The sequence below is a fragment of the Brachypodium distachyon genome, chromosome 1, assembly GCF_000005505.3.
Source record: "Brachypodium distachyon strain Bd21 chromosome 1, Brachypodium_distachyon_v3.0, whole genome shotgun sequence".
NCBI classification, from domain to species: Eukaryota; Viridiplantae; Streptophyta; class Magnoliopsida; order Poales; family Poaceae; genus Brachypodium; species Brachypodium distachyon.
In genome coordinates, this window is record NC_016131.3 from 39,596,396 (window position 1) to 39,737,054 (window position 140,659).

Here is a 140,659-nt window from a genome sequence, read left to right on the forward strand (position 1 = left end):
ACGGCGACGTCCGTGAATAACTTCGGCGAGAAATTAAATCCTAACCGAAGCGAAATTGGGCGAGCGGTTTGGGGGAATTGGTAGAGGAGTTCGGCCGCTTCGATATGACACGCGGGGTTTCGGATTTGGTGGTTAGTGCGCGAAGAAATCGGAACGGAATCGTGAGCGACTCGGAGTCGTTCGTGGCCGGGCTTCTCGGGCAGGCGGTTTGGGGAAGAAGGGTGGCTGAGCCGGTCGGTCCGGTCCGGTTCGGCCGGTTTTCCTCGGTTTTTCTTTTTCTTTTATCTATTTTCTGTTTTTGAACCTCAAAATTAATTCGAAGCTCCAAATCACTCCAAATAAAATGCAACAAAATTTGTAAAACCATATTTTCATATGATCTAACTTTTGGAACAATAATTTTCTCAAAATAAAATATTTAAAAATACATTTGCCTATAAAATGGCTTTTAGGCTCTTAGGCTATCGAAACAAATTATTTTTCAAAATACCTTCAAAAGCCAATTTATGGTATAGCTCTATGTATGCATTAAATCCCTTTTGACCAAAATACCCTTTTGGGCTAAAATGCAAATACTCAAAAGCAAGATCAACGATCAAAATCAATAAAGGCATTTTTGCAAAAGGGTTTTCTGGGCAAAATCTTGGGTTTTCAAAGTGATCAAATGCGAGGGTGACATGATGCTCATGATATGCAATGCATATGAAGAGTTTTGAAAATTGGGATGTTACATGGATTTTCTGTCAATTTTGCAACCGGCATAATCTGAGTCAGAATAGTCAACAAGATCAATAGAAGCTCCTTTGGGATACCAGAGACCGAAGAATGGGGTGTGAACTAAATATCTGAGAATTCTCTTCACAGCCATAATATGACAGTCTTGGGGATCTGCTTGAAACCTTGCACACATGCAGACACTCAACATGATATCTGGCGTAGATGCACAAAGATAAAGCAATGAGCCAATCATGGAACGAAAAACCTTTTGATCTACAGGTTTACCGGTGGTGTTGAGGTCTAGATGACCATTTGTGGACATTGGAGTTTCAATTTTCTTAGCAGATTCTATCCCAAATTTCTTCAACATATCTCTGATGTACTTCGTTTGAGAGATGAAAATTCCATTCTTCATTTGCTTGATTTGAAGACCGAGGAAAAACTTCAATTCTCCCATCATAGACATCTCAAACTTCTTCGTCATCATCTTTCCAAATTCTTCGCTGAAATCAGGGTTAGTGGAACCAAACACAATATCGTCCACATATATTTGACACACAAAGAGATCATCATTCAATTTCTTTGTAAAAAGTGTTGGGTCAATTTTACCAATTTTGAAACCCTTTTTGACTAAGAACTTTCTGAGGCATTCATACCAGGCTCGAGGTGGTTGCTTCAAGCCATAGAGTGCCTTATCAAGTTTATAAACATGATTAGGATGTTCTGGGTCTTCAAACCAGGAGGTTGTTCAACATACACAAGTTCTTCAATTTTACCATTTAAGAATGCACTTTTCACATCCATTTGATATAAAGTTATGTCATGATGATTACCATATGCAAAAAGAATTCTAATGGATTCAAGACATGCAACAGGGGCATAGGTTTCACCGAAATCCAAATCTTCAACCTGAGTGAAGCCCTGTGCAACCAATCGTGCTTTGTTCCTCACAACGATTCCGTTTTCATCTTGCTTATTCCTGAAGACCCACTTGGTGCCGATGACATTTTGTCTTGGCCTTTCCACAAGGGTCCAGACTTCATTTCTCTTGAAGTTGTTCAGTTCTTCATGCATAGCAATTACCCAATCCGGATCCGACAATGCTTCATCTGTCGTCTTCGGCTCAACTGAAGACACAAAAGAGAAGTGCTCACAAAAATTTGAAACACGTGAGCGAGTTTGAGTACCTTTTATGATGTCTCCAAGAATTTGATCGACGGGATGATCCTTCTGGATTCTTTTGCAGATTTTCGGATGAGGTACATCACCACCAGCAGTGCTAGTTGTGCTTCATTTGAAGCAGCAGGTTGTTCTTCAGCTGGGGTGGAAGTTCCAGTTTGGTTAGGTTCTTTAGCTTGTGAAGCGCCTTCTTCATTGTTGTTTCCGGATTCACTTTGCTTGATCTCTTCTGGACGAATATCACCAATGGCCATCTTTTGGATATTTCCTGAAATTTCTTCAATATCTACAGACATTGGCAATTGCTCTTCTTGGGAGCCGTTAGCTTCATCGAACTGCACATCCTTAGCAATTTCAACAACTTTGGTAGTATTGTTGAAGACTCGATAAGCATGTGCATTCGAGGGATAACCCAAGAAGAAACATTCGTCACATTTAGAATCAAACTTAGCTCGTCTATTCTTCTTGTTGAGGACGTAGCATTTGCTTCCGAAGACTCTGAAGTATGATACATCGGGCTTGCGGTTGGAGATGAGCTCGTATGGAGTTTTCTTCAAAAGTCGATGAAGATACAGGCGATTTGAAGCATGAGAAGCGGTGTTGATGGCTTCAGCCCAGAAGCGGTCAGGAGTCTTGTACTCGTTCAACATCGTCCGGGCCATTTCGATCAACGTACGGTTCTTCCTCTCTACCACCCCATTTTGTTGAGGAACATGAGGTGCGGAGAACTCGTGCTTCACACCGTACTTATCGATGAATTCTTCCATTTGTAGGTTCTTGAATTCTGTTCCATTGTCACTTCGCACGCCTTTGATGGATACTTCAAACTCATTTTGGGCTCTTCGTGCAAACTTCTTGAAGATCTCAACTACTGTGCTCTTATCATCCAAAAAGAACACCCAAGTGAAACGTGAATAACCATCAACAATCACAAAGCCATATGAGTTACCTCGTATACTCATGTAAGTTATAGGACCAAAAAGATCCATGTGAAGCAGCTCGAGAGGTCTTGAAGTAGACATGACGTTCTTCACGGGATGAGACGCTCCGATTTGCTTCCCAGCTTGGCACGCACTGCATAAACGATCTTTTTCAAAGGAAACGTTCTTCAAGCCTCGGATGTGGTCGCCTTTGACAAGCTAGTTCAAATTCTTCATGCCCACATGACCGATTCTTCTATGCCAGAGCCACCCTAGTGAGGATTTTGCAACTAGACACGTAGGGGGTGAGTATGAGGAGTCTTCAAAATTTACAAGATAGAGGTTACCATTTCTTCGCCCTCTGAAGACAAAAGAGTTATCCTTCTCTGAAGTAACATACAGATATGGTCTTGTGAAGCAAACGATTAGTCCATTATCACATACTTGAGCAACTGATAGAAGATTATATCCAAGTGATTCAACAAGAAGTACTTCATTGATAGACAGGTCATTTTCCTTGGAAATAGCAATTTTGCCGAGACCGATCACCTTTCCCTTACCATTGTCACCAAAAGTGATATTCTCATGATGTTGAGGACCAAGTTCTAAAGAGCTAAACATTTTCTTCTCACCGGTCATATGATTCGTACATCCGGAGTCCATGACCCATTCTCTTCCTCCGGATGCATATGCCTACGAAGAAAGTTAGGCTCGTTTAGACACCCATGTCTTCATGGGTTCCTGCACGTTAGGAGAACTTGAAGAACACAAGGTATTACGGAAAAATGTAATGACAGATTTTGGCACCCAGATTTGAGGTTTTGCATGTTCTCCACGCATTATGGTTCCAGTGAAATTAGCTCTCACTTTATTATCCTTACCCATCTTCAGAATGTAAGATTCATTAACATGGAATATCGGGTAAGCACATGAAGTATTGAGACGCTTTGAAGCATCCTTGCGGGGATTCAGATTTCTCACAAATGGAGGAACCTCAGTATACTTCCCTCTTTCCTGGACAAACTTTGTAGGAGATATTGCTCAGAGAGCCAAGCATCACCATTAACATTGTACTTCCTCTCAAAACCGATATCATCCTTGCGTCGGCGAGGAATTTAAAGACCAAGAATCTGGTTCAAGGTTTCAGTCCCTTGGTGACACTTGAAGATACCAGCATCAATCTGCTTCTTCAACTTAGCATTTTCTTCAGCCAGTGAAAGATCACTAAGTGAAGGGTTAGTAACAACAGAGCAAGATTTACCAATAGTAGTAAAGCTAGAAGCAATATCGGGTGAATCAGGAAAATCAGTTTGAGTCACAGCATGTGAAGTAGTGATTTGAGGAATGTTGTTCAATGAAGAATTGCATTTAGGGCATACTTCAAAGGAATCACCGTTTTGAAGTAAGTCAACTAGCTTAGCATTGAGATCAAGATTCTCAGTTTTGAGGTCCTCATGAGACATCTTCAGATTTTCATGCTCGCGTATAATCGAATCATAGTTAAGACTAATCTCAGCATGAGTTTTCTTCAGATCCTTATGAGCCTCTTCCATGGCCCGAAACTTAGACTCGAGTCTTTTGAGTTCATTAGCCATGTTAGTGTTCTTCTTGATCTCAGTGATAAGCAGGTCTTCTTGCTTCTCAACAATGAACTGAAGTCTTTCATATGTCATGGGTTCAGATTCTTGATTATCAGTTTCATCATTATCACTAGAGTTTACTTCTTCACTAGGAGATGATACCTTAGAGGATTTTTCCATGAAGCATAATGGTGAGGAACGATCGTCTCCGGAGGCATCTTCATTATCAGTTTCATCATTATCAGTCAAACAGTGAGGTCTTCTCTCTAGCAGATGTAATAGCTATGGCCAATCCGGCGACACCGTCTTCAGACTCAGAGTCAGATGATTCTTCAGATGATGAAGAATCTGAGTTCCATTCACCAACATGTGCTCTAGAGTAGTACTTGCCCTTCTTTTTGTGAGTAGAGTCCTTTTTCCAATCCTTCTTCTTGTGACGATCCTGGTTCTTCTTGTGAGAGTGCTTCTTGAATCCTTTCTTTTCCTTATATTCATCAGCTTTCTCGGGGCACTCAGCAATGAAGTGGCCTTTCTTGCCACAGTTGAAGCAAGCTCTCTTGGCCATATCAGACTTCTTCCGATGAGCTGATTTTCGAAACTTCGAGGAGCTGGATTCACCTTGATACTTCAGTTTGTTTCCAAACTTAGTTCCAAACTTCTTATTGAACCTCTTCACAAAAAGAGCAACCTCGTCATTGGATTCTTCATTAGACGAAGACGATTCTTCAGATTCTTCACTGGAGCTGACAATCTTCTTGGACGATTTCTTGGCCTTGAGTGCAACATTGTTCTTCTTCGAACTGGATCCCGAACCATGGATCAATCTCTTCTCTTCTTGGTCAAGTTCATAGGACACGATTCTTCCAAGAACCCAGGTAGAAGTTAATTCCTTGAAGTCTGGCCTTTGCTTGATCAGCTCACAGACAGTAGTGTATTCCATGGGGAGAGCTCGAAGAAACCTTCTGTTTTGCATCAAGTCGGTGATGTTGTGATCATCGAGAGTATTTAGCTCGTTCACGATGGTGCTCATGCGATCGTAAAGTGAAGAAACGGTCTCATTGGGCTTAAGCATAAGACTATCAAACTGACTAATAAGGTGAGTAACTCTAGAATCTTTGATAGTGGTTGTCCCTTCATGAACTTCAGCGAGAATATCCCAAATCTTCTTTGCGTCAGTAAGATTGCTAATCTTGTTGAACTCACCATCACTGACAGTTGAGAAAATGATATCACAAGTTTTGACATTTGCTTGATAATTCTTCAGAGAGATAGAGTCATATCCAGAGATAGGTCCCTGAGGAACGACAAGGCCATTGACTGCTTCCCAAGCACAAGTGTCAGTAGATATGATGTGAGTCTTAATGCGATTTTTCCAAAAAGCATAATTGGTACTGCTAAGAACAGGTAACTTCCCTTGCTTAGACATACTTCTTCTTCAGGTGGTTAAACCAAAACAAGAAAGCCTTGCTCTGATACCAAGTGAAAGATCGAGTATGTCACAGAGGGGCGGTGAATGTGATCAGTTTTAATTCTTTCTTCAAAATGAAGACTAAAGACAATCACAGTACTTCAACAATTTTAGAGTAGCAGCGGAAAGAAGAAAGATGAACAGGTTTATAGCAGCAGCAATGAAGACAGAACACAATGAATCAGTTATACTTCAAGGAGTAAAAGTTGAGGAATAAAATCACCAAGACTGAAGACAGGGATTTGTTTCCGAAGTTCAGATTGTTGGCACAATCCTACGTCTCCGTTGAGGGGGTTGAGTCACACAAGACTCGCGGACACACAAGTCCACCCAATCCTCCTGAGCTAAGACCGAAGTCTCGCCGAGTTACTCGTGGTAGATCTTGAGGTGATCTCCGGACCTTCACAGACTGGTTGATGGCAAATCATAATCTTCGATTGCTCTTCTAGGTGATGCCAATCACCAAGAGTAACAAGCTTCAAATGCTCGGCTAGAGAGGGGATCCCATTCTTCAGGCTCAGTTCAGCTCTAAGGGTTTTATCAGGTGTTCTTCAAAACAACTCACTCGGGATCACCTCCGAATTTCTTCGTGGTGGGTCGTCTTATATAGCCTTGGCCACGGCTGATCTAGCCGTTGTGACCCCTTGGATAAAATGAACTTTGAGCCTCCAGCTCACACTTTATCACTTCGTCTCACAACGGTTAGATTAGGTAGTCAAGCACGAAAGCGACAGATTTTCAAACACATTTGAACTCAGAGTGAAGACTTCACGTGGAAGTTCCTGTGAAGCCTGAAATGCTTCATTCTTCACGCCGATGAAAAACACACACAGCTTCCGTCCCCGCTTGGCGTAGCGCTTCAAGTCGACGACATGCCCATCCAGCGACGTCGGGGCACCATCAGCAACTTTCTACAGCGCCGCTTGGTCGAGTCCATGTGCGAGCGAAAGAATAAAAGCAGCTTCAGCACCAGCCTGCGTCTGCGCTCTAGTGAAATCTTCGAGTGGGTCTTCTCCACCGAAGAAACTCAACAAGCCGTTGAGTGAACTCGGCGCTTCAGCATCTGGATACATACTCGCGAATAGAGACCTTAGGGAAGAAGTCACCTTCGCGAGCATGTCACCCGCGTGATTGCAAAGCTCCCCGACGGAACCCACCACACTGCTCAGTTCAGTCACTTGATGTTTGCCCCAAAGGGTAGCCAAGGAGCCAAGGGAGTCTGCACAAAAAATACGTCAGTCGAAGCAATCGCAGAGGAAAGAAATTTTCTTAAGAGAGAAGGACAAACTCACCGGTGAGTGCGTCGACGGCAGCTGAAAGTTGTGACTTCAATTTGTCGTCTTGAGAGGCATTCTCTTTCCTCTCGAGTGCAAGACTCTCTTGCACCTCCAACTTGGACTGCTAGACAGCTACGTCCACCTCTGCACGAGCAGCCGCCAACTCCTTGGCAGAATCGGCGACTAGTTGCTCATACTTCGCCCGCCACTCGTGACTATTGCCAACCTTCACCTCACGTATTCGGTTGGCTTGTTCGGTCAAACCTACAAGTGCAAAGATGGTTAACAGGCAACACTATGGAGAAGGTTAAATCCGGATAAGGAACACAGATTGATACCATTGGCATGCACAGCAGCTTCTTTCGCCTGGTCCAGCTCCTGGCGTAGTTGCCGGTTCTCCTCTTCTAAAATCAGATAGCGGTCGCCAAGATCCACCAGCTTTTCAACGAAAGGCTGCAGTAAGACAGAAGCACAAGTGAAAAAACCTTAGCGGAAAATTTTCACTCAACACTCCCATCGGGAGAATACTTACATGGTTTTCTAGTGCCAACGACACAATGCGCAGCTGAGATGCAGAAGTCAACGTCTGCACGATCGTTGGAGCTAGCGGAGTCTCGGGAAGCCCTGTTGGCGAGTTCCTCGCTAATGGTGAATCCTGCACCTCGCACCGAGCCAGATACGCACTTGGCTTTGGAGGACTCCGAGCTGGAGAGATAGCACGAGAATTCTTGGCTGCGGCATCACCATCACTGCCGATTTCGATTACACGTCAGCCCAGAAGACGAAAGTCAGCACCAAAGCAAAAGAGATGGGTTTTTCAAAAAAGCATACCGGGAGGAGCTACTCAACGAAACGTCAAAGATGGGAAACGCCCTTTCGGCTTGGCAGCAACTCTGGCTTTCTTGTTTAGGGGAGCCGACGAAGAGGGCGAGTGGAGTTTCGGTTCATCAAACGCGGCCGTGGCACTCGAAGGAATCAACTCTTCGTGCACCTCGTGCTGATAAGAATCTTCAATCGACTGCTTCGCTTCACCCGACCGACCACGCTTGCGGGATTGATGGTCGTCTTCATCCTCATCCACGTCATCCTCGTAAAGGGCGTCGGAGTTAGAGCAGTCAACCAGTTCGTCGTCGTCAACTGGCACTCCTTCGTCCAATGGAGGCTGGCTCATAAGCTCTTGATGGCCCTGCAGCAACACCTTTCAATAAAGACTAACATGGAAATGGCAGAGTAATGAATGGCGAGTGAGCAAGTAAAAATCACCTCTTCGCGCGATCGATCGGGTCCGTAAGGTGGAAGAGGCGACTCCAGATCTTCCAAGGTGATCTCCTTTCGAGTGACCACCCTGACTCGAGTCAGAAGATCCTCGTCCGACAGCTCTTGCGCACAGACTCGACTGGAATCTGACGGCCCCGAGTGCTCCCACATAGAGTGAACTCGAGCTTGGATCGGCTGAACCCGCCTCTTCATGAAAAGAGCGATAAGCTGCAGACAACTCACTTCTTTCTCGGGAGTCTGCTGAAGCTCAACCACCTGTCTTAGTAGAACAGTAGCCTCTGCATCCTCTTCGGCTGTCAGCTCGTGATTCCAAGACTTCAATTTCCTCACTTGAGCAGTAGCAGAGAACTCGAGCAGGCTGAAATCCTTGCCGTCGACTGGTTCGTCTTGGAGGTAAAACCACCGACTCTTCCACTGTTGTACCGACTCGATCTGATGAAGGGAGAAATACTGAACATCTCCACGAACTTGGATGTTGGCGCCGCCGGTCTTATAGATCCAGTCGCCTTTACCCTGCCGCTTAATGATGAACAGCTTCTTCCACAGACCCCAGTGGGGTTTCACGCCCAAATAACACTCAAAGCGTGATAAAACACGCAATGTGCAGATAGCTATTGGGCATCAGATCATGCATCTGAAGCCCGTACGCCAGCAACAGCGCATGGAAGAAGAAGTGGATTGGGAGAGAGAGGCCGCGGATAACAAAATCATAGAATATAACTTGCTCCCCAGGCCTGGGACGGGGAGTTACCTCATTGCCCAGGACGCGAACTTTGCCGGAGTCCTCTCCTAGAATCAGCCCGAGCTTCCACATCACCGAGAACTGGAGCGCCAAGATCCCGAAGCGTTTCCACTCCCCGGTCCTCTTGTCGCTGCCAGGCGCAGCGTCAGCAGTTTTCTTGGATTTCTTGTCCAAGAAGGGGGGGACATCGTGAGATGTCTTCTTGCCGTCAGCAGCGGCGCTGGCGCCGGCGGCAACGGAGGTTTTCTTCCTGCCCATGGCAGCAAGCGCGCAATGGCAGTGAGGAACGAGGGGTGGAGCGAGAGCGATGGAGAGGAGGTTGGGCTGGAGCAAAGGAAAGGAGCGCAAAAGGAGGCTGGGATTGAATGCAGAAGACAAGGGGGCGAAATGAGGCAGGAAGAAGAAGATTGATAACAGGAAAGGGCGGAATCACCGCCGCATGATTCAGAATGATGCCACGCGTTTCGCATCTGTGGATGACGCGTGGTCCAAGCAGAAATGAGCCGTTTCCCCTTCCACCGGTTCAGGAACCCATGACAGCTATCATTGTGCCTAAATTCTCATCCACCTCGTGTGGTCCAATCAAACTGACCGCTTCAACAGTACTCAATTCAGTCCGTGCATAAAGCATAAGGTACGTCCCATCGACTGCCCAGACTATTTCTCTAATCAGAGCGTCAGCAAAGACGTCATATCAAATTCTGGAAAGCTCGGGTTTCGCGACCCGACGGCACAGGAACTCAAAGTGTACCCGACATACGAACACTCGACGGTATTATCCGGGTCGCACAGACTGCGAAACACACCCGAAGCCACGTTCATAACGTGAAGGTAAGACCCGATGGTTTTTCATCGGGCCTAGAAATCAGCACCATCAGGCGATTCCAGATCACCCATGCGCTTGCATGAAGAAAAGATCACAACGGATGCGTTGGTTGATCGCCCCAAAGTACTGGATTTCGAGTCTGTAAAGCCCTAGGCAGGTTTGACTCGAACACCGCCAGTTATCCAGGCTCGAGCCTGGGGACTCGAGTGCTGATGTATGCGAAAAAAGTTTTTGCCCCGGTGCAATTAACTGGACTCGACCGATCGAGTACTCCAGGGGTGTTACGCAACCATCCCACACAGTATCAGTACAATTCGCAGAAGTACCCTCTGGTTTCCGAGTCACAGGTTAGGAATTCCCGAAGTTCGGGTCTGACAAACATTCGAGTCAATCGACCGACGGTCATTCAAAGCAAGAAGATTATTTACATCTTGATATACAGTCGAGTAATCGGAATAAAAACTCTTGACTCCCTGCCCGAGCCTACGCCTCGAACAGGGACTCGGGGGCTAACTGACGAGAGAATGACCCTTCGAGTCCTCAACCTTCATATACCCGATACAGTCCAACAGAGGGTCCACTCGAAGGCCCATCAAGTATATGCAGGTCGAGTCCCTCAAAGTGCGGCTCAAGCCAAGCAACATAATCTTTTCGTACCAGAATAAACTGATTTGATTGTAGCCTTCCCGATTATCACGCCCGAGACCTAACCGCCAGTAGATAAGGCTAGGAGGGGGAGTCGGGAAGGGGTGACCACTACTCGTCCTCCAGATTCATCTGCGCACCATAGCTTCATCGCTTCCATAACTGCTATGGGGGGCCCTTTAGGGCGGCCGAGCGGAGATGCTGTGACAGCCTTGGAGCTTCGGATGGACGCACCTCCGGCCGGTGGCCGCTCGGCAAGTAATCTATACCAATATATTAAATTGGAGTTGGTGGTGATGGTACGGACGTCGCGATACCTCACTTCACCGAAATTACGAATCTGCCACGGAAAAATTACACCTTTGTGCCACGCCCGTCACGCCCACGCACGCGCCGTGACCCCAAATCATCTTTTCCTCACACAACCTCCCATATCCGCCTCGCATAGGGCACTCCTCCATGATCCGCCTCCTCTCACACGGCACATAAACAATGCCCAAAGCGGCAACGCCGTTACGTACGTCCCGTAGTCTATCTAGGCGGGCAGTGGAGATGTGGTGGTGTCGAAGTTGAGGAAGACAGCAGCCGCACGGGAGATTCAGCCGGCACACGGGGCCAGGGGTTCGTCTCGAGGTGCGCACGGACACAACGAACTCAGGAGCATGCCCGGTCTTGGCGGAGGCACGGTGGAGGGGGATGCCGTTGGGGAGCTCGGCAGCCAGCAGGGGAGCTCGACGTAGGGGAGATTCTTGCGCGCGGCAGGCGCGGGCAAGGATGCACGTGAGCTCCTGGAGTCGATGCACTTCTCTCACACGCGGAGGAGAGGCGCAGAAGTGCTGCGGTGGCGGATCGGAGAGCGGCGGTGCTCCCGCCGGAGACGACGGAGACGATACGGCCGCAACGGATTGGAAGTAGGTCGGCTTCCAGGAACTGGAGGCATGGCTTCGAAGGGAGATGGAGAGGCATTGTGGTGATTCGAGGGCCACGGGGAGCGGCCGGAGCTATGGGACGAGCTCCTCGAACTTGGGGGAGAGAACGGCTTTGGGGGGGGGGGGGAGGAAGAAACGGGGAGCTGCAGGGCTTCGAGAGGGAGAGCTTCGGGAGAAGAGAGAGTAGAGCGGGGTGGAGATAGATAAGGAGGAGGGCGCCTCAGGGTGGATAGGAACGGAGGGGGCAGGCGTGGTCCTGGAGGCGACGGTCGGCCATTCTGGCACAGTGGCGAAGAGGACGGGCGCACATGAAGAAGGGCAGGCCGACGGGGGCGTTGTGGCTACAGGAAGTAGAAGATGGGGGTGGGGCCTGTTTGTCAGCGGGAGAGGGTGGGAAAAATGCGCTGCACAGTGGGTCACAGGCCTACACGACAGGTTGCAAAAATCTGGTTTGGGTCAGCACCTCGATCAAAGGGTCAAACGGGCAAATCAGTCTAAGATCCATGGTCAAAAGGGGTCCACCTGTGGAGAGGGGCGGCGGTCTGAGACGGATATGGAGTTGGCGGCCCCGTTGGTAGTAGAGGCGGAGAAGAGAGATCGAGATGAGATCGACGGAGGAGAGGAGAAGACGCACAATACTGGAAAAGAAAAAGAAAGGGAGAGAAGAGAGATGGAAATCTCAAGGTCATGATGATGCCATGTTAACGATCCGTAGCGGCACGGTCGCTTGGATCGGTGTCGTGACTTTGCCGAGAGCCACACTCGGCAAAGGCTTTGACATGGGTTAGGTGCCTAGGCCTACGACAAAGATAATTTTTTAGTTGAATTTTTGTCCAGACCAAAGATATCGGAATTGCCTAGGGTGGTCACTGGTTAACGTTGTTGTATCAATAACTTTTTGTTATAATTTGTCTAATTGTTCCGTTGTAAACTACGGTCACTTTATGCTAGTTATAAGAGGTTGTGTGAATTAACTTCACTTAGAAGGAGGTTCAAGACTCTCTTCAGTAAGCGAACCCCTTCGCTAAACTCACGGGGTGAGGGTCAAGGAAAACCTCACTCTGCCAGCACCGAATAAATTTATCGTTATTCTGGTTTAGGCCTTGGCATGTTATACCAGAAAATTGCAACATCGATCGACGAGATTTACACAACCCCTTTGCACATATATATCTGATGCAAACGAAAGAAAAGGCCAATAATGGAGTGCAACAAACGAGATTGTCGTGTCCTGCATGCATGCTCGCGGTACCATTGGAGCCACGTCACGATCCGTCCGAGACTTGGCCACCCGAGGGAGATTTTTGAGGAGTTCCAGTCGTAGCAGCTCATCAAAAGCGATACTCTCTTTTTTTTGGCACAAATCAAAAGCGATGCTCTGCTCCTTTGGGATAATTTAATCAAACATTTGGCCTTTCTGTTTGGTCGTTTGCCCAAGCATGCTAGTTATACACATACTCCCGGCCCTCACGGTCTTTGTTTCACCCGTGTCAAAGACTCGAGAGACAATCGTAGAGCCAAGAGACAGCGGTGAGTGAGAAGGGGGGATTTTACGGCGGCCAGCATGGGGAACGAAAGCGTGGAAGAAGCTCTCCTGCACACGGATGGCAGCGGCGGCCGCCTGGGGCTGGGAGTGGGCGAGGAAGTGAAGAAGCAGCTATGGCTGGCGGGGCCGCTCATCGCCGGCGCGCTGCTGCAGAACCTGATCCAGATGATCTCCGTCATGTACGTCGGCCACCTCGGCGAGCTCGCCCTCGCCGGCGCCTCCATGGCCAGCTCCTTCGCCTCCGTCACCGGCTTCAGCCTCCTGGTACGTAGCACGTCTTGCTCTTCTACCTCTCCAAATCAAACTCTGGCCTGCACTGCAGCCCTCCAGACCCACGTACCGTCGAGAGGAGATTACTTTTCAACGCAATACGTCAGTGTCTAGACTAGTAGTAGCTAGTATGATGGGGGACTTTATATTTGCGTTGCTTTCCACCGTTTCACCGCTCGCGACTCTCGTGCCAAAGGCTTTTCCTCTGCTCCAGTAAGGATAAAGACTCAGAAAGAAATGCAGTGATTCTCCGATATTTGTTCATTCAGTTGCTGTCTAAAACGTGGACCAGTTGATCCTCATTCCGACCCCATGACGGCATTTTTCGGAGTAGTTATATTGCCGACAGATGCAATGCACATCCACGGGCATGTCATGCGAGTGTTTGTCAAGCTGGGTTCACATGCTCCGTATCAGAGCGTCGTTGTTGTTTCGACCACTTGCCGAGCGGCAGTTCCTTTACAATGTATTGCAGATCAACTGTCCGCTGAACCTACCGTTAAAACCGGTTCTTTTACGGTACTTTCAGGTCTCAAATTTGAAGAAAAAAAAGAATGTATTTATTTCTAAAAAATGTCTACATACATGTAATATCATGACAAAACTTGTGGAACGGAGGGAATCTATCTTTACATCAATGATCCCAAAGGTATATTTATCAAAGAAAGAAAAAAGGAATTCTATTAGAAACAAGCAGTAATACACGTGTAATGCGCGTTTGCATTATTTACGGTGTGTTTGGTAGGTCTCTAGCTCCTTAAATTTGGTGGAGCGGGTCATTCATAACTTCACTTTTTTGTGGAGGAGAACCGTGATTAGTTCAAAATGCAAAAGATAAAACTATAAAATATCTTCCAAATATTCATAACTCCATTTCCACGAAAGAATGGAGTTACGAATGACCAGCTCCACCAAATCTCTAGAGCTGGAGCAGTCTCGAACACACCCTTAAGCTCCTATGAAAACATTTAGGCTATCAAATTATGTAGTAGTACACGATAAAATTATCTCTGGTACTGAATTATAATATTAAAAATCATGAAAATATAAATAAATACATGATACCAACCAATCATGGTTACAAATATCTAGTATTGGAAAATTCATAACAATGACACTAATCACACATGGTGACAAATATTGCAATAAAATGAATGAAGCCATAGCATCCCCTATGATTTTGATCAAGCAATCTCAATGCGACAGCACCAGCCTAGCCTCCCAAGCGGTGCCACATGGTGCTGGACCAAGCTCACTTCTCAGTCCACTCGCACACGATGAATGGTACATGAATGGTATATTTCCAATGATCATATTTCAAAAATAAATGATATATGAATTGTATTTTTTTCAATGAATGGTACTCACTCCGATCCTAAATTGTTGTCGAAATATTACATGTATCTAGACGCTTTTTAAGAATAGATACATCTATATTTGGGCAAATTTGAGTCAAGAATTTAGAATTAGAGGGAGTATAAATGATTTTATTCATTGGTATATTTGGGTCCGGTTGTGCGGGCAAGCATTACGCAGATGCAGTACCATCTCCTGGAATCTAATGGTCGATTCATTCAATTCCACCTGCTTAATTTGATCAGCTTGGAATGGCAAGTGCACTGGACACTCTGTGCGGGCAAGCATTCGGAGCCAGGCAGTACCATCTCCTGGGCATCTACAAGCAACGAGCAATGGTGATCCTGACCCTGGTCAGCATCCCGCTGGCCGTGGTCTGGTTCTACACGGGCGAGATCCTGCTCCTGTTCGGGCAGGACCCCGACATCGCCGCCGAGGCCGGCACCTTCGCCCGGTGGATGCTCCCGATGCTCTTCGCCTACGGGCTGTTGCAGTGCCACGTCCGCTTCCTGCAGACGCAGAACATCGTGCTCCCGGTCATGGCCAGCGCCGGCGCAACCGCGGCGTTCCACCTCCTCCTGTGCTGGCTGCTCGTCTACGCCGCCGGGATGGGCAGCAAGGGCGCCGCCCTCAGCAACGCCATCTCCTACTGGATCAATGTGGTCATACTGGCCGTGTACGTCAGGGTGTCGGGTTCTTGCAGCAAGACGTGGACGGGGTTCTCCACGGAGGCATTTCATGATGTGCTCAGCTTCTTCAGGCTCGCTGTTCCGTCTGCGCTCATGGTCTGGTGAGCCAAGCCTGCTAATTGATTCATTAGTTAATTACGCCAATCACCTCATGGACACAAGCAAATGGGTGTGTTATTTGTTACACGCATGGTTGCCCGCATGGTGATGCATGGTTGATGCGGTTTTGCAGCTTGGAAATGTGGTCCTTCGAGCTCATAGTGCTCCTTTCAGGCCTCCTTCCCAATCCAAAGCTGGAGACTTCCGTGCTATCTATCAGGTAATGCTAGATTGAAATTACCCCAAATTTTATTCCGTGGCATCAATGTTTGGCTTAAGATACAAAAGTGCATCTCATTCTTTGGCAGCCTCAACACTGCCGCCTTCGTGTGGATGATCCCCTTTGGCCTCGGCTCTGCCATAAGGTAAGCGTTTCCCTGCATCGTCCTCTCCTCAAGTCCTCATTGTGCTGGATTATATTATCTTACGTCGAATAGTATTGCAGCCATGCCCATCATCTATATGTATATAATCGATCATGCATGCAGCACCCGTGTCTCAAACGAGCTCGGTGCAGGGCGCCCCAACGCGGCGCGCCTTGCGGTGCGCATCGTCGTCTTCTTGGCCATCGCTGAAGGACTCATCATGGGGTTGGTGCTCGTCTGCGTGCGCTACGTGTGGGGGCATGCCTACAGCAACGTGGAGGAAGTTGTGACTTACGTTGCTAAGATGCTGCTGATCATCTCGGTGTCCAACTTCTTCGACGGTATTCAGTGTGTCCTTTCAGGTACAGATGAATTACTATACCAACTTCTATTCATCGCGAAATCGCTGCTATATATCCGGTCAGGGATTAGAATCAGACAATTAATCAAGGAAATCACTGCATTTTGAAGAAGAGGTATTCTCTTGTGATGTGTAATGTAGGAGTGGCTAGAGGCTGTGGATGGCAAAAGATTGGTGCTTGGATCAACCTTGGAGCCTACTACATCGCTGGCGTCCCTTCGGCTTACCTCATAGCCTTTGTCTTGCATGTTGGCGGGATGGTGCGCCTTCTTTTCACTACCCTTGGACAAACAAAACTTTCGTTCACAGTGAATTCCAATCTGTCACTAGTTTTTGAGCGACTAATGATGTGAATTGTAACTGTCAACACGAACAGGGCCTTTGGTTTGGCATCATCTGTGGCCTGATGGTGCAAGTCCTGCTGCTCATGGCCATCACCATATGCACAGACTGGGATAAAGAGGTATGCATGTGCAGATGGATGAATTCAAGCTGGGAATATCAAATTTGATCTGTCAATCCGTTTATAATAATTCATAGGGTTATACATGTTAGTCTGAAACTCTAACTTTCACAGGCGGCAAAAGCGAAGAATAGAGTCTTCAGTTCTTCTCTCCCGATAGATTTCGCTACGTGAACAGGATGCAATTTTGGCCTGTGAAGTGAACCAACTGGGAAACGAAGGTCATGCCATTAATCTGGGTAGTCAAATAAACATTAAACCAGAGAGCAGAATGGGCTACATGTACGTACTGGAGCCTTCTTATCATGGGGTAGGGGTTGGTGGGTATCACCTATTGTTTTCCACCGCAATTGTGAACCCTGGTCCCCTTGTGGATAGCAATTTTGTAAACCGGAAACTTGGGAATGGCATGAATGGGGCAGAGGAGACAAGAATTGAAAAGACAAAGACATTTTAGTGGATCTTTCGTAAAACTAGCTAAATACATGTGTGTTGCTACATATAAAACAAATTAGACTACTCGTTACAAATAATAAAATAGATCAAAAATTCTATTATATATTTGTCACTCTTGCTAGTAATTTTATCTTAATTTTATGGAAAACATCATCACTATCTTAATTATTTAGTAGATTAAATTGTTTGAGTTAGAAAGAGGTGATATCTATAATAGAAGGAGGCACCCGGGAGGTGATGGACCACCACCACCAATTATCTTTTCTATAAGTTTTTTTTTAAGAATGGATCACCTGCTACCTCTTTTATAGGAGTAAAGATAAAGATGTTTGCCTATGTAAAGGTGGTCAAGATGTAATGTGGATAAGAACTAAGCATATTAATCGAGATCCCTCTTCCGCACCCGTCCACCCAGGTTGGATGAAACGAAGCATCATCTACTCCCCCCGCCCACCATTCGCTCCTTATCCCACACACACGCGTCGTTGCCACTCTACTCCACCTCCCCCATGTGCTCCGCCGCTGCTCTCCTCTCCCGAGCTCGCCCAGGCATCATCGTGGCCCCAAGACTTGATGGGAGGCTGGATCCGGCAGCCCTGCCGCCCGCCGGCGGATCTAAGTTTTTGAGTCAGGGTGGTCCAATGTACGAATACAAATCTTTTTACCCTAGTATATATCACAACCAGCGATTTTTTACCAAAACATTATTCACCAATGGTAAACATACTAATATTGAATTTCAGTTCGAGCAAACAAACCTTAATTTGACTCAGAGAAAGGCCTAGAAACAAGTCGCCGGCTCGCCCCTGTACTCCTGCTGCTAGCTGCCGCGCTCTGGTTCCGCATCTATGCAAAGGTGCAGCTGAGAGATCGCGGTGGCGCTGCGCATCGTGGTCGTTAGTTCGCTAGCTAGGGCCGGCCGTCGGCCACCGGAAGAAGCAACATGGAACGGAACTTCCGTCTGCTTCGTGTTCCTGATTTTGTTTTTGAGGGGATATCGTGTTCCTGATTTTTTTTGGGGGGGAATTTCGTGTTCCTGATAGATCAGCTGATCGATCGATAGGACTAGGAGGGCCCGATACACGAGGAGCCCGACGAGCCATCGAAGAGATGGGCTGGTTGCAGGCGACCTGTTTTTTTTATTTGGGCTTAGAATACAAGGTGTGCTGTCATGTGGGCTGAATTTCTTGGGTGGTCCATGGACCACCCTGGCCACCCTGTACATCCGCCAATGCCCGCCTTCACGGCTCGTCCAGACGGGGCTACGGCTCACCAGGGTTGAGTTTTCCTTCATTTTTAAGTATTTTTGCAAATCAAAAATTAAAATATAATGATAAAAAGTTCAAAAATTAAAAGATGAAAACGGAAAGGTAAAAAATCAAAAGTTCAAAAAAAATTCTCAAAACTTTAAAGGTAAAAATTGAGAAAATTTGAAAACATGACAAAAAAGCAAAAAAAGCCATCCAACAAACCAAAAAGGGGCTGCTTACTTATGTCTTGGCTGTCGTCTACCTATTAGCCTAGCCCCATATTAAATCGTCACGTGCCTCCTTCCATGGAGCTAAATCCAACAGTAGTCAAACAATATAATTAAAGACAACAGGTCAACAAAAATCGTGTACAGTACTATTATTTGTTCGAAAAACAGGGCAACATTTTCTTCTTAGGCTGGTCATAATGGGGAGTAACATAAGCTAGTAACATGCATATGTTACTAGGCTATGTTACTACTTCAATAGTGAGTAGTAACATATTTATGGTAACATAAAAATCTCATTTATTAGCTTTATAGACTCATTGTATCTTGGAAAGTGTGATGTGATGATAACATATCTAGTTACCCCAACCTTCTCTTTCCTCATTAATAACATGCCACATCTCCCAAATTACTTAGTTGACAGTTTAGTTAGGCTAGTCATAGTGGGAGTAATTTAGGTAGTAACATAAGATGCCAACTAGGCATTTTGATGACATGGCATGGTATTAAATGAAGAAAGAGAGGGATGTGGTAACTAAATATGTTATCATAACATCACACAAACCAAGGCAATATGAGTTTACAACCTAATAAATGACATTATGCATGGCACTACATATATGTTACTACTCACTATGAAGGTAGTAACTTAGGCTAGTAACATATACTTTAAGTTACTCCCCATTATGACCATCCTTAACACTTTTGTTACTCCCACTATGACCAACCTTATACTACTGCTATAAATAGGGGAATACCCGGCTATTGAATTTGGACATGCCCAGCTACCTATGCAATCGGAACGGGTCAAGTCCCAACGAGTCCCTTTCATAATTAATTAAGGATTAATTAAAGCACATGCAACGGGTCTTAACGGGCAACTGCAATAAAAATGAAATTTCCTTCACGGTTTACCTGCAAAAAAATCCTTCACGGGCGGGACGCTAGCCACGCGCGGGGTTTGCTCCGGCCCATCTTTCTCTTGCGTCGGCTAGGAGAAAGCGGATCGACGGGGACATTTTGTACTCCGTACGTGATATTTTCTCCGGATGATGTAAGGAATGGACAAGGACAAGGGTCGGCTACGAGATTATTGTTGCTGCCGCGCGCACAAGAACTTTCCACACCCCCAAACCCAACACACATCCACACCGTACCCCCCAAATCGGCTACACGAGACAGAGAGTAGCTGAGACTTGAGAGGATGTCGAGCCTCGTGGACGTATGCGCCGCCGCCGTCGTACTACTACTATCACTCTCCAGCTTGCTGCCGTCCGCCGGCGCCGTGCTCTTCGATTGGAGCTGCAGCAACGGCACGTCCTACGCCGAGAACAGCACGTACCAGTCCAACGTCCGCAGCCTTCTATCCTCCCTCGCCGCCAACGCCACCCGGGTCTCGCCGGTGGGCTTCAGCACGGCCATCGTCGGCGCTAGCCCGGACAAGGTTTGGGGCCTCGGGCTCTGCCGCGGCGACACCAACGGCACGGCATGCGCGTCCTGCCTCGCCCAGGCGCCCGCGGTCGCCTTCGGGCAAGGGGACTACTGCATGGGCGTCAAGGACGCGTCCATCTTCTACGACCGCTGCCTCGTCCGCTACTCCTCCAAGGACTTCCTTTCCACCCCGGATCTCACCAGCCAGGCCCAGTCCACCGGAGTCGGCGACGTCAGCGTCGTGCCCGGCAGCGGCAGCGCCTTCACGGCGCTCGTGGCAAGCCTCGTGACGGCGCTTTCCGACTGGGCGGCGTTCAACACGACGTCCAGGTACGCCGTCGGAGCCATGGTCTCGGACCGGGGGTTCCTCGCCACGACCAGGGAGGTGGTGCACAGGATCAACGGCATGGTGCAGTGCACGCCGGACCAGGCGCCGGGCGCCTGCAGGGGCTGCCTCGGGGCGCTCATCGACGACATGCCGGCGTTTTTCAACGGGAGCGTTGGGGGGCAGGTCCTCGGGGTATGGTGCAGCCTCAGATTCGAGATCTTTGAGTTCTACGATGGTGGGCCGATGCTGGAGCTCGTTGCCCCGCAGCCCACGCCGCCGCCGCCTCCTTCTGCCGTGTCCAAAGACGGCACAGGTACACGCGCGTACACACATTTTGACCTCCCGAAGTGCATACCTGTACACGTACACACGCCATTCCATATAATTTCGAAATTACGAAACAAAGTAAATTCGATCCCACTGTTGATTGTTGGGGGCTGCTTGCTGATCCATGATACAAGCTTTTGACGCACTAGCTGCCATCACTTGATCTTTCTCGTCAATGACAAAAATTAAATTGATTTAACGGCTGATATTAAATGTTGATCTTCTTTTGTTACAAACTTTGTTTAACGCACGTCTTGTGTAAGTTAAGAGTAAAATACACCACTAGTCCATGAACTCGGCAAAAATGAACATTTTAGTCCACGAACTCGAAAAACGTACACTTAAACCCATAAACTGGGACTAGTGTGTCACTTTAGTCCAAAAATAGTTCGGCAAGGTTTAAACACGCCACGTGGCTTCCACATCAGCTTCGGCCAAGACTGCATACTGCTACTTGATTTTCTTAGGATTTTTTTTTGCAAAGTCACCATGCCCGAGCCGCTCCGCGAGGAGCAAGGCGGCCGTGGCCAGACGGGGATCCTGGCGCCCCGAGAACCATGCCATTGCCAAAAAAAAAAACCTAAGAAAATCGAGTAGCTGGCTGCGGTCGTTGCCGAATCCGACGTGGTGGCCATGTGGTGTTTAAGCCTCACCGAACTGTTTTTGGACTCAAGTGACACAGTAGTCCCAGTTTATGGGTTTAAGTGTGCGTTTTTCGAGTTCATAAACTAAAGTGTCCATTTTTGTTGAGTTCATGAACTAGTGGTGTATTTTACTCGTAATGTAATACCGAGTCATTGTTGGTACGAGTTTGTTGTCACGTGGTTTCCTTTGGTGAAGCCAAAGTCTGGCAACAATTACGGCTAGACGATCACAGGAAGCCGTGGGAATTGACATCGGCAATCAACCAAATCATAGTACGAAAATCAATCAACCAATGAATAGTAGTAGTAGTACTTTGGAGATCAAGCAAAAAAATTAATAAGCGCATGTCAGTTGGCTTCTCGTAGTGATCCTTCCGTATCTAATTGAGACAGGAGGAAACGGGACAAGGTGGGGACAACATCCAGGAACAATAGCGGCAATTGTTCTCGGCGTCGCAGTAATCCTCCTGTCCATTTCTATGGTCTTGCTGTGGAGAAATGCTGGAAAACAACCCTGTAAGTTGCATCGATAAATCCACCAAGCCACCGAACACAAGTTACATAACCGAGAGTTTCATAAAATTGATATATCAAAAGTGATTTTCTATCTGTATTCAGCTTACCAGGAAGACGACGACCCTGCGTCACTTCTCTTTGACCTGCCAACGTTGAGGCGTGCAACAGACAATTTTGCCGAAGAAAATATGCTCGGACATGGAGGCTTTGGCGCAGTATATAAGGTACGATTATTGCAGTGTAGCTAGACAACACTTCTCCTTCTAGAACTAGAAAATTGGGAAAAGCAATAAATCTATATCTCTATAAAATTGAAACCCATTAAATACAATTAATTTAGCAAGATGCACGTTCCGTCAGCATCCCATCTTCTAATTTTCCGCGTCAGTCTGGCCGCTCAATCTCCTTGCGCGATGTGCTAGCCGCCGCCGCCTCGCGCTGCACCAGTCGCAGCCGAGCTCCGTCCCCGCCGCCCACGGGCTCAGCCCTCGCCGCCCCCGAGAGACGTCCCCGCCGCCCACAGGCTCAGCCCCGACCGCATGATTCGTTACTTGCAGGAGATAGTGATCCATCATCAAGCAGTCGGTCCAAGAGGGAATAGTTGCTCAATGGTCTCGATTGGTGCTCCTCTGCATTCTCTTTGGAGGGGGCGCCGCCGCGCGGGAGATGGAGGGGAGGGGCGCCGCCGATGTGGAAAATGGAGGACAGGAGGGGCGCTGCTTCGGGGAATATGAAGGATGCGAGCCGATGGGGGAAATGGAGGAGGAGAGGGGTGCCGCGCATTGGGAGAGGAGGGAGAGAGGCCATCGGATGCGGAACAGGAGGACTGGAGGAGGGTAGGCCGGTAGGGGCAGGGGGCTTAAGCAAGCAGCAGGCATGCGTGGCGCTATCGAGCGGAGCAGCAGGCGACGCGAGGAAGAGGAGCAGCATGTGCGTGGTTGATGGAGATTGCAGACTGGAGAGGAGTCAGCCGAGCAAGGAAGCCGCTAGATAATTGTTTGCTCAGATGCATTGCCCTTTTGTAGTTTTTCTTCTGAAAAAGCCCTTTTCTAGATGCGTGTTCATGGTAAACTGAAGTGTGTTAAGGCATTGCTGCTAGATTTTGCGTGCTACGCCAAATTTGCTATCTCATGTTGCTACATCTTCATGGATGGTGATTTTGATTGTTTGTAGATGTCGTCCTTTGAAAATATAGATTTTTTTTCAAAAATGACACCCAGCGGTTGCATCACCGATTAAAGAAGAAAAGTCAAAAGGCTAGCACAACGCCGAAGCGGCAATACAACGTCACCAAGTGACAAGAAGAGAAAAAGAACTACGTGCTAGCTATTCAAGCACTCGCCATCAAGGCCGGACACGACACCCTACCCCTAAAGAGTTCTGCATGCGCCCACCGGCCAAGCTCCTCCTCGAGACGAAGCACGACAAGCTACAAGGACGGCGACGCTCCATTGAAGACCACATCATTCCGATGGTTCCAAATGGTCCAAAGGACAAGTATGATCCCTGTCCGGAAGTCCCTCCGGACTTGCCGCGAAAGAGGGAGAGAACACCACCATTACCGCAGAGTAGCATCCGCGCTCCATTGAAAATATAGATGTTAATATTATAGTTGAATTGATAGTTATAAGATGCTATTAAAATATAAGGAGAGAATATACACAAACAAGATGATGAAAAATTGAAAGATGTTGTCATAAAATATATTTTTAACCAAATACACACAAGTTGTTCCGAGCAACCAAGCTTTGCTAAGAAAAATAAGCCAACAAGAGTTTCACCACTGACCAACACACCACTGCAGGATCTGGTGCCAGGCAGGTGCTCTCTGCCTATGTCTTCTTCATCATGTTGTCGGCATTTGTTTTCTTTTTTTTTTCAATTCTCTCATTTCATATGTATGTGGTCTACATGGTGCTGTTGATTTTCATTATAAGTAGATTTTTCCTTCGATCCTTCATGATGTTGGTGTGTGAATAAGGTTAATAGATCGACTGTCCATTGATCCACACAGTGTCTCGGAACCTCAATTATGCACTAACGAGATTGGTAAGAATTTCTGCTATTTTTTCTATATTCATGAATGATTTTTTGAAAGGTATAGTATTCAATTATATCATCGCATTCACGTGTACATACACCAATAACATATTGATAATGCATAGTTGTATACATAGGTTAGTTTGACTGAAACTATGCTGGACTCAGATTTCCGCGGCAACACGCGGGGAATCCACTAGTACCCTTAGTATATGTGTACTCCTAAATTACTACTAGGATTCAGCAATGTGATAAAAATTAAGTACTGGATACCTAGCTGCCTGATCAAGTCGCAAACTATAATTTTTTTTCAGGGGTTGTTGCCTCATGGACAGCAAATAGCTGTAAAGCGACTGGACAAAGCTTCAGGGCAAGGTCTAAAGGAGCTGAGGAACGAGCTGCTGTTGATGGCCAAGCTCCGGCACAACAATCTCACCAAGCTTCTCGGAGTGTGCTTGAAGGGAGAGGAGAAGTTACTCGTGTACGAGTACTTGCCCAATCGAAGCCTGGACACCTTTCTTTTCGGTACGAAACTAATGCTACCCAGATGACAGCCACATTCCCTTTCAAAAAAAAGAAAAGAAAAAAAAGATGACAACCACATGCAGTAATCAAAATTGTTGCCATATAACTAATCCGAATTTAGCATTCGCTGCAATGCGTTTGCAGCACCTGAGATTGAGAAGCGTCTACTGTTGCACTGGGAGATAAGGTACCGTATAATCTATGGAACGGCACGAGGTCTCGTGTACCTTCATGAGGACTCGCAGATAAAGATCATACACCGTGATCTCAAGGCTGGCAACGTCCTGCTCGACACCAATATGAACCCGAAGATCTCGGATTTTGGCCTCGCAAGACTCTTCAATGGCGAGAGGACGACTGCCATGACAAGCCAAGTCGTTGGAACACTGTAAGTATATCATTTTCTGTTTCGAAAAAGAAAAGACCATGTCTTTTTTCTTAGCCTTTTTATGGTACCCCTATACTGTTTGGAAGTTAGGAGCAGTATATAATCTGTACCGTTGATTTCTTGAGGATAAATTTGACATTTCCCATTTAATTTTTTAAACAATAAAGGCTATCCTTTTGATCGTAATTGCATTCCTGTTGGGCTACAGCCCCTTTACTCACGTGACCCAACCGCCGTTAAACACGCCGGCAAGCCGTTCGTCGCGCCTGGCCGCCGGCCACAGCCATCGTTGGCCTCACCGGCAAGCTGCGCGTTGCTTTTGCTGCAAACCCAGCCCTCATGGACCTCCTCGGCAAGGCTTCGTCGTCCTGAGCCGGCGATCCCTCGCTGACCTCACCGGCCACAGCCTTGTCGTCGACCTCGCTGGCAAGGCCAAATTAGGCCCGATATTTAGGATAATCAGTCTCTTATTGTGGATACGATCGGCTGTTATTTAGGACTCAATGGATTGAGAGAGCAAAATAAGCGGAGGTGGGCCGGTGATGTGGGCTCAAAATTCACGGTGTTCCCAACTACCCTCAAAGAGGGCATATACCTAGGACTGGACGAAAAGATCGAAGTTCGATAATTTTATTGAACGCTCGCCAATTCGGTTCGTTAGGAGCTCGGTTCGTTAACTAAAAAACCAAATAGGACTTCTTTAGCGAGCTCGTCTCGTACATCAGTTGTGAGTGGCTACTGGAACTTATTTTGATTTAGAATTGTATTGTTATTTTCTTTTGGTATGTTATTTCCAATCTTTATAGCATTGTTCAGCTTTTGATATATTTTGTTTGCGGCCAAAATTGATAGCTAATAGAAAATGCCAAAAAAATTAGATCAACATGTCATTTATTTATCTTAACGAGTTTTTAACGAGCTTAACGAGCGCTCACGAGCTCTTAACGAACCGAGCCGAACAATGGTCTCAGATCGTTAACGATAACGATAGCTCTTAACGAACCGAACTTAACGAACCGAGCTCTTAACGAACCGAGCATGCTCGTTAGCCAGCCCTACATATACCGTTCCCTCCATCTGAGTAGTATACTCCAATGTGGACCGTTAGATCTCCTACAATGGATGGCTTGTATCCGTTACGGGGTAGTGTAAAACAGCTCTTTCTCTTTTGGACATTTTATCGAACTCAAAGTCGCATCAAGGCGATATGGTATATAAACTCGACTATCCATCTCGTGTGTGGCAGAGGATACATGGCGCCGGAGTACGCAGTTCTGGGGCACATATCGGTGAAGTTAGACGTGTACAGCTTTGGTGTTCTTGTCCTGGAAGTCGTAACGGGAAGGAAAAGCACAGACTTCTTTGAGTCAGCGGTCGACGAATCCAGCACTCTGCTCAGCTATGTAAGCCGACAGGACAGATAAAGCCATATCCTAACTAATTAAATCCGATCAGACGATTAATTACCCTGCAGGTTTGGGATCAGTGGTCGAAAGGAACCCCGTTGGAGACGGTGGATCCGAGCTTGGACTGCAAGACCACCATGAAGAGTGAGTTGCTGAAATGCATCCATGTCGGCCTCCTGTGCGTGCAGGAGAACCCGGCGGACCGGCCGAGCATGCTTGACGTCGTCGTTATGCTGCACGGGGATGATGCGTCAAGCTTCGCGGCACCTTCCAAGCCAGCCTTCACCTTTGGCTACTGTGAGCAAAGCTCGGAGAGTGTATCAGCTGGAGATCCACCAGGCACCAAAACAACAGCAGATTTACATGTGCCGTCGTCTGTCAATGGGATGTCAGTCTCAGAGTTCAAGCCTCGATAGATGGATGTATTTTATTTTTTCATCTAAAAGAAGAAGGAGGAGGACCGGCAGACAGATTGTATAGTGCACTGGCGCCTTTGCACATACGCGTCAGAATTTATCCGTCACTCAGATTGATAAAAAGTGTCGCTCATCTGTGCAAAAATTTATACTAACTTGGTGCAAAATGGATGACATTTTTTATGGATCAGAGTGGGTATCATTTTTAAGGGAAAGAATTATCTATTCTATGCATTGGAGTATATATATATATTTGACGGATTTCCTGTTTCTCAAGTGTAAATTTAAAAAACCCACAGTTTTCGACAGTTGTATTGCCGAACCAAACTTACGCAAAACCGTCCGCAGAACCGCACATTTTGAGGCAGTTTGTTTCAAGTAGTCCGAAACCGGGTTGTTTCACAGTTTCACGTGTTTTCTTACAGGTGGGTCCCACATGTCAGATGCCACGTCGACATCGACCCAACTAGAACAGACCCGTTAACCCACGATTAAAACCCTGGCTCCCTTTTCCTTCCCTCAGTCGTGGTTTTCCCCTCTTTGTAAGGAATCAAGTGGTATCCGACATGTGGGCCCACCTATAAGAAATCATGTGAAACGACAAAATGACCAGGTTTCTGGCTTCTACTTTAGACAAACTGTCTCAAAATATGTGGTTTTGTGGAGGTTTTGCAATTACTGTGGTTCGGGCGTTCGGCGACAGGTGCCCCAAGAAGTATGGTTCTCTAAAATTTAATCATTTCTCAATTGCCATATTCATCTTCGTACTAAGATTCTTGGGGTTTTGTTTTTCTTCATGGTTTTGAGAGGAGAAGCATGGGCTGGTGAAGTGCTTTGTATTGGGCCTACCGGCATCCGATCAGCCGGTGTGGGTGTTTTCTGTTAGTATGACCTCCAGCCGTGTGGGCCCACCGGGCCCTAGATCTGACGCGTCCTGATCGGGGGCGCCCGACCCAGTATGGTTGGCGGGCCCCCGTCGCGCTGCGCTATATAAAAAGGTAGGGGGCTGGGGCACGCACTACGAGGTTCGTCTGCGTTCGCCACCAACCCCACCAACAAACCCCTACCGATTTAGGGCTTTGCGCAGAGGCGATGGGAAGCTTCCGCCCTCGCCGCACCCATCGAGCTCGTCGAGCCAAGGGCAAGGTACCCATTCTTCATCCCCCCCCCCCCCCCCCCCCTCTCTTTTCCCATACCCGAATCAAATCACAAAAACTCCAGATAACTATCTTAACATTTTCTAGTCTGGGAGTTCGTAGCTTTTCACTCTCTCTCACAAACACTCTCTTGGAGAAACAAGAGAAACAACATGGAGAAGCCAGGCATCGAGGAAAGCCTCCTCCCGATCCCGGAGTGCAAGGAGCTCGGAGGGGAGGTCAGCCTGGCAGTGAACGGCGAGGTGAGAAGGCAACTGTGGCTGGCAGGGCCGCTCATCGCCGGCTGCCTGATGCAGAACCTCATCCAGATGATTTCCGTCATGTTCGTCGGCCACCTGGGCGAGCTCCCCCTCGCAGGCGCCTCCATGGCCACCTCTTTTGCCGCCGTCACCGGATTCAGCCTCCTGGTATGTATGTACAATCACAATCAATTGGCTGTTCTAAATTATACATCATGGATGGATGCGATGTTAGATAGTTGTGCCTGTGCGGATTGCATCGCTAAACTGAATTTCGGTCTAGGTACAGACATGCACAAAGAAGACATCATATTTTGTTTTGTTTTTGTGACAGGAAGACATCAAATTTATAAGCTTCAGATCTTAATAATACGGTGGTTATGTGTATAATTAGATTCAGTCATACAGAGGCACCGAACCCTGACTCCTACTTTAGTACTTACCATTCATTACAAATTCCACCAGATGGAAGCTTTTTTTTTTTTGAACTATCACCAGATGAAAGCTCGTTTGGTGATTTCCTTGGATCTCAAATATCCTAAATCACAAACTTGTCTTCTGGTTTATCGGATGGATTCATGTTATCCAATTAAAAGAAGATGAATTTAATGATGTTAGGCAGAGAGAGAGAGAGAGTTAGAAGAAACGGTGCAATTGATTAGCCAGCACGTGTATTAGTTTATACCCTCGACAACGAGAGAAGTATGTTCTGTGTTTGCTTTTGGTCACTTAAGAAAATTTAGTATTTTCTCCGTCTCGTATTACTTGACTCAATTTTTCCCAAATATAAATATATCAATACCTAAACAACATTAATTTAAAGCGTCGAACTGGTTGCCTTGTAGACTGCTGCCACAACTGACAAAATTTCCAAATACTACTCCCTCCGATCTATAAAAGTGTTGCTGCGGCACATGTGGTGAGATTTAAAAACCCAATGATGTCATCAATTTCGAGGTGTTATCAGGATGTAGTTGCCAACCGTACCAAAGTTGATGTCATTTTTAGTCCAAAGAAGTTGATACCATTTCCGCGATCGTTGCAATGCAATGGGAGTACATTCCTACATGACTCCACGCATGAAAGATATTGTTTATTTAACGGTAATACTCTAAAGATATTTACTTAACATGCCAATAAAATACTTTATAATGAATTGATCGAAAAGAAATTTTTATGGTTCTAGCAATTGGCTACTGACACGTGGGTCCATGTGGTGCCCATGGAGAGACCAACGAAGAAGATGAGGGGAGAAAGAAAGGAAAAATGATCCACTGACATGTGGGTCCCACTCGTCCATGTGTAAGACAAACTAATTAGGGGCTACAATTTAGGGGCCACTGCCAAAGTTTGTGTTAAAGTAGTGGCTGGAAATTTTTAGAGATAGCCGCTAAACAACATTTTTAGGGACTACTGTTTTAGATGCTCTAAAGCCCAAAGTGAGCAGTCAATGAACAAATGGTTAACATACAGAATATTATGGCGACGTCAGCAATGGATGTTACAAACAATCTTGCCGAATGGATGTAGTACAATGTTCATACGCATGGAGAAATACATCAGAGCTTGAGGCTTGAATCAATTTGGAAAGAGACCGCTATAAATAAAGGTATATGGTGAATGCACACATGCGAGTATATGTAGTTGTATTATCTGAGCAAGAAATTCTTAAACCTACGTGTCAATGGATAAAAAGTTTTAATTATCTATGATACCACCGTCACTATACATCAAACCATATGAAACTCTATTTACCAATTGAGCCATGTCCTCAATTATTCATCTCCAGAGCTTGTTTAAAAACTCAGCTGTGACATGCCCACAATAGCTCCATCGCTCGGAGCATTCTGCGGAGGGCGGCGCTGCGCAACATGTCGGCAGATTCGCAGTTGCCGGAAATGGTTGCTCATTCCTGTAGATTACAAAATCAACGCAATGGAAGGATGAGTATATTAAGTATTAAAAAAATCTGGATCCAAAATAAATCATGTACAATCAAAATAAAAATGAGCTCCTCCTAGGCTAAGATACTGACATAAATTTTAGATCTGGCCGAGAAATCAAGAAAAGAGACCCATTGTAGCACAAAAATTGCTAGCAGTTGGTGAGGAACCTACTATCTCGTAGCCTTGAATCGTAAGCGACACTGCTACACGTACCACATCATGCGTACGATTTTCACACGACAATCAATACTAGCCATTCATCGGCTACAACCCTCCATCGTTGTGTCGTAGCAAGCTGCAAGAGGGATTCACGGGAAGTGAAAATCGAGTCTCTCTCCACAAAGGCAATGGGAGAAAGCAGGATGAGGGGAGGAATATATATATAAAAGAACCATGGCGTCGCTTTATTTCAGCGATGAAAGGAGGACGAGGGGAGGAATGTGATGGGTTCGTTGCATAGGAAACAAAAAATTTCCTACGAGAAGTGCGGAAGAAACCCAAGAATATATATACTAGATGTATGTAACGAGAGGGATCATGAACACCATACCCTCGTAGACCGCTAAGCGTTACGATCACGAGATCGTTGTTGGTGTAGTGGAACTTTCAATGAGATCAATCTCAGTGCCGAACGGACAGCACCTCCTTGGTATCCACACGTTCAGCTTCACGTTGTCTCCTCCTTCCTCGATCCAGCAAGCGAGAGGGAGAGGTAGACGAGATCCCGGCAGCACGACGGCGTGGTGACTATGGTGAATATTCTCACGGGCAGGGCTACGCCGTGCGCGTGAGAAGAGGAGGAGAGAAGGGCTCAGGGAAGAGAGATCCAACTGAAAGCTTGGGGTGTCTCTCTCCCTTGCCCCCCCTTCTATTTATATAGGGGTAGAGGAGGCGTGGCCGGCCAGGACTATCCCGTGGCCAGGACTCTCCGGCGGCCAGGACTCTCATGCGGCCAGGACTCTCCCGCGGCCAGGACTCTCCTCCTAGCCGCATGGACCCTGTGGGCTAGCCCCTCGGCCCATTAAGGCCAGGGTGCTCCCTCACAGGCCCATTTAGCCCAGGGATAGGTGGGCCTCAAGGTGGAACCCTCCGGATCCCTCCGGAACCTTCTAGAAGTTTCCCGGTCAAAACCGGGAAATATTCCAAACTTTCCAGAACCCTGAAAACAACTTTCCATATATAAATCTTTATCTCCGGAACATTCCGGAGCTCCTCGTTGCGTCTAGGATCCCATCCAAGACTCCGAATCATAATTCGATATCATCATCATTTATCTCATCTAACCCAAGCAACATGAAACGTTAAGTGTGTGACCCTACGGGTTCGAGAACATGTGGACATGATCAAATATCAATAACCAATAGCGGGACCTGAATGTCCATAATAGTTCCCACATATTCCACGAAGATCTCATCGGTTGAACCACTATGTCGAGGATTCAATTAATCCAGTATCCAATTCTCTTTGTCTCGCGATATATTACTTGCCCGAGATTTGATCGTCGGTATCGCCATACCTAGTTTAATCTCGTTACCGGCAAGTTCTCTTTACTCGTTCCGTAATATAATACCCCCGCAACTAAACACATTAGTCGCATGCTTGCAAGCTCATTAGGATGTTATATTACCGAGAGGGCCCAGAGATATCTCTCCGTCACAAGGAGTGACAAATCCCAGTCTTGATCCATACAACCCAACAAGCACCTTCTGGGATACCTGAAAAACACCTTTATGATCACCCAGTTACGAGATGACGGTTGATGCCCACAAAGTATTCTTCCGGTACTAGGGAGTGGCATGATCTCATGGTCTAAAGAAATAATACTTGACATAATAAAACATAAGCAACTTAAACTTAAGTGACACGATCAAAAGCTATGTTTAGGTTTGGGTCTGTCCATCACATCATTCTCCTAATGATATGACCTCGTTATTAAATGACAACGCATGTCTATGGTTAGGAAACCTTAACCATCTTTAATCAACGAGCTAATCTAGTAGAGGCGTATTAGGGACACGGTATTTGTTTATTTATCCACACATGTATTTGAGTTTCCAATCAATACAATTATAGCATGGGCAATAAACATTTATCAAGAACAATGAAATATGATAATAACAAATTTATTATTGCCTCTAGGGCATATTTCCAACAGAATCGGCCAAGCTGAAGATGAAATGCTAGAACCGTAGGAGAACCGCATAAGCAATTGCTTAGGAATACGTACTGATTTTCCAAAATAAATACTTCCTGTGATTCTAATTTCTTGACTCAAATTTGTTTAAATATTTATGCATCTATTCTTAAAAAACGTTTAAATACTGTAATATTTCGACAACAATTTAGGATCGGAGGGAGTAAATAATAGAAACCACTTTAATTTGCTGAGGTGGCAAGACTGCTGAGGTGGCTAGGATGCATGTTCAGAAAAATCAGGTAGTGGGTGTCTCCCTCTTAGATATAGAGGATTGAAGAGAGTAGGAAAAAAATGTGTATTAACTTAATATAAAATGGACAACATTTTTTTATGAACAGGAGGAATAGGAAAAAAATGTAAGATGATGTCACTGGAATGGCCACGAGATGGCTGGGCACTTGGGCTGAAACAATAATCTATCAGAACCCAAGCGACGTCAAATCTAATGTTTAGTCTCTAGTGAGCTCACGAGTATACTCACTCAACCAACTGTAGCTGGGTGTCTGCAGACGAGAAAAATAAGGATCCAATGCACGTTCATCTCCCTCTTGCTACCATGCGCTCGTGACCAAGGAATCTCAGATGCCTGACAGTTCGCTTCAGATATCGACAGTTTGCTAGTGGCCAAAAAGTCAGTAAGTTTTTGTGAGCTGCGTCTGGACGGTCATGTTGTGATGAGCTGCTTTAACGAACCGAATTCCTAGTACATACATGTGCAGAGACCTGGACGGAATTGAAAATGCAGATGCATTCGTATCAGATCTGTTCCTAAGATACAATTATATCAGGACGCGCAACAAGCTACTCTACTAGAATTTACCATATCCGAACGGTTGTGAAGTGTATATAGTAAAAGCCACCGTCTCGATACTAGTGAAACACTATCGCCTTGTCCTTCATCACTCACAGGAATAATTTTTCTTCTCTGGCCGTGAGTGCCTCAATCTGTCAGCGCTGGGATCATCCTGAATCTTGAAGTCTATTTATTTAACGTCCTTTCATATCTATTGGAGCATCAATAGCTCTTGTGCCCAAAAACCGTTTGTAGGTCATGAGAGGCCGAAAGGCCGAAAATGACACTCCAACGAATGATGTATACCTATCATGTGCAAAATAATTCTAGGGCATGCCAAAAAAATGAAACCAAGTGATGTATATTTGGGGCACTGGATAGGGCTGCCCACCCTGTGCCCTATCCTTGTTCCTCCCCGCGCGCGAACCCGACCAGGCGGAAATTTCCTCCCGCGACAAAACCTCCATTTCTCTTCCCTCCCCCGACAAAGCCTCTCTGCCTCACACCGTCATTTTCTCCGACGGGCACGCCCGCCTCCGCCTGCTATTCTCCGACCCCACGGACCCACAGCCCCACCGCCTGGAACCGCCTCGCACCCAGAGCCGCTCTGCCCCCAAATCTTCTCCAAGTCCGGTGGAAGCGCCGCCCGTGGAGCTCTGCCTCCCAACGGCCTCCTCGACCTCGAAGACCGTCGCCGCCCGCTCCGCCTCGACTTCGTGAGCATGCCGCTGCCCTCGCCATGGAGCTTCTCCGCCCCGAGCCTTCCCGCATCGACCTCCTCGCCGGATCCGCAAGCTTCATCGTTGACAGGACGCTCCGAACGTCCTACGCCTGCTGCGACCGCGACATGAGCCTCCTGGTGAGCCCCTGCCGCTTTTCCCTTCTCCCCCTGCTAGATTCCCCTGTCGTAGCCGCCACCGCACCTAGCGCCGCCCGCCGCCGCCGTCGTGCTTGACTCCGGCGAGCACCGGGCTCCACTCGCCCCACCCCGCAACCCCGGCCCTAGGCCGAGCCAGATCGGCCCTTCCTCCGGCGAGCCGAATCGGTTGGCGTGCTGACGTGGTAACGACTAATCACGACTTGACTCGAGTATACCCATAATGGTCCTGCTGAGCCCACAAAAAGCATACTACGACTCTAGGAGTCCTTACGGCTCAAGACAAATAAGTCTAAACATAGTATGACTCAATGATGTAATCGACTTGGACTCTACCTGAAATCTGATCTCCTGCATATATAAAGAGACTGGCGGGGGGAGCCAAGATCACCCAATCTAGCATAGAAGCCGCCTAGACGCACTCGTCGATCGAATCTGTGCATCTAGCCCCCGCGGCTTCCTTGTAATCGACTCATCAATACAATCGAGACAAACAAAACATAGGGGTATTACCTTCCGAGTGCCCCGAACCTGGGTAAATCGTGTCTCCTGTATCCTTGTTAGCTGACGAGATCGTCAACACATACGGTCGAAACTTTCCTAAATAGAAGTCCAGTAACCGAGGACATTATCGAAGTCACCCCTTCCTCACGTGCTGCCTCAATTCCAAGTAGCCAAATCGGGTCGGCCTCTGCTGCCACCTGCAGTCGGCGTTCAGCATCGCGCAGGTCGACGCGGCAGGCCATGGTTACGAATCGAATAAAGATGCAGCGATTCTGCCGTGGCAGGCAGTGCCAGTAGATAGAAAAGAATAGCCTAGCTATTACTGAATAGTATTTGCTACTACTGATTTAAACCTCTACCTGAAAACTGAGACTTGAACTATCTGGGGTTGTTGATGTTACTCAAAACAAAAGAAAAATATATATTATGTACATGCTCCCGGACCAATACGGCTTCATTCCCGACTTCTCCTCCCTTCCCCGGGCTTCCGCTGCCACCTGCAACCAAATCGGGTCGGCCTCTGCTGCCACCTGCAGTCGGCGTTCGGCATCGTGCAGGTCGACGCGGCAGGGCGCGGACAGCCGAGGCGCCACGCCGGAGGGCGGGCGGAGTGAGCGGCGCATTGGGACTTGGGGAGGAAGAAGACAGAGGAAGAAGAGAAAGGAAGAGTTGTGTCGCTGACTGGTGGACCTGTCAGTCATTTGAAATTTTGCCATAGGTGCCCTATTTTATTACATCATCTTGATTTTATCTAGTGTCCTATTTTACATAATCTGGTATGACTCCTCATCTGGTATGACTCCCCTATTTTAGGGCACAAAAAACAACAGAAATGATGCCCTATTTTAAATTTTCAGTGTCCTATTTTACATCATCTTTGGAGATGCTCGTATAGGATGTAACTGGCGTGGAAGTAATCCGGAGAGAATATTTAAAATGGTTTTAACAAGAGCGCTTTTACGGTGATTGTCGAGTACTTCTCAGTACTTTCAGTACTCTCGCCTAAATTAATTATGTCCATTGATCTGTACTCTTAATTGTCGGACAATCTACGTGGGGCACGTGCACAGCCTTGTCTTACAGTACGGTGCTTTAAACTTCGTGCATATGAGAGCGAGCGAGAGAAAGGCCGGGGCGAGAAAGACAACGCGATGCATCGACTTGATCTGGGAGAGAGGGCGGAGGGGGAAAGAGAGTGGCGACGGCGTGCGTGTACAAAGACTGCTGAGTGTAGGTGGAGGGCGGGGTGGGTGCAGGTGGGGTGGCTGCAGTTCCTGTTCGCCGTCGCGGTGTTCTGCTACTATATCGGTGACAGACCAGCACCTGTATCGGCGTACGATGGCCGTGCGGGGGTTCCCCCGACATCAACGCCCTCACGATTAGGTTGGACCCGATATAGCATTGAAGGACAACCTGATTTTTCCTCCGTAGAATTGGGAAAATTTAATGATTTCAGTTACAAAATGAAACGATTAATGTGATAAAACATGGAAAAAATAGGAAAAATCGGTTCGTGGGTGATGGGAAATAAATCCCAAACTTCAATTTAACGAGAAAAGGTTGGGAACTAGGCAATTGAAGGGGAGATGAACCAGCGGCTGTGGAAAAGTACGGGAGCAAAGTGCCACAAGAGGGAGACGATACTGGGAATTGGGCGCTCGTTACAGAGATGGGCCAAAAGAGAGGGGTGAGGCCCCAGTTGAAATAAGAGGGGTGAGGCCCAGTTGCAACATCCGCACACAGTTATTGCGCGATCAAATATTCCACTAAATCTTTTTTTCTCAAAAAAAAAACTAAATCTTTTTAGTTAAAAGATAAATCGATAAATTTGGTACTTTCCGGTACTTTTGTTTTAATACTTTTCAATACTTTTTATTTCTCCACCGTTGGATCAACTAGTTTGGCGGATACTAAAATCGCCAATCATAGTAAAACTTGTATTTTAACAAAGCATAGCCATATAAAAAGGTTACAGAAGTTTGACTAGCTCGCCAAGGTGACGTTGCTAAGGAATTTCCGGAGGGAGAATTGTCAAAATGCACTTTTAGAACAGAAGATACACCAATGTCACAATTAAATACCCATGAATATCCCAGAGGGTCCTTTTGCTTTGAAGGATTTTCATAGGAGAAATATAGGATTCCATTTCCTACGGATAGGGAAAATGGTGGTTTGACAGAAAAAACCACAGGAAAGGAAATGTTTGATCTGACCTCCTTTTTCTTAAATCATAGTATGTGAAGTAATACATGATAAATTATTGGTGAGAAAAAAAATTCTCCAATGATTAAAGTGATTTCAAATTAGTGAGATTGATTTGCATCTAACTAATGAGTTTTATAACTTTCCAAATTACTCAATAGATAAAACTAATAAGATTGATTTGTACTAACTAATATGATCTCCATAATAGAGTCAATGAAAAAGCTTGAGCGTCATGAACGAACTTCTAGCGTCGTGGCTAGGGGCTCTAGTAGCACTCCTTTGGTTTTGGGTTCGACTCCCATTGGGAGTGAATTTCAGGCCGGAGGGTTAAAAAAAATCCCTTGTCTGTCCCATACCAATGCACATGTCTAAGGCCGGTTTTGATCTCACGTGGTGCCGCGGTGCCGCTGTGTATGGGTGGAGCATGAGGTTCGGAAATTTCTAAGCCTGCGTGAGAAGGTCTTCTTCTTTGAAACGGTACCTAGTTTTAAAAAGCTTGAGCGTCAGCTCCTCCAGATGTCTTCTTCCCTCTGCTTTCCATCTTGTCTTCCGAGCGGACCAACATTGCCTAGCGATCCTGAGATGCCATCATGCAGAACTCAGCCTGCAAGCCCGGATGAACGCGAGACATTGACAGAGTAGATCTCAGACACCTAGCCAGAAGCCCAAATAGATCTCGTCACAAAGTGAGCCACCGTTTCAGCTATGCATACTACCATGCCCATCTGACCTGTCTATATGACATACAAAATATAATTATACCATTCTAATTACTCCATTCAACACCGAGCAATACAAATTTCTTTTGACGGCAAGAACCTCTGTATTCATTAATAATCAGGGTTACATCTTTGATCAAGAGAAGAACTATGCCAGGGGGCGGAGAGTGAACCATCTCCAAGCTCTCTCACGGTTCTGGCCGTCCGATTCACCATCCACCAATCAGTGGCAGTTTAATCTGCCTAGCGCTAACGGGACCGGCAAATATAGATGGCCAACGGGCCGGGCCGGCCCCGGATAAACAGGCCTAGCCCGGTTATATAGGGGGCGGGCCTGGCTGCCCCAAAACGTGTCCTTCAGGCCCAGGCATGGCAGGAAGCCCGTTCAGACTGGCCCAAGCCCGTTAAGCCCCACGGGTCTACCGAAGCCCGTCTAGGCACATGGGCCAGCTGAGTGAAAAAGGAAAAAAAGGTTGGGTGAGCCAAAACTTGAAGAAATGGTGGGCTAAAACATAAAAAATGATGGGTTGGACCAGACTTGAGAAAGGTTAATGGTCCAAATATGTTAATCCTAAGAGCATCTTCAGCAGGGCCCCTAAACAGGGCCTATATCCCATTTTAGGAGCTTGAAAAAAAAAAGCTCTTCAGGAGGGAACCTACTAGAACCCCTATTCTAGGGAAGTCCCTAGAAACACCTCCCAAGCGCCCGTTCCCAGGGGTTCCCTAGGGAGGCCCCTATTCTCTCATTTGCTTGGCCACGTCAGCATCTCACCTGTCTCCTCTCCCTTTGTCTTGCCAGTGCCGCACCGCACCTCGCCGCCGGCCGCCACCGGCTCCCGCGCTGCCGCCTCTGCCGTCCGGCGTCGCCTCCCCGCAACCCCCTCGCCGCCTCACCGCATCCCGCAGCCGGTCCGCCTCCTCGCTCCGCCCGTCCGCCGCCGCGCCTCCTTTCTCGCTCTCGTGCAACGCCCCTGCCCTGCCGCCCCGCCACCAACATCGTCACGCTTCCGGCAGCCGCGCGCCTCGCCGTGTCGCACTGCCAGTAGCCCCGCGCGGCCCTACCCCACCTCGTGACCCGGCGCGGCGCCCCCCGCGCGGCGCCACCTTGCCTCCCCGCCCGCCGCGCTGCACCCCCTTGCGCCCGCGCCTCACCGCCCACCGCCCACCGCGCCGCGTCGCCACTGCTTTCGGCCAACGCGCCGCACCGTTGTTGCCCAGCCGTGTGTCCCACTTCGCCCGCCTGCTCCATGGGGAAGAAGAAGATGAGAGGAGAAAAAAGAGAAAGAAAAAGAAAAGGCAATTACTCACTGGCGTATGGGACCCACTGGTCAGTGTAAATCCAAACCAAATAGGGGCTGAAGTTTAGGAGGTATTGCTGAAGATAAAGTTAAAATAGAGACTGAAAATTTTAGAGGTAAGCCCCTAAACAGGATTTAGTGACTCTGTTTTAGGAGCTACCGCTGAAAATGTTCTAAAAAAAAACATAAACAGGCCGGGCCGGCCGAGGGGCTGAGGTTGAAGCCGAGGCGCGGCATAGGCAGGGCCTCGGGCCGGTCCGTAGCCCCTGGTTAACTGGGCCAGAAAATACGGCCGGCCCATGTCCCCGTCCGATCCCAGTCTCCTGTCTCCCCCAGCCTGTGCAGGAGCCAGGAGCACTCCTTGTGTGCGTGGTTTGGCCGGCCACCGGACGGGATTACTATACCGTCCAGGTTACTCCTCGAACAAAGCAAGTGCTGTCCTCAAAAAAAAAAGAAAAAAGAGCCAGGAGCACTCCCCTCGCCGCCCTCCAGTCTCCAGGCCTGCCATCCCCTTCCTCGCCTGCTGCCGTTCTACCTGTACGCCGGACCGGGCCTGCTCTCCCCTTGCGGCCTTGAGCTAGGCTCCCGCTTCCGCCCCGTTCCGATGGCCGACTCGGCCTTTAGCCTGCCTCCTATCTCTTCCTCTACCCCACGCATCGCCCGCTTCCTCCTCCCCCGCATCCCTCGCCGCCGCCACCCATCCGCCTCCCTGGCGAGGGACTGAGGGAGCACCTCCTGTTGTGTTGGCCTCCTCCCCCCGAAGTGACTTCTTCCGGCCGCAGCCGTCCAGCACAGCAGGGCTGAGGCAATTCGTGTGGCGCCCTTTAGTCCACATCGTGAGAGTTCATCGATGTTCACGAATTGGATGGAAAGGTGTGTGGAGCAGTTTTCTTTCTTTTTTTTTGAAAGCGAAGAAAGATTTAGTTATTCATTAGAAGCACAGTACTATACATTTTAAAGAGTGATGCCCAACACGCTTACAGACTGAAGAACATGGCACACAGGGCAGCCAGAGGCGCTGTGGGAAACGTTTAGAACCTGCTCTTGTTGTGAGCTGAACGTTGATTTTCTAGCACTGGAAGCTAGGTTGTGAGCGACTGAATTGCAGTCCCTAGGAACGGTCTCAAGCCGATCCAGGATCTGGATTCTTCGTCCTTTGTCAACATAGATTCTTCATCCACCTACCACCTTACAATAGATTTTACGAGGCCGTCAATAAAGCAGATACCTCTGCCTCTGCCGCAGAAATGAGGCATGTTTCCCTTAGAAAAAGATGATTATGCCGCGACGAGAGAGCTCACTCAAGCTTCGAACCTTTTTGACATCTCTGTAAGGCTGTAACATGCTAGCATGCCATGTCATTAGACATAATTTTCAACAGAATTTCAAAAGCACAAAGTACATTCTTTTGCCTTTTATCAGCATGGCATGGCAAGTGCTCTGGACACCTTATGCGGTCAAGCGTTTGGCGCCAGGCAATACCACCTCCTTGGCATGTACAAGCAACGCGCGATGCTACTACTCACCCTCGTCAGCATTCCCCTGGCTGCCGTCTGGTACTACACCGGCGAGATCCTGCTCCTGGTGGGCCAGGACAAGGACATCGCCGTGGAGGCCGGCACCTATGCCCGGTGGATGATCCCGGAGCTCTTCGCCTACGGGTTGCTACAGTGCCATGCCTGCTTCCTGCAGACGCAGAACATCGTGCTCCCGGTGATGCTGAGCGCCGCCGCAACGGCGCTCTGCCACCTCGCCGTCTGCTGGCTGCTGGTCTTCGCCCTCGGACTAGGCAGCAAAGGCGCCGCGATCGGCAACGCCATCTCGTACTGGATCAATGTGGCCATATTGGCCGTGTATGTGAGGGTGTCGAGTTCTTGCAAGAAGACATGGACAGGGTTTTCCATGGAAGCCTTCCATGACCCGCTGAGCTTCTTCAAGCTCACGGTGCCGTCTGCTCTGATGGTCTGGTGAGTGAGATTAATTTGGAGTCGTGTTTTCTTTTTGTAAGGAAGTAAAATTTCCATCAAAATTTGCGCAGTTCTTGGATGTCGTGAGATTGTCGGTTGATGTTGGCATCAAATGAACTCAATTGCAGCTTAGAGTGGTGGTCGTTCGAGCTCCTGGTGCTGCTTTCAGGGTTTCTTCCCAACCCCAGGCTGGAAACATCGGTCCTATCAATCACGTAAGAGAATCCCATCGCGCGATTCTTAGTTTGTTAGTTTGCTTGCCATCGATCTTCACATCACATATGCATGTCTCCTGCATTTTCCTGATGACGATTGACAGCCTCAACACATCTAACTGCGTGTTCATGATCCCCTTTGGCCTCGGCGCCGCCATAAGGTACTTACCGAGCAACGCAAATGAATAAAGCTGGGTATCTCACTGATTCTTCATGCTCACGTGCGGTTATTGTTGCATATGATCTGATGGCACGTGCAGCACCCGGGTCTCAAACGAGCTCGGCGCGGGAAGACCACAGGCTGCCCGCCTTGCTGTGCAAGTCGTTGTCTTCTTTGCCTTGTCGGAAGGACTGATCATGGGGGTGATCCTCATCTGCTTGCGCTACGTCTGGGGCCATGCTTACAGCGCTGACGAGGAAGTTGTCACATACATAGCTAAAATGATGCTGGTGCTTGCAGTGTCTAATTTCCTTGATGGAATCCAGTGTGTTCTCTCTGGTACATCATATCATAGAGCCCATGCAAATCACCATGAATCTTTATGGAGCAGTTCAACTAATGGATTCGTTGATGTATATATGTAGGCGTGGCTAGAGGCTGTGGGTGGCAGAAGATTTGTGCCTGGATCAACCTTGGCGCCTTCTACGCCGTCGGCGTACCGGCAGCCTACCTAGTAGCGTTCGTGCTGCGTTTCGGCGGGATGGTGCTTAGTTTTCTCTATTCTTTTTTCACAACTTTTACCTCTCTGAATTGTTTTTGATTAATTACCAGCTAATAATCAATACTGACAATAATGTCCAGGGACTTTGGATGGGGATCATCTTGGGCACCGTAGTGCAGGTCTTGCTGCTCGTAACTATCACACTCTGCATGGACTGGCGCAAGGAGGTATTATAAGTTTACACGAGCCATTCTTGATCGTTCTGGCAGATTTATAATTATAGGTTGATGCGTGTACGTTGGAAGTAATCCAGGTATCTATGAATTGAATATACTCCTGGATATGTTTTTGCATAGGCAACGAAGGCAGAGAACAGAATCTTCATTTCTTCTCTTCCAAAGGATCTCCTCGAGAGATGAACATACGGTCAGCCGTGCTACTCAAGGCCTCAAGGTGGCGACACACAAAAGGGCCACACGCTATGAATAGACTTAGCACTGGCATTTGTTTGGTGTTTGCATAACAGTTCGGTGCGAATTATTTGTGGATTAGCGGTACACTTTAGGCCCGTTTGGTAGAGCTGGGGTTTTGGGGACGGAAATCTTCACGCCTAGGGCTGTTGGGGACAGCTGATGTTTTTTTAAGAGGAAATCTTCTGCCGGATCTAGGTCCAACGGAACCTACCGCGTTAGATGTCCATCACATATTGAGATGAGCATAGTTTGTTTTATATTTCTGATAAACAATACACAACTGATTAACATGATTAGATTATTGAGAGAACTTCATATTTGCCACTCAAATTTTGCTTATATGCCACTCAAAATTTTCTTGTTCTAAATCTGTCATTCAAATTTTGGCACGGGGTACAAATATGCCACTACCGTTAATTTTTGTTTAAAAAATGCAACCAGCGGGTGCATCATCGTTTAAAGAAGAGGAGCCAGAAGGCTAGTACAACGCCAGATCGGCAAACAACGTCACAAGTGGCAAGGAAAAATAAAACAACTACTCGCTATCTATCCAACCAACCGTCGGGGGACCACAGTAGCCACCCTCCCCCTAATGAGACCTGCATGCGAGCGTCCAATCTCCTCCTGAATGCATTGAAGGATCCTTGCCACCGAAAGGACCGCACCATTGAAGACCACGTCGTTGCGGTACAACTATGCTACTACCTTTAATTGACTGCTAGTTAGTTTTTTTTATATTGATCAAAATACCCCTGTGTCCACAGGTTGAAGCAACCAACCTGAAGTGCTTAACTATTCCTTTAATCTTCTTAACTGTTCCTTCATTCTCTTATAGATATGACAGCTATGCGTCCGGCCGTTGCTTAGCTATTCCTTTAATTTTCTCCATTTCAATGCCAAGACATACAAAGATTACAATTTATCAATACACTGAGGCATATCATTATGAATTTTGTGATATAAGTAAAATCAAGGGAAATGTTGCTGAAATTTTCAATTTTCCATACCAAAACCATTATTATTCATTTCAATTTTTTGCTGAAATTTATTCGGAAATAGTGTGTTGCTGACATTTTCAAAAATCTGGAATTGTAAGTTCTCTAAGATGAGTACTTTGTTGTAACGGAAATCAACATACTATCTAGGAGCAAAATTGTCTTTTCATCTCTCACTTAACGGTCAACTAACGGCAATGGCATATTTGTACCCCATGTTGAGTGACAGATTTGGAACAAGAAAATTTTGAGTGACATTTGGACATATAGGCAAAATTTGAGTGGTAAATATGGAATTCTCTCTAGATTTTTAATTCAGTCTATTTAGACACACATTACACCTCTTGAAATATTAACTTAGATCCCACAGTCAAGGTTGCCCCTAATAACCCCCAACAATGGTGGAGGAACTGCATATAAAGAGTATCAGGTTCACAAACCAACATAATCCAGTGCTACAATACAATTATGACTAATTAACATTTAATGGGGGTTGAAGACACCAGCTCTATATAACCAAACCATTTCATACCTAGGATAGGGTCATGAGCTCCATACCTGCACCTTCTTAGAGAGCAATAGGGAGAGAGAGAGAGAGAGTGAGAGAGATCAAAGATCGGGGCATAGGGGAGCTCGAGCCTGGCCATGGCGATGGCAACGGCGTGTGCGCTTGTGCGGCGACATGTGCAGGAGGAAGGTAGGCTGACAGTGGCTTTCTGGGCAGATCGACGGTGGTTGGTGCCATGATGGGGGAAGTCGGCGAGGAGGTGGCCAAGGTCGGGGATGATGGCGACAGTGGTATGTGTATGGCTTTAGCATGTAGGAAGAGAGCGGCTTCGGCTCTGGCGAGGTTTGGTAGAGCCCTTATGCAACCCTTTGGTTAGTGTGTAAAAAGAGGATCCATACACTTTTGTACGTACGGTTGAGATTGGAAATTAACGGAAAGGACGGTTCCTCCTGCATACCGTGTCCATGCATTATTTTTTCTTATACTTCTGTGATCATGTGCGTTTGCGGGATGGACCAACCAATGATGGTTGTACGTGTAGACTGAAAAGTAGAGAGTAATCAGTGTTTAGGGGGTGTTTGGTTTGAGGCCAAGCCAACCTACCAAAATTTGCTAGCCAATTTTTTGACTAAGGTTTTGACTGCCCATGATTTTGCGAATGTTTGAAAGAAAAATGAACTAACATGGAATGGGAGTATCAACATGTCGTGGTATTGTCTACCATCCAAACAAGACCCAAAATTCTGAACATCAATAAGAATTGGCATGATAGATTTTGGTCACCAACCAAACACACCCTAGTCATGTGGGCTTGTGCTGGCTGCCACGATTCAAAGTTTGCCAGCAACAGTAGGCATTTGCAACACGGGATGCCTTTTGCAGCGGGCACACGCATGGTTGGATGCATCATTTGCAATCCGCCATGCTTTGCACAGCTTTCACCCCTGGCCTTGACTCCTAAAATTCCTTAGTCCCGGAAATGCCCTCATTCACATGACACATGGAGGTGCAAAAAGATGTCCCCTGGGTACCCTCTAACCTTACTTAATTAAAAATATGAACTAGTTTTAATAAAAGGGATGTGATTTTAAAATTGTAGTTCACTTGGTTGAACTAAATAGAGCTAGAGGGCACGCTCAGGGTACTCGTTTGCACCTCTAATGACACATCAAATACATCCGACACGCCTTAAGGTGAGCATTTTACTCTGGTCAGTTTGGTTTTCACCATGGTTAAGCATAGGAACCGAATAGACCGGTATTGTATGAAGTAAGCCAGCTCAGAAGTCACGTCTCTCCGGCTTCTCCTTGAATCTTCATCTCCTAGCCGATTCAAAAGTTACTACAAACAACCTACCTGGGGAGGTAGGGTGGGCAATCTTTGCCGAAAGAAGTTATGTAATGATGAAAAACACATCGTCGAATCCCCGTCACCTCGCTGCCGCTCCGGCCCGGATCCGATGCGCGGCCGCCTGGATCCGCCGCCTCCTACCCCGCCGCGGCCGACTGCCCAGCCTGCTAGGCCACCGTCGCCGCCGCCTCTTGCCCCCGCGCTACCCCCGTCACCGACAACCATGCCCCGAGGCCACCGTGCGACCCCCGCCGCCGACCCCCGTTGCCGACCACCGCCGCACGTGTCGTTCTGCACAAGGCCAGGTTGCGTCCGGCAAGGCGTGCGCGCTGCCGCCGGCGCGCTGCCTTCGTTCGTGGGATCCGGCGCCCGTATCGGCCGCCACACACCCAGATTCGCCGCCCCGATGCGCCCCCGCCCTTCCTCCGCCGGCGCCCGCCATCTGCTCCGCCATCGAGGCCGCGCGACAGCCTCCTTCCGCGGTTCTGCCTGAGCCCCGACCAGCCGCCTCGCTCCTCCTGCAAGGCGTTGCTCTTTTCGGGCCGTCTCAATTGCAATTTCCTTGACCGCGGCATGCAGATTTGTTTTAGCTTTTGGATCCATACAAATTCCATTGAATTTGGTTGTAAATTTGTTGTTGTTTGTATAAAATAACATTCTCATTCGCTCCAGAGAAAGTTTGTAAATTTCTCATTGATATCTCGTTGAGTTCATAGATGTATCGTTGAAATTCTTGATTTTGTTTCGTATCGATCAAACTTCAAACAAATCTCATTGAAATCGCATTAAAAATTCACGGATACACCGTTGAAAATCCAACCGTGCAATCCAACCGTGCAATTAAAATCACATTGAAATTTCACTGATGCACCATTGAAAATCCAGTGCGATTATTTCATTAATACATATTGAACTTTCATTGACAAGTCGTTTGAAAATTCGTTAGCATCAATCATTTCAATGATATGACAATAAAAATAATGATATAGTAATCAACTAATATTTTAAATGAAGATATATGATTGATTTTGAAGAACCTAAGGGTGTAAATAAAAAAAAGACTGGAGAGAGGAGTGTAGCGCGGGTTGATTCACAGAAAACTTGAAGGCCTATGTGCAAAACTGTCAAATGCTCAAGTTCTGTCCATTCGATTTAGATTAGACGCTCTAAATTGCTCCGGAGCATGGCACTGTGTGGAAGAAGCCCATGCTCATGGATCGGTAGCGGCAGAAACCTTCTCCGTCACCGAAAAACTTAAGGACATATGTGCAAAACTGTCAAATGCTCTAGTTTTTTGCATGAGATTCGGATTGGACGTTTTAAGTTGCTCCGGAGGATAGCATCGTGCGGGAGCACCTTGTGGGTCGGTAGCATCGGAAACCTTCTCTGTCACCGTTCTCAGCGAACCACATTTATAAAAATAAAACCGAAGAACCGATGTCGGTTTGTTCTACCGAGTGCCCATTGCCCACCCTAAGAGCATCTCCAGCCGCCTCCCCTAAAGGCCCCCCAAACGCAAAATGGGGGCGCTGGCTCTAAAAAACCCACCCAGCCCACTCCTCTAAATCCAAAAAATAGTAGGTGTGGCCCAAAATTTTAGCCGGCGCCGGCTAAATTTGAAAAGCAGCGTGGGCCACCACTATCGGTGAGACAAACCAAATTTGGGGGGCGAACGTTTGGAGGGTGCGGTTAGGTCGCGGCTGGACCTCAAACGAAGAGGGTGCGCCGACGCCCTTGTATGGGCATACGACCGAACTATTTACGGGGGAGACGAGTGGAAATGCTCTAAGGACCTGTTTGGTACAGCTTCTCTTCACAGCTTCGCCACTGAATCAGGTGAAGTTGCCCCAAACGCTCTAAACTCCACGTCCCAAGGGAAGTGATGCAGTATACCTCTCTAGTTCATTTTGCTACAGTCAAAAAAGAGGTGCTTCGCTTAGTCCACTTCGTCTAAACTTTGAAGTAATTTACCCGCCTGTGCCATTAGTGATTCCCGAACCGTTATCTCCTCAGCCCAGGCCCGACACCTCCTCGTCTCCCTCGCATCCATCGACAGGAGCTCCCCCATGCCGACTCGATTCCAACCCTAGCTGACCCGGCCGCCGCGCGCATCTCCGGCGCTCCCGTCGGATCCATCTCCGGCGAGCCCGACCTCGTTCTCCGGTGATCCCGCCCTCGTTCTCCCGCGAGCCCGCCCTCGCTCGCCCGCCTTCGGCCGCCCTCGCTCGCCCCGCCCCTCCAAGTGATTCCGCCGCCACGGGGATTCGTCGCCGCCACGGAGGTAAGAACTTCGCCGTCCCCCTCCACCAGACCGTAGTCGCCGTTCCCACTTCTAGGACCCCTAACCTCTGCTATTCCCCAATTTTCCAGGACATTGCCGCCTGTGAACAAGGCTTTCTTCCCGGCCTCTGATTCCTCTTCTCCATCAATTGCGCCTGGAATTAGAAGGTGAAGGCGTTGTTCTTTTATTTCCTCTTACCTGTTTCTCTCATCCTCTCATGTATGTTGTGTGCATGAATTTGTTTGGTCTTGTACGTATATCACAATGCAATTTGATGTGACAACAGAATGGTATTTCTGTAGTATGGTTATCGGGCTATGTCGTGAACCTATAGTGTAAGAACACTTGTTTTGATGTGACTGTTTAAAACATTTTGCGGGCTGCTCGTATGGCTTTTTAAAGTATTGTGATATGATTATTCATGTTCAAAGCTGGGTTATCAAAATGATTAATTGCTGCGGGTTCATTTTCTAGAGCAAACAGGTCGTGTGTTTGATGTATGTACACAACACGGGAAGCACACAAAAACAAGTACGTACATGCAAAATTCGATCAGCTAGCAGCTGTATTCATCGGCCAGGTTCATCAATTCGGTCATAGCACCAACAGACGAAGCAATCTCGTACATGATCGATCGATAGTGAAAAGAAACAATAAAAATGACAGCAAACAAGGGAAGGGGTAGTCTGGAGCTGCCTTGTGTGCCAAACACATTTTTAGGTGAAGTGGAACTGAGGTGGAGTGGAGTTTAGAGGTGGAGTGGAGTTTAAGTGAAGTGAAGCCCTCCCAAACAGGCTGCGCCCCACGCCGCCTATCAGCAACCTCAGTTAGTCTCTTGTTCTCTGCTCTTGTCTCTTCGATTCATCTCCTTCCGTTCCCGATTCAATCCCCACCAACAGTCCAACACAGAGAGAGAATCCCTAGCCCCCCAACCTATAGATCGTCTGAACACCGAACTCTGCCCAAATCCCACGATCCGGCTCGGCGGCGGATGTAGTTCGAACCCCTCAGCTCCTCTTGATTCAATTCATTCTCTACCTGCCAATTCCTGGTGCCGCAGATCCTGAGCCCCTGCTTCGGGGCGCTGCCGCTGCGGGCCTCTTCCCTGTCTCCCTCGTCCTCACCGCCCCCGTTGCTTCCCCTATGTATGCCGCCCTAGTCAAATTTCTTTTCGGTTCCATGGAATAATTTTTCCACGTTTTAGGTTTGCATCTGTAAGTATGTAACGGAATGGTTTAGCTCTGAGTCTTGATTTTTGTTAATTTTTTTTGTCAGATTGTAGGCATGTTGATTCAAGGCGCGAATGGTGGCTGTTGCTGATTGGGTGTGGAGTTTGAATCTGTAGCGCAAATTCTTTCGCGGAAGGATGGCATCGGAGGAATTCATTAGTCTTGGGGCACCTTGTGAGGTTGATCCCAAAGATAAACATCGGGGTGACCTTCAGACTGAAGCACTTTGTGCGACTGCAGTGGAGCCTAGGGCATCTGAACATCAACCAGAAGACGGGCATAGTACTATTGATAGTAACAAGGCTTCTATTGAGGTTATAGATCTTGAAGAAGGGCAAGTTGCGGGCAAAGCTGACAACAAAGATTTCCAGGAGGGTAACCTTCAGTCTGAAACCCTGAATGTGAATGGAGGGGAGCCTCTGGCATCTGAACATCAACCAGAAGATGGACCTAGTACTGTGGGTAGTAAAAAGGCTGCTGATGAGATCATAGATCTTGAAGAAGGACAAATTGAAGATATGGACATCACAGATGATGATTTAGTTGTTTCAAAACATCAGCCATTAGCTGCTTCTGTTCAGTCCCAGACCAGTGTAGCAGCTGTTCAGACTTCACATCGTGTTTCAGTTGAACTAGACAATTTCAATGGACCTGAGAATGCCCTAATTCATGCTTCAAGCAGCATCCTTATTGATGAAAGTCGTATCCTCTGACATAATTTATGTCTTCCAATGCAAGCATGTCAATGATATCCAGAATCCCATCTATTTAGCATTTCAATGAATCCTCTGAATTTTATTCACATCGAAAGAGAGGAGTAGTAGGGTATATTTGGTTTGTCCCCATATTTGCCCTACCAAAATCTTGGCAGCCTATGATGATTTGGTCTTTATTTGATTGGTTGCCAAAATTTTGATTGCCTATGCAGTCCTGCCAATACATCTAAAATCCCTTCACAAATCTTGCCAAAATTTTGGCCTTCCATGGGCCAAGAAATTCCTATTTTGGCTAGCCAATGGCTTGCAAATTTTGGTAGGGCAAGTTTTGGCACAAACCAAACATACCCGTATTCTTCCCCACAGGACCACAAACATATATTGTTATTACTGATGAGGTTATTTCTAGTTGTTGTTGTTGTTGTTGTTGTTGTTCCTTGATAGCATGTTTAGCCACAAGAGGAGTTAAAAGAGCCCGAACGGAATCAACTGAGCCTTCTGTTCGTGTAACATACAACTTCTTGACAAGGTTAAACATGACTTCTTTTTTATTCTCAATAATATCTATTTAATCAAATTAATTCTATTAATCATCCTTCTGAAACTTCTTAAAACTATCTGTCTATTTTAAATGCTGCTCCTTTTATTTTCTAAATATTCCAGGGAAAGCAAAAGGAAGCTCATGGAACTGATGCAACAATGGTCTGAGTGGCAAGCTAGAAAAATACACACTTTGACGGTACTGTTCCTTCTAACTTGCAACTATGGCTTCTGCTGATCTATCATCTATGGTAGTTCTGCTTCAGTTTTATGACTTTTATTTGTATGGCACCAGCACTCCACGAATGCTACAAATGAGAGCTATTTCCACGTCAGAATTAAATTTGGCTCCCTTCTGATATATACCTTTCTTGTTCCCTCTAGTTTGACTGAAATATAGGTTACAATGGACTAAAATAGTACTAAGAAATCTGAAAGCCCTTATAAAAATGCACTGAAGGTAAAATGCTTCTTTCTTTACATTTTTTGTTTATTCTGGTTGTGAACATGACAGGATTCTTCGGAAGAAGTTTTGGAAGGTGGTGAAGAGATTTATTATCCAGCACTACATGTTGGTTCAGAGAGATCTTGTGCTGTGGTATGTACAAGTATGGATTTTCTTATCTTTCATCAGCTCAGGCTGTAGATTCTCCAACTGAAGCACGGGAGTGCTATTAATATGCATTCATAGACTGGATTGAAATTTAAATCCATTCATTAAGGAGATGCACACGGAATGCATGCTGGAATTAGTCGAATTTCATCTAAAAGATGGTAATTTTGCTACTTACAAATTATAATGTACCTGTTATGTGGGCAAGACATAGCAGCAATTTTGCCATGGGTCCAATCCTGCACAAGAGCTGCCTCTCATTTCCAGATGGGCATGGTGCCAACAATCCCATGGATTGAGATAGGATTCTGTCCAGACTTCAAATTAATTGGTGCAAAGTCGATTAGTTGCTGTATTTGGTTGCTGCTTCCTATATCCTAGAGGTTTGGTTGTTTGTTCCAGCACCTATTCATAGCGGGGAGACCTTTTTCTAGACTCACTTCGGAGTTCTTCCTTTTGCTTCTCAATGCCTTTCTGGCCAAGGTTCCACCACAGCACCCAGGCAACTGTGTCTGGGACCTTATGCCTCAACCTTGCATGGTAACAATCTATGGTCATCCAAGACCCTTAACACTTCCTGTTCCCAATAGGTGATCTGTGGAATACAAAGTCAGTCCATTGTGCTGCTATACAATTTTTATATCCTTTTGTCTTTGAAACCCTCCTTTGTTATGCACATTGCATGTCGGTTTAGATCATTTGACATAATATTGGATACTTCCATGTTCCAAAATATAAGGCGTATAAGTTTTATTGACTGTCAAACTTTCTGAAGTTTGACAAAAAATCGTAGCAAAATATATCGTCTACTAATACCAAATCGATATTGCTATAAACTTAAATTTGTACGCCTTATAATTTGGAACGGAGTACTGGATTCCATACGTTGAAGATATTTCATGCCATGCTATTTGTGATACAAATCTAATAATTCTACCTTCTGTTTCATTTTTCTTTTGCTTACCGAGAAGTCATTTTGGGTGGATAACCAAGCACAAGGGAGTGTAGCTATGGATGATGATGTGGTGCCACTATATGATCGAGAATTTACATTGGGCTCAACTCCTCTGGGTGATTTATCAAACACTGAAAGGTACTAGTTTGTATTTATACTATGCATATAGTTGAACTTGGTCATTGCCTTGTCTCCCCTGTCCCCCCCCCCCCCCCCCCCCCCCCCCCCCCCCATTTCAGATATGGGCTGTCACAATAGGAAATTAACTAGTCCACAACTGTTTCATGATCTTAGAAGCATGTGTAATGTCGGACTGTTCACCAACTATTTGAACTTATGTGTCAATAAGATTCCATCCCAACCAACCACGTGTTGATGTGCTACCAAAGTTTTTCTCAATATTTTTTTACAACTGGTTTCTGTAGTATCCCTGTGACACCAAAGAAATTGTAATTTATTGATGTAAGGTCAGCAATTTTATTTATTTGTGTTGCATATCTTGATCATCAAATATAATCTTCAAATAATCTTGGCTGCTATGAACAAATTTTTACTTTGTGCATCTTGATTCTTTTCTATCAGTGCCATTGTTCTTATATCACTTATATTCTGAAGTATGGGTAGATGATTCGAGCTGGTATAATTTTTTTTAAATTAATTAGTCTTTCCTTCAGTGCCTATTCCAATAATTAAAGTAAAAGTCAATAGTTAGATTCCGCTGCCTGGAAATGACTTTAGAATTAAGATCTACTCTTCTGGTAAACCTTGTCTTTTTGTAACCTTCTACTTTCTTTTGGGCTATAGTTTCCTATACTACTTGTGATGCCTTCTGTTTTTCAATCTTAGTACAGTTGCTTTCAGAATGGAGACCTCTGTTTGCAGTTTCTTGGGTTGTGATTATCTTTCTCGTATTTACAACAATTTGGTGTTTCTTATGTTGTCACGATCTTTCTAATAGTTGATGATTTATCTTGTTTCTCTAACAGCAAGAAAGATAAGGATGATTCTCGCTGTTTCAACTGTGGATCGTATAGTCATGCTCTGAAGGAATGCCCAAAACCTCGTGACCATGCTGCAATTAGCAATGCCCGCAAGCAGCATAACTTGAAAAGGAACCTATCTAATGTTAATCGTGGCCAAAATCGGTACTACCAGAAAACACCAGGCAAATTTGATGATCTGAAAGCAGGAGTCCTTGGATCTGAGACTAGAGAATGCTTGGGACTCAGGGTAATGGATTATTCTTTTTGTAGTTAAAACTTGATTCATCTTATTTTTGTTTAGTTTTCTGTTCTGTCTTCCTTTTTCACAAGCTTAAAGCAATGTTCATGGCTTCCACCTGTTATCTTGATGAAATGATACTCTAAATATGTGCATGCATGAGTTGAAAACCAATAATTCGCTAGACTCAATAGTCAATGCATCAGCCATCATAGCATTAACAGCTACTGATGCACATTCTATTCTTTTGAATATTCGTAGCATATATAAACAAATAGCAACATTATCAATCAAAGTGTTCGATTCATTATGTTTATGTGGCCCTGATTTAGGGCTAAATGGCTTTGTCATGAGTACATTACCTGCCTTTCGAAATAATCAACCATCATTACTGAAATCGCGTGCTAATTCTTGAAATGAAGTTTCATATCCTCTTGTTTTCAGCAATCTGCCAGAATGAAAAAAAATCCAATATAGTCAATTGCTTTTTATGTTCCCAGCCAAAAATAGAAAGAAATGCAATTTGCATTTTTGTTTGTCCATTTTCCTATTGGCTTTTGCATGTAGTACCGGAAGTTCATAGCAAATAGTCAGAATAATGGAGGTTTCAATTAGTTTCTGCAACACAGTTTTGTTGCTAGAGAACTAAACCAAATGTTACTTTGTCGTTTAGAAACCAATAACAGTACGCAACAATTCTGTCATTCAGAAACCAACAACTTCCATTTGTTTTTTCTGAGAGCATCACAATTCATGCAGGAAAATGATCCACCTCCTTGGTTGCACAGAATGCGCGAATTGGGTTATCCTCCAGGCTACCTAGGTAAGCAGAACCCTTAGTTTCCACTCCTTTCATGAGATAAGACCTTTTTTCTTTTATCTTTGTGATTTACTTTGCCATATGGATTCACTGAAATAAAATGAGAAAATTGAACTCGGTAATTATGTAGTATCGGATAATTTGCTTGGTGTTAATTACGTTCCTGTAACAGTCGAAACAAAGTATACTTTACGAATGGGCAGCAAGATATGCCTTTAGTAATTGAACATGGCATGCCACTTAGTTTCTGAGTCTTGTTGCTCTCTGATTGTGATTGTTAGATGAGGTCGATGATGAAGATACACCTTCTGGTATCACCATATTTGGAGATGGGGAGGTCAAAGCAGATCACGAGGAGGGAGAGCTTCCAGAGCATGGTGAACCATCTCCTCCTCGCAAAAGGATGACGGTTGAATTCCCTGGAATAAATGCGCCCGTTCCAGAGAATGGTGACCCTTGGCTCTGGGGCAGCGCTCCGCCTCAATCCTCAGGCCGCCACCATTCATCAGATTCGAGGGAGCAGCGCGATAGAGGTCCTCCTGGCATTGAGCATCACTCATCAAGGTACCATTCCTACGACTATGGTCCAGCTACCCCAGGTCTTGGAAGGCCTCATTCAGACAGAGGATGGAGAAGTTCCTCTGGTTATGAAAATTTGCCAGCTGATGATAGTGCCCGGACCCCTCACGGATATTCAAGCAGGCAGTACTCAGGCCAGAACAGCCCAAGCTCGGAGATGTCCTCGCGTCACTCCAGAGAAAGAGAAAGAGACAGAGACAGGCATGATAGGCACTACTACAGCAGCAGGAGGTAAACCAAACGTGCGGCTGATTCGTGCCAGAGCTGACGTACCTGTTTTGTAACTGCATCAGAGAATTACCATATCCTTTTTATCCTCCGTTATGTTGTCGCTTCTTTGAGACACTGTACAATGGAAACTTGTCCTCCATGGGGAAATTGTAGGATACAGATCTGTTTTTATAATCGGGAAACTGTAGATGCAACTCATTAAATCCCCGTTTGGATGCAAATTAATTTTTTTGAGCATTTTTACGGTATCCCGGAATAAATATGAGCTGTCCATATGTCCTCATGTAGTGGTTAATCTTTCTCGGTACTCCAACAAAGGTTTTGTGGAGTACCCTTTCCGAAACTAAGGACTGCCTCCAAATTAAGGGTAAAACCGTAATCATAATCATGAGTTGTTAATTCATTGATTTTTTGAGGTCTTTTACGGTACCCTGAAATAAAAATAAGCCGTCCATATGTCCCCATATAGTGGTTAATCTTTCTCGGTACTTCAACAAAGGTTTTGTGGAGTACCCTCTCCGGAACTAAGGAGTGCCTTCAAACTAAGCGTAAAACCATAAATAAGCCGTCCATATGTCCCCATATAGTGGTTAATCTTTCTCAGTACTTCAACAGAGGTTTTGTGGAGTACCCTCTCCGGAACTAAGGAGTGCCTCCAAACTAAGGGTAAAACCAATCATAATCATGAGTTATTAATTCATTGAGTACGTACATGCTAATATGCTAGTCAATGTCGAGTATCACTAATCAAGTCTTTGGCTAATATGCTAGCTAGTCATCGTCCAGTATCACTAATCAAGTCTTCGGAAGCTGGCGGGAGCAGAAGGTTGTTCTGAACTTGGAAAGATTGATCTCGCACTACTTGTCTGTTTCACGGGGAACGATGTTGATTCTACCGAGCAAAGTGCGGACAATTGATTTGGCCGTGCGAGGAGGGGTTGAGGAATGCAGACGCGGCTGCCGGCCGGCGGCACCGTGTATCGTGTGTGTACAACGCGTGCGATGGGAGAGCAAGAGGCGGAGGATGGCAGACAAAGCGGTGACCTAGATGGCTAGATCGATCGTGGCGGCTGCCTGAGATCAATCGGAAAGGGATCACGAAGAGAGTCCAGATTAACATGGAAATATGACTAATTTAGTCTTAGAGATGGACGGTCGGATTTCTTTGATACTCTCAACCCCAACAAGGAGTGCCAGGTACCGTAAAAATCCTTTTTTTTCAGAGTTTTCTTTACATACCATGGTTTTTAAAACTTTATGGTGTTTTCGTAAAAAAATAATAATCTGGTGTCAGGGTCCAACAAAACCTTTTTTTTTTCACACTAGTATTCCCAGTACTCTGTCTCTGGATTAAATCTTTTTCTTTAAAATTCAGACAAGTGACATATAACCACACCGGTTCTGCTATTGACTAGTCGCCTCCTGTCCTATGATTACATTATTTGAAGAAAAATTTAAAGGGATACATATCAATAAATTAACAACCTATTGAAGAATTTACAGGAGGCGTCGTATCGTGTGAATCCACACAGGCTGGTGTATCCCTGCATCCAACGCGTTCCAGCCGTTCGATCTACATCCAATGCGTCCAATCTAAAGGATGGAAAATTTGCAAAAACCTGCCCGCAGCCTCAATTAATCAGGTCTCTATTTTTGCCAGAAACCCCCCCGGCAACACGTGCTTCTCTCCCTCAGTCCCTCCATGATTCCAGAGAAAAACATCCTGACCGCCAACATCCGTTTAGGGCTGGCCGTCGTGCACTTAGATCGATCAGCATGACGATCAGCACGATTGCCGACGACGAACTTGCTTGTGCAGCGGCTGAGGGAACCGGCTTGACCTCCTCCCCTCTGAGATCACGATGCAGCAATGTTGAGACTCATGGTCTTTTCCATGATCCGTTTCTCCATAGCTCTGTTGCCCTTGATCCGTTTCTCCAAAGCCGTCCTAGTGCAGAACATGGCTTCACTTGCACACATGCAAATTCAGGTAACAAATAACATAAATGGATTCAATCTTAGTATATGTCGTACATACATGTGTGCTTCTTGTATAATTTATTTTAATCAGGGAATTGCATGTGCATATGCTGTACATACCTGCATGCTTCTCTTCTAATTGTCGTTATCATGTGTTGGATGTGCATCAATGAAATCAGTCCATAGTTTGCAATCTCAGATGACCGAGGGAGGATTTTGTACACCCATAAAGAAAGCAAGCATTCCACAGTTTGTGAGTTTGATAAGAATAAGATTTTAATGGCCATGTTGCTATTCAGTTTTATGAGTTATGCATAATATATAGGGCGCCAATATATATAGTGCTTACTGTGATTAATTCTTTATGTTTCAGTGTTCATCGTTTACACCAAAATGTGATGAGAAATTGAAACCAAAAGTTGGGATGGAATTCAAAGGACTCGAGGCCGTGGAGGAGTTCTATAAGTCATATGCACATCATGTGGGTTTTGGAGTTCGAATCGGACAACAAAAGAAGTTGAAGAATGAGGTCGTTCGAACTAAGCGCTTCATGTGCAATAGGGAAGGATACCAATCTGAGAAGACTAAAGAGATTGAAGATCCCTTAAAGAAAAGGCGTAAGAGTACAACCACAAGATGCGGTTGTGATGCACATATCTTCGTTAGGCTGTGTGGTGATAACACCTACAAGATAGACTCATGGGTTGAGCGCCATACTCATGGTCTTGTATCGCCTGACAAGCGTCACTTGATCAGGTCAAATCGTCAAATCAGCGAGAGGGCAAAGAATACACTGTACACATGCCATAAAGCAAGCATAGGGACCTGCCAGGCATATAGGCTCCTCCAAGTCAGCGAGGGTGGGTTTGAAAATGTTGGATGCACGAAGGACTTGCAAAATTACTACCGTGACTTTAGGTATAAAATGAGGAATGCAGATGCTCAAATGTTTGTGGCTCAACTAGCTAGAAAGCAAGAGGTCAATCCTGGATTTTTCTATGATTTTGTTGTGAATGATGAGGGAAAGTTGGAGTATGTGTTCTGGGCAGATGCCACGAGTAGGAAGAACTACAACCACTTTGGTGGTGATGGCGTGGTATCCTTTGATTCAACATACACAACTAATCAGTGTGACATGATCTTTGCACCATTTACAGGGGTCGATCATCACTTACAGAGTATTTTTTGGCGCTGCATTCTTACTAAATGAGAAGACTGAGTCATATGTTTGGTTGTTTAAGACTTTCCTTCGAGCAATGGGAGGGGTAGCGCCTAGTCTCATCATAACCGATGAAGCTGGTAGCATGAAGAATGCAATTGATGAAGTTCTTCCAACTACTGCACACACAGGTTATGCATGTGGCACATAATGGAAAAGGTTCCTGAGAAGATTGCCCCGCTAATTAGAAAAGAACCTGAATTTTGGAAGAGGATGAACTCATGTGTTTGGGGTTCAGAAACTACAGCTGAGCTCGAGTCGCAATGGAATTCTATCATTTTTGACCATGGCTTGGAGGAGAATGAGTGGTTGACTAAGAGGTTTAGCATTCGGGCATCATGGATACCAGCATATTTTATGGATATACCACTGGCAGGCCTTCTCTGGACCACTTCAAGGTTGGAAAGTGCAAATTCATTTTTTAACCGTTTCATTCACCGCAAGCTTTCCTTTGTTGAGTTTTGGCTTAGGTTTGACACAGCTTTAGAATGCCAGCGCCAAGAGGAGTTGATTGCAGACAACTCGAGCATCCATAGGACCCCGAAATTATTGACACCATGGACAATGGAGAAGCAAGGTAGAGAAGGCTTTCACATATGAGGTGTTTGAGAAATTCCAAGAACAGGTTGTTGCTGCTAGAGACCACTGTTGCGTCCAGGACATTGCAAAAGATGAAGCGATAAAAATTGTTACCATGAGAGGTGGATCCCGTAAAATTAGAGAGGTTCGTATTGACACGAGAACCATGGCAGCAAACTGTTCGTGTAAGTTATTTGAGTCACATGGAATTCCATGCCGCCATATTATCCAGGTGATGAGGGTTGAAAATCAAAATGTACTTTCAGCCCAATACCTTATGAAAAGATGGGAGAAAAGGTGCAAAAGGTATTAAAGAATTTATGCCAAAATCAGTGTTTTTGTTTTCTTCTAAATCATTTGGTTAACATCAGTTTTGTTTATTTCTAGGGAGAGTGTTTACGATGAAAAAGGAAATTTATTAGAAGAGATAGCTATCGACTCTTTGGATGCGACTATGAGGAAGAAGATTTCGATTATATGCAACAAGCTCGAAGAACTACTTCGAAAAGCCAAACACTCGGATGGAGGTATGGATTTTTTGACAACAAGCATATTGAACATTGAGGAGCCTTTGGATCAAATGGTTCCTGGTGAAGCCGTAAAGCGCACTAGGCGAGAGGAATATGAGACTTTTATTGGTTGCAACATTCCTACTGAAGTTGACATACACCCACCAACAGACGTTCGTACAGTGGGCAGATGCAAAAGAATAAAGAGGGGAAAGGAAATCTAGGCAGAGGATCAGAAAAAGAAGAACAACGAAGCGAAAACAAAGATGGCACGCATGTGCAAGACGTGCAACCAAATAGGGTTTCATGATAGTCGCAATTGTCCAAGCAAGAAAGGTCAACAAAAAGGCAGCCCAATTGTGCAAGACAAGCAACATAATGGCGAATGATATACACCTTATGGCAGCTCATTGAGGAATTCAATTTTAGCTTCTAGTTGCTAGTACAACGTATCAGGTGCATAGGAGTAGAATATCAGATTTAAAACTGGACAGATTTTCATTTATTAAACTATTTGTAATGCATCAGAACTTGTGTTTTTATCACATTTGTTTCAGTTTATTTTTTCTGATACTCAATGTGCTTACAATTGGCACTTGGGATAAATTTTGTATACCAAGGAGCAACATTTATAAACAGGCTGAAATGTATCAACTAGAAGCTATTGTCAGCCTGTGAGCTTTTCATTGATTGAAATGCAGCAGCAAGTTCTACTTTCTTACTCTCTGAAAGAGGTTCTAGGATGGAGTGTATTTTGCTGCAAGAGCATCTTGTTGTACTAAGATTACTGTGACTTCATTTTGATATAAAGTACAATGTAAATTTACATCACATCACAAGCTGCAGCTGAAGCTAGCACCTGGGAGAAATGTAGGTGTTATCAACTCTATCAACAGTGAGTTCATTCATCAGTCCTTTACCACTGAGTTTCTAAAACAAAATTCTTTAGCACTGACTAGCATGTATGAGGTGCAAAAATTACAAGCACTGACTAGCATGTACCATAGGAGCGCATCAGTTTGAAACTGTAGTCTGCAACAAGCTGAAACTAACACAGAAGAAGAACAAGGTTGAAACAAAATTCCCATTCACCAACTGCTTGCAATTTCCATTCATCAATGAAATGTTATTTACAAGGGAAACTACATCTGGGTACTCACACAGAAGAAGAAGAATTGAAATCAACAAGACTATCCTATAAGACCTAGCTGTGTTAAACAAGAACAGAAAAAAAACAGGGATTGTGTTGCCGTCGCCGCCATAGCATGGGTGAGGGAGATCCCTGGCGTCGTCGGGGGACTCCACCTCCAGGATGTGGTCACCACTTTGCGTAGGCTATGCGTCACGGTGATTGCTGTCGTAGGGCTCGGGATTTGGTCGCCAGAATCCTTTGGCGAGCCGGTGGCATCTGTTGTCGTTTGGATGGGGTCTTCCGCCTCGGCATCCCCAGATCCATGCCTCAGGCGCACTGGTTATCTCTGGTGATGGCCGCCGGCATGGGAATCGTCGGAGCTGTAGTAATCATGGATGGAGGGATTGGGGGAGAACTGGAATCGTGGAGGGACTGAGGGAGAGAAGCAAGTGTTGCCTGTTTCTGGCAAAAGACCTGATTAATTGAGGCTGCGGGCAGGTTTTTGCAAATTTTCCATCTTTTAGATTGGATGCATTGGATGTATATCGAACGGCTGGAATGCGTTGGATGCAGGGATACACCAGCCTGTGGATTCACACGATACGTCGCCTTTACAGGATAGCCATTTTGCTTACCAATTAATTAGTCAGATAGTTAAACAGATTGCGGGCTTGCGGCACTTACGTAACCATTGGACGAACCGATACTTCACCGCTTCTCTCGGGCTCCTGGCAAGGCGAGATCACAGGCAGGGCTCAATCGTCGGATCAGGCGTGGGCGATCGCCTCCTGCGGACGGTCGAATCGATCCGGCTTCATGTGTTGGTGCGCCTGGCGCCTGCCTTCGGCCTCCGCCATAGGGGCCCGCGTCGGACGAGTTACCATCAGGTTTAACACGCACACGCAGCCATGGGCTCTACGTGGTGCAGTTGTGTATTCGTGCACAAAGAATCGGCATGACCCATAGCCACCCGCAAGGCAAGCAGATTTTGTCTTTCGAACACTAGAGCCGCAATGGGCACGACACGAAGGCACGAAGCATGCGGAATCCAAGAGGGTTGTGTTTCCTGACCCGCAGGAGAAGAGGAAAAGTAGATCGAACAAATGTGACGGACCAAAGCAACAAAGAGAGAAAGTCAGAAGAAGAAAGCCTTATCATTCAGAGGACCATTTTGTATGCCCACCACGAGTATATGATTAAGGTAAGACGTTTCTACTGGATTATGAGTTAGAGTAGATGCTCCGACAGAGATGACGACTCTGGATCATGGAGCATTTTAGGTTCCTGCTGGTTATACTTTTTCTATTTCTACACGTTAAGGGTGCATAACAAATTTGGCACCGATTTCGATGTAATGTTTTATCACTACAACATGTATATGCTCTCAAACATGTTGGTCAGGCTACGGGCGCCCTCCCGCTTTTCCCGCATGTAAGATTCTACCGTAGCATGGCTCCATCATAAAGATATAAGGACCACGGGCTCTTGCCATACAACGTTCAGTTAATTTTACTTGACGTTTGTGTCAATTCCTTGTTCTTTTTAACTCACCAACATTCTGTGCGTTTAAATGTCCTTCAGTTCCAGTTTATGCAGCGACCACTAGATCCTAATTGTGATTGTGACTAGTTGGAAGATGGCATTTTACCTCGATTCGGCCATACACCATAAGCACAATTCCGGACCGTGTAGCTGCCGCCACAGCTCCAGATCGGGGCGCCGTAGGACTTCTTTTTTTTTTATCCCGATCAATTCAGGATGTTCATGAGGGTTTGGGCCAGGATCTCAACCCGTCCATGACAACCGAATTTTGGGTGGGTTGGGTTTATTCCCTGGCCAGGGTGATTCGGGTGGATCGGGCCACAAACTCCGCCGGGCTGGGCACAACCAAACGGAGCCTTATGCAGACAAGTTCCCGTTTACGCAGTGACCATTAGATCCTAATTGTGATTGTGACCAGTTGGAACAAAGTATTTTAACTCGATTGCGCCATACCTCATAGGCAACTGCTACACAGGGCCGGTCTTGTGATTTCGGGGGCTGGAGCGAACTTTAAAAATCGGCACCCTAATGTAAACATCTAAATAATATTCAATATATGTATAAAATTTGTCAAAAACTCGACACGACGCATAAAAATTTATCAATTTATCCTCTCTATGATTTTATCAAGTCATCTACTCGCTTTCTTCTTTTTTTTTCTCGGATGTCTATTTCTTAGTCGGCAAGACAATCTCAAAACTTTAACCAACAATTAGGGCTAATTAAAACCTATCACAAAAGGCTAGCTTACAAATAGATCCACCTGAATAAATTTTGGCTTCACGGCGTCTGCAGTGTCTAGAGTACTCTAGTGTAGAATCCCTCGTCCGTTCTAAATTGGCCGATCTGCCGATAGTCGAACTTTCATTGTGTGCCTGTGCCGTTTTGCATCTTCGTGGGTGATTGCGTTGTGCAGCGGCTTGTGCCATGCGTTCTGACTTTTAGTTTCTGTGGACGTAGTACGTTTTTAGGGACGCTTGCATGCCGTAGGCATAGTATACAAGCAAGTATATTGACCCATCCCATCCTGACTCTCGTACAATTCCCACTGGCCACTGGCGATTGATTCCGTGGCGACCAGCCGGCCAGCCCATGGAGTCCTGAGGGTCCACAAATTTTTTGGGCCCTCCTGTCGCCCCTCAGGACCGGGCCTGCTGCTACAATCTAAGATAACGTGCTAAAAGATTATACATCGAGTGAGTCTTATACGGATACTCTTGATGAAGCTTTCTGCATATTCAACATAGCATGAGTGTCTCACTCGCAAACATCGAGAAGTTGATCCACATTTTTTTTTGTAAAGAGTTGATCCACATTTCATTTTCACGTGTAGTGAACAACTGGTTGACAACGTCACATACACCTATATGTGTCACGTCACGGCTCCTCCATTTATGTTGTTTAATTCAATTCATATTAATTATTTCAAATTTGTCTAAATATTATTGATATATCTATATTTAAAAAACGTCTAAATACATGTAATATTCCGATAATTAACATGGATCTTACTAAAATTTTGGCAAACCTGCGAATACAGCAGCGCCTTCTGCAAAAAGCATTGTGATAACAGGATGTCAGTGTCATGTGCACGTCATACGTTCCGCCTCCCAATGCCCTGTCTCCTCTTCCACCTCGCATGAAAGCGACCCAAAGGGGAAACAGCTAAAATCCACAACTGCTGCCATCATCGCTGCCTTCCTTAAAATCGTTATTACCAGCGTTTGGTACGCGTAGGTCCGCCTGCTCTGCCCACCGCCCTCTCTCTCCGGTCTCTCTCCCTCCGGCGTGTTATTTACGTGCCCTGCCGAGTATCTACGCAGGGCAGGACTCCAGGCTCCAGCTAGCCGGTGTCCCCAGCTCTGCCTGCCAAAAGCACAGCCTGCACCAACAAATTCTTCTGCCACCAAAGCTGCCACACTCTGTCTCTCCTTTGAATTTTTACACACACGCACTTTCTCTCCGCACACGAGCTTTAATGGTTTGATATATTGCAGTTTGCTATCTTGCAACATTGTGCACGCTGAGGAGTGTGATCGAGGCTGCTGTCATGGCAGGAGCCTTCCACGCAGCCTCGCCGCTCCCATGGTCTTCCACGAGTGGCGGCATGGGCATCCCGTGGCTGCTCAGGAAGCGCGCGAGCAAAGGTGGCCAGCCGCTGAGCGCGCAGCAGGAACCGGACGAGGATGAGGGCGTCAGCATCTTCGGCGTGGGCGTCTCCACGCCATCTTCAGGAACCCCGGCCCAGCCGTCCGGCGCCAGGAAGCGCGGCGAAGAGGCGCTCGCGCGGCTCCGTTCGGCAGTCCTGTCCGTGGTTGCGCGTGCGCGGCGTGGGCGCAGGGCGACGACGGCGATGGGATCGAGCGTGACCGGAACCATCTTCGGCCGGCGCCGGGGACGCGTGCACGTGGCGCTGCAGACGGGCCCGCGGACGCCGCCGGCGCTCATCGTGGAGCTCTCCTCCTACTCCACCGGCGCGCTCGTCCGGGAGATGTCCTCGGGCCTCGTCCGCATCGCGCTCGAGTGCCCCAAGACGGCCCCCACGCACACGAGTAATTAAGCATGTACAGTAAGTACATACCACTCGCGTTTAACATCAGCTTCTCATCCATCCACGGCGATCGATCTCGATGCAGGCGGCGGCGAGAGGCGGCGGAAGACGGCGCTGGTGGAGGAGCCGACGTGGCGCGCGTACTGCAACGGGCGCAAGTGCGGGTACGCCGTGCGGAGGGAGTGCGGCGCGGAGGAGTGGCGGGTGCTGCGAGCCGTGGAGCCCGTCTCCGTGGGCGCTGGCGTTCTGCCCTCGGACGCCGGCGCCGATGGGGACATGATGTACATGAGGGCAAGGTTCGAGAGAGTGGTGGGGTCAAGGGACTCGGAGGCCTTCTACATGATCAACCCCGACGGCAACGCTGGGCCCGAGCTCAGCATCTACCTCCTCAGAGTCTGACCCGGCGTGGCTTTGCTATATCCTCCTCCTATGTTTGCATGTATGGTTTTTCGTATAAAAACGATAGCTCGTCGATGTTATTAAGTTACAATAATAATCTTGCTGACTTTATTTTTGTTTATGTTTATTTTTACTATAATTATCTGAACCGGTGGTCTCCCGTCAACTCCATTAAGACTATTCTCTATATTGTTAGCAAATAATTGTAATTATGAAGTCCCCTAGCAACATGTCTGCCCGATTATCACTGACCGACATGCTGCATGGGGATCCGGCGAAATTAACCCTAGACGTTTATATTCCACGCAGCTCTGTTCGTATTCTACTTGTATTTATAAACTTCAACAGTCAGACGACACATATTATTTGTCGCCATCGTCACCACTAGCACTCCGGCATTCGTCCAAGTCAAGACCGGATGCTGCTGCCGCGATGTCGACATGTGATGGGGGTCGACCCCTTGCTGCCACCAGTGTCCATGACTCTATCTGCACCTCCTTCGCAGTCCTCTATGCCACTGCATGCGTTGCCACCGCCCTGCGCTCGGCTACTGCTAGTGAGGGATCGATACGATGGAGAGAGTGCGAGGTTGGCTGGCGGTCCTGGTGTACTGCAGCCTGCAGGGTGACATGGAGCCACATGTGGGCTTACGATAGGGAGAGCTTCTTTCAGAAAGGAAAGGGGTGGCGGCGGTTTGAGTTGTAAGATGGTTGCCGGACACACAAGAGCAAAGAAGGACTAAAGTGTTAATTTGGTAGATTTGTGTGTTTATGGCCCCTGGTTGGTTAGGCTTATTTTGTGTTTTTGTCCTTAACTGGCGGCGTATCCGGTGAAAACGACATTTACGGTCCAAACTGTCCAATCTTCACAGCAAGTTCAAGAAATAATATATGTTAAAGAAGTGACGTCTCATGTATATGTAAAGTTTTAACTCCGAACTCAATTGTGTTTAGGAACGTAAAGAAAAACAAATTCAACATTAACAGTGGTTATTCACTGTTTGACACAGTTCATGTGTGTGTGTGTGTATTTAATTTCTTCCAAATGCATTTGCGTTTTGACTTGGAATTTTGCACTTTTATAGAGCATCACACCTCCACTTATGGTATTTTTGAAACTTTTAGACATGATTTTAATGGAGCTTGCATCGTAAATGTAGTTTTCACCACATACGCCGGCCGCCTTTGTCTTTTGGCTTATAACCAAAAACATCTATTTGTGTTCTTTTGGAAAAAAAAATTGGGGTTTGAGTAGATATTGTTACATGATGGTATAATAAGAAAGGTTGAGTTGATATGTGGCACTGCAATTCCCGCTTATTCGAAAAATGCCATTCCAAATGTGCAGATTCTTCGTAAAATGTCATTGCAAATCTTCAGATTTTTCGAGAAATGCCAAGTAGTGGCATTGTCGTGTGTGAGAACATGGACACCGGGAGCGAAGACACCCCATTTTAGTTTAGGAAGGGTAGGCGCGCGAGTGCTTCGAACTTCACCGGCGAGGACCTTGACTCCGTTCGTTTTACCCGGTTCTGGCCACCCGGAGGTATAATAACCTATGTCCTGCTTTGAGTTGTATTGATGGCGGTGGTTGGATCAAGAATGTTACAATGCTAGACTTGAGCGGCCGGCTGAAGCCGCGTTCGCGGTGGCCGGAGCAGGAGGGAGGAGAGATGCTACTCTTCTCCGGCGGTAGAAACCCTAACCCTTCTCCTACTTCGAGCCTCCTATGCCTGGTCTATCCTTGATGCCAACCTTCTTGCTGAGGAAGCTATGGGCCTCCTTTTATAGTACAAGGGACACCACAGTGGCGGACAAGATCAGGAGTCGGGCATGTTGCTACAGAAAGAAAATTCTCGCTACAAGACGAATATGGAGCTGTCCACCTGCACTGCAGCTCTGGAACCGTACTCGGCTTGGAGCACAAAGGGTCTTTAGGCCCTGTCGGGGCCGAACTTGTAATAACCTTGGCACAGGATGGACGCTAGCCGGTCAAAAGGTAAAGGCGGGCCTGTTGCGCCCGACCTGTAGCTCTTTGTGGCGATCGTTACGTCCGTAGTCGCGCAGTCCCGGGACGCCTCTAGGCTGGTGGCGCGTACCGAGACCCTGGCTTGTGGGTGCCAAAGCAGATGCCCCCGTGGAGCCTTAAGGTCCCGAATCCTTGAAAGGAGATAACGTCATGGGTCTTCTGGGAAGGCATTCCTTGGATAGCGGTTCCCGAGGATACCCCTCCCCGGGGACCGTTGCTCTGATCTGGTGGGTCCGCGGCCCGTGCTCACTGGGTTCGCGATACCCCCGTATTCCCGGAGCCGACAATGATTTTTTGAAATCACAAAAATTGTAGTGGCAATTTAGCAAAAAGCATATAAGAAGACACTATTTTAGCTTACAAGACAAATCAAAATCACAAGTTAAACATAACAAAAAGGCCCTTTGTTTCCTGTGTTTTATTTAGGATCTTGTGATCCAAAAAGCCATGTTGTGAAAACCAACGGACTATCTGACAAGTCAGGATGTGTTTGGAACAGCTCCAACTTCATGGATTTGGTGGAGCTGCTGATTCATAGCTCCACGAAATGTGCATACTCGGAAGATATTTTATAGGATCTTGTTTTGTTGCAATCTTGAAATAATCACAGCTCCAGCTTCACAAAAAATGAAGCTATGCATGACCTACTCCACCGAATCTATGGAGCTGAAGCTGTCCTAAACCACTCTGAGAATATGAAACACATTAATGACCATGGGCCGCTAGACACTTGGCCATGTGCATTTAATTAGCGGCGGTGGGGCATCATATCCAAAGGCAGATGCCAGGGTGCAGGCAACTCCCTACATATCTTAGCCAGTATCAAAGCCAGCTGATTAACACCAGTAAGTTGCGCATGAGCATCTTATCCCTGTAATTATGTACGTCATTGGGATGCTAATATGCTCTGGACATCTCTGGCTTGGCTGTGAAAACTGAAACACTACAGAAAAACAAAGCGTCCCAGATCGATGAAGAAGGATATCAAGGAGGAACTAGCCATGATCTCCTTAATTTTTTACCAGGAACTTGGAACTATAGTCTAGAAGGTACTGACAAATTTCGCGTGAATTTTTGGCGAAATGCCAAGCTGCAGTCATGAAGTCATGAACCCATTACTTGTGGGGAACACTTATTTTTTGCCCTGAAGTCATGAACCCATTAATTTTGCGGAGGAATCATATCCGCGGCACGCTAGCTGAATCCTGATCAAACAGCCGAGAACTTCATCAACTGGATCAACAAATGAAACAGAGAAAATGGAAAAAGGAAATGCAATTCGCACAACTACGAAGGCCGATGGATCATGCATATGCAGAGCAGCACCAGTATCTTCTTAGCGATAAACTAGGTGATTGTGGGCATTAAATGCAACTGCATTTCTATAATCCCGCCATGCTAGTGCGTCCAAAGGCATGCGTTTGTTTATTAACCGTCGTCATCCCCACTGGCCATGTGGGTTTTGTTGCAAAACCGCACTATATAATGCCGACCGTACAAAGCAAACCCTGCCAAATCGAGCAGCCTTATTCTAAACACACACACACACACACACACACATACACACACACATCCCTTGGATTAAGTAGCTCTGCCTCCGCTTAGTCCCACCGCCATGGCTCTAGTGGGTCAGGCAACGAAGCTCTGCTACGACGGCTTCGCCGGAGACGGTGTGCCGCCGTTCATGGACGCAGCTTGTCTGGCATTCGACCACGGGTATGATTACAACAATCCCCACGCATGGGAATTCCCCACCGGCGCCGAGCCAGGCAACAGCAGCGCGTTCGACGTTGCCTGGACCGGCGTCTCCTCCACTTCTCCGGTGCTCACATTCGACGCCGCCGAGTGGATGGACGCCACGGCCACGGACCGGCTGAGCTCCTACAGCCCGTCTGCGGCCACCGTGCCGGCCTCTTACAAGCGGCCTCGTGCGCACGTGCAGCCACAGCAGGAAGCAGAAGAACAGGAAAGCATTACTCCCAATCCCAAGAAGCAGTGCGGCGATGGGAAAGTAGTTATCAAGTCATCGGCGGCGGCTACCGGCACCAGTCCACGCAAGGAACCCCAAAGCCAAGCTGCCAAGGTATATATATGCACAGGAATTTGATGTAATCCCAAACCATCTTCTTGGAGCTTAATTCTCAGTGAATTGACAATTCTTGCCGGGTTAATTACTGCGTGCAGAGCCGTCGTGAGCGGATCGGCGAGCGGCTGAGAGCGCTGCAGGAGCTGGTGCCCAACGGCAGCAAGGTGGACATGGTCACCATGCTCGACAAGGCCATCACTTATGTCAAGTTCATGCAGCTCCAGCTCACGGTACACACAGATCACATTAATTTAATCAATCGCTTGCAAGAATATGAATCCGGAGTTTTACACCTCGTTTCCTGTTGTTGAGCTGATTTTGAAATGGCAGGTGCTCGAGACAGACGCGTTCTGGCCTGCGCAGGGTGGCGCGGCGCCGGAGATCTCCCAGGTGAAGGCGGCGCTCGACGCCATCATCCTCTCCTCGTCGCAGAAGCCTCGTCAGTGGAGCTAGCAGTATATAGCACCAAACCGATACATTATCACTATAATTAACTATATTCCCTTTACCAAGATCATGGGTCCTGGCCCTTGTGTATCAGTAACTTGGGACAAAAAGCCATCTCATCTTTGCTTCATCCTCCTTTTCTTTTATTGTCCCATTCTGTAAATCTTATCACCTTGCCATCCGAACTTTAGTAGCTAATGCTATTACAGTGTACCCTACTAATTGGTTAATAATGATGGTATGTAATTGTCTTCACAGCGTAGCAACTAGCAAGTCAACTTGCAAAAGCACGTAGTTATTCTCGAGGGCATCTGTATGGGCATGGGCCTGCGAGATATCTCCATCCGTGTATTGCAGCACAGGACAAGGCTGATCATTAAAAATTGGGTGTCAAAGCTCGAGCAGACGCGAACTTCTTGATTGTCTGCTGCAAGACATCCACGACCAAAATGAACAATAGGGGTGAGAGAGGGTCACCTTGTCTTAAGCCTCTCTTTAAATCAATCCAATTTAGAGGGATTCCATTGAGAATGATTGCAGCTTTAGAACTGTAAAACAAACTTTGCCTCCACACACGCCAGGTCTCATCAAAACCACCTACTGGTAGAATTTTGAACAGCCCCGTCGACTCTGTTCGTCACTTCGACTCCCTCCACCGTGACTCCATCCGCGCCGTGTCGACTCCGTCTGACCGAGCGCCCGACGCGACTCCGCCGCCCCGTCGACTCCATCCGCCACGCGACTCTGCCCGACTCAGCGTCCGACACGACTCTGCCGTCATGACGACTACGACCACGCGATATGTGGCCCGCGGATTCGCGTCTCTGCCTGAGTCTACGACTTGGTTAGACACTCGGGGGCTACTCCCACCGGGAGCGCTGACCGCATACCCAGTATTTTGGCTGCATCGCCCTTCGGGTCCGTCGACCCCACCGTCCTTCAGGTCCGCCGGCTTCACCGTCCTTTGGGTCCTCAACAGAGTCGACCAGGATTATTTGCGCCAGACCCAAGTCGAGTACTCTCTTTGGACGGCCACATCAGCCAACAGAACGGCTAAAACTATACTCGACTACAAACGGTTGAAAAAATTGCTGGATCGCACGGACTGCGAAACACACCCGAAGCACGTTCATAACGTGAAGGGAATTAAATTAAATCGGAGGCCCACTTGGATGCCAATGGTTTCCATTGGGCCTGAAAATTAGCATCTCCTGGCAATTCCAGTCTATCCATGTCCATTGCATGATGATGATCCCGACATACGCGTTGGTTGATCGCCTTTCGGGTACTGGATTTCGAGTCTGTAAAGCGCTCGGCTGGTTTGACTCGAATACCGCCAGTTATCCGGGTTCGAGCCTGGGGACTCGAGCGCCGATGTATGCTAATGGAGTTTTTGCCTAGGTGCAATTAACTGGGTTCGATCAGTCGAGTGTTCCAGACGGGTTACGCAATCATCCCTCTAAAAATTGTATGGACTCGGGAAATCATCCTAGGCTTCTGAATCATAGGCTGTTCTTCCTGGTCATACCGAGAACTCGCAAAGTTCAAACTTGATGAAGTTTCAGCTTGACGTGCATCATAGTTGAGCAAACTGGTTTCAGCTCGACACATTGTCGACTCAACAACTTTTGATTCTTGAGTCCCTACTCGAGTCTACAACTCAACTAGGCACTCGAGGTCTACCTGACGTGGGAATGACCCACCAGGTCATCATCATTGGTATACCTGCTACGGCCCAACAGGAGGCCCACTCGGAGGCCCACTGTAATCTGTGAAGCCTAACTACCTCAACTTGCAGCTCATGAAAAGAACAGATAAGGAAACCAAATCAGAGTTTATATCTAATTGTAACTGACCCGGACTCTACGCCCGAGACCTAGCCTCCTATATAAAGGACTAGGAGGGGGAGCCGGGGAGGGGATCGGATTCTGATAAACAGAACCTCTCTTTAGACAGATCTCATTTCTCATACACGCCTCCATGGCAATCTTGTAATCTCTCCATCAATACAGATCAAACAAGCACGACGTATGGGTATTACCTTCCGAGGGCCCTGAACCTGAGTAAAATCATGTCCACTGTGTCCTTGTTAGCCGACGGAATCGCCAACACACACCCGTCCTATCCCTACTCGAAAGCCCTTAAGCTTGGGCATTGCCGAGGTTACCCCTCGTCAGACCCAGCAGCAAACCCATCGTATTATGAACAACAACGCTAGTTCGAGAACCTGGTGACCAACCACGACGCCTGCTCTTGAAGGAGCTGGCCGCCATCGTCGAAGGCCTGTGCACCGGCATACCCAGGCCTGCAGCGGAATGCTCAAACCTGTGACATGCCACCGGCGCACACAACAACACCCATGAAAATTGGTGCCCCCAGATAATGGCCAAGGCGCATCTCACATCAACCAGCGAGATGCAGCCGCTCTCAGCATCAGGCCGCCAGCCAACGCCCTCGTCCAATCGGGCGCCGGACCAACCCCACGGAGCTAGCTTTGCCAGCCACCGCATCAAGCACACCTTTGACAGCCCTGCCAACACTTGCATCTCGCCGGCCACCAAAGGAACAAGCACACCAAAGCTAGTGCCTTTGGAGTTGATGACCGCAACGACCCACCTCACGCACAAAGATCTGGACCATCGACGTTGGACAAGGCAGAGCACGCCCAGAGCACCGCCGCATCACCAAGCAGCGGGCTTCGGTCCACCACACCGGCGTGCAGCAGCAGGCCGTGGCACGCAGCCACCAAGAACGCCGGCAACCTACCAACATGCGGGCCGCCAATCTTACATCCACGCCGTCTTTAGCTTCCCAAGTACACCCGCGCGGCGCCAAGATTGAGGGGTGTCATCCCAGTGGCCCGTGGGGTCCCACTGATACGGGACGCGTGGGTCGCCAGTGACGAAGCCCCGTCAGAAAGGCTACCTCAGAAGCAGTGAATCCGGGAAGCCTTCCTCGAGGAGACGGCCTTTGGTGAAGTCAAAGCCGAGGGCCGAGTACAAGATGCTCCCGGGAACCCGGGTCCCGAGAAGCCGAAGGAACGCCTCCCGGCAACTAGCAGGTGCGCTTGCCCGGAAGGTGCACTCCAGCAACCCGCGCTCGGGCATGCAGGCTGGACCCGCAGAACAGTGAAGACAGGACAAGACGTCGGGCGCAGTGCATTTAATGCACCGACAGGAGTCTTATCGGCAGGCCTAGTCTTGCTGAGTAAGGTTAGGGCGACTACCTACGGACCATTTATTTTCTACCGTGTACAGTGGACAGGGCGCTGCATGGCGTCCAACATGGATGAGTAAAAATGTATTCCATGCGGCCGTGACACGCGTCTAGGAAACGTGTCACCCTGCATGCATAGGCACCTGTGGTATCCCCTTGTCTATAAAAGGAGGACCAATGCCACCGTTCAAAGAGTTCAGCTCGGTTGGAACCCAAGCGATTAGAACATAGCATGGCGTTCACCTATGTAGCCAGCCCGGGAACTCCCCGGGTGACCTGTACGCACTCAAACTTGTGAATAGAACTCAAAGCAGGACGTAGGGTATTACACCTCCGGGTGACCGGAACCTGGGTAAACTCTTGTGTCTACACCTCGTGTCTATCGTCACGCCGGCGATCTCCGAAGCGATCACCTCGCCCTCCACCGAACCAAAAAGGGGGTGCTCGGCATCCTCGGTGCCGGAGACCGTGCTCTGACATCTGGAGGGCCAGGTAGGGGGGCATTCAGAGAGCTTCGGGTGACCGCCGGCGTCATTGTCATCCAGACCGGCTTCTTCGCCTACGACGTCTTCAACAACTAGTTCGCCATGCCTCCCAAGAAGGCAGATGAACCCCGGGTCGACTTGTGCGACACTCTCGCCATGCGCACTCGGTCCCATGACGCTGCGCGCGCGTCGCAAGCACAAGGGGACCAGGGGTCCCCATCACGGCAGCAGCAGCAGTCGCCGCTGCCACCTCCACCTCCTCAGCCGTCGGCGGACAATCGGCTGAGGGGGCCGGCGGCTCCTAGCGCCAGAGCCAGCCGCGCGAGGCGGAAGCGGCCGCCATCATCAACATGTACGCCATCAACGTCCAGGACCCGAAGATGCGTGATAAGCTAACCACGCACCGGATTCAGACCACAAGGGATCTCTACGCTCTCACGCACAAGTGCGCGATGGCCGAGGAAGGGCGCTTGACGTCCGAGCTTGGCGCCAAAGCAGCGGCAAACCTACCGGAGGGCTCTGGGAAGAAGAGCTCCCGGAAACGTGGCGGGAAGCAAGTGCTTGCCGCGGAGCTGGGGGCTCCCCAGAGACCCGCCAAGAAGGTGGCGTCAGCGGGACCATCGGGCAGCAAGCTGGCAACGTGCTGCCCCATCTACACAAACGCCACCCACGACGCGCAGAACTGCCGCACTCTCCAGACCATTAAGGAGAAGCACGAGCAGCGCCACAAGGAGCGCCGCGCTGTCGGGGCTTGCTTCAACTGTGGGGACATCGGGCACCTCTCCCGGGACTGCAACCCCCGCGGCGGAGCAGGCCAGGGCACAGCCGGCGGCGACAAAGGAGAGCCCGGGGGGGGGGGGGGGGTCGCGGTCAGGCCCGCGGTGGCAAGGACCGGCCTCCCTGGGGACGTGACAAGCCTCGCGCTGAGCAGCGCGAGGATGTCTACAACGACACCGACGCCCGACGAGCCCGGCTTCCAGGAGTCTCGCGACATCGCATGCATCCACGAGGGAGCATATGCTCTCACGTCTCACGCTGCCGTGAAGCGGCTCACGCGTGAGGTCTGCGCCCTCCTCCCCAGCGTGGAGGCCCAGCAGCCGTTGAGGTGGTCGCATGTGCCAACCACCTTCAACTCGGACGATCACCCGATCCGTTCCTTGGGTTCAGGGGTGCTCCCCCTCGTGGTGTCGCTGATCATAAACAATGTGACGGTGACCATGGTTCTGGTGGACAGCAGGGCAAGCCTCAACCTGCTGTCCGCCAAGCTGGTGGAAAAGCTTCAGCTGCCCGTGGAGCATATGAAACCCACCGACCCGTTTCAGGGGATCAACCTCGGAGTGGTGCAGCCCATGGGGCGAATCACGCTCCCGGTGACCTTCGGTTCCCGGGAAGCATTCTGGACCGAGCACATCATTTTTGATGTGGCTCACACCCTGTTGGCATACAACGGGATCATTGGTCGGCCAGCGCTGATCAAGTTCATGGCGGCAACCCATTGCGCCTACGGCGTGATGAAGATGCCGTCAACGTACGACGTTCTCTCCATCAAGTGCGACCTGAAGGACGCTGCTTGGTGCGTGGGCGAGGTCGTAAAGACCTCTGCGGTGGCGGATCCCGGCGACTACGATGATGCCGGGAATGAGGATCCACTTGCGGATGAACAACCCACACAAAAGAAGGCGTGAGCTGCTCCCGGGCAGGGTGCCGGGGGCAGCTCCAGCTCCAGCCCGCGTGTAAGCAAGGGCACGAAGCTGAAGGAGGAGGGCACCAAGGTCAAGAAGGTGCCCCTGCATGCCGGCAACGAGGCACACACCGTCTCCATCGGTGCGAGCCTCGGCGACAAATAGGAAAGCGCCCTCGTCGCCTTCCTCCGGGAGAACTCTGACGTGTTCGCTTGGGATCCGTCAGATCTTCCCGGAGTCCCTAGGGAGGTGATCGAGCATCAGCTGGCGGTGCGGCCGGACGCGCGGCCCATCAAGCAGAAGGTTTGCCGGCAAGCATAGGAACGCAAGTACTTCATCCAGCAGGAAGTGGAGAAGCTCAAGAACGTCGGGGCGATCAGGAAAGTGTTGTACCCTACTTGGTTAGCAAACCCTGTTGTAGTCCCTAAAGCTGGAAATAAATTATGCATGTGTGTAGATTTTACTGATCTTAACCGTGCATGTCCTAAGGACCCCTTCCCTGCACCGTGTATCGATCAAATAGTAGATTCTACAGCGGATTGTGAGTCTTTGTGCTTTCTAGACGCCTTCTCCGGCTACCATCAGATTAAGATGGCAGTCGAAGATGAGGAGAAAATAGCGTTCGTCACCCCGGTTGGCTGCTACTGTTACACGTGCATGTCTTTCGGGTTGAAGAACGTGGGCTCGACATTTCAGCGCGCCTTGCGCGAGTGTCTGGGACCCCAGCTAGGCCGGAACATCGAGGCCTACATGGATGATATCGTCGTCAAGTCGCGGCGTAGGGACTCGCTCGTCGATGACCTACAGGAGACGTTCAACAACCTCCGCAGGATCAAGCTCAAGCTTAACCCCGAGAAGTGCACGTTTGGTGTGGACTCAGGACACTTGATGGGTTTCTTGGTCTCCCATAGGGGAATCGAAGCCAATCCGCAGAAGATCGAAGCAACTGAAAAGATGGAGGCACCCCGCAAGGTTAAAGACATCCAGCGCCTCAACGGGTGCGTTGCGGCGCTCGGGCATTTCATCTCAAGGCTGGGCGAGCGAGCCCTGCCTTTCTTCAAGGTGATGAAGAAGAAGGGTCCAGTCAATTGGACTCCCGAGACGGAAGCGGCGTTCCAGGACTTGGAGAGGTACCTGAAGTCGCCGCCGGTCCTCGTCGCCCCCAAACCGGGCGAGCCGTTGCTGCTGTACCTAGCAGCGACGGACCAGGTAGTGAGCTCCATGCTCGTTGCCGAGAGGGAAGAGCAAGTTCCGGGGGCTGGGACGGAAGGGCAGGGGGCTCCCGGCGAGCCGAAGGAACCGCTGGCTACCTCCTCTGCCCCTGGATCCGAAGGACAGCCCACGCAGGCTGCCCCCCGCAAGCGGCTAGTGCAGCATCCCATATACTTCGTTAGCACGGTGCTGCGCAATGCCTGGGTACGGTACCCGCAGGTCCAGAAGCTTCTGCTTGGGATCCTGCTCGCTTCAAGGAAGTTGCGCCACTACTTTCAGGCGCACAACATCACGGTGGTGTCGGGGTTCTGCCTAGAGAGGGGGCGCACCAACCGTGAAGCCACCGGGAGAGTGGCCGAGTGGAGGATGGATCTGGCGGAGTTCGGGCTGCGTTTCGCCAACACCAAGAGCATCAAGAGCACAGCTCTTGTTGATTTCATCGCGGAGTGGACGTCAATAGGCATAGAGGGAGAAGAGCCGGAGGCGAGCCTTCCCGGCAGATTGGACGAAGGGTATTGGGTCATGTACTTGGACGGTGCCTTCTGCTTGCAGGACGTCGGTGCCGGAGTGGTGATCGAGTCACCCACTAGAGACCAGCTCAAGTTCGTGATACAACTCGACTTCGCCAACTCCACCAACAACACGGCGAAATACGAGGGACATCAACCAGGTAAATAAGAACTACGACTGCCCCCAGATGGCAGCGTACGTGGAGGAAGTGCGAAAATTGGAGTCCAAGTTCAAAGGACTTCGATTTGAACACGAAAAGCGCAAGGACAACTTTGTTGCGGATGAACTGTCCAAATGGGCAGCGGAACGTAGCAAGGTGCCTCCTGGGGTGTTCGTGCAGAGGCAGCCGAAGCCCTCTGTCAACCCCAAGATGGTTTTCGGGGAAGCCCCTCCGGCAACACAGGGTGACCCTGCAGTAGCAGGGGACTATGCCGCCAAGTTGGTGGCATATACTAGCCGGGAGCCATCACCCTGGGGGACAAATATTATTCGCTACCTCAGGGATGGGACCCTCCCGGAAGAAGACATTGCCGCGGAGTGAGTAGCCCGGCAAGCTAAGATGTACGTCCTAGTGGACGGATAACTCTACCGGAGGCGTCCTAACGGAGTCATGCTCCTCTGCGTGCCCCATGAGGAAGGGCGCACGTTGCTGGACGATATACATCGAGGCACATGCTCGCACCATGTGGCCTCTAGGGCACTAGCTGGGAAAGTGTTCCGGCACGGCTTCTACTGGCCGGCAACACTAGCCGATGCCGAACAATTAGTCAAAACCTGTGAAGCATGCCAGTTTCACGCCAAGAAGAGCAACCAACTAGCGGAAGCCCTGCAAGTCATCCCGTCCTCGTGGCCGTTCGCGCTCTGGGGGCTGGACATCGTCGGCAAGCTGCCGAGAGCATTTGGCGGCTATGAGTACCTACTTGTGGCCATCGACAAGTTCTCGAAGTGGATCGAGGTGGAGCCTGTTCGAGCCGTCAGGGCGCAGGCGGCAATCAAGTTCTTCAAGGGCATTGTGTGCCGGTTTGGTGTGCCTAACGGCATTATCACCGACAACGGCACGCAATTCACTAGTACGGTGTTCCAAGCTTACTGCGAGGACATGGGCACTAAGATTCACTTTGCCTCTGTTGCTCATCCAAGGAGCAATGGACAAGTTGAGCGAGCCAACGCAGAGGTGCTGCGGTGGCTCAAGACGAGAACCTTTGACAAGCTCAAAGGCCACGGGAAACACTGGGTTGAAGAACTCCAGCCCGTGCTGTGGTCACTGCGGACCACACCGAGTCGGGCGATGGGTCAAACTCCGTTTGCCCTCGTCTATGGGGCAGAAGCTGTGCTGCCCCTCGAGCTCAAGTATGGGTCCGTCCCCCGGGGGCTCGAGGTTGGAGACCTCATCCTGCGCCGGATACAAGGAACGAAGGCCGGGAACAAGTTGACTCCAATCTGGGAAGGCCCTTTCTGGGTAGTGCAGGTGACCAGACCGGGGGCTGTCCGGCTGGAAACTGAAGAAGGCTTGCCGGTGCCCAATAGTTGGAACATTGAGCACCTACGCAAGTACCCGTGAAACGGTGGCGCCTTACCCACGTGTGACGCTGCAGCAGCGTGCCTCTTTAAGCTAGTGTAGCCGGGCAAGGCCCAGTTGTAATTCGCTAGCACAAAGTTAAATAAAGATAAGTGTTGCTGCGTTGAATATTGTGCTTTGCTATTTATGAATGCTTCTGTCTCCTGCTCTAGGTGCATAGAATTGTCTCCTCATCCTTGGCTGTGAGCAGGGGGCTGTCGGAACTCCCAAAACCAAGCTCGTTGCCGGGACGCCCCGGAACGAGGCCTAGCAGTTGCCGAACCCGTCCGCAACCTGCTATGTGCCAGCGAGGCACCATGGAAATGTAAAGATGCTCACAACCAGTTCTGAGGTCGACTCTTCCGTGCCTGGGGGCTGGGAGGCAGGAGGTTATCCACTTTATACTGTTTTTCGTGCATTTCGAAATTTTTTGCTATGCACCTTGGGCACTGCAAGAATCTGACATGCGGGGTAAAGATGAGGCAAAGGCACACTGTGATGCTCGGTGGGTGGTCACGGGTGTCGTCGTCTTGCAAGTAAGTTGTACATATATGGCAATTACTTCGAGGCTTGCTGCAGGGAACTGAGACAGGGCCAATGCCTCCACGCGGCAACTGGTGGTCCCGGGCATGTGGAGACAAGAGCAGCGCTTTGGCTATTTAAGGAAACTAGAGCAAGTGCAACACCAGCAACGGGCAAGAAGGCAAGAGATGTCACAGAGAGGCGATGGTGGTGCATCCCTCTGTGCTTGTCGCTGAGGGTGTTCCCACCATCGCGGCCCTGCCACATCTCTTACGAAACGACACCAAAAATGGTGTTGCGGCAGGTGAGGGGTGTCGCGAAGACGCTGTGGTGGTGCATGCCTCCGCGCATGCCGCTGGAGGGTGCATTGCCAGAGCGTCCTTGCCACGGCTCTCAACAAAGTGCTCCAAGAGCAAAAAGAACGGGAAGCTAAGTATCTCTTTTTGGGTCTTTGGTTTTTCCTTTAGTAACGCTGGCTTGCTGAGGACGCCCCCACATGTGGCTCACGGGTCCGTCCTAGAGGCGTGCGCGCTGGGGTAGTTAACCCGCAGGCGGAGTGACCAGCCGCTGCTGTTTGGTCCTAGGTCGGCACCACGGGTCCGTCCCGGGTCCCTAGTCTGGCCAAGCATGTAGTTGGCGAGTCCCCAGATACGCAAGGCTAAAGCACGAGAAGGACAGAGCCCCTCCCCGGCAAGCTAGTCTTAGGCAAAAAAGCAAGTAAAAATAGCATAGGATATATATCGAAGTTTGAGCCAAACAAGTTGGCGAGTAACACTGAAAATGACAAGGGAAAGCTAACATAAAGAAGCTCTAAGGCGCCACGTGCCGCTTGTAGGAAAATAAAAAAAGGATGGAAACTATGTGGGAGGTGCTCCCGGGGCGGCTGCGTCGGTGTCAGGGGCATCCTCGGCATCGGGGGCTTCCCCGGCAACCTCCTCACCACTGGCTTCGTCTTCGTCGACCTTGCCCTGTATCCGCGCCACCATCTTGTCCACGACGTCCTGCACTGCCTCTCGGTGGGTCTTGGCCTCTTCCTCGTCCGAGCAGGTGTCGAAGACCGACTCGAACGGGAAGTCGGGGTGGGCGGAGTGGACCCGGGTGAGAATCTGCCTGGCGACCTGCTCGGCCGCAAGGCCGACTTGCCGGTCCCCGAAGGCCGTCACACAGCTCTGTAGGCCGCTCAGCCGGCCGACGAAATCTGCAAAGAATGAAGTGAAGCTCCCCATGTCTGTCCCGTCGAAGGAAGCCACAGGGATGTCGAACCCCTGTAGCGCCTCCACCACCGAGTCGGCCAGCTTCTTCAGCCTGGCCACCTCCCCTGTACTGCGGGCCCGCTGCTCGGTGCACGCACCGCAAGCTTCCTGGACCTGTAGCTTGTGCTCGCGGCACTCGGACTTCAGCCTACTGATCTCCGACGCCTTCTTAGTGTTGTCGTCATCGACCAGCCGGAGTTCCTGCCGCACCGTGTCTAGTTCGCCCTGAAGGGACGAGTTGGCATCTTGGGCGGCCTTGAGCTGTCCCGCAAGCTCGCGCTCCTGGGAGCGGGCCTGGTCCTGCAGCTCCTTCTCTCGACGCGCGGAGGCTTCGGCTGCTGTTGCAGTCGCCGTCTCTAGCTCTCCGACCTCGCGGCGGAGACGCTGGATCTCGAGGGAGTAGTCGGACAGTAAGCCCGTCTTCTCCTGGAGACGCCCTTGGAACGAGTCCAGGGCCGCCTGGTGCTCCTCCTCGCTCTTGGCGTGTGTGGCCTTTACCAGCTCGAGATCCCGCTGGTGCTCTTGCTAGAGGACCTGCGCCTCTAGCACCCCATGCACAGGAGGCGCTGCCCCGGCTTGCCGCGCCTGCTGGAACTCCCCCCGGAGCCGCTGCAGCTCGGTGCGCTGCTCCTTCGCCTGCCGTCGCGCTGTGCCCAGTTCCGCCACTACTTGGGTGTGGTGCTGCTGCACGTCCTTGAAGAAATCGACGAACATCCGCTACTGCTGCTGCTGGATGTTGTCGATCAGTTGGTGCCCCTGCTGGAACACGCTGGGGTCGAAGGTGATCGGACCCCAAGTCCGCCCGGCGAGCTCCCCTGCTCCCAGGCTGAAGGCAGCTCCGGCGGAGGAGGAGGACCTCGCCGCGACTGTCTGCGACCCTGAGGCGCATCGGGATTTGATGGCGCGCCCCCGACCTGGCCGAGCCCCGCTGCTCCTTGCTCGTCCGAAGGGGCGAGCTGGGGGCTCGTGGGCTTCTCCAGAGCACCACCACCCGCTCCGGCTGGCGGAGGCTGCTCTGTGTCGCCCGCCTCAGACAGCGGCCCCTGCGTGGCGTGGCCTATGGTAGCAGTCACAGCCCCGGCAGGCGTCGTGACCGATTGCTGAAGAGCTCCGATAGAGGCAACCTCTGCCGGAGCTTCGTTATCGACCTCACCAGTGAGGTCGATCACCCGCACCTCTGTAGGCGCGGGCGCAGCCGGAACCCCTCCGGCGGCTGCACGAACGGCACCTGCGTCAGGCGTGGGGATTGGCGCGAATAGGTAAAGGAAGTGTTCTAACTTGCACGTACCTGTCGCCGGGCCGGTGCCCTGCGAGCTCAAATCGGAGGTCCTTGGGTTCCCAGCGGCCGCTGCCGCCGTCATAGCCGCTGCGTCAGTAGCGTCTTGGTCTTCGCCGCCCGATGCCGGGCGAGGCTTGTTGGTTGGGGCTACCAGCAACGGGCTGGTCTGCCCCCTCTTCCTCGACGAACTGGAAAACGCAAAAATAGATTTGTCAAACACAAAATAATCTCGCGAAATCAAAGGCGTTCTGGACAACATTGGACTTACCCCGCCGGCTTGAGCTTGAGCACCCTGTCCGCCAGGATGCTCCTCGTCGGAGGGCCGGTCCGCGCGGGGGGAACTGTTGGAGTCGCCGGGGTGGTCGGGGCGGCTGCTGCAGCCGCGCCACTGTCGCCAGAGGCCCCGGCCCCCGCGTCACCATGAGGCTCCTGGAGCTGCGGGCCGGCCTCCCGCCTGCCTGCACGCTTTGTCGCATACCGCCTCACCAGGGGGACGTCGTCTTCCTCGTTCCTCGGGCATGACTTCGCCGGATGCCGGGGGAACGCCGTTGTCGCTGTCATCGTTGCTGAGGTCTCCTCCGACACCCAGCGAGGAGTTGTCGGAGTCCGAGCCCTCTGTCTTGGTGGAGGCCTGGCCTTGGCTCCCTTTCCCCGAGTCGGCCGCCATCTCCTTGCCCTTCTAGGGCCTGGGCTGTGGTGGGAGGGTTGCACCGAGGGGTCCTCCACGATCCCCCACTCGTCGCAGAGTGAGAGATCCCGGGCTCCCAGGTTCGGGATCCCGGTGTGGAGCGGGTGCACTCCAAGCGGGGGCAGCCGGTAAGGTTTGTCCTCGCCGGTAATACCCTTCACCTAGAACTGCATCTCCTCCGGGAGGAGGTCCGTGCGCTGCAGCCGGGTTCGGTCGCCGGTCCCGGTGTACATCCACACCGGATGCGAGCGCCGCTGCAGGAGGGCCACGCGCCTCTCGATGAAGTGGCGCCCCACATCTGTGTCCGTGAGCCCAGCCTCACGGAGCGCTTTCATCTGCGCACAGATTGGGGCTAGCTCCTCGTCCTTCTGGTCGCGAAGCGTCCAGTTGTCAGAGCCCTTCAGAGCTCGTCAGTGCGCACCCAGCACCAGTCGCGGCGCCATTCGTGCTCGATCTTCTTCTTCCCCAGCTCGATGAATTCTGACTTGATCCTATCACGGAATCGGAACACTACCCCCGAGGACAGGGGAGCCTTCTTCTCCACCCTCGGGTAGTAGTAGTGGCGGAATAGCGCCACCGACGGCATCACCCCCACGAACGCTTCACAGAGGTGAAGAACGAGTGGGGTGAAGCTGCGCCATGATGAGCCCGTAGGTCTCCATGATGGCTGAAAGGAAGTAGGAGTGCGGCGGCACGAACCCGGCAAGGATGAACCTCCCGAAGATCCGGAAGTAGTGCCCTTCGCGCTCCGCACCGACGGGGAGGATCTGCGTCGGCCCGTGCTCATTGTGCTTGGTGGCCAGTGCCAAGTCCAGCTTGTCGACCCCCTCGCCGTTGTACCCGGGGGCTAAGAAGGCGAATTTAGCCCGCATTTCCTCCTTCCGGGCCCTATCCGACAGCTCCTTCCTGCCGGCCTTATCCTCTTTGCTGATGCTCCCCTTTGGATGGTTCTGGCCCTTGGAAGACATCGGCGGAGGTGAAGAGGTGGTTCGGTTGGAGTTGGGAAGCGAGGAGCTTGGGAGGAGGTGATGGCAGGAGCGAGAGACAATGGGGAGTGCCCCGCCGCCGGCCTTGGGTATTTATCGGGGCTGGCGGACTGCAACGGACACCCCCACGATCGGCAATAAAGAGCCCTAAAGAATCAGAGATTAAGAGGGGGGTGCGCGACGTGGCCTTAACTCTCGGGTGATTAAGGGAGATAAGGCACGGAATCGTGCGCCCGACTGTTTCGCTCGCAGAAGTGGAACAATAAATGCGGCCCGCGAGGCCGGGTGCCAGGGGTTTTTCCCTTTGGGACCCATGCTCGGATAGGGCGTAGCCCGGCAACCGACCGAGGATAGCACTTGCAGGGAGCTTCAAGGCTGCCGGCCCACACCCGGGGGCTACTGTCGTACCATTGGCCCGCGGGGTCCCACTGATACGTGACGCGTGGGTCGCCAGTGACGAAGCCCCGTCAGAAAGGCTACCCGGGAAGCCTTTCATGCGGCCGCGACACGCATCTAGAAAACGTCTCACCCTGCATGCATAGGCACCTGTGGTATCTTCTTGTCTATAAAAGGAGGACCAATGCCACCGGTCAAAGAGTTCAGCTCGGTTCCAACCCAAGCGATTAGAACATAGCACGGCGTTCACCTAAGTAGCCAGCCCGGGAACTCCCCGGGTGATCTGTACGCACTCAAACTTGTGAATAGAACTCAAAATAGGACGTAGGGTATTACACCTCCGGGTGGCCCGAACCTGGGTAAACTCTTGTGTCTACACCTCGTGTCTATCGTCACGCCGGCGATCGCCGGAGCGATCACCTCGTCCTCCACCGAACCAAAAAGGTGGTTGCTCGTCATCCCCGGTGCCGGAGACCGTGCTCCGACAAGGGGTGAAAGGGCAGCGAGCACCCGCGACATCAAAATCCTAGGCGAGAGGGGCACGAGACCAGAGGTGAAAGGAAGGTGAGGAGGAAGAGGTGGCTAGAAGGCCCGCCGCCGAGAAGCCTGTAAGAATTTGCCGCTTCCCTTGATGTGAATAGTAATAATTCTCATTCTCATGAATAACTTTTGTTTGATTTCCTCTCAATCTAGCAGAAGCTCTAGAATGGTAAAACCTAGTATCTTCATCCCTGGAACACACCAATTATCGGGAGATGGTTAAGGAGGAACACCAATAAATTATTGTTTGTGCATGGCGTTATGCTGCCGCAGCATTTGCTTCTTTATATTACATCAAATTTTTAGGTGTGAACTATATATGCAGGGGTGGCATGAAGTGAAGTACCATTCCAAAATTCACAAAACATGAGTTACAGCAAGAGAAAAGTGAAATCATAAAGATCAAATTTTGATCAGAGATATACTCACTCAGTGCCATTTCATTCATAGAGAACACGGTTCAAGTTGGATACATCAACAACAGAAGGCGCACAGCAGCACAAAACACAGCCTACTTAAACATCGCTCCAAATTCCTACTTCTTCCACACGAAGACGGCGCACGTACGTCACGAACAGACAGACAAAAGCTACCAAGTTGACTGTCTTCTGCTGTTCCAGCGACTTGGCAAGCTTCCGGTTCAGCTTCTTCAGTTCGAACAAATCTCCATCTTTGGTACCATTCTCCAACTTAGCGTCGATCCGCACTTCTCCCTCGGTCAACTTAGCGTCATCTCAGCAACATACTCATCCGACCGTCTTTTTTTCCGAGAAGGCCAATGCCATATATTAAATCAACCAACCTTTACAGAACAATCTTTAAAGTAAAGAAAATTACAAGCAAGTTCTTGTTGATAAACGTCGTTGTCTTCCTCCTGCACTCGTTGGTGGCACGCCGTGAGCAAAGGTCGATGCTGCATCTGGACCTCCAAACCACGTCGGAGCCAAAAAACGTTGTCGACGTAGCAGCCGGGAAGTCGCCCGTTGGAACCAGAAGATGCCGGTGACAGTGATCTGAGAAACATACCATCGTCCTGGGGAAGACGACGACGAAGAGGATTGAATGATCATCCTAGATCTGGCCAGACGGATTCAGGAAGACCTCGCCTTACAAACTCCACGATGAGGTCGAAGCTGGCCGAACATCGCCGATCGAAAAGGGAACCAAAAAACTGGAGACAGGTAGACTTCCTGCAAAACACAAACACAAAACGAGATCCACCGCTCCGAAAGAGCAACGACCAACCGTCCCGTAGTCCTGAACGCCACTGGCAAGATCGCCGTCGATGAGGTGGATGATGAGTTGGGAAAACCTTATCCTTGACCTGCGCAGTGCCGCCATCACCACCATAACGCCGCTACCAGTTGACCAAAGACTAATCTTTGAAGAGCTAATATAGCACCAAGCGTAGAGGAGACAGCGTGCTTCGCCCGCCTCGCCGGCCGGCCGGAGATGCAATCTGGAGGCTGGGGCGGCTAGGGAAGGGGCACGGGCCGATACATTATGTATATTCCTGGATACTTGACATGGTTATGACTAACCACGTACTCGACTCGAGTATACCCGGTACAACCCAACTGGGGCCCCACAAGGAAGCCTACTTCGACTCCAGGAGTCTACATGCCAAATCTTGCGACTCAAGACAAGAAAGGTTAATTAGAGTATATCTCCTCATTGTAACCGACTTGGACTCTACCTAAGACCTGAGTTCCTGCATATATAAAAGACCAGGAGGGGGAGCCAAGAGGATGACCCAACTTAGATACAAGTCGCCTAGACGCACTCGCCGACTCTCGGTGCATCTAGATTCTGCGGCACCCCATTGTAATCAACTCCAATACAGATCCGACAAGCAGGACGTAGGGGCATTACCTCATCGAGGGCCCTGAACCTGGGTAAATCGTGTCCCCTGTGTCCTTGTTATCCGACAAGTTTGCCAACACACAGTCCTCTTTTCTTGATACAAGTCCATCAATATGGACATTGTCGAAGTTACATCTTCATCATTGGCGCCGTCTGTGGGAAGAACGTGTGTTGAAAACACGACCTCGGCGGTTCCAGATCCAGCAGAGCCATCATCGACTCAAGCGGAGTCGACGATCCCCGAGTCTTCTGCCGCTTGCCTTCAGTCCAACCCCGAAGTCCTGGACAAGCTTGATGCCCGGTTGGATCTCATAGTCGGCGAGTTCCACGTCCGATCCGATATCCTTCGATTACCGTGTCTGACTCCTTCGACTCCGGAAGAACTGCCTCTCCTCTCTCCTTCAGAGAGAGACCCGCCGACAGGCTCGTCGGAACTACTCAAGAGGCAGAGCGAGTCCCCTCTTGGACCTACTCTGATTTTAAAGACGATCCATCCTCACGTGCGAATAGCCTCGTCCCTAGCGAGTTGCATGACAATCTCACCTCGCCGGGTTCACCCGACGAAACAGAGCAGGTTTCCCTAGGAACCTACTCCGACTCCGACAGCAATCCACCCCAGTCTGTAGAAAGACCCGTCCCAGGCGATGCCGGCAACTCCTCATAACGGGAAGGCTGCCATAGTAGCAGCGATCTTGCGCCTGAGCGCGCCATCGCTCAAGTCTTCATGACAAATCCCGCCGCCCCAAAGCAGACTCCTCTAGCCGCGAGTGCATCCGCAGGTCTACCGGCTGGATATTCTGCAGCAAAGAAAGCTCGAGTCCAGGCAGCCCTAGAGTCGGGAGTCCTCATGAAGGATCCCTCTATCGCTGAGTTGCAATTATATGCTAACTCACTTGCCAGGGCTCAGCGTGACCTGAACAAAGAGAAGGAGGATTTTTTCAAGGAGCAAAAGCTTGAAGCGGAGAGGCTAAAGAAACTAGATGAAGATATCCAGGCACACAAAAGAACTCGCCCGGGTTCACTCAGGGACTCTGATGGAGCCACACCTCCCAGAGATCTCCCCAGACAAAACATCTTGCGTCTTGATCACACGACCCAAAACCTGGCTTCAAGCTTCATGTCGGTTGACGACCACAGCGATATGATACCAGAAACTCCGGAGGCTGCCTTGCTTGCAGCCAATACCTACCTACAAACAATCCAGCCACCCAATAGTGACCCGCGCTCGCGGCTTCACAAGCAGATTCTGGAAGGATTGAATAAAGCCGGGGCTTCTTGTATCAGCCAAGACTTCAACAACCGAAGGCAGCCACAGGACAGGACTCCATCCCACCACGATGGAGAAATCCAGCATGACCTCGACCCACCACCACAAGTTCGTAGGGAGCACGACTCGCACCCGAGGGAAACACCGGGGTCTCCTCGGGTCCCAAACTGCGATCGGCGAGACAGGTATCGTGACCGCTCGCCGGACTCCGATCACGAGGCTGAGACATGCGGAGCGCCATGCTTCAGCCGTCGCATCCGTCAATCCAAGATGCCCAGAAACTTCAAACCGCCAACCGATCTAGCCAAGTATGACGGCACTCAAGAGCCCAAGACTTGGCTAGAAGACTACCTCACCGGGATTCGCTGTCAAGGCGGTTCTCGTACCACCGCCATGCAGTGCCTGCAGGTGCAACTCAAAGGCCCTGCATGCACGTGGTTAACTGGCTTACCACGAGACGACATTGACTCATGGGAAGAGCTCGTCCAAGCTTTCACCCGCAACTTCAGGTCCACATACAAACGACCCGTCTCCCTCGAGCAACTCCGAGCTTGCATTCAAAAGGAGGGAGAATCCATCCGTTCATACATCCAGCGCTGGGCCAACACCAAACACGCTTCTGAGGAAGTCTCCGATGAAAGCGCTATCGACGCCTTCAAACGAGGACTCCGACGAGTCGAACTCAAGGAAGAATTGGGTCGTGTGTGGCCCACAACCATCAGCTATCTAATGGAAATCGCCAAGCAATGGGCTGACGGTGAAGACTCAGTTCGTAATGAACGCCACCGACCTCCAGAGGAAGAGGGTGATCGTGGTCACAATCGACAGAGGAAGCGCAAAAACCAAGCCTTCGAAGAATCGCACCCACCTGAATTCATCGGAACAGCCACTCCGACAGATTTTGGCTATCGGGAGAACGGAAATCGCGGTGGAGGTTTTCGAGATGGTGACAAGCGCAAGCAATAATGGCAGAGAAAAGGAAATCAACCAACCCTTGCTCAGCAGCTAGCTTCCCCTTGCTCGTTTCACGTCTATAGGGATGAGCAACGCAACACCAAGCCAAGTCACCCACTAGCCGAGTGCCGGCGTTTCAAGGAACTACAGGCTGAGTTTGCAAGGACACAGCAGTCGGCAACCAGTGCGGGCTTCTCACAATTACCTGGGATGCTTCCATACCCTAACGAAGGAGTCAATGCACCCTTGCCGCCTCCCATACTAGGAGCTCTAGCCATCGGTGCTCCTCCTCCGCCTCTGCGCCCAGCCAGTTTCGCCGGAGCAGTGCACCCAGTCGCACTGGCACCGCCACCTGAAGCACCGACAACGGTTGCCAGTTCATATCCGACTCCGGTCGGTCACAACTGCATGATTCAAAAAGGGAAACCCACAAATCGGGTCCAAAAGTCCATAACTCGACAGGTCCATATGGCCGTGAGGTCACCTCCCTCCTCAACGGAGTACCTCTACTGGTCGGAAGTGGAGATCACGTTCTCCATAGAAGATCACCCACCCTGCATCCCGCAACCGGGAAACGCAGCACTGGTGCTCGACGCACAGATCGGGGGCTACATGTTGAACAGAGTGTTCGTCGACGGCGGTAGTGGGCTAAACATTATCTACGCCGATACCCTACGAAAGATGAACCGCTCGACAACAAAGATGGCTCCCACAAAGACAACCTTCCATGGGATCATCCCAGGAAAAGCAGCCACTCTACTGGGCAAAGTTAGCCTTGACGTGGTGTTCGGCACACCCGACAACTTCAGACGCGAAAGACTCGACTTCGAAGTGGTCGACTGGCCATCCCAGTACCACGTTGGCAGTCCTGCTTTACGCTATATGGCAGTAAAGCGTGCCTCTTGAGTCGCGTCGCGCTAGCACGCTTTATGGCAGTCCCACATTACGCTTACCTTAAGTTCAAAATGCCTGGACCCAATGGCGTGATAACTATCTCTGGAAGCTTCCTGCGGTCCGATCACCGCGACCATAAATTCCATAAAATTTCCGAATCACTAGCCGCGCAGGACCAGACTGGCCAGGCCTACTTCTTAATAGACGACGACCAAAATTCCATCCTTAAGAAAAGAGCCATTGAGGCCATAAGCGGTGTAGACTCGAAGACAGAGGAAACACAGGTCTCTTCATCAAAGGAGGCCAACGCTCGCTTAGCCAGCAGCCCTATCAACTAAGGGGCACTGGCTCACTGGGCTCCCCCAACCACAACAACAGGAGCTCCTTCTAGCAGGCGCACTAAAACAACCAGCACACTAAGCCGGCTTCGCAGCCCATGCAGTGTAGCTCAGAAGACGCCTGCCGAAGAATGAGTCAGTTCAAACACATATCTGCGAGCTCATCCACGCCTCAACATGGCTGTTCAGCCAACTCGACTGCGGGAAAGGAGAATCAAAAACCTCCCCTCAGACTCTAATCCAGAGCCAGGGACTCAAAAAGCAAGGCGTGGAACGCCACGCATTTTTTCTTGATTTTTTTTAGTTTCTCATCTATTTGTCCTCTTTTTTCTTCATTTTTAAGCACCTTCTTGTACCATCGGTATGTAATAAAACTATTTATGCTCCTCTATTCAGATTGTTTTTCTTTTTACTTAGTTTGTTGTGATCGCATCACACTCAGAACCGAGAGATCGATCCCAAACTTGTCACTGGACGCACCCGACACTCGGGGGCTGCGTCCAATCGACCCAAACTTGTCATTAGACGCACCCGATGCTCGGGGCCTGCGTCCAATCGACCCAAAACTTCTCATTGGGCGCACCCGATGCTCGTGGGCTGCGTCCAATTGACCAAACTTGTCATTGGATGCACTCGAGACTCGGGGGTGCGTCCAATCGACCCAAAACTTGTCATTGGACGCATCCGAAACTCAGGGGCTGCGTCCAATCGACCCAAACTTGTCATTGGACACACCCGATGCTCGGGGCCTGCGTCCAATCGACCCAAACTTGTCATTGGACGCAACCGACACTCAAGGGTGCGTCCAATCGACCCATAACTTGTCATTGGACGCACCCGACACTCGGGGGTGCGTACAATCAACCCAAAACTTGTCATTGGACGCACCCGACACTTGGGGGCTGCGTCCAATCGACCCAAACTTGCAGGATGAGAGGAACCACTTGCTGAAGAATCTTCCGAAGAAGGGGTTGTCAATTGCCACTTGATGATGGAGTTCGGGTTGTCCTTGCAAACAACTGTCATATGACCATACTTGCCGCAATGGTTACATGTCCCAGAAAAATCACACTCCGAGGCACGGTGGTTTTGCCCACACCTTTCATGCCTTGCCCTGGAGCGGGACGCATGAATTTTGTTCTCGTGCCATGGGACGGTGAAGAAAATTGAGACATAGGTTTAGATGTGTGCTGAGATTGTTCATCTTGCTTGGACTTCTTGACAGCAGGTCCCTCGCTAAGCTCATTTCCATCTCGATGGCTCCTCTTGTGCCCACCACTGGTGGCACTGATACCACTTGTACGAGCTTCCTCTGCTTTTATGAGCTGAATTTGTAACTCCGTTCCCCTAGCCTGCTCAACCACAGTAAATAATCTTTTGGTCGATTCGCCCCCATGACATGTCAATATTCTGAATTGAGACCTTCGAAAAATCTCCTAGTTTTCTCAGGCTCATTCTGATTAATATGATCCACAAAGTGAACAATCTTACTAAATTCAGTCTCATACTCATCCACGGTCTTGTCCCCTTGCTTGATATTTCTTAGGGCAACATCCATCTTCTCCTTGAATGAAGTTGGGTAGTACTTAGCAGTGAATTGTTTAACAAAAACTTCCCATGTAGGCGGTCCATGGACTGGAGTCCAAGCTACACGAACACCTTCCCACCAATCATCAGCCAAACCCTTCAACTGAAAAGCTACAAAGATAACCCTCTCTTGTGGGGTCATCACTGTTGCACCCATATACTTCTCCATTGTGTGCAACCAACTTGCAGCATCCATGGGTGTCCCTGTCCCATCGAATGTGTCCAAGCGCATGGCCAACCACTTGCTGAGCGTCATATTTGGAGCGGGGGCATCATTATCATTAGCAGATTGGCTCATGGATGCTTCTGCATCTCCATGGCTGCTCCCATCAACCTCTGTGTTATGCTCATTTGAATTGTTACCGCGGCCCCCATTGTTCCCACGACCCCCACAGCGACCACGACGCCTTGGAGGCATCGCTATGAGATAAACCACAATATCAAGAACAAGTGTAATAAAGAAAGTTCAAAACATGAAAAAATGAAAATGAGAATGAAAATGCAATGCATAACCACAATGTCAACATTGACTTTATATCTATTAAGACATTAAGAATGAGCCTAAGACTAATTTATAACGTGTGATGTGTGATGTCCATGTATAGTGCTACAACTCCCGCCCATGCATGCCATTATTCAGAGTACCTGGAAAACCAAATAAAACAACGAGAGCAAGAGTGAGTAATCATATTACCCAGCAAGTACAAATTGGAACCAGAAAAAAAAACATTGAATACTAGTCACCATCACATGTTCACTGGAAAACCACACTTCACTGAAAAATACTGAACACAATGTCAGGAAATAAGCATACGGAATTTAACCACATGTGACGGAGACTAATCACATGTAATCGCAGTGTTGGCTCGGAATTTACCAACATGTTGGCGGGGACTAACCAACCTGCGGCAGCGTTGGCTCGGAATTTACCAACCTGCGACTCTTGAAGTTTGGAAGGAAAAGAAAGTACCATTCCAAAGAAATATCAATTCGGAAGAACCAAGCACTCGAAGCACAACCATCAACACAATCAAGCATACAAAGAAAGGGTTCGTCATGCACTTGCCTTAGACGCAAAAAAAGTCGAACGATCAATCCGTAGGTTTATGCCCGACACCTGAAGCTCCTGGACATGTGGGGTAAACCAAGTCTTAATATCAACTCAAATCCTCAGATTTATTATAAAGTTCCTTCACAGCTAAACATGGCTGGACATGGCATTTAAAACTTAAGCCACAATTGTCTATTGTAGAACTTTTACCAAGATCAACGAAACCAGACTCTTGTCTTGCCTCCGATTGTTAACAGAGAACGTGCAGACTTGCAGAACTTGTATTGTACTAATAGACTTTTTGATTAATAGAACAAACAACTAGGAATCTGATATGCTACGGAAACTGACCAAACAACTGAACTCAACCGCACTGTTCTAATTAATCAACCATGGAATCCAATCTCAGTCGGCTAGAGCAGCACTAATCCATCCAAGCATGGCAAAGAATTAACCAAAACCACTACTGCAACCAATCTCCATATTTGCAATCTGCGGCTGATTTATTCAGCAGACCAACAGGCAACGTAACTAGAAATCAATCTTCAATCAGTTACCGAGGAGCAGCAACTAGCAATTTATTCTCTCGACCAACACCAGCAGTTAGCCCAGAACCAATCGATTTGATCCACTAGAACGAGCTGCAGTGAACTAGCAAATACCTCCAGGCGACAGAGAAGCAACCCAACTCGTACCTGGTAGCAGCGAGGACTGCAGCGGCCACGGCACCAGTACGAGACAGCAGCAGAGGAGAGCCCTCCGGTGGCAGCTGCAACAGGTCGACGGCGGCGGCGGCGGCGAGGCTGGCGACTGGACGAGGGCAAAAAGATTGGGTATGACTTGGGGAAACTATGGATTTAATCTGGCGAATACCCTTCTCCGAGTCAGTTGGTTTGCATTTTGTTTATATATTTTGTTTAATCCCAAAAATTCCTTTAAGGGCTGAAAACAAAAAGTGCTTCGGCCAAAATTGACAAACCTACAGTGATTTTCGATCGACTTGATGGTACGAATCTAATCATGGTCTCCGTTTTTTCCGTAAGACTTACGATTCAAAACTCAATTTTTGGTCAACCGTGACAAAATTAACCGTGACAAAATTAACTTATGACTTACGACTTACAATTGTTCATGAGTAGCCCCCCTCACTACTGCTCTTTCGCAAAATCTCTCGATTAATCCCTTCGGGTCAACAGGAACAAGAAGCTCCGAAAACATGTTATGGTGCACCTCTGTCAAACAGTGACTGCAGGACTTTAGGCAGATCACTGCTCTTGCAACTCGATCCTGCAGCAATGCAAGGGCATAACCCTTGTCGTGGTTCAATGAGAAGGATGGGGTCTCTGAACCAGATCGTGTTAAAGCATCAAGACGACTCTTTACACGTTCAGCTTCAACGTATGGTTCTGGCATCATATCTGCAAAATGTGGCGTGTCCAAGTCAGTCAAAATTCAGTTAACTCAACAACTTCAAGCAGAAGACTCAACCGTTACCTCGCAAGTCTGAACTCAGCTTCAAGATTTCCCCAAGGAGGAAATCCTCTCAGCCCGATGCGGCCCGATTCTCCGACTTGAGGAAGGAGATCTCCTCCCGTGCCTGCACAAGTTGGTATTCAACATGTCCCAAATGGATATGCATAACCTCGAGTGCGTCGGAGGAATCCATATCTTCTCGCATGAAGTGCGAGTCAGCAGGACAAATCCCTTGCGCTGGCTAGTACGTTCGAGTCCGCACTCGGTTATTTATATTCGACTGCGAGGCACTCACACAGGGAGTACTTCAAATCCGACTCAAATTCGACTTCCACAAGTCGGAATTCAACTCAGCGCTGATTGGCAAGTCAGCACGCCCCAATTCCAAAAAAAGAAGGGGTGCAACATTGCCAAGAAATTCAAGGATATCACATTATAACCTTGAGTCCGGTCGTCACTACACACAGTCGCAACCGAACTCGGGGGCTACTCCCACCGGGAGCGCTGATCGAGCACCCGGTAGAATAGTCGATACAAAAAAAGAGAAAACTACACGACTACCTATGACGAGGTAGGGTCTCCTCCTCGGCTGCCTCCCATTGCCGGATCATCTGCAGAGCCGCCGCCTGCCCAGCCTCCAGGAATGACTTTATATCCTAGGTGAGAGTAACTGGCAGTGTAGCAATTAACTAGAAATCCAATTTTGGGCAGTTGACTCGCACAAATGCGAGGGCAGTCTGGGCACCCTTCACCAGCTGGAGTCGAACCAGTTCCTTCATCTTCTCCTCGGCGTGAAACTTCACCATCAGGCTGCCCAGATTACGAGGCACCTTCTCTTGCGGCCATAAGGCCCGATGAGTCGAAGCTAGCATGTCACGGCAGGAGGTGAAGTACCTTTTGACCTGCTTGATCCGCTCGATCAACAGCATCAAGTCGTAGCTCCTTGACTGATCCAACCAAAAGGGTGATGGATCATGGACTCGGCGAGCTTGAATGGCAGCATTCACTTTGACCTTTTCATCGTCAGGGTCAAAGCGAACAACTGCACAGAAGACGACAAGATTACTTTGCAGACCGACACGAAAGACAAAAGTCTTGCAATCCTTACCTTGGATTTGGCCGCTCAGGCTGCGAAGCTCTCCAAATACAAATTCTTCCCGGTTGGTCGCAGCTTTCAGCCTAGATTTGCTACTCTGAGCGTCACCCAACGTGTCACGCTTCAGTTTAGCGAGTCGAGCCTCAACTTCTCGTAACTGCTCTGGGGACAGAGTAGTCCCAGCTTGATTCTTTCCACTAGGATCGATTGGAGCATCGTCGCGAGAGGCTGCCGCTGCAGCTGGAGTCGAGTGACTTGACGGTCCTTTTTCCCTCTGTGCAGAAAAGACTCAAGTTACCTCAGCATTTATCCTAAAGAACCCCTTTCGGGATGGAAATAAAGATTTTTTGATTTCTTTCCAAAAAGGGCTCAGCTAGAGCAGTTCTTTACAAAAGTAAAAGAACAGAAGAAGAAGATTCACAAAGGAGAAAGAGAATCAAATATATCTAGTGAAAGATCGCCCACCTCTGGGCCGATGGATGAAGCTAGGTTCATCTCCTCGATTGATCTACGTGGCTGCCGCAACGAGATCTCTGCCAGCTCTTTGCCTTTTCCCATAAGGGGCCCTAGGTTGACTGAGTCGCCTGTTCTCGATCGAGTCGATCAGAGAGGCTACTCGGCAGAGAGCGTCTTCCTCAACGCCATGTGCAAGAGCAAGCGTAAAGAATAACTCAGCATCAGTCTTCGACCGATGCTGGCAGTACTCCTCTACCGGGTCTTGACTTGCCGCAAAAAAGTCAATAAGGCCATTCAGCGATTCCGGGACTAACCCATCAGGAGTCATCTTCCTGATTAAGGTGGTCAGAATCTTCGTCACTTGCCGAAGCTTGCCCTTGGCTTCAGCATTGATGACTTCAACATTTTCTAAAGCATCATTGAAGCTCTGGATTCTCTCTTTGAATTGAATCTCAGCGGAAGCATCAAGGACTCCTGCAAAAGGACAGAGAAACGGTCAAAATTTTACACGAGTAGGAAAAGCCACTCGAGTAACAGATTCAAACGCTCACCAGCGACAGAGTGAGTAGCACTTTCGAGTCGCTCGATCCAAACCTTCTCCTGCTCTTTCTCTGCGAAAGAATGGGAGTCTATACGTTGCTGAAGACGACTCTTTTCGGCGGCCGCGTCCTGCAGCTCTTGGCGACATTGACTCAGCTCTGCTTGAAGTCGCTCTCGATCTGCCTTCGTCTCCTCAAACTCTTCAATAAGAGTTGTCAAGGCAAGTAATAGCAAACGACAAATTTGCTCACGTGTCGACTCGATGCAGGAACCGTCGCCTGAGGAATGCTTGACTCATCTGGTTGACTTCCTCTGCTCGGATTGGCCGCCGAACCTTCTTCGGTATGAGTTGTCTTTTCTAGTTGGCTGGTCCGACCCTTTCGAGTCCTGACCAGTCGATTGAGTTCCGGGAGCCATTTTGCTCTCGACTGAGCCACCAGTATGGCTAATCAAGAAGTTTTTGGAGGTTTAGTCAAAATCTCTCGGATACTGAAGTAAGATAGCTAAAAAGATTCACCTGGCACGGTTGAATCGTGCAAATAGGCCAAAGCGACGAGCCGCAATTGACCCGTTGGACTTGGTCCTCTTGAGCGCAGGTACAGACACTGACGGCTCGATATTTGGGTCCCTCGAGCCTGTCATATGGGTCTGTACCGGCGGGTCATTTTCCTCTCTGCCGTGCTTCTTTGCCGATGGAGAAGCGCTGCTTAGATCATTACCGGGTCACTGAAATCAAAGCCATGATTAGAAATAATTCATGTGTGAAATCATAGGTGATGTGTAACATTGTCAAGTATTTTAGATGAAACATTGATGTGGATACTTTGGATAATATGGATATTTATGTGATGACATGTATCTTGTTTGGACTTAGTGTTTTGCTAGTGGTGTGCTGGTCCATTAGTTTCTTATGTGAAAACATGGCGTGAATTGTGTGAAACTTACCCTAAGTCAAGTCGTGGACTTGTGCTCGTACTGGTTATTTGTGTGTTCGCTTTCAGGTGTTGCCGGAGCTAGAGGAACGTGGTCGATGACGGGATCGAGGGACGAAGCTTGGGAGAAGCTGAGGTCGGGGATCATGGTCATGCAGAACGTTCGTGCGAAAAAACAATGGAAGTGAAGGCTCCGATGATCCGGAAGGGCACTGGTTTGTCGTACGTTGTTTATACCGGAGATGTACGGTATTGGAGATACTCGATACGTGATGGTCAAGTTTTGAAGACATCACAAGAAGAGTTGATGGCATGGAGTGGCATCGACGTGAAGATATGTATGTCCAGCCGTGGCTGGATGAGAGCTGTTAAAAGATTAAACAGTAGCGTCATCAAGATGGCGTCGGATGGAAAAGTGGTCCACATGAAAGTTGTGCGCGTCCTCGAGGCGAACAACTTTGATTTTGGAGTCGTCTCAATCCAAGGTCGTATGCGGGCCCCACGGGCAAAATACCGACCGGGACAGAGGAGTTCGTGTTGGATTCGGACTCGGTTTAGGGTCGCGAATTTTCTTTTATAAATAGAGGGCATCCTAGCTAGGGTTTTAGCAAGGACGTGAGGAAACTCAGAGCTTTGGATCTAGATCAATTCTTGGAGAGTTCTTGGATGCATGGTTGCATCTTTTGTAATCGATCGACATCATTGCAATAAAGAGATTCGTTTTGAAGACATCACAAGAAGAGTTGATGGCATGGAGTGGCATCGACGTGAAGATATGTAGGTCCAGCCGTGGCTGGATGAGAGCTGTTTAAAGGTTAAACACTAGCACTTTGTAGTTATCATGAAGGATCAAACTCTGTTAAGGAGGTGCGTCAGGACATGTACAAAAAGGAGTACATGAGATTTGAGATGAATACAGGTGAATCTTTAGATGAATTCTTTGCACGCTTTAATAAGATTCTCAGCAACTTACGTGCATTAGGTGTTACTTATACTGATGGTGAGGCTTCTAGGCAACTTTTGAGTGCATTAGATATGTCCATATAGGAGATGAAAGTTACATCTATTAGAGAATCTACTGTCATGAGCACACTTACACTTGATATTCTGTACTCAAAATTGAAAACTCATGAATTAGATATTCTTGCTAGGAGAACCGGTTCCAAATCAATTGCACTTGTTACTAACCCTGACAGCTCTAATGATGGTACTTCTACATATTGCTATGCTCTGTCTTCTTTGTCTCAACTAACTGATGAACAGCTAGAGCAATACCCAGAGGAAGAATTGGCACTCCTCACCTCTCGTTTTACACGTGCCCTACAAAATGTTCGTTCAAGGAAGAGAGGTGGGAACAATGCTCCAAGGTGCTTTGAATGTGGTGATCCAAATCACTCTTGCCAAAATTGTCCTAAATTCTTATCCAAGATGGCGAAAGAAGAAAATGGGGAGGACAAGAAGAAGAAGCGCTCCTTCAACATCAAGAATAAAAAGAGGGGCGACTTTGCTCGAGCGGTGGCTCACAGTATTTTCTCTGTAATCAATGAATATGGTGAACCATGCTTGAGTGATGTGGATATCGAGTCTGATGAAGATGATGCATCCAAAGGCAAGCGCGACATTAATGGGATGTGTCTTATGGCTAGCAACAAGAGTGTTACCTCCTGCGACGACTACGACAGTGACAGCAGCAATGAGGTAGAACTTTCTTATGATGAATTACTTAAAAGTGCTAGTAAATTGAGTTCCTTGCTTGATCATGCTACTAAAAGAATTAAGAAATATGACTTGAAAATTGCATCCTTGAATTCTGAAATTACTAAATTTAAGTCTATGATTCCTGATGATGATTCCTGCAAGTCTTGTGATTCTATATATTCTGAGCTTACCTCTTTGCGTTCTATTCATGATGATACTCTTGATAAGCTTAGAGTTGCATTAGAAAACAATGAGAAACCTATTGTGCATAAACGTAAACAAATTAATGATGCTAGCATGGATACTTCTGATTTGACAGATTCAATTTCTTGTAATAATTGTCATATTCTTGAATTGAAGTTGAAAGATGCAAATGCTAGGGTTTCTCATGTTGAAAATGCTTTACACATCCATGAGGTTTCTTTGTGCGCTAATTGTAAAAGTGGAAAACAAATCATGGATCGTGCTTGTGATAATTGTATTGCCCTGTCTCACCAAGTTAATTATTTACAAGTATCTTTGCAGAAATTTTCTAGTGGGCACAAAAATCTGAATATGATCTTAGATAAGTCTAAAGTGAGTAAAAACAAGACCGGACTTGGTTTTAATGCATATGCTCATTTTAATGCTAATCCACCCACTATAGTTAAGTCAGTAGGCAATGGAATTTTTGAAACAACTGACAAGCCAACCAATGTGATTTTTAGATCTGCTGGCATCATGTCTAATGATACTTCAACAAGTGCAAATGTAGGTCATACATCACATGCTAAACTTGGAAGTAGGTACACTTGCACTTATTGTAATAAACCTGGACATGCTGTAGGTTCTTGTTTTAGACTAGCTAGAGTAATTAAAAAGGAAAGAAAACAAGCTAGATCTAATTCCTTCAATGCACATTATGCTCATGATAAAACTACTACTCCCCGTTATGTGCCTAGGGTGAATGTTTTACCTTCCATTTCCACTTGCACGAGGCATGTACAATCTGTCCCAATGTATAAAGAAAATCGTGCTCTGCCTACTCGTCGTGTATCTCAGTACTGGATACCTAAAAGCTTTTTATCTAACCCCAGTACTGAGATCTCGGCATGTGTTTGTTTGTAGGCACTTCGCGTGAGGAAGGAGAACATATGGCTAGTGGACTCCGGTTATTCTCGTCACATGACCGGTGATAAAAATTGGTTCTCCTTCCTCAAACGTGCATCATGCCAAAAAACGGCAGGGCTTGTCAGATGCTTCGGTGATCACCTTTTCTCGGGGCCTGTCGGGCCTATAGGGAGCCACTTTAGGGTCAATCTCGCAGGGCTCCGACTCGCCCAAGTCAGTAAGCCGCCGAACTCGTCAACACACTTCAGTCGAAAAAAATTCCTCGATACTAATTCGGGTCGGGTCATGAACCCCCCGATATGCCCACATGGGATGAGCACGAGCCTGCAGAGGCTGAATTCTTCTCCGGATAAAGGCGGCAATGAGGTGAATTCCAGTCACCTTCAACTGAGGAGTCTCCATGAGAGACAGGACTCGGGCCAACAAAGTCTTGGCTTCTTCGCCCTATATTCCTCCCAACTTATGGCTCCAGGCCGTCGTCTTCTTCACCGACGCGGTCGCGGAGAATTCGGGAAGACTGAAGCCGCGCCCTTTGGCCGGCACATCCATGACATAGAACCACCTCGATTTCCATCGAGAAGATGATACCCTCTCTCAGAGGTTTAAGAATTTGGCATCCACCTGAGTTTGAATGTCCACACATCCAATCGCGTCTTTGCCCTGGTGCTTGATGGTGAACATCCTCTTCCAGAGACCCATATGGGGATTTATTTCAAGAATGCATTCACACAACGTCACGAAGCACGCGATGGGGAGGTAGGAGTTTGGAGATTGATTATGAAGTTGGAGCCCGTAGGCCAAAAGCAAGCTACGAAGGAAATGGTGGACTGGGAATGCTAAACCACAGGTGATGAAATCATAATGCACCACTCGCTCTCCATGCATGGGGCGAGGGATTACCACCTCGCTAGGAAAACGCACATGCCCTCGCCGCAGAGACAGCAGCCCTTCCTCTTGCATGCCAGCCACCCTCTCGCGATCCCCGGAGGACAGCGGCCAAGCTTCCGCGCTTTTCTTGTTCTTCCCCATATCGAAGGGTTTTTGGCTATGGAAGCTAAAGTCTTGGGCGCCTGAGCTCTGGGTGCGGGGAGGAAGAAGGGTTAAAACTAAATTTACCCCACCTCTAGTTCTATCCTTGCCCTGGCAGAAAATCCGGGACGCACTATCTCAGTCATGGCCACGTGTTCTGCATCAATCGGAATACGAAACGGCAAAGATGAAAGTAACTGCTTACTTCCTAAGGCGCAAGAATCAATGAGATCATCATTGTGTCTTGTTTACTGTGCGAAGTGTGATCGTTTCTCCACTGACGCACGCCTACAGTGTGCCTAGCTGTCAGGCTAGGCCGTAGATCCAGTCACATCGGATGACTAAACGGCTCTTCACCTCCAGAAGGTACGTGATCAATGACAAAGTCTGACTCGAATATCTTGACCCGAAATTATCTCCCATACAGGATGACAGAGTTTATCTTAAATGTTGAAACTCATATTGAGTCTCGACCGTGAATACCAAGACTCTCATTCGAGTCGCGAACTAATCAGCTGTTGCTTTATACTAGCTACGGACTTCATTCAGTCAGCTATTGTTTATTCTTTACTTATAACAACAAAAACAGGGCAATGCCTCTGACATAAAACCATCGATTTCATATAATTGACTCAAGTAAGTCGCACCGGCTACATCACCTCAGTTTTTTATGTTCATTCGCATAATAGTAGGACTCTTGGGTTTCGTCCAAAGAGCCTGGAGCCGAACCAGCTGCGCTGCTCTAGTAAAATACATGCTCATTGCATGAAGATAAGCCTCATGGATCTCTCCATCGAGCCTGAAATCGTACCAGCTGCGTATTTCAGTAAATCCATGCTCATTGCATGAAGATAAGATCCGAAAGTTATCTTACGGGCCTGGGATCGTACTAGCTACGTTATCTCCAGTCAAATCCATACTCATTGTATGAAGGTAGGTCCTAAAAATTAGGCGTAGATATGCATCGACTGCATCCCTTCAATAACAACTTTCACTTAAGGGTCGCTCCCTGTAACCATGTTCATTACATGAAGATAAGATTCGTAGGCTTCATACAGGGCTTGGAAAGGTACCAGTTGCGTGTTTTCAGTTTAAGCAATCTTGACAAACGAGTCGAGTACTTAAAAACTGGAATTTGACTCTATAAGACCCCAGCAGGCTAAGTCAAACTTCGTCAGTCGCCAGGTTCGAGCCCGGGGACTCGAATGCTGATGAAAGCTAGTGATGTTTTCGCCCTAGAGCGATTAACTGGACTCGACTTCTCGAGTATCTGGGCGCATTAAGCATATATCCCTATGATTCCTATTCACCGCATGGATTCACTATCAGCTCATATTGTGGAACTGTTATTTAACAGTCAAGCATTAAAGCATCGACTCAGACACTCTCTGAATCGAAAATACTTCTCATTCGAAGTACAAATCAATGAAACTCCAAATCTGCTGCATTATGCAACTGGCTCAACAACAGAATAAGCTCATTCTTTACGAGAAAAGTCCCTAGTTGAGTCTTCAACTCAATCAGGCACTTGGGGGCTACTAACGTGGTTATGACTAACCACGTACCCGACTCGAGTATACTCGGTACAGCCCAGCTAGGGGCCCACAAGGAAGCCTACTTCGACTCCAGGAGTCTACATGCCAAATCTTGTGACTCAAGACAAGGAAGGTTAATTAGAGTATATCTCCTCATTGTAACCGATTTGGACTCTACCTGAGACCTGAGTTCCTGCATATATAAAAGACTAGGAGGGGGAGCCAAGTGGAAGACCCAACTTAGATACAAGTCGCCTAGACACACTTGACGACTCGGCGCATCTAGACTCTGGCAATAGTCCATTCATGAAGTGGGATGAGGAGAGTGGGGATAGTGGGCCTGATCAGCCCAAGCCCAAGTTTTAATAAATTCTGAAAAATCTCAAAAGCCCATTCATGAAGTGGGATGAGGGGAGTGGGAATAGTCACACCTTGCTAGTTTAGAGTGAGTGAGACCAACATATAAGGGATGTTGCTTCTCACCTAGTAAGCAAGTGAGCAAGAGAAATCCCCACGCACTCCTCGTCAGGACGCGCGCGTCGTATTTCGTGGATTGAGTTCGAGCCGAGCCGAGCCGTGCCGTGACGTGCCGGTGCGGGGACGGGCTTCTTATCTTTTGGTCACGCCCGCGGGATATTTTTGGAATCTGTTACGGACGCATGCAGATTTTGTGGAGTTGGTTCAGGTTTCCTAAACCAAACTGACTTATACCTGCGTGACTATATATACAGCTGCCCCATCCCTCCGATCAGTACGCAACACAACCGAGTTAGGGTTTCGCCTGCATCTCACTCTTGCACCGCCTTCGTAGTCTACTCCTCCCTGAGCACTAGCGTGCACCAGGGATCGGGAGATCAAGTCTCCGGAACCTTTCGCCTTTGCGATCCTGTACGGGAGATGGCGAATAAGGTTTTTGGGAAGCGCTCCACGCGACTGCTTGCTTTCCAGCAACCATGGGTCGTCTACCTCTTCGAACCGGCGGGTGTGCGACTCGCCGCCGTCTTCTTCGTCAACAACTTCGTCAAGCGAATGCAACAGCAACGGCTTCCTCTCCACTGCAACAATACGTACACCGTGATGCGATCTACTGTTTAGTTATGATCTGCGAGATTATGATATTGTTGATTTTGTTGTTGAATACTTCTAGTATATTTGAGATGCATATGCTAGTTGCTAGTATCGTCATGATCTATATTCTAAAATTACTCATTAAGTTGTTATTCTAAAAATTGTTTAATTTTCCAACAATCCAAAATCCTTATTTTAGTCAATTTCCTGATTTAACTATGAGTTTAGCCGATGCATTGAAGCCGGATAAATTTTCCGGGACGTACTTCAAGAGATGGCAATTAAAGGCCATTGTAACATCTCAAAAATTTCAAATCCTTTCATATGCATTGCATCCATAAGCATTATGCCACAATTGCATATTTGAATTCAAATTTGAATCTCAAAAGGCTTTAAAAGAATTTTATTTCAATTTAAACCCTAAGGTTTACACCCATTTGAGCTTTGAATCTTCAAACCAATAAGGTTTTATCTTAAAAGGGCTTTATTGCATATATGAGCTATCCCATAATTTTTAAGTTCTTATTTGGCGTTGAAAAAGTATTTTATTTAAATAGTTATATAGTCCTAAAGGCATTTATAGGGCAAATGTAATTTTATATATTTTATTTTGAGGGGGAATTACTCCCAAAAGTTGAATCATGATAAAACATGATTTTACAATTTTTCTGAAATTTATTTGGGCCAAAGAAATAAGAAAAAGGGAAAAACAAAAGGCTAAAAGAAAAAAAAAAGGAGAAAACCGGACCAGCCTGGCCAAATGGGCCGAACCGGCCCAGTCCCGACCGCGCTCGACCGCGCCCGCACCGAACCGAGCCAGCTCCGTCCCCGCACGCGTGCCCGCAGACGCTGACAGTTGGGGCCCACCTGTCAGGCCTTTCTTCCCAGAAGGAAAGCGCCCGCTGAGTCCGCGCCGGACTCCCCGCGCCGCCGCCATCCCCGGAATCCGGAGATCCCGACCTTCCCGAAACCCACCGGCCGCGTCGCTATAAAGCCCCTGCCCTCCCCGTTCTTTTCCCCTCTCGCTCGCTCGAATCCACGTGGCCGCGCTGCCCAATTGCTCGTCGGAGACCCGCGGACGCCGCCGCCGATTTTTGTCACCGCCGGTTAGCCGCGAACCCTAGCTCCAAATCGGCCGGTGTCCTTTCTTCCTTGCCTCCTCGCGCACCCCGTGACGCGCAAAGCCCTCTCTTTTTCGCACTGCAGACGCCGAAGTGCCCCGCCCGAAGCTCACGCCGCCGCCGACCGCCTTCAGTCGTCCTAGGCAAGCGCGTCGACGTCCTCGAGGAGCGCCACCAACGCCATCGTCTTCGCCGTGCCGTGCCGCGTCGACCCAGCCCCTCCCCGAGTCGCCCGCTTTGCCGGAGCACCCCGCGCCGCCGCCGCCGGAGCCCGCGCCGTCGCCGGAACCCTACGACTCGCCGTAGTTGAGGAGGTAAGATCCCGACCGTCCATCCTTCATCAACGGCCAAGATTAGAACATATTATTTCATTTTAATCGAACCGGTACCGTCCAATGAGATCACGCCACGTGGCATTATAATATAAAAATAAAAATGTAATTTTAATCTCCCGGTTTAATTAAATGCACTTTTGCAGAAAAGCCCCGTAACTTCAAATGATCATAACTTTTAAACCCTTTGGCCAAATTTGACAAACTTGACCTTTTTGGAAAGTTCTCAGCCTGTAGAATCTTTTGGCACTGCTTAAATTTGAATTTGAATATTTGAATCACAGTCAATTTACAGAATAGGGTTTAATGCCATTTAAATCATAACTAATTATCTAGAAATCCTTTTAAAATGAAATCAGTGCCCAAAATTTTGTTTTAATATCCTGTGTCCATTGGGACAGAGAAATAAACGTTTTGAATTAATTTATTTGACTGATGCCAACAAAACCTTCTTTAGGGTTTTTATAAATTGTTTTTGCCTTTTGTTTAAAACCCTAATGCATTATTTTTAATTACCAATGTTTAAAATCAGTTGATCACCCAAATAAAAGTAATTTGATGAACCGTGCTGGGTGGGCTGCTTTGAGGAAGTGGAGATGTATGCGACCTCAGGTCCATTTCTATGGGTCCATTTCTATGAGTCGTCTCGCCATTTCTATGGGAGCGCCTGCGTTGCAACTGAGGAATGCTACCCGGGGTAACCAGAGACTGGACTAGTTTCCTGTTTAGTAGCTTCCAGTACAATCACATGATATTATGGGCTCTGCCAGGATGGATGTAAGAAATATGAACCTGGATCCGAGGTAACATCGGTATGTAGCCGTGTAGGTTGGAACGCGTCCCTTAGGTGGTTTGGGAGAATATGTTCTGAAAATTCCTGTAATCGATACCGTTGCTACTCTATCCTGAGGACAGCAAGGGATTAACACGTCGATTTCTTGTGGGTAAAGTGTACCACCTCTCGAGAGTGTCAAACTAAGTACTTAGCCGTGTCCCCGGTTACGGACAATTATGAGCAACTAGATATTGGGGCTGTAAGGAAGGTCTCACTCATTCCAATTTTCTAATAAAATGAATGGATTGAACTGGGTAGGAGCATTGATGTTTCTACTCAATGTGCCTAGGTTAATAGGAGCATGGGGGTTTTCTACCCCGTGTCCAATAGAATTCAAAACTATTTAATTAAAAATGATAGAATTGAACAATGATGCTTTTACGCAAATAGCCAAACCCCTCCTAGCCAAAATATGCATGTACTTGGTAGGTCCTTTATAACTCTGATGAACTTGCTAAAACATTCAAATGTATTGACCACGTAGTGGCTGCAATTAACAATGCAGGTGGATCCGACGATGAGTGAGGTTCATCGTTATGTTGTGGGTCATGTGCTTACATTCCAACATGCTCTCACCTTGGAGTAGTGTGGCCCTTATGTTCTACCCTTTTTCCGCTATAGTATTTTGAAACATCGTTTTATGATGATGAAACAGTATTTGTTTTATGCTGGCCCAAGAGGTCATGCGAGGTTGTAAGTACTATTAAATTCTGGATGATGCGATGTAATAAAGTACTTTGTCCTTTGTTTCTGTATATTTCATCATGAAACTGTGTGTGCTAGTGAGTCGATCCAGGGACTAGCACAGTAAGCACAGAGATCGAACCCGTGTAAGGGGAGGATCGCTTCAGCCATGCTCTGGTTGGAGACTCTGAAAGTGTTCTGGGTGACAGACGTTAAACCCGAGGGAGATTTATCTGAGGAAGCTCAGAAAAGTTTCCTGGATGCCAATATTGCCTTCAGAGGATGCATTTTGAGTGTTCTTTCTGACCGTCTTTTGTGATGTGTACATGAACATAGAAGACGGGAAGGAGATGTGAGATGCACTGGATGCTAAATTCGGTGCAACCGATGCAGGCAGTGAACTGTATACCATGGAGTCGCTGAACGACTACAAGATGGTGGATAACCGTTTTATAGTTGAACAGGCGCATGAGATACAGATCATTCTGAGAGAGCTCAAACTTCCGAACTGTGAACTGCCTGACAAGTACGTGGCTGGATGCATTATTGCAAAGTTCCCTCCTGCGTGGACATCACTAAGAGGGCTGCTGATTTTCCATCTAGCGCCAATATGGTACGGAGGAATTTTTACGGCAACAGAAAGAACAAAGGGAAAAAGTCCACTGTTGTTAACAATAACAAGCCTGCGCGGACTACTAGCTTCAAGAAGAAGAAGAAAGTAAACAAAGGCGAGATGAATAGTTTCACCTGTGGAGAGCTTGGCCACTTTTGCAGAGACTGTCTTGATCATGCAGATCGGAGAGGGAAAACAGGGCAAAAGACTGTCAACGTCGTCACCCCTAGCAACAGTTAGACGTTAGGTATTTTACCTACGGCTCTTTCAGTATTTCAATCTCCATGTTGGTGGATTGATACGGGTGCTAATGTTCATGTATGCTCTGGCATCTCTTTGTTTACTTCTTACCAGCATGGAAGGGATTCAACCGTTTTGATGGGGAACGGGTCTCATGCAGCTGTTCGTGGTGTTGGTATGGTCGATCGGAAGTTTACTTCGAGGAAGATTGTGCGGCTAAGGAACGTGATGCATTCCCCTCCATGAAAAAGAATCTCGTTAGGGTTCCCTTTTATGCAAAGATGGTTTTAAGTTAGTTTTAGAGTCTAATAAAGCAGTTGTGTCCAAACATGGACAATTTATTGGTAAAGTCTATGAGTGTGGAGGCTTGTTCCGTTTTTTCCTTTCTGATTTTAGTGACATATCAATGAACCATATTTGTGGCAGTGTTAATGATGATGCAAGTGTTTGGCACTCTCGTTTATGTCATATTAATTTTGGTTTAATGTCTCGGTTATCCACTATGAGTTTAATTCCTACTTTCACCATTGCCAAAGGTTCTAAGTGCCATAGTAGTGTGCTATCAAAGCAACCCCGAAAGCCCCATACGGCGACCGAGGAGAGAAATCTGGCACCTCTATAACTCATACATTCTGATCTTTGTGAGATGAATGGTGTGTTGACAAAAGGTGGAAAGAGGTATTTCATGACGTTAATCGATGATGCTACTTGATTCTTATATTTATTTGTTGCGAACTAAAGATGAGGCTTTAGACTACTTTAAAATCTATAAGGCTGAAGTTGAAAATCAATTGGAGAGAAAGATCAAACGTTTTAGGTCGGATCACAAGGAAAGTCCCTATGCACTACTAGGATGTGGGGTTCCAAAGATCACTCCACTCAACTTTTAATCAAGTTCTTACTTGTTCTTACCCAGCAAACAGGAAGGTGATGGCCAGCGGCGAGAACAAGCCCTCTGAAGATTAATGTATCGATGCCTCGAGGCAAACCAACCTAGGTGTAGAATCTGTGGAGCTTGGAGGCTTATGTGAGTAGCAAGGAAAAGCGAATAATCAAATCAGAATGCAAAGTTGAAAATATGCTCAAAAATGCTAGTCCTAGCTGCTGGAGTCGATAAGAACAAATTACAGAAATAATCTAAGCCTAGATACTGAAGAAGGTAGGAATAGATAGATCAAAAGATGGCACAACAAGTAAATCCCTGGGATTTTATTTTCTTTTTTCTTTTCTTTTTGTGGCCTTCTGTTTGGCTTCTTATTCTTTTCTTCTTTTTTTTTTAACCCCAGAAATTCACGCAAAAGAAGGGCCGGAAAACTATATGTCGGTCTGTCGAAGAACAGCAAAGACTGCCGTAAGAAAAATTCAGAAAAATATGGAAAATACGGGTTAGAAGTGTATCGACACAAGCTTTCCAGCAAGGGCAAGATCACTCAAAACAGATGTCGGATGGTAGAGAAAACTGAAAAACACCGGGCTGCAGCGACGCCGAAAAACGGATGCAGAAACTTGGAAATTATGAAAGTCCACCTTACAAACCGAATTTGAGGGTCAAAGTGCAGGGAAACTTGGAAGTTATGAAACGCCCTGGATGTTTCCTGATGCGCCTCGTCGTGAGCTTTCCAAAAAGTCCAAGAACGTCCAAATCCGAGTTGGGGTGCAAAAGATACGTCCGTTTTACTGAACACGTGTCAAACCCACCCGAAATTAAAATTCTACTCGGACTCGGGTCCGAAACTGACTCGAACTCTTTCTCTTTTTTTTTCGTTTTTTTTCTTTCTTTCTTTCCTTTTTTTTTTCTTTCCCTTCTTTTTTTTTCACAACTTTCCGAACAACTTGATCTCTAAACAAAATTCGATCTATTATGAAACACTTTCCAAAAGCACTCTTGATTGGACTCGGACTCGAACTCGCGGCTGAAAACTATAACTTGCCGACTCGATGTAGGACTCGAAGAGGGACTCAGTGTAGGACTCGACGAGGGACTCGGTGTAGAACTCGAAGAGGGACTCGGTGTAGGACTCGAAGACGGACTCGGTGTAGGACTTGAAGAGGGACCCGGTGGAAGTTATGGTGGCGGCGGAAGATTATGGCGGTGGTGTGGCAGGAAGTTTGGCGGCGGAAGATTGATGGAAAGCCTGCGTCACACGAAATCAAAAGACAAAAACAAGTTCGATCTAGTAGAAAAAAATCCGAAAAACGATCCAATCTAATCCAGCAACTCGACACGATTAATGCAGCAAAGATTCAACAATGCAAAACTAATGTGAAAATTGCAAGGCTCAGATTGGTTCTAGGACAAGGTAACTAATCTAAATTTTATTTTTCGCTTTTTCTTGACGATAGGTAAAAAACAGATCTAAGCTAGGGATAAATTGAAAGATCTCACCGAGCAACCTTAAGCTCTGATACCACGTGATAGCCTCGAGGGTGTCCCGATCTTTCGATGAGATACCTAATTATCAATTTGGTAGGAGGTGACGTTGAAAATCCGACTACAACCTAGGAGGCGACGTTGACAATCCGACTACAACCTAGGAGGCAGCGCCTTAGCGATCGATACACCAACTCCAGAAGGTTATTGATCCCGCGGGGGCACGATCAACCTGACCACGAAGGTCTTTGTTCCTGCAAGCAATCGAAGAACAAGCAAGAACAAGATGAAAAGCAATCTGAAATTGCGAATAGGAGATATGAAGGTTCACGAATCTGAATACTCAATATAGTTGGAGTCTTGATGACGGTAAAATAGGTGGTCTAACCGACACAAGCGATTACACGAAAGTAGCAAAGGCTAAACTTTATCTAATCAAAACCCAAGGCTCCATAGGGGGGCTCATGGGGTATGAATAGGAGGGGAACTAGGTGGTTTTCGGCCAGGCCCTTGAGGGACTCCGAAACGGCCTAGGAATCCTCCTAAAACACAATGAAAACATCTTAAAATTGGCTGGACCTATTACATGGCCTTAGGCCCAATAAAGCAAGGTTATAACTCTCATCTTTGGCCCATAGATACCCATTGGAGGGGGAATCCTCCACTTGGCCGAAATCCCATTGATGAAGAGGATGCAGCCTTCTTCTCATCTCTCGTTATGGCCGTTTCAATGTTTGAAATCATCACTTGAGTTAGCTCCCGCCACCTTGCTGCCACCTCCATGGTTTGCTGTCCAACGCTGATCCTTGAGGTCCAAGCTAGGTCCTTCATTCCTAAAACACATAAAAGAATCCATCTTAGGCAGCAGCATATTCTCATTAATATTAAATGAAGTACCGAGGAACGAAAGTACCTGATAATTTAGTTGTCGTGCACGAGCTCTAGTAATTAGTCCATGTATCTCCGGTACTTGAGGTGTAGGTGCTTTAGGGGCTGTGGTTGTATCATTAGTTGGAATGTCCTCATCACCCTGGCTGCCTCCTGTGGTCTTGTCGTTCATCAAATGGACGTAAAGACAGCTTTCCTTAACGGAGAGTTGGAAGAGGAAATTTACATGGATCTGCCAGATGAATTTGTGGTAAAGGGTGAAGAGAGAAAGGTATGCAAGTTACTAAAATCTTTGTATGGACTAAAACAAGCACCTAAGCAATGGCACGAGAAGTTTGACAGAACTTTAACTTCTGCAGGTTTTGTCATTAATGAGGCTGATAGATGTGTGTACTATTGCCATGGTAGGGGCAAAGGTGTTATTTTGTGTTTGTACGTGGATGATATTCTGATTTTTGGTACAAACATAAAAATGATAAATTAGGTCAAGTCGTTTCTATCAAATTGCTTTGATATGAAAGATCTGGGAGAGGCTGATGTTATTCTTAACATTAAGCTGGTTAAAGATGAAAGTAGAATTACTTTGTTGCAATTCCACTATGTTGAGAAGGTCTTGAGTCGGTTTGGCTTTACGGACAGCAAGCCTTCATTAATACCTTATGATCTCAGCATGATGCTCAGAAAGAACAAAGGAGAAGGGAAAGATCAATTGAGATACTCTCACATAATCGATTCCCTTATGTACTTAGCTAGCGCTACGAGGTCTGATATCTCTTTTGCTGTGAGCAAATTGAGTAGATTCACGTCAAACACGGGTATAGATCATTGGCGTGCACTAGAAAGGATATCGCGCTATCTAAAAGGTACGATGAGCTATGGAATACATTATTCAGGGCATCCAGCTGTGCTTGAGGGATATTGTGATTCGAACTGGATCTCTGATGCAGATTTGCTCTACGCCACAACCAGGTATGTTTTCACACTCGGTGGTGGTGCAGTATCATGGAGATATTGTAAACAAACCATATTGACATGGTCAACTATGGAAGGAGAGATTGCTGCTTTAGATACAGGCACCTTTGAGGTAGAGTGGTTGAGAGATCTTTTGATGGACTTGCCGGTGGTTGAAAACCCCGTACCGGCCATCCTGATGAACTGTGATAATCAATCTGTGATGGTTAAAGTGAACAGTTCTAAGAATAACGCTAAGTCATCTTCACACGTGAGAAGACGTGTGAAGTCCGTCAGGAAATTGAGAAACTCCGAAGTAATAACTGTTACATATATTCAAACAGACAAAAACCCATTCATGAAATCACCTTCACTAAGGGACTGTCACGTAATGTGATAGAGAGCGCATCGAGGGAGATGGCACTGAGACCCATGAACGTTACGCCATAGTGGTAACCCAACCTATGTGATCGGAGATCCCGTGAAGTAGGACCTGGAAAGAACGAAGCTATCGGCATAACAGAGGAGAGTATGATATAACCTTCTCTATGTGAAGATGTGCGACTCTCAAATTGCTGTAAGGCAAGTTGACGACATGCCTTAATGTGTTCATTGCGGCTATGAGTAGCGAAAGATGCTGTCCTACAGAGCATTCTTGAAAGAACACACCTGTATGAGTTCGACTGTCTAACGTCATAGTTTATGAGATCTGGGTGATCTCTAGTAACTCATGAAGAGACCACGGAGTACGACACATATACTCCACCCATGGGGTAGACTACTGATAGCCCAGTATTGGTTGACTTTGAGTGAAATCTAATTCACGCCAGCTTGCAATTCAAGGCTTAGTCCAATGTGAGTGTGGATGAATGTAACTTAAAGTTTTAGGCAGAAGTTCAACTTAACAGTCTCTGCTGAAACACTAGTATATAAACAAGTAGCGAGAACATGCAAATATCTAAATGGGTATTTGAGATCTGGTGGAGGATTGTTAGAATTTGGTGGGCCAGATCAGCCCAAGCCCAAGTTTTAATAAATTCTGAAAAATCTCAAAAGCCCATTGATGAAGTGGGAGGAGGGGAGTGGGAATAGTCCCACCTTGCTAGTTTAGAGTGAGTGAGACTAACATACAAGTGATGTTGCTTCTCACGTAGTAAGCAAGTGAGTAAGGAAAATCCCCACGCGCGCTCCTCCTCCTCTGCTCGCCTCACCTCGTCACGACGCGCACGTCGCGTCGCGTCTCGTGGATCGAGTTCAGCCGAGCCGTTTGTGTCGGTGCGGGGCCGGGCTTCAGTCAGCGGGCAGATCAGGACGGGAGGCAGGTCGTGAGTGGAGGAATGCGGGATTGACCAGGAACACATGCCGCGCGTGCTGCCTCCGCTCGCCGGAACCCTAGGCTCTGTGTTCGCCGGAGCGGGAGCGAAACGAAGAGAACTCGAGTCCGGTTCTTGGGCCTCTTCCGGTATTTGGGTTTTAGCGGAGAGACCGAAAGTGGACAGTGGAGAAAAAGGTCAGGATGCTTGTCTCATACCTGGCCAACGGGCCCGGCCCAGGCCCGTTTAGCCTGGTGGGTCCAAAAAAAAGCCCGATCCAATCTTCTGCAGCACGACCCGGTAAAAAAAAATCTTCTGCAGCGCCTCCGTCGTCTTCTCCAGCCACCGCCCAAGCTGATCTCCGCCGCCTCGCCTACAGTTGTCATCTCGCTGAGCTCCGCCTCCTCGCCTACCACAGCTGCCCGAGCCTCGCGCCACCGGCCCTGGTCGATGGATCTAGATGGTCTTGCACACGAGTATAGATGATTAGATGAGCAAGCATCGGTCATAATCACTTTAATTGCCCATCTGATTATTCTAAATTGCACCCCCACTTTCGACGCATGTTGAGCAGATGGTATCGAGGTGACCTCTAGATAGGCAAGCATCGGTCACATGACAGAGTTGAGGAAAGGATGGACTAGCTAACAAGGCGAAAGTGGGGTGCAATTTAATTGCATCAGCAGAGTCTTGAACTCAAGAGCAATCCACTTATATACTTCACAATTAAACATGCATCGAATGTGGTGTACAATTTAACTGCATGAGCTGAGTCTTGAACTCAAGAGCAATCCACTTATATACTTCAACAATTAAACATATAGTCTTGTCCTCCATTTCGATGCCAGTGTTCATGTTCAAATTTTCAAATTTGAATTGAGTTTTCAGAATTTTGCTGTTTGGTTATCTTCGAAATCAGTATTGGAATTTGAAAATGTGGGGCATGCCATTAACCGATGCTCTCTGTCAGGACGCAGACTTTTCGTACTTGAATTGGCATTCAGGTGTATGACTTGTCAATGCCGTTCCCTTTAGGAGAAAGTGATTATGTCCATTGGTCAGCGAAGCCAACTCCACAAATTATTATCTGGACGGAAATTAAGCCCCGTGAGTGCATATATGATGTTTGTTTGTTTTTCCATTTTTGTTTGGAAGTCAGCTCATTAGAAGACAAGAAAATCATTTTGTGGTTATGTTTCTATATGAGATATTTTACGGTATCTCAAAATTATTTTGGGCCGTAGTCGCTACTTCTTGATACTCCAATATGAATGTGTATGGAGCTTCATCTCAAAACAAACGGAGTATCAAGAAGAAAAAAAGTAAAAAACGTAACTTAATATTCCATTTAGTTTAGTTGGAGTACGAGGTGCAGTAAAATCTGCCTTCTATATTTGATCCTACCTGCAGGATAATGCCGGCATAATCTATTTGATCCTAATAGGACGATAGCGCCGGCATAATCCGTGTGTCCTATTCTTCGGACCGTGTTTAAAGAGGTGTAAATTTTATAGATAGAGAACTCAATACAGGGCAACACCTCGCTCGTTGTCAATATCTCCAGCGACCTCAAGTTGTCCTTACATGCCGGCACTTCGCTCTCGTGATTTAAATTAAAAGTTGTGGATTGGAATGATACACAACAATTCGCGGTTTACTATACTGTACTTAAACATCTTATCTAGGACTCAGGCAATCCGGTTCAACTCTTCCAGGCCCACCCATCGCGTTGGAAGCCACCGCGAGAACGCCCACTTCACTCTCTTGGACTTGGAAGCCACTACTTTGTGTTGCTTGGCGTGGGGGCAATGATGTCAACAAGCCAGAGCTGTATGACGAAAGTCCAGATCAATACGTGATGCCTTGGGTATGACTTTCAGTGGATCATTAAACCCCGCCCATGGATATGACAATTTGTTGAAAGCACATATTTGCAAGGTCTAACAACAGTGATTTTCTGTCTAAATAATTCTTTTGGTAATTCAGTGCAGTTCACACAGCTGTCAAATGTGTCCATCGACTGCCGGTGCTCAAAGGACAAAAGGCAGGTAAACATATTCCGCAGCTATGCCAGTACTTTATTAGCAGTCTCACCAAAACAACATACGTTTGCCTCTTCCATATCCTTTGATTTGCTCTGCTGCAGTGCTCCCATCATTAGTCACAGAATCATCAGCAGCACACCACTCTATCCGTACAGGAAGCCCGGAAGGACTAGATTACGTACGTAAATGGGGTTGCCACAGAACCGCCTTGTGAGCAACCGCCGGCTGCTGGGCACATCAGCCTCGCCGCCGGCTGTTGGCCCAAGTCCGTCCAGTCCGGACGGGATGAAGATCATGTTGGCAGTTCTGGTGGTGGTCATCTTCTGCACGCTATTCTACTGCGTCTACTGCTGGCGCTGGCGGAAGCGCAACGGTAAGTGGCCAACTTCTCTGAACCAAACAAGAGTATACATTGGTTTCTGGGATTAATTGTGCTGTTTTGTTGAATGAAATTGTTGCTCGCTTCAGCCGCCGTCAGGAGAACGCAGAACGAGATCCTGAGAACCATCTCAAGCTCGGACTTGCCGCTCATGGACCTCGCCTTGATCCACGACGCCACCACCAACTTCTCCGATGCCAACAAGCTCGGCGAAGGCGGCTTCGGCCCGGTCTACAGAGTAATAGCATTATAGCAGTCGACTACTGACCACTTCGGCTCAATCCCACTCGCGTGGATAAAATGAAAAAAAAAAATTAGTTGCAAAAAAATTAGAACACTCGGGAAAAAAATAAAATCATGTTTAAATCATTTCAGGGAATTTACAAGACAATCAAGCAAGTTTTCAAATTCATATATTTACAAGTAAGAAATACAAATTACGTTATTCTAAAAAAACAAGGAATTTTTAGAACATTGGCAAGAAAGTTTTGAACATTTATGAAAACTCAGAAAAGTATGTTAAATGCGATTTAACATTCAAAAGAAACATTTACACCTTGACATTGCTTATTTTTCAGATGCATTTTTTTTTAATTTTCCTGTGCATCCACATACTAACATACATATGGTCTATGAAAGCATTCGTACATCCACAAAATTTACAAAGTATGGCCCTTTCAAGTTACTGTATGACCATATATCTTGATTCTTATCAAGAGTTTGTAGGTTATTTGTCAGTTTTCTTAACTTTATTAGAACATTTATGATTTTCCCTATCTTATTTTCCATTTAGAAAATATAATTTTACATGTTTTTTACGAAGGGCGTGCTGCCAAGCGGTACCGAGATTGCGGTGAAGCGCCTGTCCACGCGGTCGCGGCAAGGCACGATAGAGTTTGAGAACGAGGTAGAGCTGATTGCAAAACTGCAGCACCGCAACTTGGTGCGGCTCATGGGCTGGTGCTCCCAACACGACGAGAAGCTGCTGGTGTACGAATACTTGCCCAACCGTAGCCTCGACGCCTTCCTCTTCGGTGTGTTTTTACTTCATTTTCCATCTCACCGGCTCTCCGGGAAGTGGAATTTATCCTGCGTCAAGGGTCATGCGTCCTAACAAATTACTCACCGCTCAATTAATTGCTAGACACGAGCAAGAGCGCGCAGCTGGATTGGAACACTCGGCACAACATCATCTTGGGCGTTGCCCGTGGGCTGCTCTACCTCCACGAGGACTCGTTGCTCAAGGTTGTCCACCGGGACCTCAAGGCTAGCAACGTGCTCCTTGACAACAAGATGAACCCAAAGATCTCCGACTTCGGGCTTGCCAGGATCTTCCGGGACGGGTGCAATAGGGTCAACACGGGACGTGTCGTCGGAACCTAGTAATTATCTACTCTATTTGTGTTGTAAATTGCCTGCACGGAATAGCAGTTACGTGAGTCCCTCACCTCAGGCCGAAATTTGGTTGCAGCGGATACATGGCGCCGGAGTTCGTCATGGATGGCGTCTTCTCTGTGAAGTCAGACGTATTTGGCTTCGGCGTCCTCCTGCTAGAGATCCTGAGCGGGCAGCGGAACGGCATATCGTACCTTGAGGAGCACCAGCAATCCCTCATCCAAGATGTGCAAAAATAAGACATTTCTAGCTAGGATTAACTGAAGTTCCTTTTATTTTTGCGACTGAGGCCATTTCCAAAAACTTCTTTTTTTTTTTTTTTGCTTTTTGGCAGGCATGGAAGTTGTGGACTGATGGTCGGGCCAAGGAGATCATGGACCCGACGCTTGGGGAATCCTACTCAAGGGAGGAAGCATGGGGTTGCTTCCAAGTCGGCCTCCTCTGCGTGCAAGACGACCCCGACATTCGGCCGACCATGTCCAATGTCATGCTCATGCTGATCGGTGATCACACGAGCTTTCCTACGCCATGCAAGCCACTGAGGAACGTCCCGATGTCAGCGCCATCATCTGCGCGGAAGAGCGAGTCGTCGCTGTCGCTCAAGTCGCTCAACTATGCCTCCATCACTGCCGTCCAGCCACGATGAGGGTTGCTGCTAGATGTGCTTTATGGTCTACATTGATTTAGATCCATGTGATGCAAGTCGATTTCTACAATTGTACACTCTAAATGTGTCGTAGGGGTTCTTTTTATTTATTTATTTAAAAAATAGGCTTAAAAAACCAAAATCATTATCTAGAAGTGTTCTTTTCGACTTACATATATACTTATATCTGCGTAATCAATATGGGGCACATTGCGGAGTAGTTCCGCCCATAAAATGTTGTCAATAAACCTTTTCATTTACGGGCTACTAAAAAGACTTTAATTGTGCATGTGTGACCCACGTATAAACAATTTAATCGTGCAATAAAAGTGCAAACATTTAAATCATTGTCGTGGAACGATATACTCCACTGTCGAAGTTGTAAGCACGTGCATGAAAAAAATCTTGCCAACACCACGGTAAACAAATTATTTTATATAATATATTCATAATAAGTTTGTCTCAACTTCTCCTTTGAGACGACATATTATGGATCAGAGGGAGTACTTCCTATTTCTTGAACTAGCACGGTGGCCCGCGCGAAATGCGCAGGCTAGACCTGATAATCGTTGTTGTATATTTTTTTACGTGTGTTGATAACTTTTTCAGTTCGTACCTCTTTTGATTTCATGCCATACTGGTATACTCCTTTTGGTTGGGTTTATAAAGCCTGCGCAGGATTTTATAAGAGATTTTGACGAAACATTACTCGGTAATACGACGTTATTGCGACCAAAAGAGATATTATTGTATTTGTATTGGAAAACTCAATCAGTTTATATACCTACATTTTTTGTACAATTGTTCGTCAAAGATTGGCACAAAATTCAATGTAGGTCTTATAAATCCGGATGGAGCGAATTTAATTCATTGATATTGGATTTAGTCCGATACGTATCTACTCATCGTATTTTTAATCCTAAAATCGAAGACATAATATTTATATACCCAAAAGCTTCCACGCCGTGCCAAAAGCCAAATTTGCCACATAGGTCCAATTTAGCATTGATGCTAAATTTTAGTTTTCCTGCGGTGCAGAGGATGCCAAACTTGCACGTAGATGGGACCCACAAAATAATGAATTAATTGCTCATTTTCCTTATCTCTTTTTTTTGTTCTCCAACCTTACTTTCCAATCAAATCCTCGGACCCCAACTCCGCTAACTCCCCACTGCACCCTCTGCTCGCGGCCCGGTCCTCCGCTCCTCTGCCGCAAGCCCTGTGCATGCCCTGCACCGCCTCCGCTGGTGCCCCTACGCCGCGCTCGCCCAACAGCTCCTCCGCCCCTCAAACTGGGCCTACTTCAAACATACCCCTTATTAAATAGTAAATAAGTATATATGAAAAGTATAGAAAGAATTTACTTTTGCGTGGGTTTAAATAAACGGCAGGCGATTTGTTGCATTCGATCTTAATCAGCCTAGTTTTGTTCATCTGTTTGATCTGAATTGAGGCGGTTGAATTGGAATACATCCACCATGACGGCCGGCCGCGTTCGCCTCAGCATCGCCTCCCGTGCCGTCGGCCGCCTGCAGCTTCTAGTCGTCGTTGACGGAGACGTGTGGACGTTCTCCGAGCGTTACTTCGGTCAGCAGTGGTAAAAAGAAAATGGGCAGGGTAGTTTCCAACTAACTATATACGGAGTACGATTGATTCGGATAGATTCAGTTGTGATTTCTTTGGGTACGTTCTAACTTAACGTGAGCTGACTCTTGGGGTTGGCTACACGTTATACGATTTTAAGATATATGGAGCCATATTATGTCCACGTAGATCTAACGGCTCAGCTTTCATTGATTCCAGATCCAACCATTAATTGTGATGATGTGGATCAACGTGAAGGCTCCCATCGGTATCTCTCATATTGTTTTTAGTATATAATAGAAGATGTCCACTCCACGAGTCTATACAGGGTGTTACGGATGAACTATATACATGTTCAAGCATGACCAACTTTCTTTCTTTTTTTAGAGGAACTACGTTGGTAGTCGGGACCAATCAAAAGATGTTCTTTAGAGCATGGGTGGACAGGGCCCCGAGCAAGCTGAGCCATGGCCCCGGGACTGGAAATTTTTGCTTAATGCGACATGGTTAGACGTTAGATCTGGCCAGAATCAGCCCACCTATCTATTTTTCCCTGCAGGCCTTTCAGTCTTCAAATCCCAGCCTTCTTAACTCAGCCTAATTACGGCCCAAGCGAGGTGATCGATGGAGAGAAGAGTTATCATGCCTCGCTTGGGCACCGCGCCATCCCACCGTCTGTGTGCGTGCCTGCACTAGCACTATACCTGGGCAAACACTGGGCCGGGTTTCACAAAATCCCAACGGTCAAACCTGAAGCCCGAGCCCGGCCCGGCCTGAAGTCCGAAAAATAGGCCATCTAAACATTAAAATAATTATTTTTGAATAAATAAATATATTTTTATACCTATTTTTTCTAAAAAGTACTCAATTTAAGCCATCTCAGGCTTTTTGGGTTTTTGGGTCAAGCTTTGGGCAGGAAAGTGAAGCCCGAGCCCGGCCAGGTACACCGGGCTTCTGGCCAGTCGGGTGAGCCACCCATGCCCAGGTATAACTAGCTCTACCCCTTCGAGTTTATTCGTTTTCATACAGTAAATCATAAAGGCTTAAATTGATCGTAGGTTTCATTCATCTCTATCCCAAATCATGCATTTTATAAAATTGATGCCATTTTATATAGTTTCCAAGGTCATACGTAAATGGGTTTTAAGGTTTTCAGATTTTGCATCGATGATTAAATATTTTATTTGTTGCTTATGTATTTTTTCTTATGAAATTCAAGTATTTATTTGAGTAAATTTCAAGGAACCACAGTTCTCGAGGCATAACCATATAATTTTCTCGCTGAAACACATTTTTTCAAACTAATCTTTTCAGTTTACCCAAAACCGATGTTTAAACGCATTTGACAGTTTTCCTCACGGGTGAGCCCACTGTCAGGTCGCAGCCCATTTGTGCGCATCAAGCCCCCTGCATATTTCCATTCGCACACTTTTCTCCCTCTTCTTCTTCCTCTTTTCTCTCCCGCTTCGCCTCCTTCTCCGCCTCCGTCAGCGGCTGCCGGCCCTCCGCCCGCCTCCCCCATAGCTGCCTGCCTGGCCCTGGACCGAGTTATGGTATGCGCTGGCGGCCCGGCGCTGGAGCTGCTGGAGCACGGGGACGAGGACGTGGACGAGTACTGGATCCCCAAGTTTCCCAGCTCCAGGCTCAGCCTTGTGCTCGCTAGATCTCCTGTTCCTACTCCGTCGCCATGGCCTGGGTGCTCACATATATCAATCGATTGATTCGAGAACGGGACCAAATTATCATTGATTTCCTTCCTTATCCTCTCGCTGGAAACAGGCATGCGCGACGGGGCGGTCTCGGACGGGAGCGACGGGAGATACCGCGAGATCGATCCCTGCCCTGCCGCTCATCTCGCTGCTGTAGGATTTTTGTGTTCATGCAATTTTATTATTTATTAGAATTCTAATAATCGGTTACCTCATTATGAAATCACGTGCTTATGGTTATATGATGCATAGAATGTATGCTTGTTGGAAGGTACTTAAATACACTTCTGTGTTTTAAGAAAGCTGGCGATTATCAATGGAATACAATATATCTTGTATAAGTATTGGAAAGACTGCCCGGGCACGTTGATAATCGGAACGAGCTAGGTCATTGATTAGATTACAGCCCTAATGTCGACCTACATGATTAGTGTAATTTAAACATGATCATGACGCATTTCTCACATGTGCGTGTTCCGAGGACCCACAGTTAGAGTTCCTAACAGATGAACTATATCGTGGTTGGTAGTTTAATCTGGACTCTTTGAAAACTAGTTTGAATCTGAAAATTTAAAACTAAAACTCTTATCTGTAGATACAGTATAAGAAGGTTCTTACCACCTAGCCTCAGATTGCGAAATTGTGAGCAGCACCACCGAAAAGGACAAAGGTATAGCGGGTAGACCACCAAAATTTCCAACATTGGTACATTGGTACAGAGCTCACGGTTCGTTCATGGCGGCCAAAATCCTAATCCGCTGCCGTCCTCGCCGTCGCACGATCCCGGACTCATAGCTGTACTCTGCTTCACCTAACTCTCATGAGGACTCGCGCTGAAACAGAGGAAGAAAGGTATCGATCTGTGGCTGCTCCCTCGAATCAACTCCGCGTGCTTGCCGCCGGAAGTACCAGAGGAATCTCCGATCGTAGCAGGTAGCAGTGAAGCGATCAAGGCTGTTCATGCTCGCGCGGAACTCACGCCAGGATCACCACGTGATATCAATCACGGAAGTACTACTATCCAAATCCATCAACTCCTCAAGAATCGATCAGCTCCTAGCTAGTAGCCTTCGTCGATCTATCTCCACCACAACAGTCGGGAATCACGAAGCTGATCGATCTAACACACGCTCGCGCGGAACTCACGACGAGTCAGTACAACTCGCCAATCACGTGATTGTGAAAATCACGGAAGTACAACTCGCTGATCGATCGGCTCGTTGGAATCGATGCGCTCTGTTGTATTCGCCATCACACGCGCCGACTGCTGCCCGGTCACGGCCCGCAAGATGCGCGTGGACCGGGGCAGCCGTGGCTGCAGGAACCGCCGCCTCTCGCCGAAACCGACGCCGCCTCAAACTTCGATCTGGCCGCCCCGTCTTGCTTCGCACAGGAACCGCCGCCCTGCTCCGTTGCCAGGAATCATCGTCACCACCTTCGGGAAGCGACGACGGCTTGCTCCGCCGCCGTCCAGATGCTCCACGCCGGCGGCTGCTCTTCTTTCCATGACGCCGCTGGCCTGTTTGCTAACTGTCGCCAGCCTGTTCTACCGCCGGGTCAGCCGCCACCTTGCCCGGCTGGCCTGGTCTTCCTCCCGATCGAGGCCGCCGCGAGCAGTACATGGGTCATGGACTCATGGGGTCGTGCTGGTCCGACGGCAAGGTACTCAAGGCAAACGTGATTGTGTGAACTGTGAAGTCACGGAAGCAAAAAAAAAAAAGGGAGAATTGGAAACAGATTGATATTCCTGGGCGCTACTCGCCTGAATTGCTCGATTGTTTGGGCTCCTGCAAAGCAGAGGAAATACTCGTGGAAGGGAACCAACTGCTCGTATTCAGCTACGATCAAGAATCAACTACCATGTTCAATCTTTATGGGACAAGTCCGGATATTATTGGTTGCGGCTACCGGTGTAAAGGATATAATATTTTCCCCGACCTAATCGCACTTATCATTGGAGGAAGGTGAACAAACTCCATGGAAGGAAATGATTACACTTAACGGTATGTCTAGTAGTATCTTTTTTTCCTTGTACTAAATGTTCGTTTACAACTATTTTCCTAAAATAGTTGGAATATGTTTTCCGCTGCTACATCTTATATAACTAGAACACTATAGCAACTTTAATGACTTGCAAACAATTCCAAAGGAAACATATATGTGTATTTAGGCTTTTATGCTAGATATGATAATACTTTGGAACTGGAAATTTTATCATCAAACTCGCTTAGGAGGAAAGCCATTAATATTACTACAGGACACTATTTTCACCTACAATTGAGAAGGAAATTATTGTTCTCAATTGGAATTTGTTGGTTATGACATACTATTTGGAAAGGGAAGAGCAAAAATATTGCTCAACAAAGAACATTAGTGCATCATGGATTTAAATACAATGGTCTCTTTTATTGACGATCCATTGGAAATTGGTAACCCATATTGTTTATCTGTTGGAATAACTCCATAGGGAGGAATACTCAAAGAGGAACACATGCTCAATTTTTTTTATGAACGATGGTATTTACAACCTGGTAATATTCAAGAAATATAATTAAATATCTTGTCGATTCTGGAATTCTCAACTCTAAGTGGGAGGACTATATTATTGCTACTTGGATTATTTATTTTTTCTCTAGCACTCCCGCTAAAGGTCATATTTTAATTTTTTTATCTGCTTCGTCGATGCATTTTATCTGGTTATGAGTATCTTATAAAATACAAGTTGTGAGGTTTATTATGTGTTCGTAACATTTTATACTGAAGTGGAACATCAGTTTCTTAAGAGATTTAAATACTGATTGGTGGGGGAAGTACACACTTCAGAATATTAATTGAAACTTATGGAATGAGCATGGAATTTTATAATTTTACACCACATTATACTGTCATGTACTCCATAGTTCAATGGAGGAATAAAACATTTGGATACTCTCTTGTTTTTTTCTTTTGGAAGATGCATTACATACTATTGTAGGTTCTATGATTAATCACCTAGCATAGTCACTCCTTATGGTTTGGGAACTGGAAAGGAATTCTTCTATTTACATTCTGACAGTATGGAACTGAAATAACTACAAAGCACACCAACATTTTTTTTTGATTAGGTATTCTTGTGGATCAAATGGAATCAATTTTGATTTGGAAAGGAAAATTGGTGGAAAGTAAGAACACAATATTTATTATTTTGATCAAGAGTGGAATGATATTGACCCCACAGTAAAGCGCAAGTTGAACTCCGGATACTAACTTGATTAGGATAAGTGGGAGTAATTAACTTGGACTATCATATGTGTTCTTGCGGGAAATCACTCTAAAGTTTAGAGGAATGACTAAAGTCATATCAAATGGCTAGAGGTTATCATTAACATCAACTATGAGTGGATAATGCGAGAAGGAATAAAGTTTTGGATTTGTTTTTCAAACTTCCGCAAGCTCATAGGTTGTAAATGAATTCTATTTATAAGGACTTACAGCTCAGTGGGAGTTGTTGATGCTAGGCTTATTACTACATGGTTCACACAAAGGGAATTTATATACTTTGTGGAATTTTTTTTTCTCCTATTGCAATTATTGATTTTTTGCAATTTGGAGCAAGAGGAAATAAATACAGGTTTGAAATGGAATAGATTAACTTATGTCTCGAAACAAGCTTCACATCAATGGAATTTAATGGTCTATATTTATTTTTTCTCCCCATGACGGAAGGCGTTCATGTGCAAAGGTATGTCTAATTTAATGTTATTATTTATACTAATGATATTCATGTTTCTTATGTTCACAAAGTCACGTTGATGGAAGTGAAAGCTTGGTTATTGTTCCATAAATGTTAAAAAAACATAGATACCAATTTTTTTAATAGTTCATCTATGGAAAACTGCAAAACCTGGAATGATACTTAGCGAGGAATAGTTTATGAACTCCTAAGGAAAATATTCATGCAACCAAAACCTTAGTCATGTTGTTGGAATTATTGATTTCGATTTGCATGAAGATTGGCATTTTCTAGAAATATTGGTTAATGTCAAGCGAAACCTGGAAGGAGCATTCGAATTATTTGACGTATTTACTTCATAATATCAAAGGAATTATATGTACTATTCATTATGTTCAGTGGCAACAATCTTCGGCTGTTTTTTTTTATTATGCTACATGGGAGAAGTATTTTGATGATTGAAAATCTAGCCACTTCATGTTAAAACTTCGATGCATTTTAAGCATTGAAGGAAGTCTCATGGCTAAGGGAATTTTTCGCTATACTTAAGGTTGCGGAATATACATCGGAAGGTATCATTATTATCTTGGTAATGTGGAAGTGTCAAAGTGTTGTTTTATTGTTGATCTGGAATTATTACACGATGGAATATCACTTGAGGAATTTATACATACTCAAGGTGTACTTAAGTAAATACTTAAGGAATATTAGTATTGGAACACGGTATCAATAAAGTGGAAATATCCCATACTGCACAACAAGAGGAAACATATTGACGAACGGTATCACAATATACGTTGTGTTTGTAATGGGCTTAAAGTTTGTTTGGGTTTCTAACGTAGTATTAATATGCATTCTGATCCCTTGACTAAGCCCCTTAGTCATGTGGTATTTGGTAAGCATGTTAAAGCTATGGGTTTACGAGTATTTGAATAACCGTTTTGGACAAGTGGGAGATGTAGGATTTTTGTGTCCTGCAACTTTATTATTTATTGGAATTCTAATACTCGGTTACCTCATTATGGAATCACGTGCTCATGGTTATATGATGCATGGAATATATGCTTGTTGGAAGGTACTTAAATACACTTGTGTGTTTTAAGGAAACTGACGATTATCAATGGAATACAATATATCTTGTATGAGTATTGGAAAGACTGCCCGGACACGTTGATAATCGGAACGAGCTAGGTCATTGATTAGATTACAGCCCTAATGTCGACCTACATGATTAGTGTAATTTAAACATGATCATGGCGCATTTCTCACAGGTGCGTGTTCCAAGGACCCACAGTTAGAGTCCCTAACGGATGAACTATATCGTGGTTGGTAGTTTAATCTGGATTCTATCTGGAAACTAGTTTAAATCTGAAGATTTAAAACTAGGACTCTTATCTATAGATACAGTATAAGAAGGTCCTTACCCCTTAACCTTAGATTACGAAATTGTGAGGGGCACCATGGAAAAGCGCAAAGGAACAGGGGTTAGACCACCAAAATTTCCAACAGCTGCGACCCCACCCCTCGCTCGTCTTTCTCCTCCGCGAGGACCGCCACCCTCCCTCCTTCTGCCTCATCCCACTGTCAAGCACAACCCCAGCCCCCTCGCTCGTCTTCGTCGTCGCACCGGTGCCGCCACCGCCGATTCTCCCCTTCGACTCTCTCGCGCCCGACTGTTTCTCCACCTCTCTGTTTGATGGACTAGTGGACCGCGTGTTCCCGGCCATTTTGGCGAGCGCCATGGCGGCGTGGAGCTCGCGTCCACGGCGACGGCACCGCCCTGCTGCTGACATTGCTGCTGCATCTGCCCGTCGCTATCAGTGCTAGTCATGGGTCTCTTGAATCTCTGAGAGACGAGCGAGATAGCGGTAGAGAGGGGTGCCAATTAAGCGAGGGGGATTAAATACTACTCTCGCAACTGACGGTGGCAGGACTCGGCTAAGACGGATGGTTCCTTTCACCGGCGCTCGATCTTGACCGCCTCTGATGCGTCAGGATTTGCGGGGGATGGGGAGAGGAGCGAGCTGGCCCGTGGGCTGTGGGGAGAGAGAAGAAGAAGAAGGGGGAGAAAAATGTGCAATTGAAAATATGTAGGGGCTTAATGCATAAATGGGCTGAGACCTGACTGTGGGCTCCATCCATAAGAAATAGTGTCAAATGCGCTTAAACATCGGTTTTGGGTAAACTTAAAAGATTAGTCCGAAGAACTGTGATTCTGCGATAAAATTATCGAAAAGTGTTGTTCTGTGAGGAGTTTGCCTCAAGAACTGTCGTGTCTTGGAATTTACTCTATTTATTTCTTGAAGCGTATATTATACTATTCAAGAGGTGGTGATATCTAATCAAGAAGACCAATGATTTTGTAATATGTTTATTTACACTTGCACTCGTGTATGTTGTTTTTATCAACTTTTATCTATCCCCTCCGATCCATAACAAGTGTGTCGGGATCTAAACCTCCGACACTTATTGTGGATCGGAGGGAGTAATTTTTTTGGATACTCAAAACAGAGGTTCAAATTCCATAAAATTAAACTATATTTGTTTATACTTTCACATGGGCTATTTTTCCGGGACAACTATAAACGCTTTGTTTTTTGGTCTGGGTCGTGCTCGAATCTTGGCTCCACAACTTCTTTCGAGTCCATTAGTAATGTTACATACCCTTTTTTTTTTTGCCTCTCTCGCATTATCATTGTACACCCCTTACACACACATGTCATCCCAATCCCATGTGTCTTGCATACGCACATCCATATATTCTAAATTCTCTTGATCTTCCACAGCTTCATGTGTAATCTCAGCACTAACAGATTCTTCATCTTTTCCAATAACAACTTCTAGCTCCTCTTGGTGAAATATTTAACGTGTATATCCTTCTATGAAAACCCGTTGCTGGAAGAGGGAGGAGGATGATCTCGATCTAGGAGATCTTGCTGGAGGAGGGAGGAGGAGATTTAGATCTAGCTACGACATCTTGGTGGGGGAGGTGGATTTGGAGGAGACCGACGAGTGGGGCCGAGGTGCGCGAAGGGTTTGAGAAAGGGAGGCTCGCCCGTGGATGGGATCGATGGTGCATATCAGCCGCACCTAGGGACCTCCAAGATCACCTGATGCAGTTGTCATCCTAAGTCACCACTTAAAGTGACTAACAAGGACCTTTCATGGTGGCACTCCGGTAGTAGGCTAGGAGTGCTCGTAGCTACTAGTGTCGGAACACTATGTTGACCAGTCAGCAATGATAACCAACACTAATGCGTCTACTTTAGACCCGTTAGTGATGACCGCATCAGCTCCAGTAACCACCGACAGGTCATATAGATGAGTTGTCTGTGGTGACATTGTAAATGTTGATGAGTCCTAATGACTGAATGTCAGTGGTAGTGCCGTCAGCGTTGTACCAGGTACCCGGAGGTGTCACAACCATCACTACATGATGCCAACATCACTACTGATGGGTCGTGATGTGGGTATGACTAATTACGTACTCGACTCAAGTATACCCGTTCCAGTCCAGCTAGAGGCCCACAAGGAAGCCTACTACGACTCCAAGGGTCTAGATGCTAAATCTTGCGGCTCAAGATAAGGAAGATTAATTAGAGTATATCTCCTCATTGTAACCGACTTGGACTCTACCTTAGACCTGGGTTCCAGCATATATAAAGGATCAGGAGGGGGCGCCAAGGAGACACCCCCCCAACTTAGATACAAGTCGCCAAGACGCACTCGTTGACTCTGTGCATTTAGACTCTGTGGCACCCCATTGTAATCCATTCAGCAATAAAAATCCGACAAGCAGGACATAGGGGTATTACCTCATCGAGGGCCCTGAACCTGGGTAAATCGTGTCCCGTGTGTCCTTGTTAGCCGACGAGTTCGCCAACACACACTCGAAATCTTTCCTTGATACAAGTCCATCAATATGGACATTGTCGAAGTCACATCTTCGTCATTGGCACTGTCTGTGGAAAAGAGGTGCGGTGACCCAGACCCGTAAGGGTCCGGAGTCTCTGTGTATTCTGTATTAGTCCCTTGATCAATAGCTAGTACACACAGTCTAAGATGAAATACCAAAAACCCATGTCTTTTATTAACGATAAACAATAATCCAGAGTACATATTTTATTACACAGCGGAAAATCAAATTGAACACCAATGAGTCCACCAACGCCACAGGCTTGTTGAGTATAGACCCGCGACCCTGCGTAACCTTTCTTCATACGTCAACATCTGCACATGATAGGTGCAGGTCAGTACATTGAATGTACTTGCAAGTAGATACCTGTGTGGTTAGGAGAAATGCAAGTACATGCTTAAGGACAAGTCCTAAATAGGCTTTTACGGTTTCTTTTGCAAAAAGCCAGTTTTGGATTTTGAAATACTCATAATACTTTTTCTTTGGAAAACTCTAACTCTAGAATTTTGTAGAAAATAGTTTTTGAAAACTAACATGTCAAGTGGAATCTGCACCACAAGACTTAACTCTGTGATCTGCCATCAGTACTTCGATGACTCACAAAGCTTTCCCTTACTATGCATTCTGGGTCAAACTGACACTCACATAGTAAGCCTGACTCATTCTGTGGATATTTCCATCGAGTAAAAACTCATTATGTGGATACCATCGAGTCAAAACAGTTTTTGAGTTTGAAAACAAAACTTAGAAGATCTCCTCTTGACCAGACTTAGTGCTCAAATCGCCCGTAACCAGGGGCATAGCTAATCGATTAGATTGACACTCTCGAGAGGTTTGTACACTTTACCCACCAGACACAATCAGTCCAAAGTGTTGCCTAATGACAAGCGTGCGCAACAGGTAAAGATTGTGACAAAGTCTTTTACTAGAGGCCCCTATACTTAATCCTGGCACCGCCCGCCCCACACATGAATGCATTGGCCCCTCCTCCGAATGGCGATACCCAAGTAAGGGTTTCCCGCTAGTTACTCTACTAAGCCAGAGCCATAATAGCAAGTCGTCGTACAGGTAAGCTTTTGGATTCCATTGGAAAAGGCTTGAACTTTTTTATACTGGACGGCGGTCCCCACCGAAAATCCTGAGCATCTGCAGAGCCGAACTGGATGCTGCCCTTGTCGACAACCAAAAATGGTCTCAGACATACCACTCCGCCCAGTGGAAAACATTTTTGGATTTATTTTCAAAATATTTTTTTGAAAATACTCTCGCTCATATCATGAGACTTTCTTTTCGAAAAGTTTTGTACCCTCCCGATACAATATATAGTGGGCAAGTTTGAAAACATACATACTATAATCTTAGGGTAATTGGTGGCATGACAAACAACCTGTAGGCATACTACATAGGTCATAACTAATAATTTGCAAACGCATTTTGAAAATACTTTATTGAGAATAAGACCTACACATGCATTCTTACAATTTGTAGAACAAAGTAGCATATGCAAAAATATAGGATTCTAGATGATCGAAGGTATCACTTGCCTTGGCCTGTGTTGATACAAACTTCTTCTTCATGAAAGTCAGCACAATCGCACTCCGAATCATCTATCGCGAAGAACAAATAACAACAATAACCAAATTGTTCGATAAATCCAAATGAAGAACCAAAAGTGATAATCAACGATTATCTTTATTGCTAAAGCATAGGATAGAGTTCCAGAAAGGATGTGAATAGTTTGATAGGAATTATAACTAAGGAATAAATACTAAGCCCTTAATATCCCACATGTTTTGTTTATGAAAACATGAACAATGCACATCTCACGATCCAACTAAATTATGGCATGATATGCAACATTATGACAAAGCTATCATTCAAACTACGAACTTAGGTGAACATGATAGATAATAGAAAGCATCAAGTTAATTGTTGTTCTAGCATGCTATGCTACTGTTATATAGTGAGAGTAAATAATTTCAATACATGAATTTCATATATGCAATGCAAACACAACTATACATTTAATTTATCAATGCAAATTGATTAAGCTATATGAGAGTTAATTTTATTAGTTGTTGCTTATTTACATGCAAAGGCTAACTATGACATAAACCTCATGATGCAATTTATGGTTATCAAAATATATTTACACAAATACTTTAGTGATACCCAAACCTATAAAAGATAGATGAAGAACCTAGAGTTTATGATAATCAAGATTAGAAAAGAATCTCTAAGTTGTTTGGGACAAAATAGAGAAAGAAAAACTAATCTAAATGAGTTGAAGACAAGGACATGTTTGATAAAATCATAACATGTGATAGATGCAAAGGAAACCTGGATTAGAAATAAGAAACTTGGATTAGAAATCAATACAAAATGCTAGGATTGAATGGGAGTTGAAACGGTGAAGTTTTGGCTGTTAACAGATACAAACTTCTATGGATCATGGGATACTGTAGATGAAGATGAAAAGGTGCACAAAGGGGTTCAGAATGTAGAGTTGGATGGATTATTGTCAAACAATGTATCAAAAGATAGGGACTTCGGAATACAGCTAATCAATGTTTCAACACAGATAGCATGTAACAGTGTTAACAGATAGCAACTTCGGTTGAGAATGCACTAGTGTAGATGATACAGAACTTGTGCAAGAAGTGCACTGATGTCTAGAACATTATGTAGTAGATAATCTGCAGAAGGTTTGAGACTAAACAGATCTATGGAATATTATACAAGAATTTCGAAACATGGCTAATCCAGAAGTAGGATGCTGTGAATAGCAACTTCAGATAAAGATTAACTACTGAATATAATTCATATGGGGCATGCAAACTGTCTAATCTGAAGAACACGACGTGATCTAATCATAGCAAAAAGAATCGGCTAAATAGGACATACGGTTGATAATCTACAATCTACGGAAGTAGGCTAATCAAAACAGACTGCAGCTCGAAAAACAGAACAAGAAGCTCACCGGAGAAGATGAAGTTCGCCGGAGTTGATGGGATTCGGCAAAAAAGAGATTTCCGAAGGCGAGGCTGTGGTGGATGGTGTTCTAGGGTTCGAGAGGGATCTACTGGTGGTGATGGCTCGAGCTAATTTGGGGTGAGGTGGTAGGAATTGCTCGCCGTAGTTCACATGGAAACGGTGACGAAAACTCGAAATTGGATGCGAGATTGACAACGGCTTCGAGCTAGGCTTCGAGGGATAAGTCGGGGATCTCAAGGGCATCCGGTTGGAGGCTTTTATAGGACGCGGGGCGCTCGGGATAAGGCCGGCGGCGGGTGAGATTTGAACGGGATCAATTTCGCTTAAAATTCAGACGAGATAGAGTCCGGGATGGTTTGATTCTTGTTGGGATGGATTCCTTGCCGTGTGGATCACGAATTGGCAAAGAAATCACGGAGAAAAACGGTTCGGAGGGTAGAAATGCGAGGTGGAGGCGGCCATGGACGCCGGTTCGTCCCCGAGCTTGAGCTCAGGGTCGGGCTAGGGCAGAAGGGGCGGGGCAGGAGAGGCGCGGGCTACGGAGGCGAGCGGCAGAGGAGGGCGGGGCTTAGCGGCGGGGCTGCCGGGCGAGCGGAAGCAGCCGCCGGAGCTGGCCATGGCGCTGCACAGGCCGTGCGTGGGGAAGAAGAAAGAAAGGAGAAAAGAAAAAGGAGAAAAGAAAAAGAGAAAAGAAAGAGAAAAGAAATGGGCCGTTGGATGAGAGATGGAAGGCTGAGATTAGAAAATACCTCTTCGGTACACTTAAGTGGAGACGGGTTTCAGTAGAATACGCCTCCTCGCAGAGAAAACGTAATCCGTGGAAGAAATAGAAAATGAAATAAAGAAAATAGCTTTTCTGGGTCTGTAGATCGCCAAAAATTCACATAAGGCAAATAAAATACCAAACGGATTCGGAAAAATTCCAGAAATTTTTAGGAATGCTAATTAACTGTTTAGAACGCAAGAAAAGTAATTTTCTCATGGAATAAAATATTTCAATGGGTTTTATAGCACATGAACCTGAAATAAATTCCAAATAAATCCAGAAAAATATATCTACGTTCAAATAAATTGCCAAATGGGTATGTAACCCACTAAAACTTAGGTGTACCAAATTGAATGTTCTCCGGCTTTATAATTTGGAAAGTCACATTATTCCTTCTCATTAACAAATAGGCATGTGTTGAAAAAAAATCATATAATTGATTTTAACGCCAAACCAAGAACACGCAGAGTTTTGAAAATGTTTTCCCAACTATAGGATTAGAAAAGTCATGTTATTCCCACTCTTGAATAAATGTCGGAAAATCATCTTCACGTGAGGATGTCATGTTACCCTCTTATCTTTATTTGATCATTTACTTTGGAAAATGAAACAAACATACCAAAATAATAATCTATCACAGGTGAACTATTACGTTTTCCAACTGTATACTTGGGAAAGTCATATTATTCCCTCTCTTTATCATTTAATAAATGTTGGGAAACTTCTGAATTGATTTAAAAATTCCAATGATGCTCTTGAATGGTCATGACATCCAAATTGGAAATTTGGGATACTATAAATCCTATATAGTATCCCTAAAAAAAAGGAATATGACTCATTTAGGTCCTTGAAATCCCATACAATAACATAAGATGCAAAAATGGAACCAAATTAAATACTTTTGAATTTGTAAAAATCTTTCAACCATGTGATATAATTTGGATAGTCATATTAATCCACTCTTTTGTTATAAAATTGAAACATGGTGAGAAAAATTCAAACAAGTATTGAAAACTTTAAATTCTTCAGAAATTCCCAAACAAAAAATGTTCAAATCAAACAAATTAGATAAAATAATTAATATTAATTAACATTCCAAAATGGGAAAATTTTGGGATGTTACAAGACGTGTGTTGGAGTTGCGATCTCAGCGGTTTCAGATCCAGAAAAACCATCGTCGACCCAGGCGTAGTCGAAGATCCTCGAGTCCTCTACCGCTCGCGTCCAAGCCAACCTCGCAATCTTCGACAAGCTTGATGCCCACCTGGATCTCATATTCGGCGAGTTCCACGTCCGATCTGGTATCCTTCGACTACCGTGTCCGACTTTCTCGACTCCGGAAGAGTTGATTCTCCTTTCTCCCTCAGAGAAAGAACCGCCTACAGGCTCGACGGGGCCACTCAAGGAAGCAGAGCAAGTCTCCTCTGGGACCTGCTCTGATTCTAAAGCCAATCCATCCCCGCGTGTGAACAGCCCCGTCCCTAGCGACGCTGGCGACCGCTCGGAACAAGGAAGTTTCCATGACGACCTCACCTTGTCGAGTTCACCCGACAAAACAGAACAGGTTTCCCTTGGAACCTACTCCGATTCGGAGAGCAATCCACCCTAGTCTGCAGAAAGCCCCGTCCCAGGCGACGCCGGCAACTGCTCAGAGTGGGAAAGCTGCCATAGCAGCAGCGATCCTGCGCCCAAGTGCGCCATCGCTCAAGTCTTCATGACAAATCCCGTCGCCTCGAAGCTGACTCCTCCGGCTGCGAGTGCATCCGCAAATCTACCGGCTGGATATTCAGCGGCAGAGAAGGCTCTAGTCCAGGCAGCTCTTGAGTCGGGAGTCCTCATGAAGGATCCCACCGCTGCTGAATTGCAATTGTATGCTAATTCTCTTGCCAGGGCCCAATGCGACCTGAACAAAGAGAAAGAGGATTTCGTCAAGAAGCAAAAGCTTGAAGCTGAGAGGTTGAAGAAACCGAACGAAGATATCCAGGCACACAAAAGAACTCACTCGGGATCACTCAGCGATTCTGATGGGGCCACCCCTGCTAGAGCTCTCCCCAGACGAAACGTCACGCGTCGTGACCACACGACCCGAAACCTGGCTCCAAGCTTCATGTCAGTTGACGGCCACGGCGATATGATACCAGAAACCCTGGAGGCTCTCTTGCTTGCGGCCAATACCTACCTACAAACAATCCAGCCACCCGATAGTGACCCACGCTCGCGGCTTCACAAACAAATTCTGGAAGGATTGAATAGGGCAGGGGCTTCTTGTATCAGCCAAGATTTCAACAACCGAAGGCCGCCGCAGGACAGGTGTCATAGCCCGAGGCATAGACACCGGGGGTGAGCGGCACCCTCTTTTAGGTTCGGTAGAGGGCGTCAGGGATCGCTCCAGCGATCACCAACAAAGCCAATGTCAAGCGTGAGGATGCACACAATCGTTTTTACCCAGGTTCGGGCCACCCTGAGGTGTAAAGACCTACGTCCTGCTTCAACGTTCTTATTAGCCAGTGAACAAGGGTTTACAGGTTGCCGGGGGAGTTCCCGGGCATTCTCTTCTTTTTTGCTAAGAGCTACTTGCTATTTCTGGCCAAAACTCGTAAAAGAAAACCGAACCGAACTGTTTGACCGTTGGCAATGGTCCTCCTTTTATACTCAAGGGGATACCACAAGTGCCTCGGTGCATGGGTGACAAGTGGCGAGCAAAGAACAAGGGAAGCTTGCCCTCGGTGCACTGGCTTGCATGCATGATGAGTAGCCCTGCAGCTAGGGCGCTACGTGCCTAGAATTCACACCGGGCCAGTCACTTTAGGCTGACTGGACGGGAAATTCCCTTTCTGTCGGAGCATTTAATGTGCTTCACTCCTCGCCCTGACGAGCCCTGTGCACAGGGAGCCCGCCAAGCGGTCACGTGGCGTCGTTGTCCTGCCCGCTTGGTCCCGCTCCTGTAACGGGTGCCTGCGCCCGGGAACGCCCTTCCCGGCCAGTGACCTCCCCGGGAAGCGCCCAGGGGGGAATTCTCTCGCTGCCCTCCAGGTCAACCCCCGCAGCCCGGCTAGCCCTGCCGGGCTGGTGACTTGCCGTGTAGCTTGTGCGGTGCTGCCCGGAGTGCGATCCTTCCGGGGAGCGAGCGAGGTGGCCCACGCGTCACACGGCGGTGCTACCTCGGGTGCCACTGGTGCGACAGTATCCCCCGGGCGTGGACCGGCAACGCCTGTTCCCGGGTGAAATCTTCCCTGGGCAGTTGTCGGGCTACGCCCTTAACCGACGCGTGGGTCCCGAGCTGTTTCGGGTCCCTGTCTATGCGCTGCTCCAGGGACTCTGCAGTTACGGGCAGAGTAGTGGGCGCGAGATTTCTGCCCTAACCTTCCCCTTAAACAGGGGTGGTTAAGGCCACGCCCTGCACTATCCTCTTGAAGCGTAGTTATCCCCAGCGCACCCGTAGGGTGCAGTTGTGACCGTTGCTTAGCACCGGGGCATTATAAGACCCCACCGCTGCGCTGAGGAGCAGACACTTAGCCCCCCAGCCTTTCCTCCTCATCCCCTAGCTTCCTTGCACACCTGAATTCTGCTAGCTTCCGCCCACGTTCCCCATGGCGCCCACCGCTCCCAGGAAAGGGAAAGGCTCCAAGAGTTCTGCGGCCGGCAAGAGCAAGAAGGCTCCCAAGAAGCCCATCTCGGAGAAGGACCAGAAGAGACGGGCACTAAGGGCCACGCACGCCTTCTTCCGGCCCGGCTACAATGGCGAGGGGCCGGATAAGGTCCGGCACGCCGTCGCCTCTCGGTTCAATGAGTACGGGGAGAATCTCATCTTCCCCGCCGGCGACGAGCACTAGGAGAAAGTCTTTCGGGTGTTCGCACGCTTCATCCTCGCCGGGTTGGTGCCTCCATACTCCTTGTTCCTCCACGCACTCATGGAGGCGTACCAGCTTCGGGGGGCACCGCTCTACCCCACCTCCCTCTTCCTCCTCGTTGTCTTCCAGTTCCTCTGCGAGGTGTACGTCAGAGTGATGCCGTCGGTGGCATTATTCCGGCACTACTTCTACCCGCGCGTCGAGCAGGCGGAGGTGATGTCATCGAGGGTGAAGTTCCGCGCCCGCGCCCGGATGAAGTCAGAGTTCATCGTCCGCGACGCCGAGCTCCTCCCCATCGTTGAGAGGATCAAGGCCCTGCGGCTAACAGGGCTCACCGACCTCGACGTGGCGCGCACCTACATCAGCCGGCGCATCGCGACGCTGCAGCTGCGCTGCACCACCCGCCTCTAGAATGGGGGCGTGGCCCCAGATGCGATCTGGGCGTGGGTGAAGGGTATCACCGGCGAAGATGCCCCTTCACGGAGCTGCAGCTGGGGGCTCCCTCCCTCCATGCCGGCGTCCAGGGGCTGCACCACATCATTAGCAGCTACCCACCATACAATGAGTGGGGGCTGATGTCGGAATCCCCTGCTCGGACCCCACGACCCCTTCCACCCACAACCCGTGGGAAGCGGGTGATCGAGGAGAGTGAGGGAGAGTCGGAGCTCAGCTGACCCGACCTCGAGTCTTCCGGCGACGAGGTGCGTCAAGTTGCCGGGACCCGAGCGGTCCTCCCCACAGCGGAGGAGGAGGAGAACAAGGAAAACGCACCCCTGATCCTGTGAAGATCAAGAGCGCCCGCAGCAACGGCCACCTCCGCAGTGACCGCAAGCGCCGTCGCGGCTTCCGCGGCGACCGGGGGTGTGGCAACCCCTCGGGAGCCCATGGCCCCGCCCAAGCGGGGGCTCTTCTGGGGCTACGAGTTCAAGCTCAACCCCCCGAAGGACGGCACCCCGACGGGAGCCGGCAAGAGGGGGAGGGCCGACTCGCCACCCGCCACACCGAGCAAGAAGCCGCGCACCGGGGCCCGTGCCAGCACCGACCCGGACAGCGCGGGGGCTGGCGGCACCGCCAACGCGCCCGCTGCCGACCCAATCTCAATGGAGGAGGAGCCGGCAATAGGTACCAATCCCTCTTCTGGTTCCATTGTTTATGTTTCCTCTGCCCACTGACCCGCAACCGTACCACCTCCCTGACCCGTAGGCGAAATCCAGCTCGCGGCGGGCGGCCCGGCAGCAGAAGCCGGGACGGAGGGGGAGGAGGCTCCTCCCGCAAGCACGGCGGCCCCGCAAGGTACTCTCTCATAGCTTCGTCGCGTCCGTCGCCAAGTACCTCAATTTAGCTTTAAGTTCTAATTTTTTCTTTGTCGCAGCCCCCACCGCGCCTGCAGCGAGAACGAGCGATGCGGTGGTCGATCTCGGCTCCGACTTCGAGGATGCGGAGATGAGGGAGGAGCCGGAGGTGGCTCCCGCGCCAAGCTCCACCGCGCCGGACACAACGGTGGCGGCGCCCACCGTCGCTACTGAGGCGGGGCTCGGCGGCGCGTCCCCGGCCACGCAGGCCGAAGGCGCAGATCTCGTGGCCGCCCAGCAAGAGCCGTCTCCTGCCGGGGGCGCGGCACCTCCACCAGCCCCGCAACCTATGGGCGTGAGTGTGGAGGAGTCTGCGGCAGGGGAGCAACAAGCGGCTCTGCTACAAGTGGACGATGCTCCCCCCGGCCAAACAGTGGCGGCTGGGACCTCATCGTCATCTGCCACTACCTCCGGCCCAGACCTCGGCATCCTTGCCGGGGCAACTTGGGACCCAATCACTTGGGACCCAAGAATCTATGATCGGGGGCACCAGTTCCTTGACGCCATCAAGGAGCAGCAGCTAGCGTTCGTCACCTCATTCAACCAAGTAAACGAGCGCCACGAACTTGCGAAGGGCCAGCTCGGCGAAGTGCGGCAAGCCGTCAAGAGGGAACGGCAAGAGCTCTCCCGGCTACGGGAGGAGACGCTCCTGGCCCGGCAGGCCAGGGATGAAGCCGTAGCACCGGTCGTCCCCGAGGCGGAGCTCCATCGGCAACTGGAGGCCTAGCGCTCCGAGCACCAGGAAGCTCTTGACTCGTTGGCCTCGGTGCAGGAGAAGGCCAACAAGGAGCACGAGGAGGTGCTCACTACGGCCCAAGCTCGCCTCAACGAGAAGAGCGAGCTGGTCAGCAGCTACCTCTCCCAGCTCCAGGAGGTGCGCACCAAGCGGGAGGAGCAGTCCAAGGCCGCGGAGGACGCAGCAACAGCGTTGGCACGGCGAGAGAAGGAGCTCAATTCCGCCAAGGAAAAGAGCGCCCAACTCGAGTCCGAATTGGCCACTGCCCGGGGCGAGCTCGTCAAGATGGGCGAGGACAATATGGCCAAGGCCAGGGAGATCTCGCGGCAAGCGAAACTCCTCCGCCAGGCCAAGCACGCTGTGGCGCTGGCACACGGCAACCACGCCACGCTGGTGGAGCAGCGCCGGAGGGAGACCGTGAAGCTGCTCGGGATCACCCGGGCGGTGCGTGACCTACTACCACGGTTCGAGCTGCAGGCCGTGCAGGTGGAGGGCACGGACATCAGCACGCTAATCCCGTTCTTCTTCGACATGGTGGAGAAGCTCGGGGCGCTCAACGTGTGGATCTCCAAGTTATGCGACAGGGAGATAGCCTCGTGCGCCAGGGAGATCGCTGAGACGATCCTTCCTCGGGTGCACCTCCACCACCCGGACTTCCCCTTCGAGACGTTGCTGGACGCCTGGTCGGATGGCGAGGACGGCCCTACTCACTGCAAGGCGGTGAGTAGGTTCATCGAGGAGGTGGTGGACCGGATGTAGAGGAAGCCAGAGCCGGAGCCCGAGCCAGAGCGGAGCCCCCAGCTGAAGACCCCAGCAACTAGTCGCCGCAGCCCCTGCTAGTCCTCGTTTTATCTTTGTGTCTTTTTTCTTGATTCCCGCAAGTATCGCGCTTGGCGCTGTTGAACAATTGATGTTTTATTAGTCTATGTAATCGTTCACTGCTTCTATGAATTTCGCTTTCTGGTTCTACTTGGTACTTGCTTCTTGTTCTCGGAACTGACTCGCGGGGTGGATCTTCTGACCTTCGTGTGTTATGCCTTGTGTTGCCGGGGACTCGCGCGCCACACACTTAACCGGACCAGGGACCCGGGATGGACCCGCAGTGCTGACCTGGGGTCAAGTAGCAGCGGCGAGCCACTCTGCTTGCGGGATAGCTACCCCCAAGCATGCGCCCACGGGACGGACCCACAAGCTGCATGAGGAGCGCATTCCCCTCACAAGCATCCTTCTAACACCCCAGCCACATGCAGGACTCGAGCCACACCAACGAGCCAATGTTAAGTGTCAGAAAGCTAGGTGGCTAGGATCATCCACTTAGCTGTCTGTTCTTGCACTTGGAACGCTTGCTGGAGGGATGCGGCAGGAACGCTGTGGCGGGGCCGCCGTCGGCGCCAAGCACGGATGGCGGCTCCACCACAGCGTCTCCGCGGCAGCCCTCGCCTCAGAACCACCTTAGGAACACCCGCTGGAGGGATGCGACAAGGGCACGACGCAGTGCACCCATCAGCGCTGAGCGCTGATGGCATGCACCACAACCGTGCCTCCGCGGCCTCCCTCGCCTTTTCAGCTATCTTCTTAGCTTCGCTCTGAGTTGCTCCATGGCCACCACGCCCTTTTATAGGCCTGGTGAAGAATCTCGCCACCATGCGTGCCTAGTCACCGCGGCACACGTGGCGACACCCTCCTGCAGCAAGAACCTTGAAGTGCGGTAAGAACCTCGAAGCGGTCGCCATGCACCATTGGCTACCGATAAATGACACGGCCCGTGAGTGCTCCACGAGCATCACAGTGCACGCAATTCCGTCCTTGTCTCGCATGTCAGATCCTTACCGAGCCCAAGATGCTGCAAAAAAAATTTGAAATGCACGAAAAAAGACGCAACACAGATAGAGCAAAGGTAACCCTCCTGCCTCCCAACCCCCGGGCAAAGAAGGGTCGATACCAAACTTGGGTGTGAGCACTCTTTCATTCCAGGACACAGCTTCTGCGTGATGCGCGTTGCGGGGAGCCCGGCAACGGCATGGACCCGTGCCGGAGCGATCCGGCAACGGGTTTTTTTTTTCGAGGCTCCGGCAGCTCCCTACTCACAACCAAGGATGGAACGAGACTTCTGTGCACCTAAAGTAGGAGACAGAAGAAAAAACATGCAAATAATCGAGACAACTTGAAACTCAGAGGAAAGCACTTATCTTTATTCATATAAACTAGCTGTTTACAATTTAGGGTTGCCCGGCTACACTAGTTCGAGAGGCATGCTGTCGGAGCATCACCTGTGGGTCGGGCTCCGCCGCTTCACGGGTAAAACTTACGCAAGTGCTCAAGGTTCCAACTGTTTTGCACTGGCAATCCTTCTTCGGTTTCCAGCCGGACAGCCCCCGGCCTGGTTACCTGCACTACCCGAAAGGGGCCCTCCCATTTCGGAGCCAGCTTGTTCCCGGCCTTCGTTCCTTGTATTCAGCGCAGGACAAGGTCTCCGATCTCGTGCTCCCGGGGACGGATCCGCCTGTCATGGTAACGGCGGAGTCCCTGCTGGTAGCGTGCAGCCTGGACAGCAGCCCGGCATCGAAGTTCTTTGATGAAGTTTAGATCGTCAACCCTCTGCTCGTGTTGGCTATGGTTGCCGTACGTGCGTACTCGAGGGGATCCATGCTTTAGCTCGAGGGGCAGCACCGCTTCTGCCCCATAGACAAGGGCGAAAGGAGTTTCACCCGTTGCCAGGCTAGGTGTGGTCCTGATTGACCACAGGACGGGCTGGAGTTCTGCGACCCAGTGCTTCCTGTGGCCTTAAAGCTATTCAAAGGTTCTCGTCTTGAGCCCGCGCAGCACCTCTGCGTTAGCTTGCTCTGCCTGTCCGTTGCTCCTCGGGTGAGCAACAGAAGTGAAGTGGATCTTGGTGCCCATGTCCTCGCAGTAGACTTGGAACACGGCACTCGTAAATTGTGTGCCATTGTCGGTGATGATGCTGTTAGGCACACCAAACCGGCACACAATGCCCTTGAAGAACTTGATGGCTTCCTGAGCGGTCACCTTCCGCACTGGCTCCACTTCCACCCACTTGGAGAACTTGTCGATGGCCATGAGCAAGTACTCGTAGCCGCCAACCGCTCTCGGCAACTTGCCGACGATGTCCAGCCCCCAGACCGCGAATGGCCAGGAGGATGGAATGACTTGCAGGGCCTGCGCCGGCTAGTTGCTCCTCTGTGCAAGGAACTGACACGCCTCACACGTCTTGACCAGTTGCTCGGCATCGAATAGCACCGTAGGCCAATAGAAGCCGTGCCGGAAAGCCTTGCCGGCCAGAGGCCGGGAGGCCACATGGTGGGAACACGTGCCACGGTGTATCTCTTCCAGGAGTGCGCACCCTTCATCTTGGGGCACGCAGAGGAGCTTCACTCCATTTGCACGCCTTCGGTAGAGGTTCCCGTCCACCCGGGTGTACATCTTGGCTTGCCGGGTTACGCGTTCCGCGGCAATGTCATCTTCCGGGAGGGCTTCTCCCTTCAGGTAGCGGGTGATATCCACCGCCCAAGGTGGGGTTTCCCTGCTCATGCATGCCGCTACATCAGCGGCATGGACCTCCACTGTTGCGGGGTTTCCTTCGGTTGCTGGGGGGGCTTCCCCGGCAGCCGGCTTGGGGGCAACCGAAGGCGCAGTCTGCCTGTGCCAGAACACCTCCGCCGGAACCTTCCGGCGCTCTGCTGCCAACTTGGACAGCTCGTCAGCCGCGAAGTTATCCTTGCACCTGACGTACTCAAACCGTAAACCCTTGAACTTGCGTTCCAGCTTGTGGACCTCATCCACGTACGCTGCCATCAGCGGGCAGTCATAGTCCTTGTTAACCTGGTTGATCACGAGTTGGGTATCCCCGCGAACAATCAGGCGCTTGATATCAAGGGCGATCGCCGCCCGCAACCCGGCGAGCAACCCTTCGTACTTAGCCGTGTTGCTGGTGGAGTTGGGGAAGTCAAGCTGGATGGCAAACTTCAGCTGGTCTCCTGTGGATGACTCGATGACGACTCCGGCGCCAGCTCCCTGCAGGTTGAACGCGTCGTCGAAGTCCACTCCGCAACGAAATCAGCCAAAGCCGCACTCTTGATGCTCTTGGTGTTGGTGAACTGCAGGTCGAACTCCGACAACTCCATATTCGGCCACCCTTCCGGTGGCTTCACGGTTGGTGAGGGCCCGCTCGAGGCAAAATCCCGACACCACCGTGATGTGGTGCGCCTGGAAGTAGTGGCGCAGCTTGTGTGATGCAAGCAGGATCCCCAACAAGAGCTTTTGCACTTGCGGGTACCGCGTGCGGGCGTCGCGCAGCACCGTGCTGACGAGGTACACCGGGTGCTGCGCGAGCCGCCTGCGCGGTGTTGACGCTGCCGGCTCGACGACAGTTCCCAGGTCCGGGGCGGTTGCCGCGGCTAGTTCAGCCCCCTGCCCTGCAGGCTCAGCCTTCGGGAGGTCGCCCTCTCTCTCGGCAACTAGCACCGAGCTGACCACTTGGTCAGTCGCCGCTAGGTAAAGTAGCAGCGGCTCGCCCGGCTTGGGGGCGACGAGGATCGGCGGCGACTTCAGGTACTGCTTGAGA

At 48.1% G+C, this 140,659-nt stretch overlaps 9 protein-coding genes across 16 annotated transcripts; 8 read left to right on the top strand and 1 right to left on the bottom strand.

The window, feature by feature from the left end:
- The first annotated feature begins 12,892 nt into the window (after positions 1–12,892).
- LOC100836717 (protein DETOXIFICATION 16) lies at positions 12,893–17,192 on the top strand. The gene is made up of 8 exons (XM_003560720.4): positions 12,893–13,371; positions 14,979–15,523; positions 15,655–15,741; positions 15,830–15,886; positions 16,010–16,248; positions 16,389–16,507; positions 16,624–16,710; positions 16,825–17,192. Exons 1-8 carry the CDS (start codon positions 13,126–13,128, stop codon positions 16,882–16,884), a joined length of 1,440 nt encoding a protein of 479 aa, XP_003560768.1. The 5' UTR covers positions 12,893–13,125; the 3' UTR covers positions 16,885–17,192.
- A 2,548-nt stretch (positions 17,193–19,740) lies between these two features.
- On the top strand, positions 19,741–26,925 carry LOC100837031 (putative receptor-like protein kinase At4g00960). 3 transcript variants are annotated; one of them, XM_010229406.3, is made up of 7 exons: positions 19,741–20,715; positions 21,767–21,889; positions 21,992–22,113; positions 24,244–24,454; positions 24,599–24,842; positions 26,089–26,245; positions 26,437–26,925. In XM_010229406.3, the coding sequence occupies exons 1-7, from the start codon at positions 19,848–19,850 to the stop codon at positions 26,662–26,664; spliced, it is 1,953 nt and encodes a 650-aa protein (XP_010227708.1). In that variant the 5' UTR covers positions 19,741–19,847; the 3' UTR covers positions 26,665–26,925. The 3 variants fall into 3 exon arrangements, with proteins under 3 accessions (XP_010227708.1, XP_010227709.1, XP_010227707.1); XM_010229407.3 differs by having other exon boundaries at positions 26,298–26,540; XM_010229405.3 differs by having other exon boundaries at positions 19,742–20,715; positions 26,317–26,925.
- Positions 26,926–27,741: 816 nt separating this feature from the next.
- LOC100833557 (protein DETOXIFICATION 16) lies at positions 27,742–42,240 on the top strand. Of its 4 annotated transcripts, none has more exons than XM_024456899.1 (9): positions 27,742–27,810; positions 27,965–28,228; positions 40,022–40,566; positions 40,695–40,781; positions 40,886–40,942; positions 41,042–41,280; positions 41,367–41,485; positions 41,584–41,670; positions 41,800–42,240. In XM_024456899.1, exons 1-9 carry the CDS (start codon positions 27,757–27,759, stop codon positions 41,860–41,862), a joined length of 1,515 nt encoding a protein of 504 aa, XP_024312667.1. In that variant the 5' UTR covers positions 27,742–27,756; the 3' UTR covers positions 41,863–42,240. The 4 variants fall into 4 exon arrangements, with proteins under 4 accessions (XP_024312667.1, XP_010227710.1, XP_010227712.1 ...); XM_010229410.3 differs by lacking the exons at positions 27,742–27,810; positions 27,965–28,228 and adding exons at positions 38,493–39,472; positions 39,583–39,928; XM_010229408.3 differs by lacking the exons at positions 27,742–27,810; positions 27,965–28,228 and adding an exon at positions 33,372–33,855.
- A 5,575-nt stretch (positions 42,241–47,815) lies between these two features.
- Positions 47,816–54,229, top strand: LOC100833249. Of its 2 annotated transcripts, none has more exons than XM_010229412.3 (9): positions 47,816–48,195; positions 48,326–48,981; positions 49,449–49,524; positions 49,659–49,734; positions 50,050–50,133; positions 51,120–51,241; positions 52,090–52,333; positions 53,084–53,147; positions 53,426–54,229. In XM_010229412.3, the coding sequence occupies exons 2-9, from the start codon at positions 48,417–48,419 to the stop codon at positions 53,956–53,958; spliced, it is 1,764 nt and encodes a 587-aa protein (XP_010227714.2). In that variant the 5' UTR covers positions 47,816–48,195; positions 48,326–48,416; the 3' UTR covers positions 53,959–54,229. The 2 variants fall into 2 exon arrangements, with proteins under 2 accessions (XP_010227714.2, XP_010227715.2); XM_010229413.3 differs by having other exon boundaries at positions 47,858–47,876.
- Positions 54,230–55,776: 1,547 nt separating this feature from the next.
- Positions 55,777–57,304, top strand: LOC112270152 (protein FAR1-RELATED SEQUENCE 5-like). The gene is made up of 3 exons (XM_024457931.1): positions 55,777–55,944; positions 56,308–57,030; positions 57,176–57,304. The coding sequence occupies exons 1-3, from the start codon at positions 55,825–55,827 to the stop codon at positions 57,302–57,304; spliced, it is 972 nt and encodes a 323-aa protein (XP_024313699.1). The 5' UTR covers positions 55,777–55,824.
- A 5,297-nt stretch (positions 57,305–62,601) lies between these two features.
- LOC100833865 (protein MIZU-KUSSEI 1) lies at positions 62,602–63,981 on the top strand. The gene is made up of 2 exons (XM_003563837.4): positions 62,602–63,467; positions 63,552–63,981. The coding sequence occupies exons 1-2, from the start codon at positions 62,966–62,968 to the stop codon at positions 63,863–63,865; spliced, it is 816 nt and encodes a 271-aa protein (XP_003563885.1). The 5' UTR covers positions 62,602–62,965; the 3' UTR covers positions 63,866–63,981.
- Positions 63,982–67,417: 3,436 nt separating this feature from the next.
- Positions 67,418–68,692, top strand: LOC104582191 (transcription factor bHLH83). Its single transcript, XM_010231549.3, has 3 exons — positions 67,418–67,976; positions 68,078–68,209; positions 68,310–68,692. Exons 1-3 carry the CDS (start codon positions 67,509–67,511, stop codon positions 68,430–68,432), a joined length of 723 nt encoding a protein of 240 aa, XP_010229851.1. The 5' UTR covers positions 67,418–67,508; the 3' UTR covers positions 68,433–68,692.
- Positions 68,693–88,928: 20,236 nt separating this feature from the next.
- LOC104582192 lies at positions 88,929–91,635 on the bottom strand. Of its 2 annotated transcripts, none has more exons than XM_010231550.3 (2): positions 91,403–91,615; positions 88,929–90,301 (listed from the first exon to the last, which is right to left on the bottom strand). In XM_010231550.3, the coding sequence occupies exon 2, from the start codon at positions 90,072–90,074 to the stop codon at positions 89,472–89,474; it is 603 nt and encodes a 200-aa protein (XP_010229852.1). In that variant the 5' UTR covers positions 90,075–90,301; positions 91,403–91,615; the 3' UTR covers positions 88,929–89,471. The 2 variants fall into 2 exon arrangements, 1 of the variants encoding a protein (XP_010229852.1); XR_001405140.2 differs by lacking the exon at positions 88,929–90,301 and adding an exon at positions 90,717–90,782 and having other exon boundaries at positions 91,403–91,635.
- A 21,088-nt stretch (positions 91,636–112,723) lies between these two features.
- LOC104581572 (cysteine-rich receptor-like protein kinase 10) lies at positions 112,724–115,692 on the top strand. Its single transcript, XM_014896673.2, has 7 exons — positions 112,724–112,859; positions 112,979–113,410; positions 113,506–113,654; positions 114,240–114,450; positions 114,561–114,798; positions 114,888–115,038; positions 115,146–115,692. The coding sequence occupies exons 2-7, from the start codon at positions 113,224–113,226 to the stop codon at positions 115,455–115,457; spliced, it is 1,248 nt and encodes a 415-aa protein (XP_014752159.1). The 5' UTR covers positions 112,724–112,859; positions 112,979–113,223; the 3' UTR covers positions 115,458–115,692.
- Positions 115,693–140,659: the final 24,967 nt, after the last annotated feature.

Bases quoted from the DNA above. Each gene is read 5' to 3' on its own strand.
- LOC100836717 (XM_003560720.4), top strand. From the start codon at position 13,126: ATGGGGAACGAAAGCGTGGAAGAAGCTCTCCTGCACACGGATGGCAGC. The intron at 15,524-15,654 runs GTGAGCCAAGCC...GCGGTTTTGCAG, and splicing joins CCGTCTGCGCTCATGGTCTG to CTTGGAAATGTGGTCCTTCG. The intron at 15,742-15,829 runs GTAATGCTAGAT...ATTCTTTGGCAG, and splicing joins ACTTCCGTGCTATCTATCAG to CCTCAACACTGCCGCCTTCG.
- LOC100837031 (XM_010229405.3), top strand. From the start codon at position 19,848: ATGTCGAGCCTCGTGGACGTATGCGCCGCCGCCGTCGTACTACTACTA. The intron at 21,890-21,991 runs GTAAGTTGCATC...ATCTGTATTCAG, and splicing joins AAATGCTGGAAAACAACCCT to CTTACCAGGAAGACGACGAC. The intron at 24,455-24,598 runs GTACGAAACTAA...ATGCGTTTGCAG, and splicing joins CCTGGACACCTTTCTTTTCG to CACCTGAGATTGAGAAGCGT.
- LOC100833557 (XM_024456899.1), top strand. From the start codon at position 27,757: ATGGGAAGCTTCCGCCCTCGCCGCACCCATCGAGCTCGTCGAGCCAAG. The intron at 27,811-27,964 runs GTACCCATTCTT...TGGAGAAACAAG, and splicing joins CTCGTCGAGCCAAGGGCAAG to AGAAACAACATGGAGAAGCC. The intron at 41,281-41,366 runs GTACATCATATC...GTATATATGTAG, and splicing joins AATCCAGTGTGTTCTCTCTG to GCGTGGCTAGAGGCTGTGGG.
- LOC100833249 (XM_010229412.3), top strand. From the start codon at position 48,417: ATGGCATCGGAGGAATTCATTAGTCTTGGGGCACCTTGTGAGGTTGAT. The intron at 52,334-53,083 runs GTAATGGATTAT...CAATTCATGCAG, and splicing joins GAGAATGCTTGGGACTCAGG to GAAAATGATCCACCTCCTTG. The intron at 53,148-53,425 runs GTAAGCAGAACC...TGTGATTGTTAG, and splicing joins TTATCCTCCAGGCTACCTAG to ATGAGGTCGATGATGAAGAT.
- LOC112270152 (XM_024457931.1), top strand. From the start codon at position 55,825: ATGTTGAGACTCATGGTCTTTTCCATGATCCGTTTCTCCATAGCTCTG. The intron at 55,945-56,307 runs GTAACAAATAAC...TTTATGTTTCAG, and splicing joins TTGCACACATGCAAATTCAG to TGTTCATCGTTTACACCAAA. The intron at 57,031-57,175 runs GTATCCTTTGAT...TGGTTGTTTAAG, and splicing joins ACTTTGGTGGTGATGGCGTG to ACTTTCCTTCGAGCAATGGG.
- LOC100833865 (XM_003563837.4), top strand. From the start codon at position 62,966: ATGGCAGGAGCCTTCCACGCAGCCTCGCCGCTCCCATGGTCTTCCACG. The intron at 63,468-63,551 runs GTAATTAAGCAT...ATCTCGATGCAG, and splicing joins GACGGCCCCCACGCACACGA to GCGGCGGCGAGAGGCGGCGG.
- LOC104582191 (XM_010231549.3), top strand. From the start codon at position 67,509: ATGGCTCTAGTGGGTCAGGCAACGAAGCTCTGCTACGACGGCTTCGCC. The intron at 67,977-68,077 runs GTATATATATGC...TACTGCGTGCAG, and splicing joins CCCAAAGCCAAGCTGCCAAG to AGCCGTCGTGAGCGGATCGG. The intron at 68,210-68,309 runs GTACACACAGAT...TTGAAATGGCAG, and splicing joins TCATGCAGCTCCAGCTCACG to GTGCTCGAGACAGACGCGTT.
- LOC104582192 (XM_010231550.3), bottom strand. From the start codon at position 90,074: ATGCCTCCAAGGCGTCGTGGTCGCTGTGGGGGTCGTGGGAACAATGGG.
- LOC104581572 (XM_014896673.2), top strand. From the start codon at position 113,224: ATGGGGTTGCCACAGAACCGCCTTGTGAGCAACCGCCGGCTGCTGGGC. The intron at 113,411-113,505 runs GTAAGTGGCCAA...TGCTCGCTTCAG, and splicing joins GCGCTGGCGGAAGCGCAACG to CCGCCGTCAGGAGAACGCAG. The intron at 114,451-114,560 runs GTGTGTTTTTAC...ATTAATTGCTAG, and splicing joins CCTCGACGCCTTCCTCTTCG to ACACGAGCAAGAGCGCGCAG.